The sequence below is a fragment of the Silene latifolia genome, chromosome 4 (genome assembly GCF_048544455.1).
Source record: "Silene latifolia isolate original U9 population chromosome 4, ASM4854445v1, whole genome shotgun sequence".
Classification (NCBI taxonomy): Eukaryota; Viridiplantae; Streptophyta; class Magnoliopsida; order Caryophyllales; family Caryophyllaceae; genus Silene; species Silene latifolia.
This window is the reverse complement of record NC_133529.1, coordinates 106,501,389-106,632,012: the sequence shown is the minus strand read 5'-3', so window position 1 is coordinate 106,632,012 and position 130,624 is coordinate 106,501,389. Positions and strand designations below refer to the sequence as shown.

Sequence of the window (130,624 nt, the reverse complement as noted above, 5' to 3'; positions counted from 1 at the left end):
CATGGAATCTAATAGGTGAGAAAGACCACTACCGTCATAAATAGTCTTAACGGCCGGAGGGAGTTGCCAACAACTCAACAACCTCGTCTTACCAAACCGGTGGTAACCACAAAACCGGTCGACCAACCTCATTAGGAGTCGACCATAAGGTGTTGGCAATGTGGCCCCCAAAGCTAGGAATCACGTGGGGAAAGTCGGGACCACCAGGGAACACGATGATCGATCAACCAAGAGACATCCTTACCCGACTTCTTCTTCGGAGCCACCACACTACTAGAACTACCATCCGACCTCCGCAGGAAACGCCCCTCCTCATTCCGTCTACGTGGCACCCTACGCACTCGCTCAATACCCGCCTCCTCCTCACCTATCACATCACTGCACCGAACCAGCTCCTCCTCCACCCGCTCATCACCCACGAATCGGTACTACCATCTCCAACCTCGGACTCAAACGGAGCCTCTTTCGAGCTCGAACGTGACGGTCATTTCCTCCACCGGCCATCTATTCCAAAAAATAAAACAAAGAATTTATAAATATAAGTTTAAGTAAATTAAAAATTTTAAAAAAAAAATAACCCTAACGGGTTTATTACGTAAACAAAACGAGACGCAACAAAAATATTTTTACAACAACTTGATTACTTAAATTAATAAAACAAAGAATTTATAAATATAAGTTTAAGTATATTAATTAATATTTTACGTCGACAAAACGAGACGGAAATAATATATATTTACAACGACTTCGGCACGGACGAGAATTATTATTAATAATTTATTACTTTATAACGATAACAAAACAAGACGGAAAAAAATTTATTTTCAAAAAAAAAAAAAAAAGTATCGAGAAATTCTAAAACAAAAAAAAAAAAAAAAAAAAAAAAAAAAAAACTCAACATTGGGCCAGACGAAGAACCCCCTCGTCCACAGCCCATTTCAGACGAGGGAATCCTTCGTCCCAGACCTGGCCCAGACGAAGAACCCCTACGTCCACAGCCCATTGCAGACGAGGGAACCCTTCGTCCCAGACCGTGCCTGCATTTAAGATCCCCACGTCCAGGCCCAGATTTCCGTAATTCCTTTTTTTTTTTTTTTTTTTTTGGGATTAATTGATACGATAATTGCGTTTGATTTTCGCTAAACACGACGAAATCCGATTGAAATGATAGCACCTATCCTAATTCCGTCACTAATTTGGCATCTATCCTAATTCCGTCACAAATTTACAACCTTAACAAAATACTACAAAAAAAATTTTAATAGTAATCACATACCTTGTTGAATGCTTGAATTCGTTCCGGAAATTATGCGGTCGATACGTTTTTTTGTTGAAATTTGAGTCGGGTTTTTTTTTTTCAAAATTTCGAATTTTAAAGGTTGTTATTAAGTAAAAAGGAAAATATAAGGGGGAGTGTGAGGGAGGGGCAAAATTGGAAGTTCATTAAAATTGTCGACGATATTTAGTAATTTGTCGACGACCTTTAGCAGCCAGGATTGAGAATTGTTTAGGCCCATATCAAGTCCGATCTGACCGAGTCTGCCTAGTCTGTGTACACGGGTTTCATCAATGGAACCCGGCCCATGTACGCCTTGTCTCATTGGCTGTCTACAGTCTACAGTCTACACTCTACTGTAGTGTGTGTTTCATACGTTACCTATAGGCTTCCTTCTCCGGCATAAGGAAATCCAAACAGAATTTCGGTTGCATGATCCATGGACTGGTGCAGTGGCGGCGTTGGTTGTGATAGTCTGACAATAGTCTTTACCCAGCGTCTCAAACGTTTTAACCCATGTCGAGAATGGGATTCAAACGTATGAATATCAAGATTATCAAGTTATTAACCCACTTATATGAAGTGTTCAGCTGATTGTTACTTCTGAAAAACGATTGAAAATTTCATTAGGGGTGTGTTTGGATTGAGTGATTTGGAAGGAAAAGAAAGGGAGAGAGAGTAGGGGATTTAAAATCCCTCATTTGGATAGCAAATGAGGGTGGAGGGAAATGGAGGGGGAGAGATTTGGAGGGATCAAATTTCCCTCCACCAAGCCTTATCAAAATCTCTCCACAATAGGCAAGATTTGGAGGGAAATTGTATCCAAACACCCACACCCCATTCTCCCTCCCCTTCCCTTCTCTCCCTTTCCCTTCCCTCTTTTCCTCTCCCCTCCCTTTCCCTCCACTTTTGCTATCCAAACACACCCTAGAAGTTGAAAAACACAACGCACAGCTGTAATTGTAACCTGCTTAATATTTCATGGAAGGCTGAGGTTGTGTTTAGATGGAGAGATTTGGAGAGAAAAGAAAAAAGGGAGAGTAAGAGATTTAAATCTCTTGTTTGGATAGCAAATGGGGTAGAGGAAAATGAAGAGTGAGAGATTTGGAGAGATCCAATTTCCCTCCTAGGCCTAATCAAAATCTCTCCGAAATTGTATCCAAACAATCACACTCCATTTCCCCTTCCCTTCTCTCCCTTTCTTTTCCCTCCTTCCACTCCCCTCCCTTTCCCTCCACTTTTGCTATTTAAGCACACCCTGAAGGTCACTTTTACGATCCGTCTTTTATAAACACAGTTTTTGTTCTTCGAGCAGTAAAAAAATAATCCGTTTCTTAGAACTCATTATTATATCTAGAATTCAAGTTATGACCGTTTAAAGTTAATCTTTTATTGTAGGCGAGTTCTACACTTGTTGTTTTGAATTGGGGTTTAGGTTTCTTTTTGATTATGTTTCTTAACCTTGATTCTAATGTTTATGTATGGTGTGTTGACACTTGTTTATCATTGTAACACTTTGCCTGTATCTCATTTACATGTTAAATGACGGTTTTTAGATATTTCACCCATGTATATCATATTTGACCCATTCATATGGTAAATGACTATTTTGTATGTTTGACCCAAGTATGTCATGTTTATAGCAAATGATACTATGTATACACAATATAACCATGTGTTTTTCATACAGAGTCTCTTACACGCTTGTCAAAGGTCTTTAAAGTTGTGTTGTTTGCCTATTGTGGTGACATTGTGCATAGCGTGCTAGCTTGACTTTTGTTTACGCCACTTCTGTTGGCCGTTCTGCCGGATTTGGTATGCTCATTCTCCTTCCGCTCCTTTCGTTGGCCATTCTGCCGAATTGGGGGTACTCGGCTTCCGTTCTGTTGCATCGAGTCTTGATGCGAGACGTTTATCGCACGTCGAATCGGAAAATGTTCATCCTGAGAGTCTAGATCTAGGTTTAGACTAGAACCGTATTATTATAGCCGTACTACCGAGAGGATTGAGTCTAGAGTTGTATAGTGTTTGATGGGGCATATTCTGCACCCGCTGACCGAGTCAACATATTGAGCAAGGTCAAAGATATCCACAGCAAGTCAACACCTTGGACAGCCTAACCGACGCAGCCAGTCGGCCTGTCACTTGGGTCTCGGCTAGGCAACTAGCCAGCCGGGATACACATCCGCGTACTCACATCCAAGACCCTTCGGCATGGAGTCAACAGGGTCCGCCGGCCTGCCATGGGTCCCTCGGCCGAGGGTAGAACAGTCTTTCCACCTACTCTGCCACTTGGCCACTACGTGACAAAAGGTGAAAGTCTATAAATACTCCTCAACCCTCATTGAGGAAAGGATCCGCAAATAATCAGTTAAACACACTAATCTGATATAAACTCCCTTATCTCTCTACAATATACTTTGTGCCAAGTAACATACAACTTAATCCCCTTTAAGTTTACTGACTTGAGCGTCGGAGTGAGTTCGCTCGGTGCCAAGCCGAGCCCTCAGTTTGTTCATTGTTTCAGGAGAGGCCGAAAGGAAGAGACAAGCAAAGTCATCATTCTACAAGCTTACGTGGTAACAAATCTGCTCTGGAATTACACCCGGAACAATTGGCGCCGTCTGTGGGGATAGCTACTAAAAGCTAGTGAAAATCCCTTACAAAAAAAAAAAATACAAAACAAAACCCACCCAACAAGCTAAGAAAATGTCAAAACTGCCAGAATTTGTGAGTGTAGAAACTGAATTCTACCAAGATGACACAGTCCCTAATTCTGAAATCGGGCAATCCCCCGCCGGCCGAGTCATCCAACCGGCGCACGGGATGCCCATACTACCAGAAACACCGCTGCCTGCCGGCCAAGTCACTATCATGGGACATGTGGTCGATGCAGCCAAACTGAAGCTATTCCTGGACCTGATGGGTAATACGCCGATCACCCCCGCCGCAACGACGGTGACGGCAGCACACCCGCAGGCGACCAGGGCCCATAAAGTGACTCCGATCAACTTGACCGGAGCAATACAAGGAGCTGGACATGCGAAGACGCCGGCGGTGCCCGTGGTGTCAGTGGCAGACCAAAGTCCTTCCCCCACTCGCGGGAGGACAACGTCGCCGCGGCGCCAACGAGGCCACCCCCGGAGAAGTGAAGAAAGAAGCCCGACTCTCCAAAGTCGGACAACAAGAAGCCCTTCCCGCCACGGGGAGAGAAGCCGGACTAGGAATGCGAGGAGCCGATCGCCACGTGTCATTCGGCACAGAAGGTCTGTGATAAGACCACTTTTGAAATGTGTCGGCCCAGCCGACGCGGAGCTCATACTGACAGAGATTCACGAAGGCATCTGTGGACATCACATGGGGGCAAGAACACTAGCCCACAAAGCTCTCCGAGCCGGCTACTTCTTGTAACACCCCCATATTCAGAGGAGCCTTAACTAGGCCTTCCTTAGGATATAAGGGCGTTACCATCTCGGTTGCCCGAGGACAGTAATAATCAGATGTCAATAAAAGAACTATAATATTGTATTACAATGATTTAAACCAACAAACTATATAAAAGATACAACTCAGAGACTACTGGCTATGACTATCAAATCTCGTGAAGACTCATCCCCGCCTGGACTCCGGCTATCAACAACATCGACACCTGCTAAGACCGACTGCTCACCATAAGGGATCACGGCAGACACATAACAAACAAACAACCACACAAGGTCAGTACTGAGATACGACACAACAATGCCGACTATAACTATCAACACAATATGAAGCTAGCAATCATGCACACACAATCACAACTGTCCAACCAACCTCTGTCACTGACTGTCCACTGGACCAGCCCTGCCGGTGGGGGACCGCAGCCGTACCCACCAAATCCCCGCTCATCAAATCGAGCGACAACCCTGTCCATTAATGTGCACATCCCCTTCCGTGGCGGGTTCCACGAAGGGCGAAACTAGGGCGTGAAGTCACTCCCGCAAGTGACCCCACTCAGCCGAGGCCACGCCTCGCGAACCATCAACAACGATCACAACCACACATACAATACAATCGTCACGATGCAATTACTATATCAAACAACCACAATACTATCAGCACAACCGACACACTAGACCATCTACAGACACTGAGTAGGCGAACCTACCTTTAAGCCATCGCAACCAATCCATGCCGACAGATAACATGTCCAGCGATCAAGCAACGCCTATAACCAGAATACAATTCTAGATTACTAACAAGTAAACCCTAACTATGAAGAACAAGGACACGGATGATGATTATGACATACCTATAGGGAGAAACTCAGCAAAAGACCGCTACCCGACTCAAGAGACGCTCTCCTAAGGCACAAGGATCTTCACAAAGGTTTCCATGGAGGTTTTGAGGTGAAGGGAAGGGAAAGAGGCGACTGAAAGATAGGAGGAAAGTGGCGGAAGTGATATGCGGATTTAACAAAACGCGATATAAAACCCTCGCTGAAAACTAGGTACTCGATCGAGTACCCAACATACTCGATCGAGTAGCCCCCTACTCGATCGAGTAACCTAGCTACTCGATCGAGTAGCCTCTACTCTATCGAGTACCACTCTTAACTCGCAACCCAAGACGACTTCAGCCCTTACTTCTAAGACTATTCCCGCTCCCAAGGTCGAACGCTGGTCAAAGGATCCCTAAAAGGACGGGTATTACGCCTTCCCCTTAAAAAGAACTTCGTCCCCAAGTTCAACTCACCTCTCCCGCTCATGACTCCTAACCAACACAATCTCACCAATCTTCCTTGGTCAAACCATTACTTCTTGTAAACACCATCCCCCCCCCATGTCATCATCATCACCGTCCACATTTATACCTATCGATTCTTGCCACTATCATGCAAGCTTTATCACAGTCAACCGTTATTTTATATATATATAAAACATCCGACTCACAATGCGAATCGTCACTCACGATCTCCCAATATACAATAATTACTATCCAACTATCAATCTAGAACATGTCTCATATCAACTTTCATGTGGTACAACTAATGCCACCATGTTACTTGGCAACGTGATTCAAATACGATCACACTCACTTTAAAGAACTAAAGTAAGTCGTTATACTTCAGGAATTTTTTTTTTTTTTTTTTTTTTTTAACTTAAGCAACACATGATACCAACAACATTATAAACAAATACCAACAACATTATAAACAAGCAAAACATTATTCAAAAACAACCTTTTTATTTCGCGACATTACTCTTCCCCTCTAAAAAGGAACTTCGTCCCCGAAGTTCACCACCCAAATTTCAACGCATATTATTTATTATTTGCATCTTAATCATTAAAGAAAACCATATTATTTGTTGTGGACATTACTCGCTAATTATATACTCGTTAAGTTAGAAATCATACACAAGCCACCGGAATAATTGGTCACCGCTGACAACACCCGTTAAAATGGTATGCACGAACATAGGCGAAGTTACAACTCCGATAAATAGATCGTAAGGAGGCGTATGCAATATTAAAGTAACCAGAAATTATTACCGCTTCACTAATTGTGACAAATACGCTTATAACACTTCAATCATGACTTGTAACATATGAAATTAACGGTTCAAAGGTGTTACTACGCACTCACAACTACTTTAAACATTAAACTTGCAATTATAAAACAGTCGAATCATTTTTAATTTTCGAAAACCCCCTGTAACAGTGCTACTCGATCGAGTATGAAGCGGTACTCGATCGAGTGCCATGCTACTCGATCGAGTGTCTTGGCTACTCGATCGAGTAGCCCGAGTTCAGAATGCTTTCTTTCTTCCTTTCCTGCAGCTACTCGATAGAGTGTGAGGTACTCATCGAGTACCGCAGCCAAGTACCTTACACAACCCGTCATAGACCAACATATATAAACATGACTGTCACATAAATTGAGTCGGGATGATGCCCCGACTCTCAATTATCCTGCAAAAGGTTAAAGTAGCAAATCCGGCCTTATGGCCTAACGATACAAGTTCATAAATAAAGTTTTCCACTAAAAACAACCGAAAATCTAACCACGCTACCAACAACTACTACTAACGATCATGAACAAAGATAGAAACAAGGAGTATCACTCCTCCTCCGCTGCTTCTTCGCTCGAACATCACCTCATCATCACCACCACCACCTCCACCATACCCGCACTTTGATGAACCCACTCCCGCATCACCTCCCGCTCCCGCTCCCGGCCCACGTACCATGGAGTCAAGCCACCGTAAGGGAAGGACCGAGGTGCCCCCACGTCGATCGATCCACCCCGTAGGAATGGAAAACCCCGAGTAGTCCCCAACTCCGCTCCACCAAATCGGATGCGGTCCCTGGCCCCTATTCCCCCGAGCGTACGCCATCTCGTGCATGTTCCGAGTGTCAAGGTAGATGACACTCTCTCCGCCAGGAAGGTAATCGGATCGCGTCTCCGGGTGTCGAGGTAAGGGTAGCATGGAAAAGACTCGCTGCTTCTTTGTGGTGTTCTGGCCGGTGGCCTAGTCTCCGAGGCCCTCTCCCTCACTCGACGGGGTCCCCTCACCACTCTGGGTCTCTCTACCACCCGAACTCCCGCATTCTCGCCCTTCGTCGGCTCCAGCATCTCCTCAAGGATGGTGCCGTCAATGAGATAGGTCTCGTAGGGCGGCGGGTTCTGTCATCATCCTCCTCCTCCTCCTCGTCATCGGAGTCCACCGTCACTACCGTCGGCTCCAAGGGCTCCGTGGGTTGGAGGTGCTCGGAGCCGGAATCTTCATCCAACTCATCCCCCACACCCTCCACGCTAAGCTACCGTCGCCAAGGTCCTCAACCATTTCAGGTCGAGATAGTATTCACGATCCATGGTAGGCATTGGGGTAGCTAGAGGCACGTACGCCGAAGAAGCCTCAAAGGAGGTTAGCTTTTCAACCTAACCGAGTGGCAATAGCACCACAACTCGTGCACGGGAAGGGGAAGAAGCCATCAAGGCAAGGGCAAAGACAAACTATGGAAGGAGCATTAAAGACCACTTTCCTGGCCCGCTCCGGGTTGAGGTACGACATCAGAATTAAGACCTCATGATTATTCAATTTACTGATATCCTTTCGGTCATAGAGGAGGTTCGAGAGAGAACGGAGAAAGACCCTCAAGGTAATATGCTGAACATCATTAATCAGCATGTTGCTCGAGGTGGGAGCTTGCTTCCCAGTCAAGCAAGGCATTAGGCGGCAGACGCCGCACTCGGCTGGAATATCAGTTATGGAATCCTTGGGAGGCTTGGCCAACCCAAGGTGAGAGGCAAACAAATCCATGGTCAACAGAAAACTGGTATTCATCAATCTAAACTCAACAGTCTGACCCGCTGGGTCATAGTTAAAAGAGCTCATGAACTCCAAGGTAAGAAAAGGGTAAGTATGCTTCCTCAGCCTATACAAACCCGTAAAACCCAAGGTCTCGAATATGTGACGGACATCCGTCTCTATCTCCAACTCCTCTAACACAAAGGGTGTCTATACACTTTGTAGGTCTCATTTTGCGTTTTTGTAAGGCTACAAAACGCTCCCTTTGCTTGAAGTCAACAATAACAACTGTAGGGTATTCGGGGACTGCGGGTACCACAGGTCCACTCCCCTCTCCCGTCTCAGGTGGGTTACCCCTCCCCCGCTTACTTTGGCGGGTTCCAAGGTTCAGTCTCGGCATCTGCTTTAGGCATAGGTTTAACAACTTGCATAAACATTCAAGCATTTATTTCATGTAATTCGAATTCGATATACTCAGCTAGGCATACCAATTTATCAACAACTTTCAACATGTGAAGCACATAATTTACGCCTGTTAGCTTTGAATATGAAACTAAGTACACACATTCACCAGCAGTTTCCAAAAATTGACATGTAGCGCAGGTTATTACTACTCATAATCCATAGTTGTGAAAGAAATTATCATGGTGATTACATATGTTCAACAAATTCGAATATCCTAGCATGCTTCTATATGTTGTTCCAAACACACTTCTAAACACATGTGAGTCATCCTTACTAGTTCATGGACAAGAATAGCTTAGAACATATCACTATCATCCTTCACTATCATGAACAACAACTCAACTAAAATTTTTCAGACGGTCTTTACAGCTGAGACAATTTTGGCATATATTCATCAATCATCGTTTCTATTATCATATTGAAGTTCAACTCATGCTTATATCATCAATTACAACATCAATTCTTCAATTATAAATCACGAATTTCCATTTGAGGCACTTTTAAGACGGAGTTTTAAGGCAACTTTCTAAGGGTAAAATCATCAAAATCTATCCTTCAACATGATATAAACAATGCTTAAGGCTCAATTCTACCAACTAACCATTGTAAAACAACCAGAAATCAATTTCAATTTTGGAAACCCTAGAAATTTCGATTTCAAATTTAGCAATTTCTAATCTAATTTACAGCAATTAGTCACCAACAAATATGGAAAGAAGGCATGTGAATCATGTTTCAACAATTAAAAGCACCAATTCGATCATAATAATCGGAATTTCAGATTATTTCACTCCCCTAACACATTCAAAACAATAAATCATGTAAATGAGGAAGAATAGCATACCTTGATTGATTAACAAAGTAAAGAAACGAAATTAAGCAAGGAAATTAACCCAAGAATCACCACTAATCCCCAAGAATATGAGAAGATTTGAGAGGGAATAAGAATTTAGGAGGAACCTTGGTGTTTCGAAATATAGGGAATAAGAGGAAGAAGTAGAAAGATTAGGGGTTTTAGAAAACCCGTAGGATTCATTGTCGACAAACCTACTCGATCGAGTGATCGGGGCTCGATCGAGTACCACCCTACTCGATCGAGTAGGAGCTAAATCATCGAGTATCTGCGGAAATTTTCACACATCCCGATATCATGGCTTCCTAATGGATCGAGTGAGGTCTACTCGGTCTAGTAACACCCGCACTCGGTCAAGCATAGTTAAGTACTCGGTCAAAAGTACGGAGTAAGTCGAGAATACCTGCAAAACAACACCACGTGTCGAGTCCAAACTAAGTTCGGAATTCGCCACTAATTACCGTACTTGCTCATGCGTTACCATTACTACGCACCGTCTCAACTAGTAAAGCATGCATTACATCACGCCACACCAATTGCCCAACTCGAATCATTCCTAAACATAATCCCGCTATCACAATACACTCAAACTTACTTTACATGTTATTACTAAACTCGTGTTTACTTCAAATTGAAACGTATAATTAACATTAATTCTTCCTTTCACTTATCACATAATTATATACTTTGCAAACCACTTATTCAATCATGTCTTGCATTCTATCCTAAGCAATCTATTTTGCATAAATCAAATATTACGCAAATGGAAAAATTTCAACTAATTAGCAAAGCATATACACATTACCATATGCCGTGATTCGGATTATTACTCATCTATACTATAATTATCATTGTAGTCATCGCGGTAGGATCTATAAACTCACTTACAACTTCCGTCATCATTAATTTATGGCAAACACCTACGTGTTCACTATTCATGTTACAACATTCGATTTCACATTTTCACGCATCTCCATGACGTATAATTTCGTCACATATCTCATAGCTATCATATAAGCTCACTAATCATTCAAAGAACTCAATAATCTCATCAACAATTACCATACACGGCCTGATATATCACTAACACACCCCTATTAATTCTAACAAAGACTTAACAGGAGGTAGCTCCGGCACAATTAACATACATAGCACACATAGACACACGGACTCCACATTCCCATCCCATGTGACTGGCTTAAGTGTCATGGGGCCAAGATTTTGAAATGAGGGCGCCTACTCACCCAAAACCTTGCATCAGCTGGGCTCCCATTATACATACACCAGGTTTATTTTATTAGACTCCCTACGTTCATTACGTTCATTCGTTACAGGTTCCAAAATCGTCGCTCTGATACCACTTTGTAACACCCCCATATTCAGAGGAGCCTTAACTAGGCCTTCCTTAGGATATAAGGGCGTTATCATCTCGGTTGCCCGAGGACAGTAATAACCAGATGTCAATAAAAGAACTATAATATTGTATTACAATGATGTAAACCAACAAACTATATAAAAGATACAACTCAGAGACTACTGGCTATGACTATCAAATCTCGTGAAGACTCATCCCCGCCTGGACTCGGCTATCAACAACATCGACACTGCTAAGACCGATTTGCTCACCATAAGGGATCACGCGGTTCACACATAACAAACAAACAACCACACAAGGTCGATCGAGATACGACACAACAATGCCGACTATAACTATCAACACAATATGAAGCTAGCAATCATGCACACACAATCACAATCCCAACCAACCTCTCACATCGATCGTCCACTGGACTACCCCGGTGGGGACCGCAGCCGTTCCCACCTAAGCCCCGCTCATCATATCGAGCGACAACCCCGTCCATTAATGTGCACATCCCCTTCCGTGGCGGGTTCCACGAAGGGCGAAACTAGGGCGTGAAGTCACTCCCGCAAGTGACCCCACTCAGCCGAGGCCACGCCTCGCGAACCATCAACAACGATCACAACCACACATACAATACAATCGTCACGATGCAATTACTATATCAAACAACCACAATACTATCAGCACAACCGACACACTAGACCATCTACAGTATTACACTCGAGTAGGCGAACCTACCTTTAAGCCATCGCAACCAATCCATGCCGACAGATAACATGTCCAGCGATCAAGCAACGCCTATAACCAGAATACAATTCTAGATTACTAACAAGTAAACCCTAACTATGAAGAACAAGGACACGGATGATGATTATGACATACCTATAGGGAGAAACTCAGCAAAAGACCGCTACCCGACTCAAGAGACGCTCTCCTAAGGCACAAGGATCTTCACAAAGGTTTCCATGGAGGTTTTGAGGTGAAGGGAAGGGAAAGAGGCGACTGAAAGATAGGAGGAAAGTGGCGGAAGTGATATGCGGATTTAACAAAACGCGATATAAAACCCTCGCTGAAAACTAGGTACTCGATCGAGTACCCAACATACTCGATCGAGTAGCCCCCTACTCGATCGAGTAACCTAGCTACTCGATCGAGTAGCCTCTACTCTATCGAGTACCACTCTTAACTCGCAACCCAAGACGACTTCAGCCCTTACTTCTAAGACTATTCCCGCTCCCAAGGTCAGTCAACGCTGGTCAAAGGATCCCTAAAAGGACGGGTATTACACTTCTGGCCCACCATGCTTGAGGATTCCAGAGCTAAGACCAAGAAGTGTAAGAATTGTCAGATGCATGCTCCGGTGATACACGCACCTTCCCGAGACTTGCAACCAGTACTTAGCCCCCTACCATTTGCACAGTGGGGGATGGATCTATTGGGGCCATTTCCAACGGCCTCCGGAGGAAGGAAGTACCTAATCGTCGCCGTTGATTACTTCATCAAATGGGTAGAAGCTGTCGCGGTACCTGCCAAGACCACGGCGGTCGTAAGAAAGGTAATCTGGGAGAATATTATAACTCGTTTTGGGTTACCCCAAGTCATGGTATTTGACCACGGCCGAGAGTTTTGGAGTGACATGGTGATGAACTGGCTAGAAGAGCTCGGTATCAAGTTTGCATACTCCTCCGTCTGCCACCCTCAGAGCAACGGGCAGGCGGAGGCAGCTAATAAAACAATCCTAAACGGGCTAAAAAAGAAGGTTGGAGATCTAAAGGGAAGGTGGGCTGATGAACTACCCGGCGTCCTGTGGTCCCTTAGAACCACGGAGAAAGAAGCAACGGGATACAGTCCATTCCACCTTATCTATGGGTCTGAAGCCGTCCTACCAATTGAAGCAGCGGTGCCGACATTCAGAACGCAAACCTTTAACCTGATCGAAAATGAGGAAGGCCCGAAAGCCTCCCCTAGACCTGGTCGAAGAAAGTCGAGACACGGCACGGCTCAACTTAGCCGTTTACTAAAAGAATGAGAAGAGCCTACAAAATCGAAGGGTCCACAAAAGGGACCTAAGAGTAGGATATCTAGTCCTAAGAAAGTCGGCCGCCACCAACAAAGGAAACATCCATGGCAAAATGACGGCCAACTGGGAAGGACCCTACAAAGTAGTCGAAGAAATGAGGCCGGGTACATACCGGCTGACAGACATGGAGGGAGTGCCTCTAATGAGCCACTGGAACACCGACAATCTTAGAAAATACTTCGTATAACGGCGGAGGTGTCCGAGACCGTTGTGGGCACCCCAACGCTTGATTATATCTAATGAAGAATGTTCCAAGTTTTCTATCAAAATGAATTGTCCCTCCCATAGTCATACCAAGATATTTACAACAAAGAAATCAAACGTAAACTCGATCACCTCGGCCAAAGCCGGGGTGACGAGGAAACGCGACTTGCCCCACGCGATTGATCCAACATGCTTAGGAACATATAAGTACGGTTGAGAAACGCAATCGGACGCCTCGGCCAGGCCGAGAGAAAAGAGGAAGCGATCAACACGTCTACTGAGATACGAACGCCTTGTCGCCACAACCCCGTGCCTCGGCCGGGCCAAGAGAGTGACGGGGACACAACGACCGATACGCTAACATGTTCACAGCGGCGGTTGGGAAACGCAAATCTGACCGCCTCGGGCGGTGGAGGAAGCGACCGACACGCCAACATGTTTAAAAACGTTAAGTACAGTTGAGATACGCATTCTAACTGCCTCGGCCAAGCCAAAGGCAGAAACGAAGAAAAAAGCGCTCAATTAATAACGTAAGAAGACAACTCAGACAAAAATGAGAAAAATACCTCGGCCAAGCCGGAGGCAAAATAAACAAACTCTTATTAAAAATGTTTACAGGTAATACGAGAAAGAAGTCGACGGCCGTCCCCATAGGGATAGCCTAAACACTACCTACCAAAGTTTACAAAAAGAAAGAACAGCAAAAGGGTACAGACATAAAGACATGAAGTGCCAAAAGATGGCAGGGAGGAAAGGCTCAATAGTTGGCCCCCGAACAGCTAAAGCTATCCGAGATGCTTGCGGTGAATCGGTGACGACCGCCCGTCTCCCTATGCCCGTTCTTTGCTCACCACCGGCGACATCGCACATCGTTTTCAGTGGGCGACCCGAGAAGCCGACTTGGCGCAAAATTTCCGGCTTCAGCCTGCCTTTGCCCTCTCAGCTTCCTCCCTGGCCGCCTTCACCTTTTCAGCACGGGCCGCCTTCTCCGCAGCCTCCTCAGTGGCCCTCTTCGCCTCTGCCTCCTTTGCAGCCTCTGCCTCCGCAGCAGCCACCTTATCATCAAGCAGCTGTTCAAATTTTTGCCACGGGAAAGAGCCGTCGAAAGAGCTCTGATTACTTCCCCTGGCGGCTTCTTCTACCTGGTCCCGTATTGGCGCACATGTTAGGGATGACGTCAGTTTGGAGCGTCTCAATGTCCTTCTCCCTCTGGTCGAGGATGGCCCTCGTGTTCCGATGCGCCTTCGACTGAGCCAGATACAGAGACTTCCATTCTTCCCTCTTCTTAACAGTAAAGTCGAAAGCAGGCTGAAGCTTGGCCAGCTCCTCTCGCAGCTTATCGACGTCGGCCTGGAAGTCCTTCTTCGCCTTCTCAGCATCCTCCCTGAGCTTTCGCTCAGCGAGGAAATCATTTTCGGCGGCCTGGAAGTCCTTCTTCGCCTTCTCGGCCTCTTGCTTAGAAGCATCAAGCTCAAGCCTAAGCCGTTCAAGCGCAGGAGCAGCTTCAGCCATGACCTTTTCTTGCTCCATAATGTGAGCACCGGCCACGTCAGCCCACTTCTCCAGCATCTTCCTAATCTGGGCGGGGGAAGGCTTCGGGAAGGAGGAGACGACGACAGCATTCTTATCACCCGTCTGCACAGGCCGCTTCTCTAATAGCCATTCAGAGGGACCGGTAGACGGCAGCGGTTGATCTACAAAAAATTCGGACAAAGCATCCATGTCAAAATTTACTGACATACCAGAGAGCCTGTCATCAGGAACGCCTAATGAACCGGCTAAATCTGAGCCACAGGTTAGATCTGTACCAGGCTTGGCCTTCTTGGCTGGAGGACCCATTTCTTTGCCGGCCTCGGTAGCAGTAGCAGCGGCAGCAGCAGACGTTGTCTCTTTTCTCTTACGTAAAAGAGGAGATTCCTCTGCAACGGTGACCTCCTCATCGGTAATATCGACGACCACCACCTTCTCCTTTTGGACCGCAGGGATTGAAGGATGAGCTGAAGTTGACGCCGTCGCCGCCATAGACGTTGCTTTTGGCTTTCGGCGCGACACGTTACCGGCGATCTTCCTCTGAGCCGCCCCCGCATCCAAAACCTTCAACTGCTGATCCATAAGGTCGTTTGGGGCCGGTCTGCGATCACGTGTCTCGACCTTAAGATGCAAATCAACAACTTTCCCGTCCTTGTCGAGTCCCAACCTCTTGAGGATATCCTCAGACAGATCCGGGCCAAAGCGGTCTGCAAAGAAAACGAAGCAAGAGTTAAGTAAAAGAAATAAATCAAAGTTCAAAAACAGAAACATTAAAAGCAAAGATGGGCCTCACACCGACCCCACTCACCCTGCCTGAGGGCCAGTATGAGGTCGACGTGACATAGCAGATCATCCTGAAGAATGATCTGCGTCGGGGGCAACCATCCCTTCGGCGTGCCATTCTTTTCAGCCTCAAACAGCTGCATTGCCCGCTTCTCATCCTCATTGAGATAGACCCGGCTGGCGTCCATCTTTAGCTTACTCCGGGAGACGTATTTGTCATGCTCCCCCTTACTCTCGCACCGCAAATTGACGCGGTGTTGGAAGGACCGGGGCAGCGGATAGCCCTCCGGCACCTCGACGTACACCCACCGCCCCTTCCAGTCCTTACAAGATGTAATCTTGGACACGGTAACATAACCCGGCTCTGTCTGCACACTGTACCACTGTAACACCCCCATACTCCAAGTGCCTTTCCAGGACCACTCAGGTATGAAGACATTACCATCTCGGTTACCCGAGGCAATGATAATCAAACAACAATAAAGAAACAACGTTTATTATAAATAATTTAGCGAATAGTTACAATCCTCAAAACCAAACCAAAAGTACGATACATTATTTCAAAATGACTGTTCTAACTGAAATGTAAATAAACTAAAGGCTACAGCGGAAGACTCCTATCATCATGTCGTGGCATCCCAGCTATCCCAGTACTCATCTCAATACCTGCTCACCATCCCTGAATGGATCACCGCAGGTTTACAAAACAACACCGGGGTCAGTACTAATCACACAATCAATATGTATAACAACAATAAGATACACAGACAGCTTTAACTGTCACACACACACACACACGCACAACCAACCAATTCCCATCATCTCAATCTTGGTCGTCCACCGGGACCCCGCCATGGGGGGACCGCAGCCGTACCCACCAAATCCCCGCTCCACATAGTGAGCGGTAACCCTGTCCATTAATGTGCACATCCCCTTTCGTGGCGGGTTCTACGAAGGGCGAAACTAGGGCGTGAAGTCACTCCCGCAAGTGACCCCACTCAGCCGAGGCCACGCTTCGCGAACCATCAACAGCAATCACAACCACAAACACGGTACAATTATTATATCAAACAACCAAATACAACACATCAACCAATATCCCATTATGGGACTAATACTGAGTAGGAAATCCTACCTGGTATGCACACAATCAGACGGTCTCTCTCTCACGAGTCAAAAGCCTCTTCTATGAACCCTCCTCCTATCATATAACACATAGAGGCTACACATCACATACTACACATAAAAACCCCCAATCTCTAAATTAGGGTTTAACCAAATCAAAGGAAAAACAATAAAAAGGGTACGTAGATCTTACCCTCGACGCAAGGAACCCAACGATATAAACAACGACAAGAACTGACCGTCTGAACTCCGGAAATTGTTAAGAATGCGATTAGGAAGATGAACTTGTTGCTTTCTCTCTTAAACAGGAAATTAGGTTTTGTAAAAGTGATTTAAAACAATGACGACGAAACTTAAATACCTTAATCGCATAATTAACAAAACCCGAGAAAACTCCCCGAAAAGCGACACTCGATCGAGTACCCAAGGTACTCGATCGAATACCCCTTACTCGATCGAGTACCCCACTACTCGATCGAGTACCCAACAGTCGTAAAACTATTTTATTTCGCAACTTGCCCTTACTCGACAGAGTAAGGGCTACTCGATAGAGTACCCCAAGACTTATAAATACGGAGTATTACAGTCTTCCCTCCTTAAAAGGAACTTCGTCCCCGAAGTTCAAACCACTACTAAACAAAGGTACTCCCATAAGCTTCCCGACTCGGCAACCAAAACGAAATTCAACATAAAACATGATACTAACCCAACTCATCCCGACAAACATCCCGACACAATATATAAAAGGGGTATAAAACTCTTAAAAAAACTGCTCGCGATCATCTCCTACCCCCCTAAAAGAAACAAGGTTACGTCCCCGTAACCATACATACCTGATCAAAAAGGAAAGGGTAACGCTCTTTCATAGCTTCCTCTGGCTCCCATGTAGCTTTCTCGGTCTCGTGGTTAGACCACAGGATCTTAAGCAAAACTGTCTCACCACTCCTAGTCTTTCTAACCTTTCGGTCTAGAATCTGCTTAGGCACCTCAAGATATGATAAGGACTCATCTAGCTCTAAGCTCTCTGCCTCCAACACATGTGACGGGTCACTCACATACTTCCGCAGCTGCGATACATGAAACACATTATGCACTCTCTCTAACGCAGCTGGTAAAGCCAGACGATAAGCAACTTCCCCAACTCGCTCTAAGATCTCATAAGGCCCTATAAACTTCTGACTTAACTTGCCTTTCTTCCCAAATCTCATAACCCCGCGCATATGAGACACTTTCAAAAGAACCTTGTCCCCAACTTGAAACTCTATGTCCCGACGATGTAGATCTCGCATAACTCTTTTGTCGATCCCGGGCCGCTCTCATCCGTTCCCCGATCATCTTAATCTGTTCCACCATCTCATGCACCATCTCTGGTCCTAAAACCACTTGCCTCGACTATCGTCCCAACAGATTGGACTCCTACATCTCCTCCCATACAAAGCCTCAAACGGTGCCATACCTATACTTTGGTGTGATAGCCGTTATTGTAAGAGAATTCTATCAAGTCCAACCTCTGCTCCCAGCTACCACCAAAATCCATCACACAAGCTCGCAACATATCCTCAAGAGTCTTGATTGTTCTCTCAGTCTGCCCGTCTGTCGCAGGATGAAATGTTGTACTCATCTTCAAAGTTGTTCCCAACGATTCCTGCAACTCCTTCCAAAACCTCGATATAAACCTCGCATCTCTGTCAAACACTATGTCCTTAGGGACTCCATGTAACTTAAGCACGTTCTTTCGATAGGCCATAGCCAATTGTGCCTTAGTCCATGTATCTTTCATTGGAACAAAGTGAGCGACTTGGTCGACGATCCACTATCACCCAAATCATGTTGTTACCTTGTTGACTCTTTGGCAAACCCACAATGAAATCCATGGAAATGGATTCCCACTTCCACTCAGGCACCTCTAAAGACCGAATCTTACCTTGTGGTCGTCGCTGTTCCCCTTTAACTCTCTGGCATGTCAAACAACGGGACACAAACTCAGCTGTCTCTTTCTTCATCTCAGGCCACCAAAACGTTTTCTTCAAATCCTTGTATAGCTTGTCTCCACCTAGATGAACTGAATATGGTGTGCAATGCGCCTCTGTCATGATTGTCTTTTTCAACTCCTCGTCATTAGGAACACACCACCTACCATCAAACCTCAAACTACCGTCTGTATGAATAGAAAATCGGGACACTGTCTCTTTCTCTACTCCAGCTCTCCACTCCACTATCTTAGGATCCAAAGCCTGCTTATCCCGAATATCATCATAAAACTCCAGATGTACTGTCATATCACCCATGGCATCTCCTTTCTACATCATATGTATCCCAAAACTCGCTACCTCATCCCTCAGCCTCATCAAAGATAGAGCTGTACACAAGGAATGTACACTCTTCCTACTCAAAGCATCAGCAACAACATTGGCCTTCCCTTCATGGTAGATAATTTCCATGTCGTAATCGCCAATCAGCTCCATCCACCTCCTCTGTCTCATGTTCAACTCCTTCTGCGTGAAGATGTACTTGAGACTCTTGTGATCAGAAAATACCTTAAAGATTACTCCAGATCATGAGTAGGGTAGTTCTCCTCATAAGGCTTCAATTGCCTAGAAGCATAGGCAATCACTTTGCCATTCTGCATCAACACACATCCCAGCCCATTCTTCGAGGCATCTGTATAAACCTCAAAGTTCTCGCTCCCTTCAGGCAACGCTAAGACAGGAGCTGTGGTCAAACGCTCCTTTAATGTTTGGAACGTCGTCTCACAACTCTCATCCCAACGAAACCTGTTCTCTTTTCTCATCAACGCTGTCATCGGTCTAGCTATCTTGGAGAAATCTTTCACGAACCGTCTGTAGTATCCAGCTAAACCCAAGAAACTCCTAACCTCAGCAACATTCTTCGGTGCTTCCCACTTTGTCACTGCCTTAATCTTCGCCGGATCAACAGCTATCCCATCTTTAGAGATTACATGCCCCAGAAAAGCAACTTTCTCTAACCAGAACTCACATTTGGACAGTTTAGCATACAACTCATGATCCCTCAAAGTCTGCAACACGATCCTCAGATGCTCCTCATGCTCCTCCTTAGTCTTAGAGTAGACTAAGATATCATCGATAAACACCACTACAAACTGGTCCAAGAACTGTCTGAAGATTCTATTCATCAAATCCATAAACACTGCCGGCGCATTAGACAACCCAAACGGCATCACCACATACTCATAATGGCCATACCTTGACATGAAAGCTGTCTTTGGTATGTCCACCTCTCTAATCTTCACCTGATGGTACCCCGACCTCAAATCAATCTTAGAAAAGACTGTTGCACCGCTCAACTGATCAAACAGGTCATCTATCCTTGGCAAAGGATACTTGTTCTTTATCGTCACACCTTCGGCTCCCTCGTAATCTATGCATAACCTCAAACTCCCATCTTTCTTCTTCACGAAAAGAATTGGTGCTCCCCACGGCGATACACTTGGTCTAATGTATCCCTTCTCTATCGAGATCATCCAATCTGCTTCCTAAGTTCCTCCATCTCCTTAGGACCCATACGGTACGGTGCCTTAGAGATTGGCCCCGTCCCCGGCTTCAACTCAACGGTGAAATCTATCTCCCTCTTCGGTGGCAACCCCGAATCTCCTCCTGGAAAAACATCTCGCAAACTCCCCCACCACCGGTATCTCATCAATCTATGGGACTCTCTATCCGATCATCTCTCACATGGCACAAGATCGGCGGACATTCCTTCCTCGAGATAAGACTTCAAGGTGACAATTTACAGCAATCAACTTAACTTTGGGTTTGACTAGAAACCCACGATAAGACACACTAACACCCTTAGGACCTCTTAAAGACACTTTCTTTTGATGACAGTCTATCTTAGCTTTATACTTTCCTAACCAATCCATCCCAACTATCATCTCAAAACCGTTAAAAGGAAACTCTAGCAAGTCTACAGGAAATCAACTTGCCCAACTATCAAAGATACATCCCTGAACAATCTCCCACACGATACGGACTCACCCGAAGGTATGAAAACTTGCTCACTAACAGACTCATATACTCTCAAACCCAACTGTTTTACATGACTCGAAGACACAAACGACCGAGAAGCCCCCGAATCAAACAAAACAAAGGTAGGAATACCATTAACAAGGAATGTCTGGTGATAACGTGCGCATCTTCCTCACCGCTTTCTTCTCCATCATGAATAACTTGCCATTTGGTCTTCGCCCACCTCCCCGGACAAGACTAGGCGATGTGGTCGGCTTAGCACCCGACCCTTGATTGTTTTTGTTGTTGTTCGCTGGTGTTTTTTTATAAGAATTACCGCCGTGCGGTTGCCTCCACTCTGGTAACTCGACTCCCGGTTTGGCCATGATCCAGCCCTGGTCATTTGCTCGCGAAGCTCTGCGCGAGTCTCGGAAAGATCCCGTGCACTTGTGCACTCATGTCTCTTGTGGCCTACACCACCATAGCTATAGCAAGTAACTCCCCAACTATTACTCACACTCCCACGGCCACGCCCAAAGGAAGCCCCAAAGACTAAACCCAGGACCCGAAGAAAATCCCTTAGACTGATTGTGGTTGCCTTTCTTGTGATTCGATTGGCCACCACCCTCGCTCTCAGACTTCCTCTTCTCACCACCTAACCTCTCCTGAGCCATCTCCACCAACCTCTCAGCTCTCCCAGCTCTCTCATAAGCTTCCTTAACATCAGTAAGGACTCCCACGGGTAACTTATCCATAATCTTAGGGGTCAACCCCTCTCAAACCTCAATGCCGGGTTCTCCTCACTCAAACCCATATCCTCAAGATACCTAGACTTCTCATTGAACAGCTGTAGTACTCGGCCACGGACATCTCGGCGATCATCTTAAAACCATCAAACTCTTCTCTCATCTTACTCCTCACATGTTCCGGTACAAACTCCTTCCTCACAAATCCCCTCTACGAAACTCCTCCCAAGGTATAGCAGGTAAGCCTTGGTTTGTATATATCTCCTTAGCACTCACTTTCACTGAATCCCACCACTTGCCTGCTGCCTCCCTCAGATAGAACGCAGCCTGTTCCACCCTCATCTCATCAGGACAGTGAACCAAATCTAATATGTTCTCCATCTCTCTCAGCCAACTATCAAGAAGGTTAGGTTCCCCAACTCCCTTGTATTCTTTCGGGTTAAACCTCGCAATGTAAAGGCTGATTTTTGAATGATCAACCTCCTTCTCCTTATCCTTATTCTTGTCCTCATTCACTTTCTTTAGGGTCTCAGTAAGAGCATCCTGGTGCTCTAACATCTTAACGATGTCATCCACGGTCATAAGCTCAGCTCTCGCATACAAAGCAGTTCTCTTGGGCGGCATCTTGAAACTATACATATATAAGAAAGGGTAGATATGAACATACGTACTAAACCTCAAAACACGAAAACACGCCACCTAGAACCCACTCGATCGAGTTCCCAAACCCACTCGATCGAGTAACGGGCTACTCGATCGAGTGCCCCACGTACTCGATCGAGTACCCAAACTTCAGACCCCAAACAGACCTTCTGATCTCTTACCTACTCGATCGAGTATCTAGGCTACTCGATCGAGTGACCCCCTACTCGATCGAGTACCCCTAGTTACTCGATCGAGTGCCCCAAAACTCGATTCTGGACTCAAAATCGCCAAAAACCCACCCGATCGAGTCAGTCCCACTCGATCGAGTAACACTAATTCATAAAAGCTACCCGCATGTTACGTCATATGCTAACATGCTAAACTTTATAAACCACATTATATCATAATAAACATGCTACGCATCTTTTCTACTATCTACGAGATCATTTCATCATGTTATTAAATGCTATATTGTAAATCATCCAACATGTTATCATTTCATCAACAAATTCCCACATATCACCATTTTCTTTCACATGCTCAACTTCCTACTTCAACACCCAACAATTAACACATTCCATCATATCCGTACACAAGTTAACCAAACACACATACGACTCGACAAACACTTTCCCCATGTGACCGGTTCAAAGTTGTAGGGCGACCCCTGCGACTTTAGGACGTCTCCCAAGCCTTTGCACTAGCTCCTACAACTTTTACCCCGGGTTCATTTTAATTGACTCCCTATGTTCATTAGGTTCATTGGTTACAGGTTTCAGGATCGTCACTCTGATACCATTTGTAACACCCCCATACTCCAAGTGCCTTACCAGGACCACTCAGGTATGAAGACATTACCATCTCGGTTACCCGAGGCAATGATAATCAAACAACAATAAAGAAACAACGTTTATTATAAATAATTTAGCGAATAGTTACAATCCTCAAAACCAAACCAAAAGTACGATACATTATTTCAAAATGACTGTTCTAACTGAAATGTAAATAAACTAAAGGCTACAGCGGAAGACTCTTATCATCATGTCGTGGCATCCCAGCTATCCCAGTACTCATCTCAATACCTGCTCAATATCTGCTCACCATCACTGAATGGATCACCGCAGGTTTACAAAACAACACCGGGGTCAGTACTAATCACACAATCAATATGTATAACAACAATAAGATACACATACAGCTTTAACTGTCACACACACACACACGCACAACCAACCAATTCCCATCATCTCAATACTCGATCGTCCACTTTGGACCAGCCCACGCAAAGGGGGACCGCAGCCGTACCCACCAAATCCCCGCTCCACATAGTGAGCGGTAACCCTGTCCATTAATGTGCACATCTCCTTTCGTGGCGGGTTCTACGAAGGGCGAAACTAGGGCGTGAAGTCACTCCCGCAAGTGACCCCACTCAGCCGAGGCCACGCTTCGCGAACCATCAACAGCAATCACAACCACAAACACGGTACAATTATTATATCAAACAACCAAATACAACACATCAACCAATATCCCATTATGGGACTAATGCGAGTAGGAAATCCTACCGGTATGCACACAATCGACGGTCTCTACTCTTTGAGTCAAAAAGCCTCTTCTATGAACCCTCCTCCTATCATATAACACATAGAGGCTACACATCACATACTACACATAAAAACCCCCAATCTCTAAATTAGGGTTTAACCAAATCAAAGGAAAAACAATAAAAAGGGTACGTAGATCTTACCCTCGACGCAAGGAACCCAACGATATAAACAACGACAAGAACTGACCGTCGAACTCCTAAATTGTTAAGAATGCGATTAGGAAGATGAACTTGTTGCTTTCTCTCTTAAACAGGAAATTAGGTTTTGTAAAAGTGATTTAAAACAATGACGACGAAACTTAAATACCTTAATCGCATAATTAACAAAACCCGAGAAAACTCCCCGTAAAACCGGACACTCGATCGAGTACCCAAGGTACTCGATCGAGTACCCCCTTACTCGATCGAGTACCCCAGCTACTCGATCGAGTACCCAACAGGTCAGAAACTATTTTATTTCGCAACTTGCCCTTACTCGACAGAGTAAGGGCTACTCGATAGAGTACCCCAAGACTTATAAATACGGAGTATTACAACCACCTCGTGCCACCGGGGGTTGACGGCCGAAGGTGATGAAGCCGGCGGAACAAGTTTACCGTTGGGGCCTCCTTCTTAAAGAGACAGAGCCACACGAAGCCAACTATAGTCTTAATGGCCAACGGATGCAGTTGAGCCACGGCGACATTCATGGCTTTAATGATGGCCATAACGTATTCATTCAGAGGAAACCGAAGCCCATACTCCAGGTGTCTGATGTACACGCCGATACAGCCCTTGGGAGGGCAACAGACAGCCTGACCCTCCTTAGGGATAACAATTTTATATCCCCTGCCGAAGTTGTAATGATCCTCGAAAAGATCAGAAACGGAACAACTAGTAAATTTATTCGTCCAGGCACGATCAGGGTCGATCGAGCAGGCGTCGCCATGATCCAAGAGATGCGGCCTCTCTTCATCGGAGTGAGTCCTTTCCTCATCATCACCGTCATCATCAACATCATCACCATCATCCGAGAAATCCTCCAAATACTAATCATCAACCTCAGGAGAAGGAGACCTAGGGCCCCCGGACCTTATCGGGATGGCAGCCAGTGCCTCCCCTTCATCAAGACGCGACGGGGAACCCCCCAGCGCAGGATTACTAGGTCCGGCATCAGCAGAAGACATGACAACGAATATTTAACAAGAAAAAGATTGAAGAATTTGATTGTTTACCTTGGAAAAGTGTTACGCCGAGTAACGCTTTGAAGACTAGAGAGAAGTTTCGTCAAAGAAGGCTAGAAAGAAGAATTTTTTTTGAGAAAGTGAATTTTTGGCGGCCAAAATCAGGGGCTAACTGCTCTATTTATAGAGCAAAGCCCATGAAACGGACCAATCAGGGCAAAGCCCATGAAGCGTCAACCAATCAACACCGAGACACGTGTCAAGCATGCAGCCATGGAATGTCAATCGACAAACAGTTATAAAACTTCTTCAACACGCTCCTTGACAGAATGCCAATCGACGTATCTTCTTCAACACAATCCTTGGTATCTACTTGCCAAACGGCCCGCTGTTCAACCGAGCTTGGCAGCACCGGCTGGGGGCAATCAAAAGCACACGACACTCACAACCTCGGTCTCGGCCAACACCATTTTCTTTTCCACATTTGATGCCCTTTACACATCCATGTGGAGGGGGGATACGGTACGGCCTGAGTAGAACCAAGCCGAGGAAGAAGAAGCCGGGGAAGAAATTTCAACTTGCGCAGAATACGCTCAACACTCATCGAAGGTCCATACCACGGCATAGACTACGCTGGGGGCAAATTGATGCGGCATATTCTGCACCCGCTGACCGAGTCAACATTTTGAGCAAGGTCAAAGATATCCACAGCTAGTCAACACCTTGGACAGCCTAACCGACGCCCCGGTCGGCTGTCACTGGGTCTCGGCTAGGCAACTAGCCGGTAGGATACACATCCGCGTACTCACATCCAAGACCCCTCGGCATGGAGTCAACAGGGCCCGCCGGTCTGCCATGGGTCCCTCGGTCGAGGGTAGAACAGTCTTTCCACCTACTCTGCCACTTGGCCACTACGTGACAAAAGGTGAAAGTCTATAAATACTCCTCAACCCTCATTGAGGAAAGGATCCGCAAATAATCAATTAAACACACTAATCTGGTATAAACTCCCTTATCTCTCTACAATATACTTTGTGCCAAGTAACACACAACTTAATCCTTTTAAGTTTACTGACTTGAGCGTCGGAGTGAGTTCGCTCGGTGCCAAGCCGAGCCCTCAGTTTGTTCATTGTTTCAGGAGAGGCCGAAAGGAAGAGTCAAGCAAAGTCATCATTCTACAAGCTTACGTGGTAACAAATCTGCTCTGAAATTACACCCGGAACAGTCTTATATAATCACGTTGCTTTGTACATGTCATTTACTGAGGGATATGCTTTGGATTGTATGCTTAATGTCTTTTGGTCCTATTGAGCACTAAGGGGTGATATGCAAGCCACCTGGTATCGATACGATCGGTGGGATGGATGCTATCATTTGTACTTGTGGTGAGATGCAATTCATAGGTATGCGTGTGTCATTAGTAGCCACATCCCGTACATTGTATGTTAAAATGCTTTCAAAGGAGATGGATACAATTTCACTCACATGTATTATATTGTTGGCCATTGTTTATCCATGTCACATAATGTTTACACTGGTTGTGTTATCATTAGTGATGTTTTGGTTGGGTATTCTCATTGAACATCTCGTATGCTATTATCGATGGTTGAATTCACATATATTGAATGTTACTCTGATATCTTGATGGTTAAGTTATTCGATTATGTTGTATCAAGTTTGAAATGTATTTGCTTATTTGTGTTTTGATGTACTATGGTTGAGAGAACCCTCGTGACCTTGGCATTCATTTTTAATGAATAAACAGGTTGCAAATTGGTGCTTATTTGGAATTTTGACGAGTGAGCTAGCGAGCGTCGTATTTACAACGAATAACCTTATTCATTGTAGTTTATTTGCAACGATTGACATAAAATGATCAAACCAAACTACACGAAACCAAGTTTGTATTGCTTAAAATGGAGTATCTTCTTAAATCTGAAAACAAATTAAATACTACCATATGTTGCTAACAGAGATAAAAGCTTTGACATTTTCTAGACAACTTACCATATAATTTGATATGTATTTGGTCCACTTGTTAAAGTTAGTCCGGATAACTCGGACTTAAACAAGAATTTGTGAATTTTATACCCGTAAGCCGTAAACTTTCATGAGTTGCTTATTTCTCCTTCAACTAGTCTTGTGACCTCTCACAAAAAGGGCGAGGGGACAAGGTGGGCAACCCCCATATGCTTTTTACTCACCTTTCAATAAACATTTTATGAGAGGAAACGGTATCGGTCACAAGCCGTCACAAATGAGAATTTGTGTTTCTCCTTCCTCGTTGGTTGGTGTTTATTTACTTTAGAAAATAAAGTAGACGACCGTACTCCGCAGTAGATAAATGAGGGAGAAAGAAAGTTTTACTTTGGGTTAAGAGACAGGCGTGACACCGGAGAGAAGTTGGGAAACATAAAGGGTTAGAACTTAGAACAACCTTAAAATATGGTGTTTCCCATGGCGCACTTTCCTTGTTGATTCATCCATTGGTGTTTAAAACCCAGCAAGCATGATTCTCTCACTCTCTGCATTTTCACAGGCAACCTTCCTTATTCCACTTTTCCTTTTTTTTTTTTTTTTTTTTTTTTTTTTGTAATTACGGAGTAATTGTTTTGTTTTACTATTACTACTCTTTTGGTTGCTTCAAATATAAGAAGTATCATTTGATTTCATTATGATACTCAGATCTGATTCTTGTTATTCTTTCTATGATGGGGTTGCAAATACTAATGTTGTAGTCAAACATTTTAATGTTTGAGGTTTGTTTCAATTTCTGTATTTCTGGGTAATATAATGATGGATGTTACAGGCGGTATCGGCAATGCCCTTCAGGACTTGTTTTACTCAGTCCACAATTCCTATCATTCAAGCTGCTTCTACTAATCTTTTCCCAAAATCGACTTCTTTTTCGTATCCCAGGTTTGCCAACCTTTATACTGCTCCATCTGTCCCGTTTATTTGTTGTCCTATTCTATTTTGGGTGTCTTAGTGAGTTGTTTTCATTTCTATTTTAGAAATGCATTTGATGAGCAATTTGATCATTCACAGTCACACTCAATTTGGTCCACTTGTCATTTAAGAGTTGGTCCCCTCCTCTTTCCTTGGTATTTGTGCCAAAACCAAACAACAATTGACTGGGACAGAGCGAGTAATATATACACCCTACTAATATTGGTATCTTCAATTTAGCATTTACGATCCAACGACTCAAACTCTCTAACAACACCAATGTATAGAATCATCATGGTAGTGATGTTATGTATGCTTGGAGTTTGCTTCAAGGCATTTTGTTTATTGTGCCAAGGGCAAGGCCAACCAAAAGCGATTCTATTTCAGTGTATTGCGGGGAATATCACCTTGCTTACAAGTCTGCCACAGTATAAGCAAGAAACATAGAATATATACAAGATACTCCGTATAAGATTATCCTTTCTCCTTAATATAACTGCCTTAATTTCACAGAGCTGAGTATTTACTGTATAGCACACTATAAGTCCTTGAAACACAATTTGCAAACTTTTCAAATACTCAGTACATGTTGAGTGCATTAGCTGGTAATCTGGTATGGCTTGGTGAGGAGTGCCTGTCTTTATAGGATTGTCTTTTGAGCGTAAACTGTCAAGTACTACAACAAAATCACAGTATCTTCTTTTGTGATTACAGACAGATAAAGGTTGTTTTTGATGACCCGTAATGAAAATAGTGTCAACACTTACATCGGAATAAAAAGAAGCAAGTACTTGGTGAATCATTTTGTTTTATTCCATCATAATCTATAACCAATTAATTGGGCATATTTGTCTCCATTGAAACCCATAATGGATGAGTTACCTGTAATAATAAAGAAAAACTTCTCTAGTGGTGATGTGGGTGTCTTCTCAATTTTCAAGCAAACTTTTAAAAATGTGTAAAATTGAATGAATGCTTCTGAGTTGGGTTCCTGTATGTTCATTGGGTTGAGAACTGTACTAAATTTTTTTTTGATTACTAAAAGCAGAATTGTAGTTAAGTGACGTAGTTTTTTTTTCTTTTGACGTCGAGCAGCTTCTATGAGAGACTGTTTCGTTGGAAAATAGCACTTGCTTTAGATACTGGTGGATTTCCGAGCAACGGTGGCCAAGACGATGACATAAATGAGGACACAGCAGGTATAGGGCAAACGCGCCTAAGCAGGATAGTGATTGCTGCTGGTAGACAACTCTTAGAGAAGTTAAATTCAGCTAGAAAGAATTTTCCTATGAAGGTTTTCCTTCTTTTACTAGGTTTCTACACAGCAAATGCCCTTGCAACAATACTTGGTCAGACAGGTGATTGGGATGTTCTAGTTGCTGGTATTGTAGTTGCTGCAGTCGAGGGTGTCGGTATGCTCATGTACAAAAGGACTCCATCTCCGTCTAGTGGGAGGCTTCAATCTTTGATTGTATTGATTAACTATTGGAAAGCTGGTGTTTGCTTAGGCCTATTTGTAGATGCTTTCAAGTTAGGGAGCTGAAAAGCAATTAACTCTCCATTGTTCATATTATTATAAACCGTGTAGTTGGTCAGTTTTTTTTCCTTCTCTATTATTTGGTAAATGATTGTGAAAATCAGAAGCCACTACTGGACTATGACCGTTATCCTTTTGTAAATTGCCAAGAGGTACAGAGTACTGCAGATTGAAGCTTTTTGAGTAATCTGATTTTGAGCAATGTTATTGTTTTTGAAATGATAGTCATTTACGATAGCAGGTGATCAGGTAGACGTTGAGTTGAAATCTTCTCTTCTCTCGCTCCAGTCTCCAGCAGTTGTTGCAGCAGACCAAGACCATGAGACCATGCTCCCTTATTTCTTTCCCGTTACTCTTTTATTGTTGATCTTGACCCAAACTCGTTAATTCCATACCTAATTTCATAATAAGTACATCCAATGTATTTTTATCTGCAACTAATACCTATATTATTAGATGTAGTACCATTTTGAGTCAGTTCATTTTATTTTTTCTGTATGCCATACTCAGTTTTACTTCAATTCTACTCAGTTGAATTGAATTTTGAGTGTAATTCGTCAAAATATTTCAGAATATCTTTGACGGATGTGAATTCAGAATATTTCAATCGGTTTTGGGAGGCGATTTTAGCAAGTGTAGCTGAATGTCAGGGGAGAAGTGCGCAAGGGCCATTAATACCATTGTGAATGGTGTTGCCTAAACCACAGCAGGGAAACGTGATGCCGTCATTAGTTACTCTCGACTTTTCGAAGCTGAAAAAGTCGGATATTGAAAGCCATTTCATTCCGAGCCTTTAAATTAATGCAATGCATCTCCAACTTGACTCTAATGCTTTCTTTATTATCATTTCGTCACTGTCCAATATCCATGCATTCAACCTGTTCGATGAAATGCGTCACAGAGTGAGAGTAGCACAGCCTAACTTCCTTTATACATATCCTTTTGATGATGCTCTAATGTTTTTATAAGCTATTTTCTGATTCATTATAACCATATTTGATTCGGGTTAAGTTGAATGCTCATAATTAACCTACCATATTTGCATTTTAATATCGTTGCTTGCTGACGGTCTTATCTGAAGAGGTAGTGGTGCGGATCGAACCCCGACCTCATGGTTAAGGAATGAAAGGAGCAACCACCGTGTCACACACTCACTAAATTAATTTTAGATTCAGTAACCTGCAGTATTTTTAAGTCTCCGGTGACTTTGGATTTGCAGACATGTGGTCCAACAGAAAAAGACACCCTCTAAATTTTAATTTAATTATACCAAGAAGGTATCTGCTTACGTGCCGGGAATATGGAGTCAGAATCACTGCAGTATTTCGACGCTTCGGATACCAAAATGTAAGGCATAGTAATTTAATATAGTGTGGAGACTGCATTCTGCCAGGCAACATATGTCCTATGTCCTATTTTAAAAGGTCTGCTTTGCCAAGAATGGTAACACATACTTTCAGATTTTCGCACTGGAAAAGATCTCCTGTTTTCTTCTATGGGTTGCATGTATTCTAAAAGACGTGACAAGCATCCTGGGTATCAACAGTCCCTCATCCTTGCTTCTGAAACATCATGTAAGTTCTTATGATCGACATAGACTTGTAATTTTTTTTCCTCATTTTGTGGATGTATTGGTTGCTTTTTCTGTAGGATCACATTTTCTACACCCGAATATTAAGTTAGTTCGTCTTTAGAATCGGACTTGGCTTGGTGAAAATGATTTTCTTCTGCCACATAAAAAGGCGGACATTGCACATTTGCACAACTCACGTCAAGAGAAAGTAAATCTCTTTATTCCCTTTTTGTTTCAGTTTCCTTGAATGAAGTTGAAGCTTTACATGTTCTCTTCAAAAAACTTGGCAGCTCCATTGCCGATGATGACCTGATTACCAAGGTATAGCTCATGATTTATTTCTAGTATCACGTGTATATCACTTAGCAGTCATTGTAGTATTGTGTACAATTCCTGAAAAATGGATTGTTATTTAACGTAGTTCATAATATTGGGGTGCACAGTTATATGAGTTCTCATGAACATCTGCTAAATGATCTGGGCTCATATAAATCGGGACATTTCGGGTTTGTCCTGTACCTTGGTCCTTGGGTTGTATTATGCTTGGTTTATCCCCACTTCCTTCTAGGTAATTTGTTAATGGCGTGGTCAATCAGGTCTGATTTGGGACATTAGTGGTCATGGTTAGAACATTTTGTGTTTTTTGTAGTGTAAACATTCTAAATTAGCCATTTTCAAGTTGGGTCATATCAGACCATGTCAATTTTGGGTGTAGAAAAGTTCCGGTCAGTCAATTAGTTTTTTTATTCACCTCGTTCTATATCGCTCTAGGTTGGGTTTCTGGTCAAGCTTATTGGACTGGGTCATTCAGGCCGACTATTTAAATTGGTTATTGCGTAGCGGATGTGATGTAACATATTACTGAATTAGGCAATCTTGAATAGGAGCCGGAGTACCCCTTCTTCAAGATTTTCACAGGTGATAAAAAACTAACATCAACCTTCATTGACAGGAAGAATTTCAGCGTGCGCTTCTTGGGAGCTGCAGACAGCAAAACCTTTTTGTAGACAGGGTATGCTTTTTATGGCCAAAATGCTGTAAAATTTGATGCAGTGTTTTGTAATTGTGTACTGTTTCATGGAAGCGAAGTTGTCTTAGAATACACCTAATTATAATTCAAAGTTAGCGTGACATGTACCATGCAGAAGAACAGGGTTGCTGAATATGTTGTGCATCCAATTCAGATATGTAGTATAGATTCATGATGTTCAACAGCCTTATACCATTATAAATGCCCGTCTTTGAGACTCTCTTGTAATATTAAAAAGACGAGTCTATCATTAACAATCTTAAGGACCTTGTTGGGAAGGGGAGTTACTTAGAGATACAGAGAGAGGCGCTAAAAATTTGGCTTAGGCCAACAATTTTAACTGTTAAAGTAAATTTGCTATGAGTTAATAATGCGAAGCTCACAATTTCCTTTAATTCTATGGTTTTTCTTTGTCTTGTACAATATATTCTTTACTGGGACTCACGTATTGAATCTCATATCAGGTGTTCAACGTGTTTGATCTTAAGCGCAAGGGGGTTATAGGATTTGAAGAGTTTGTGCGATCATTGAGTATTTTCCACCCAAGGACTCCTTATGCAGACAAAATTGCCTGTATGAAAATTGCTTATTTGCTTATTTGAATCATCTCATATTCTCTGTAGAGAAACTATGTTTACGTTTTTTCCCCATGAACATATCTTTTTTTAACGATAGTTAATGATGATTATGTTAGTGAACTATGAACCCAAATTAGTTGGGAGTATAACTGTCATTATTTATGTTGTGGGATCCTATAAATAACAAGACACTTCGGCCGCTATACTGATAGTTGTTTTCTTGCAGTTGCATTCAATTTATATGATCTAAGGAGTACTGGTTACATTGAGCGTGAAGAGGTAATTTTGTTTGCCTCATTTTCACCCTTAAAGCTTCTCTTTTTTGTACTATTTCGGTCCATAAAACTTCAAGTGTCTGGCAGCTTTTAGTCCTGACCTGTTTCTGTGCTATCTTGACTTTCCAGCTGAGGGAAATGGTTCTGGCAATTCTTCAAGAACTAGATGTGATACTTTCAGATACCCTAGTTGAAGCAATGTTAGATAAGGTATGTTTTTGCACGGAATTAAATTGATTGTTAGTTATGAAAATTGTCAAAGTTTTGTGCGTCTTGTTTCAAAATTTTTAGTTTTTTTTTTTTTTTAACCCGAGGTCTGTCATATATACAGGCTTTTTCGGAAGCAGATCTAAATCGAGATGGAAAGATTGATCTAGAAGAGTGGAAAGAGACAGTGTCAAGGAATCCAACTTTATTGAAGAACATGACACTTCCATATTTAAAGTAAGTCCCGCTATCTATGGGTTGTTTGGTTTACTCCAAGTTTCTGTTGATTCCTTTTTATTCAACTTTGAGAAACTGCCGTCTATCAGGGCCAACACCCTTACTATTTTTTTTATAAAAAGAGTACCCCTATATAAATGCGATTTTCTTATAATTTCAATTAGCCATTTTGGAAAGGGCCTCTTAAGTCAATTAGAGGGCCCTAGACTAGAACAACATTAGTTGCTCAGAACTTTGTAAAATAAAATTCAACACTATACTTTCAGGGAGTTGACAACTACTTTCCCGAGCTTTCTGATTGACACCCAAGTGCATGATTTTGATCTAAGGGCTGCATCAAGTTGCACTTATATCTCTGATGGAAGCAAGTTCTGCAAAGATCTTTCCTGTCAAAACGTCGCTTATGTTTTGTTTTCTGTAGTTAAAGATTAGCTCAGCTTAATTAGTCTAGTGTAGTTTGCGCGCAATCTGTAGGAATATTTAAGGAACAACATTATGTACATGTGTAATTTGCTGCTCATGTTTTATAAGCACATAATTGATAATCTGTTCCTTATATATGGTTTTGTTTATCATTATAGAGTATAGACTATAGAAAGATTATTAGATACCGTACTGGACTATACAATATCTAGCATTCAGCTTTGCCACGTTATCAGTAATTATATCATATATGCAGGTGCAAAGACTGGACGTTACAACAAAAATAGCAAATAACGAACACATTAAAGTTGAGTTAGTCTGATATGGGAGATGGTGTCGTACAAGGTTCATTGCAAAAATTAAGGTGAGTTAGTATGATCTGGGAGATGGTGTCGTATAAGCATCATAGAGTTAGCATCCCCATTGCTGAACATCAATACATCATCAGCAAACATCAGGTTAGTGATTCTCAGCTGTTTGCAAAGAGGGTGATATTTGAATTGGTACTTCGCAGCTGCATACTGTAACATTCTTGTCAGGTATTCCATACACAATGTAAAAATGAGAGGAGACAAGGGATCTCCTTGTCTCAGGCCTCTCTTGGCAGGGAAATACCCAAACATCTCTCCATTGAGAGCCAATGAAAATGTAGGAGTGGTAATACATTGCAAGATCTTGTTGATGGGGCATATTCTGCACCGCTGACCAAGTCAACATATTGAGCAAGGTCAAAGATATCCACAGCAAGTCAACGACTTATGCAGCCTAGCCGATGCAGCCCATCGGCTGTCGGCTGGTCTCGGCATGACAACTGCCAGCCGGGACACATACCCGCGTACTCACATCCAAGACCCCTCGGCGGTGAGTCAACAGGGCCCGCCGGCCTGCCATAGGTCCCTCGGCCGAGGGGTAGATCAGTCTTTCCACCTGCTAGTCACTTGGCCACTTGGCCACTACGTGACAAAAGGTGAAAGTCTATAAATACTCCTCAACCTTCATTGAGGAAAGTATCCACAACTTAACCTAAGAAACACTATTCATCTGGTATAATCTTCCCTCTCTCTCTACAATATACATTTAGCCAAAGAACAACTTATTCCCTAAGTTACTGACTTGAGCGTCGGAGTGAGTACGCTTGGCACAAAGCCAAGCCCTCAGTTCGTTCATTGTTGCAGGAGAGGCCGAGAGTAACGATAAAGACAAGAAGGATTCAGCCAAAGACATCATTCTACAAGCAACGGGTGGTAACGAATATCTGCTCTGGAATTACGCCCGGAACAATTGGCGCCGTCTGTGGGGAAGCGCTACTAGAAGCTAGTCACATTCATTCCCAAACAAAAAAAAAAACAACAAAAACCCACCCAAAAAGCTGAGAAGATGTCGAAACAACAAGACGCAGTCGTGACCGACGAAACCCCATTCTACCAAGATGATACCTTCAACAATTACGAGTCGTGCACCCTCCACCGGCGGAGTAATCCAACCGGAGTTCGGGATGCCAATAATACGGACACGCCGTCGCCCCAACTGGTCACCATCATGGGACATGTGGTTGACATAGCAAAAAACCGAAAATGGTCCTGGACCTAATCAGTAATACGCCTGCTCACACCGTCACGCCGACAAGAGCGGCGGAAACCGTCCGGAGACCGGGGCCCAAAATGTGACTCCGAGAAATTTGAGCGGAGCACTAGGAGAAGCCGACCCGGTCAAGTCGGCGGGGCCCAAAGTGGGCGTGGTAGACCTAAGTCCTTCCCGCTCTCATGGGAGGACAGCGTCCCCTCAAAAAGACGAACGAGGCTTACCCCAAAGGAGCCAGAGGAGTCCGACTCAGCAGAGTTGGAGAAGAAGTCCGAGTCGAAGAAGGAGTCCTTCCCGCTACGAGGAGAGGAGCCGGATTAGGAATGCGAGGAGCCGATCGCCGCGTGTCGTTCGACACGTGGTCGGGCCGACCCCTCAACGCCTACGTCCTAGAAGTCCAGGTGCCAACCAAGCTCAAGTTGCCACCCCTATCATACAAAGGAGATAGTGATCCAGCCGACCACGCTGAGGCTTTCGAGTCTTACATGTCGGTATGGGAACAGCCCGATGAGTCCGTGTCGAGTCTTCCCAACAACTTTGCATGGGATGGCTCAAAGTTGGTACAAAGGGCTTCCCGACGGCTCGGTATACTATTACGCCGACCTAAGAGACGCCTTTCGGCCCAAGACTCTTGCTACAAGAGAAGGGCCGTGGAGACATCGGACCTCCTAACTATCAAACAGGGGGGGGCGAGTCTCTACGAAGCTATGTGAAGAGGTTCGATGGAAAGGTCCAGCAGATTCGAGAAATTAATCCCGAATCGGCGGCCTTGCGCGATGAAGGGCCTCCCAAGGGGAGACTTAAAAAATGAGCTCATCAAGTGCGGAGGCCTGAGCTTGGATGCCGCCAGGAGGATGGCCGACCAGGCCATCAAGGTAGAAGACTATCACAAGACATGGGTAGGCCCCAGCGAGGCCGAGCCCTCCGAAAAGAAGAGCCACCGGGAGGACAACCCGGATGAAAGACGCCGTGACAACAACGGGTCACGGTCCGATGAAAGACGCCGTGAGAATAATAGGTCACGGTCGGACAAGTCTGCCGAGAAACAGGACTCGACGGCGCCGGTGGAGTTCGGGAACGTACCACCAGAGGCGGTATAGTGATAAAACCCCTCTCGTCGTATCAGCCGCCGAGGTCTTCGCCCTGAGCAAAAACGAGGGCCAGAAGTGGGAGAGACCCCCCAAGCCAAAAAGTGACGGTGACACGAGCCAGTACTGTGAGTACCACGGCCACACCGGCCATTTAACCAACGATCTAGGCATCTGAAGAATGCCATTGAAGAGCGATCCGGAAGGGGAGCTTGGCAAGTACGTTGCCAAAGGCCAAAAGACGACGCCGCGGTTCGGGTAAGAAATCCGTCTTCGAACGGATAGGAGTGATCCATGTTGTCATCGGGGCAACGAGAACGGAGGGTCCGCTCACGGGCACAAACGGCACCTGAACGAGCTATATCGGGCCATCAACTTTGTGCCCAACACGGTGATCCCCGCTTCCAACATCCCCGATATAACCATTGGAAGGAAGGACTACGAAGGAGTCATCGCTCCTCACAACGACCCACTTGTAGTCAATTTGGACATATCCAACCACCTAGTCAAGAGGTGCACGATTGACACGGCGCGTACACGAACATCATGTTCGGGAGTGCTTCCTCGGCCTCGGCTGAAAGTCAAGGACTTGAGCCCCGCACCAACCCACTATACGGCTTCTCTCGGGGCCGGCCTGGTACCACCGGGATCAATCGGACTCCGGTGAAATTCGAGCGAAAAGAATGCGGCCAAAAATGTCCTAGCCGAGTTCGTGGTCATCGACGGCTCGTCCGCCTACAACGTTCTCATAGGCCGAGTCACCCTGAGCGAGGCCGACGCAGTGATGTCCATCCGGGCCCTAACACCGATGTATGTCTCGGACCGGGGGAAGCGCATAAGCTCGTCTCCAAAGACGAGAATGACGAGGTGGTCAACGTCCGGATAGCGCGGAGGATGCAACATGCAATCCCTCAAAGTGGCAAAGAAATCGGAGAAAAGGGAAAGTCTATCCTTACAACAGGAGGGCGACCTCATGGATGTAACTAGCGGCTGACTAGGACGGTGTGCCTTTGATGGGCCATTAGGACGCTGGTAATCTCGGGAATACTCTATGTAGCGGCGGAGGTGCCCAAAACAGCTGTGGGCACCCCGACGCATGTTTTTACCTAATGAAAAATCGTCCAAGTCTTCCATCAAAATGTTCATTTTCCCCGATCACTAGGAAACGTGACGCCACTCACACCTTGTCATACCGACAAGAGCGGTAGTCTTTATCAGTAAGCAGATGTCGGCTCACACTGTCATACCGACAAGAGCGGCAATCTCCATCAAGAAGTGGGCGCCGTCGCAGTCACCCCAAGTAGTAGACGCCACGGTAGTCACCCCAAGAGGTTTGACGCCGTCGCAGTCACTCCAAGTGGTAGACGCCACGGCAGTCTCCATGAAGAAATAGGCGCCGTCGCAGTCACCCCAAGTAGTAGACGCCACGACAGTCACCCCAAGAGGTTTGACGCCGTCGCAGTCACTCCAAGTGGTAGACGCCACGGCAGTCTCCATCAAGAGGTTTGACGCCGTCGCAGTCACTCCAAGTGGTAGACGCCACGGCAGTCTCCATGAACAAATAGGCGCCGTCGCAGTCACCCCAAGTAGTAGACGCCACGGCAGTCACCCCAAGAGGTTTGACGCCGTCGCAGTCACTCCAAGTGGTAGACGCCACGGCAGTCTCCATCAAGAGGTTTGACGCCGTCGCAGTCACTCCAAGTGGTAGACGCCACGGCGAGCTCCATGAAGAAATAGGCGCCGTCGCAGTCACCCCAGTAGTAGACGCCACGGCGATCACCCCAAGAGGTTTGACACCGTCGCAGATCCTCAAGTGGTAGACGCCACGACGGTCAATAACGAGAAGCGATCTTTGGCTCACACGGTCACACACCGACAAGAGCGGCAATCACCACCAGGAAGCAGACACCTCGATGGCAACGACCAGCGTAGGTGATACTCGCAAAGCGTTCAAAATGCCTCAGAAGCGTTAACACAATTGAGATACGCACTCTAGACCGCCTCGGCCAAGCCGAGGCGGAAACAAAAGAGACACTCAGTTAATAACGTAAGGAGACAACCCAGACGAAGACATAGACGCTAAAGTACAATTGAGACGCTCAAATACTAGCGCAAGAAAAAGAAGTGAGGTGAAAACCTCGGCCAAGCGGAGGCGAAGAAACGAACTCTTATTAAAAATGTTCAACGAATTACAAGAAATTACAAGGATAAGCCAAAAGACAAAAGGTTACTGAGATATCATCTCCCTATGTCTGTTGTTGCTCGCCATCGCAGCGGTAGCGGACCTTCTTCGATGAGTAACCCTGCGCTTCCCTTAGCGGCCTCGGCTTCAACACCCCGGCCTTAGCCTCGGCGGCCTCGCGCCCTTGCCCAATCGGCTTCCTCCTTGGCCGCTTTAGCCTTCTCGGCGATAGTCTTTGCCTCCTCGGCCGCCTCTTGCTCTATCTTCACCCTCACCGCCTCCTTGACCCTCTCCTCCACAGCCTTCTCCTTAGCTTCGAGCTTGTCGTCAAACAACTCGTCGAATTTGCTCCACGGAAAGGAACCTTCAAGAGGGAAAAGCTCCTCAATGTTTCCACCGGCAATGCCGCTTGCCGGTCGGATCCCGAATTCGGAGCACATGTCGGGGAGCATTTTGGTTTGGAGCATCTCAATGTCGTCCTCCTTTTGCACGATGATGGCCTCCTTGCTCCGAATCACCTTCCCCGGATCTCAAACCGTCCCCCGAATTCATTCCTCTGCTGGAAATAGAGGTCGGCGTGCCTCTGAACAAGATTACACTTCGCCAAAGACTTTTCAATTTCGGCCAGCAGTCTCGGCCTTGGCTCTCTCAAAGAAGGACCTCCTTTTCGCGTCCTCCCCGAGCTTTCTCTCGCCCAAGAGCGCCTTCTCGGCATCTCCCCTAAGCCTCTGCTCATTGAGAAGATCCAGCTTCGCCTTCGCGGCCACCTTCTTAGTGGCATTAAGCTCAAAGCGGACCGAGCCACGGCCTTCTCCCGCTCCATGATACGAGCACCGGTCGCTCGTTCCACCTCGCCGATCTCTTGATCAACCTCGCGCTTTCCGCTACAAGCGTGAGGGGAAACCTTCTGGGATGAAGAGTCACTGGACGTTATGATCACCGACTGCGGTCGGGAAAGGGAAACCTTCTGGGATGAAGAGTCGATGGCGACGTTATGATCACCCGACTGCGCGGTTTTCTCCTCCACTTGCCGCCGACAAGAGCGGCGACCGACAATGGCGATCTACAAAATTTAAAGTAAGCATCGGGATCAACATACATAGACATGCCGGAAAGCTCACACGCATCGCCTAATGAACCGCTAAGTCCGAGCCACGGGATAGATCAATACCGTGCTTGGCCTTCTTGGCCGAAGGGCGCATTTCTCGTCGGCCAGCAAACGCGTAAAGGCCGGTCCGCTTTCTTTTTACGGACAAGGGAGACCCTCCTCCTCATCGGAGTCATCCCCATTGGAGATGTAAACGATCTCCACCGTCTCCTTACGAGCGGGGGGGATGGAAGGCGGAGCCGATGTCGATGCCATCACCGCCGAAGGTTTTGTTTTTCGCGTATGGCGCGGCATGTTACTAACAACCTTCGCCCGGGCCTCCACCGCATTCAAGCTTTTCACCCGTCCATAAGATCATTCGGCGACGTCCTACGGTCATGGGTCAGAGCCTTGGGATGCAAGTTAGCAACGGTTTTGTCTTTGTGCGGCCCATTCTCCCGGAGGATATCCTCGGACAAATCCCGTCCAAAGTGGTCTCGAAAAGAAATAAAAGCAAGAATTAAGTAGAAGAAATAAATCGAAGTTCGAAAAACAGGAACATTAAGAACGGTGATGGGCCTCATACCGACCCCACTCGGCTGTGCTAGGGCGGTATGAGGCCGACATGGTAGAGCGGCTCATCCTGAAGAATGATCTGCGTTGGGGGAATCCATTTTTTCGGCACCCACCCTTGTCCGCCTCAAAAAGCCTCATCGCGACTTCTCATCCTCTTTAAGAAGGACCTTGCGGCATCCATCTTGAGCTTCTTCCTACCGACCCATCCGTCATGCTCCGCCTTAGTCTCACACCGCAAATTCACATGGTCTTTGAAAAAGGAGAGGGGCAGCGGATAGTCATCCGGCACTTTAACATACACCCACCGATCTCTCCAGTCTTTGCAAGAGGTAAGTTTGTCAACGAGACATAACCTTTCTCTGTGTGCACACTTTACCAACCGACGCGCCGAGATTGACACTGGAGATAATGAAGTCGGCGGAATAAATTCACCGTCGGGGCCTCCCCCTTGAAGAGACAAAGCCACACAAAGCCGACTATCGTCCTCATGGCCAACGGATGCAGTTGGGCCACAGCGACGTTCATAGCTTTAATGATGGCCATGACGTACTCATTCAACGGAAACCGGAGCCCGTACTCCAAGTGTCGCATGTATACGCCGGTATGGCCGGCGGAGGGCAACAGACGGCTCCTGGCCCTCCTCGGGGATAACAATCTTGTATCCCCCGCCAAAGAAGAAATGGCCCTCGAAAAATTTCTCACCGAACAACCGCCAACTTATGGGTCCAAGCTCGGTCAACGCGTACCTTGCAAACGTCACCGTGATCCATAACGTCTTCCTCACCTCTTTGGGACGAGCCTCTTCAAAGATCATCACCAAAATCGTCTGCGTCATCATCAACATCAGAGTCATCCTCCCATTCCTCCAAAATTCGAGGATCGACTTCAGGAGAAGGAGACCTAGGGCCCCAGTGCCTTATCGGGAGGGCGTCCAATTTCTCCTCCTCATCAAGACGCGACGGACCCCCCCCGCGTCGGTTTGCTAGGCCCGGCATCGCGGAAGACATGTTTACAATAATAACTTACAGAGTTAAGAAAATTGGAAAGTTTGTTTGTTTACCTTGAAGAAAAACACCACGGAGTAACAACTCTGAAAATTAGAAGACAATGAAACCCTTGAAAGTTTAGAGAGGAAAATTTTGGAGAATGAAATTGGTGGCCAATTTCACGGATAATCCGCCCTATTTATAGGGAAAAGCCCATGAAGAAGGACCAATCGGAGAACGACCCGTGAAGCGTCAACCAATCAGCGTGCGGACACGTGTCGGACATGCAACCACGGGATGTCAATCGTTGCAACAATCGAACGTCAATCAATGCAACGAAGACCAAGCGTCTTCAACACGCCCATTCATATCTCTCCGCCTATTCACCTTCCTCAACAAATTCCCAAGCATCCGTTCTCCGCCGCCACATGATCAACCAAGCTAAGTAAGCGCGCGGGGGCAATCAAAAACAACCGGCACTCTCAACCCCGGTCTCGGCCAGCGTCACTTTCTTTTCCACATCGGATGCCCTTTACGCATCCATGCGGAGGGGGGATATGGTACGGCCCAAGAAAAGACCAGGCCGAGGTAAAAGAAGCCGCAGAAGAAGCCGTCAGAAAATTTTTTACAAAATACTTGCGCAGAATATACGCTCAAACGTACATCGGAGCCCATACCACGGCATAGACTACGGCGGGGGCAAATTGATGGGGCATATTCTCGCACACGGCTGACCAAGTCAACATATTGAGCAAGGTCAAAGATATCCACAAGAAGTCAACGACTTATGCGGCTTAGCCGATCTGACCCCATCGGCTGTCACTGGGTCTCGGCATGACAACAACCGCCAAAATAGGGACACATACCCGCGTACTCACATCCAAGACCCCTCGGCGGTGAGTCAACAGGGCCCGCCGGCCTGCCATAGGTCCCTCGGCCGAGGGGTAGATCAGTCTTTCCACCTGCTAGCCACTTGGCCACTTGGCCACTACGTGACAAAAGGTGAAAGTCTATAAATACTCCTCAACCTTCATTGAGGAAAGTATCCACAACTTAACCTAAGAAACACTATTCATCTGGTATAATCTTCCCTCTCTCTCTACAATATACATTTAGCCAAAGAACAACTTATCCCTAAGTTCTCGACTTGAGCGTCGGAGTGAGTACGCTTGGCACAAAGCCAAGCCCTCAGTTCGTTCATTGTTGCAGGAGAGGCCGAGAGGAACGATAAAGACAAGAAGGATTCAGCCAAAGACATCATTCTACAAGCAACGGGTGGTAACGAATATCTGCTCTGGAATTACGCCCGGAACACTTGTTCTTAAAACCCTCAGGGAATCCCATCATATCCAGCAGTTGCTCTACAAAAGTCCAGTCAACTGTGTCATAAGATTTTTGCAAGTCTATCTTGAGCATACATCTTGGTGACACAGATGGCCTCTCATAAAGCCTAATTAAGTCCTGACATATTAAAATATTCTCCTGTATGCTTCTATTTTGTATGAATGCCCCCTGTTTAGGATTAACAATGTCATGCAACACAGTAGCTATTCTAGAGCACAACAACTTGGAGATGACGTTATATACTACATTGCAACTGGCAATGGGGCGAAACTGGGACACATCTTTAGGTCTCTCACACTTAGTCAGTGTGGTAACATTAAATTGTTTCAGTAGCCTCCCATTAATGAAAAAGTCCTTGACTGCATTCATAACCTCACTGCCAACCTCTCCCCACACATCTTTAAAGAAGCCACTGGTCTAACCATCAGGGCCAGGAGCCTTGATGTCTGGAATGCTGAACATAGCTTCTTTAATTTCCTCCCCTGTGACTGGCCTAAGCAACTGAGCATTGTGTTCATTAGTACACCTGTGTCCCTGGTCAATAATCCTCTTATGTACTGATTTAGTTGCCTGGCTAGTCCCTAGAAGATGCTGATAGAACTCCAAGAAAGCAGACTGTACCTGAGCACTAGTGCCACACACCTTCCCTTTCATGTCCTCAATCACAAAGATCTTATTCCTATTTCTCCTCTTCTTGATGATGCCATGGAAATATGTAGTATTAGTGTCACCCTCCTACAAAAAACTTATCTAAAAATCTCTCCTAAAAGAAAAAAAAAATAGACATTCAACTCTCTATAAAAATCTCTCTTAAGAGAACACTAGAGAAAAAGAAAGAAATTATTTTTCAAGTCGACGTCAAGCATCGATTGCAGTCAATTGAAGAGAAGCAAGACAAATTCATCAAAGGGGAACCAAGTCTTCAAAGCAAGACCCTCATATTCATTCAAAGTGCGAAAATCGAATCAGTAGAATAACTAGTAGACTGTACCCGAAATCTTTTGATTTAATAAAATTACTATTTTGTTGCATTTTTTGTGTTTTCTCTATTTATTCGCAGATAAACACAAATTTGCTGTTACACCCAGTACCCTCTAGGCAATGTAAAAATATAGGTTGCCAAAGTTCTAAGGTAGGTGATATTTGTGATCAATATTACAACAACAACAACAACAACAACAACAACAACAACATCAGAGCCTTAATCCGAAAATGATTTGGAGTCGGCTGACATGAATCATCCTTTAGAACCGTACATGGGTGAACGTACACCTCAACATGCGAAAATATAGAAAAAAGGTGAAAAACAAAGGGGAGTGAAATATAATACAAAAGAAGATAAACTTAGAGTTTTAAAATCGAAGTCCATATTTCTTTTAGGAAAAATTACAACTTACCACCATATATTCTCCGTATTTTATAACTTTTTTTTTTTTTTTTTTGGGGGGGGGGGGGGAATGTAAGTTCTCATTAAAATCAATAATGGTCCCATACAAACAACTTTTAGATCCAAACTCTAACCACACTTCTAGCCTCAACTAACTCCTAAGATACTCCGCCCATGCTAAGGCTACAACACTTTTACTCCTAATATCACATTGAGCTAGACGCATTTGAACATCACTCTTAACATTTGCTAATACAACTTTAGGCCTAAGAACATAGCCATCAATTCGACATCTATTTCTACATAGCCAGACATGATATAACAAGCCTGCCCAAATCAAAGCAATCACTTTTTTCTTACAGGCAACTGCTTGTCTGAGATCAGTCCACCATCTGATACAGTTCTGCTGCGGCATCTGTACCCTGCACCAGTCCCCAACCAGACTACTGCATTGGCTGCTAAAAGGACAAGCAAAGAAGAGGTGATCCAAACTTTCCTCCTGCAACCCACACAAGAAACAATTGTTGCTTTGTAAAATTCTCATTCTCATCAGACGATCTTGGGTAAGAAATCTCTGATGTGCTATCAGTCAACAGATGAATTCCTGCTTTGGAATAATCCATTCATCCGAATACATCCGAATTTCCACCGTATTTCATTCCCGACCTTCATTTTTCTTAATTCTCGACTTTTTTAAGTGAATAACCTATTAATGACCATAATACCCCTATAATTATCCTTCATAAACTTACTCTCGAGTCTCCAAATCAAAATCAAAATCAAAATCAAATACAAAAACAAAACAATCAAATATCAAAGATAAACCCAAATCAAAATCAAAATCCAAACAAAATAAAAAGTCAAAACAATTAGAGGTATCTTATATCAAAATCAAAACAATCAAATAAAATAAAATATTTTCATCCATTATAAAAATAAGAAATCTTGACAATTATTACGATTATTTATTTCATGACTATAAGATCAAATACTAAAAAAAATGGCTTAGATAAATTTTGCGTTGAAAGTGTGATACCTATGTGCGAGTGGTATTTCACTTGAAAGTTCTTTTGTGAATATTTTGTAAGGGAGACTCATTTGATGAGAATTATTAATATTGTAGGCTTGCCTTTCACATTATGAGCCTTTTAGTTAGAGTTTATTGTTTAAAGTGTATTTATAGTTTAGACTTTAAGAGATTGAGCTCCTTTTATGCTTCGACCCTAGTCATTTGGCCTCAAATCACCCCTCAAGGCCGACCCTGGTATTTATCAACTGGTGCTTCATACGGCTTTTTAATCCGAGAATCCAAATTAATGTTATTGTAAATCAAAAAAAAAAAAAAAACCTTTTCATCTTAGATTGACATAAGATTAAGATCATCGTAACTTGCATTGTCATTATCGTCCCTATTAGTTTCACCATCAAAGACCTCCTCCTTCAATGATGCTCGAGTTAACAACAAATTTGGTTCCGCTAGGATGCGCATAAAGCATCTGCATACCGTCATTGTCTTCATCTTGTTCTTCTTCTTCATGCACAACAAAAAAAAAACTCACACCTTCCTCTTTTTTCTTTGTTCTACAAAATTGAATAAGTTCACTTTCAAACTTTTCTAAATAGCGTGAAATACGGTCACGTTCAATTAGTTGAAATTTATGAGAAAAATTTCTAATCCCCCTTATACCATTATGGGTTCGCCCCTTTTGGATTCAATTCATGGCTTCCTCACCTCTTTCAATGATCTTTTTAAGTTTGTTTTATTGTGTTTTTTTTGTATTTTCAATTTCTCTCTTCATATGGGAGACTTTACTTTTGTGCGTATGCTAGTAGTGTTACTCTAATAAAGTCGATGATTAATGTGTGCCCGGTTTATAGCGGTCACCCCACTATCGGTTACTAGGGTGATATAGAGTAAGAGATTGGTTAAGGAGTTTTTGTTGTCCCTCCTTGTATGTCTCCTAGGCTTCTTTAGCCATTGGCATTCTCGCTATAGAGATCGTTTATCAAGGTGTATGAATTTTTTTTATTTTTAAATTGATTTGCTTTTTTCCATTTATTTCTACACCCTTATGGCATAAATGCACCTTGTTCTTGTCTCTTTTCAGCCCAAGTTTCTCAATCATCTATAGAGATTGTTTATCAATGTGTAATTTTATGTCTTATAATGCAGTATGTAAGTATGGCCTAGTGAGCCATAGTCCCAACATCTTTACTTTTCGCCCCAAAAAAAAAAGGATATGGTGTGACGGACTCTTAACGGAATGAAACAAACCAATGAATTACAAAAACGGAGCGCTGCAGCACCCGAAAATAAAGATGATTGTAAACTTTGCTGCAGCATTGCAGTTGATTGCCAAACGTAAGCATTAAAATTGACAACCATAAGGTTTCACACATGACAATAATTAATGGATAAACATAAATGAATATCTTAAAAATAAACATAATGCCATCACAAATTATTTCTTGCACTATACGACATTTCGCAATGGCATGATATTGTCAATGACTTCAGTTACCCTAAATGATACACAAGCCCCTAAAATACCTCGGGGGTTTTTTACTTCAAACTCCAGGTGTTCTCCTGCTACTAGATCATAGTAGTCAATAATCGAACGCTCACCACATAGGGAGCGCGCCAAGAACGTTTGTCCAAGATGATTATATTCTGAGACTGTGTCCATTGTCAAAAACTGATTCCCATAAATTGCAACCTCCTTAGTCCACTGCGGCTCATCAGTATCTTCCTCCTCCTTCAGCCTCCACCAAATGTTAGCACGAGAGTTAATATCGACTAAAAACAGATAACCATCAACTTTCACCACTGTTGATGGCAACCAATACTCTACATTTTTTTCAGGAAAGTCAATTAATTTGAAAGTTTCAAGCCCAACATCGAATATAATCATCCCATTTTCTTCCGTCCAGTATAAGAACCCGTCCATACAAAAGCCACCCTTGCTAGTGAAGTAATTGAATCCCTGAATACGGGATGCGTCAAGTGGCCTCCACACCTTTCTTTGGCCACCGATAGTGAAAACTTGACATTTCATCCTATGATTTTCCCCTTGTGAAGAAAAGTGGAGTACCTTATATTCTTTGTTAATGGGGTCAAACCCTAGGAGGCATGTTCTTGAAAATCGGACCGAAGAACACTTAGGACTATCTTCGACTTGGTTCCAAGGAAGTGAAGTGCTTTCCCTAGATGTAAAATTGAAGAGGTATTTAAACACGGGGGGAAAATCATTGAATTGCTTGAGACTATCTTCAACTTGGTTTGAAGGAAGTGAAATGCTTTCATGAGTAGTAAGATTGTAGAGGTATATCCGTCGTTTCTCATAGCTATTGTGATAGAAGCAAATTAGCCCATTCACAATATTTGTGGTACTATTATTGTCATATGAAATGTCAGGCTCTAGAATACTTACCCTCTCAAGTGGTTCTTTCTTCATATCAATTATGCACATTAGGCACTGATCAGTACTCGATGTAGGTGTTACAAAAACGCCACCACCCTGTCTGTTGTAAGAATGGGTGTTATGCAACTCCGCAAAAACAGGATCTGTAATTAGGGAAAACCAACGTTTTGAGACGCACTTAAATCGCACAAGAGGCTTGGCAGGAAGTCTTGATAGAATTTCCACCAGTACATCATAAGGCAGCAACTCACCATCCTTATCATCCATGACCAGCTTAGCTGCAAGGAAATGTAGAAGACATAATGATTAAGTGCCTATTCTTTTGAACTTATTTTTGCTAAACTTTTCTGAATTGAACTTATAGGAGTTGAACTTTTCTGAACTCGTAAAATCTAAACTAACTAAACTTACAGGATTTGAACTTTTCTAAACTGAACTTATAAGATCTGAACTTTTATGAAATTTTATGAACTGAACTTGTAGAATTTAACTTTCTTAACTAGCTTAACTTAACCTAACTCTATTTTATCTATTATTATCATCCTTAGTTTAATACCCCGTATCTCGTATATTACCCATTAGGACACCGCTATATTTTATACTAATGAAGCAAGCAATTCTGAGTGTACCTTCCGGAGTAATTATTGGGTTTCCGAAGTAATTACTCGTAGGTAGGGCCTACATACAGCATTAGCCGAAACATTAGAGAGAAAAACTATACTACAAGGATAAATTGGTTAAAGTCCGACCGTATATAATAGATTCACAAACTAGCAAGCAATGCAATAAAGTTTCTAGTCCCGCAAGGCCGTAATAATACAGTCTCGAGTCATAACCAACAAGGCTTACAAATTGAAATTTGCTAGAAATTCCGTGGCACAACTTTTTACCCCATTACTCTCTCTAAATTTCCCCTTCTCTCTCTAAATTTCCTCTAAAAATAAAACCTTTAAAAATCCCCAATTTCTCAGTCTTGATCCACCACTAGCCGTCTACTCCTCTACATCCCTCTACTTTAAAACTGCCTCTCCGGAGATGTGGCCATTCTTTGGCCTGTCTCCGGAGGTCGTACCTCCACCTGCTTAACAACCTTTCACTTTGATACCCGATTGTTTCTTCGGATGGGTTTCTGTTTCTCCGACGCCGGCAAGATCGGAACTTTTTATGTCTCTTTTGTCTTCCCTTGTCCGATCCTTCGAATTTTGGGTCTTGGTTGTTGCACGGTCTTCCCCTTTGCCAGTTTGTTTCTTGTCTTGGGTCTTGATGGTCTTGCATGTCCTTTCCCGGTGTTTGGTGGTCTTGCATGCCCCCTCCCCCGTCTCCTTGTCCTGTCTCCGTGGCTTTGGATTTCCTCCCAGGGGTGATCCCCCCATTTCCCCCATCTCTGGGTTGGTTTTTCTTGGTTTTGTTTCCCTGTGTCGATGAGTTTAGCTCATCCGTCTGTTGCATTGTCGTCCTATGTGGTTGTGATTTGGGTCAGATATGGTGATCCCCCCATTCCCCCCACCTATCGGTCCCTTTTCCTTTTCCAATTTTGTCTGTCAGTGTCGTCTCTTTGTTCAGTCTGTTCGCTGTTGTGGCGGTGGTCCTGGGAGGAGTCGGTTGGTGTAAAGGGTGGCTTTGTAGTGTGTCTCCCACCTTTCGGGTTTGCATGTCCTTTTGGTGTCAAGGGTCGCAGTTGTTGTATGTTGGTCTTTCTGTTAAGGTTCAGAAAAGATAGGAGGGGTAGGTCCAAATTTAGATGCACGATATCAGAATTCCTATGGACGATGAAAGATTGTTGTTGACGCTGAGTCATTTGTTTTCTTCAAAACTATTTTAGTCTTCAAGCTTACGTTTAAGGAGGTCTGTTGTGGGAGATTTTGTTCTGATCTTGTTGATTTTCGGGAGACTCTCTCTTCTGTCGTTTGACACGGGTTCATCATAGTTATTGGTTTGTGGTGTTGGTCTGATTTGGCAGTTTCATTTTGGGGCGGTTTGTAGTGTTGAGTAGGGTGGTTGTGGTGGTTTTATTATCCATGTTTTTAGTTATAAGTGTCATGGTCATGTTTGTTTTAGTCAGTTTAATTTATTTTTCATGTCCCTCAATAAAGATCACCTTGAGAAATAGTCCCCTTCAAAGGTCTAGGGTGTCCTGTCCCGCTTCCTTTTGGGTTCTGCTTCAGTCTTGGAATCAAGGTCGGTGCCTTTTGGACCATGTGGAATGGAGCTTGACTGCGGGATTGCCCTTGTTCTCATTTATCTTCAGGCTGGTTTTATTGGTTTGTTGGTCCTATGATCAATGGGTACGATTACTAAGGTGTAGGAGAGTAATCTCCATCTATGGCAGACTTCGTTGTCTTGCTTTTCACCCTTTTTATCTACGTTCTTTTCGCAAGAGCGTAAGTACACCTTGTTGTTGTCACCCAGCGGCTCGTATGTGCCAGCGGTCTTTGGAAGTCAGTTGTGATGGTGAAGGTGAAGATGGTGCATATGCTCGTTATCCTTTTTCCGTTCTATCCCTTTCTATCTTACGTTCATTAGTTTGTATTACTGATATTGCTTTAGCTTTAATTAGTGGATGTATTATGGACTCGGAGAGTCTGAACCTTATGTAATACATCTTTTCACCTCTGTCAAAAAAAAAAAAAAAAAAAAAAAAAAAAAACTTTTTACCCCATTAAAACAATAAATCCGTGAAGATTTATACAGGTGCATGAGAGGATGACAATAAATACAATCCACTGACCAAAAGTAAGTTTGGAAATGGCGCTTGATCGATTACTTTAGAGAAGGCTAAGTATTAGTTTACTGGGGTTCCTTTAGAGCCATAAATAGTTCTCATCGTATAAGATAATACTAAATAGTGAAGTAAATTAATTTAAACAAGTACTCGTTTAACATAACATAATCTAATATAAGTTCTTTAAATTTCTCAACCAAACTTATAGGGTCTAAATTGAACTTTCCTCAACTAAACTTATAGGATATGAGCTGAACTGCTTATAGAATCTGAACATTTCTGAACTGAATTTAAAGGGAGTGACTTTAAGTCAAAAGGAACAACGCCTAAATACAACTTTCTCTTGTTATGAGATCAAGCAACTCAAGATAGAAAATAAGCTCTAAAGCAATTAATATCATCAAACATTTGACCCAAAAAAAGGGAGAATCAAGTATTACCAAATGCATACAAGGAACGTAGAACATATGAAGACATGCTTGGATTGGGCTAGAGAATTTTCAAGGTAATGTCCTAAAGGGTTAAGAGGGCGAAACAGCTGAAATAAGAAAGTGGTGCATGTATGAAGATGGGAAGAGAAAGGGGCGAAATCACTCAGGTTACATATAACCATTGTATCAAATATCGGTTTGAGACATGGTTTTTTAATAGGCCTAAAGCCGTGTTCTTTCCTCCTCCTCTTATACTTCCTCCCATCCAGACCAAAAATTACATTGACTTTTTGGCACTATTCATTAATTTTGTAGAGAATTTTGGTATTATTTGTAATATATAAGAAAAATATAGTCGTATGCGATCTTGTTTGATTTATGGTAATGAATGATAAAAATATCAAATTATTATAATTTTTAATAATGTGTAACTAAAGATATCTACTTTGCACATCGACAACTGTGATAAAGTCAATGTAACTTTTGGTATGGATGAGAGGGAGTAACAATCTAGCCACCCTAGCTCCATCACTATTCGGGTACAACATACTCTGTCAAAGCATCCAACACTCAAAGCAGAATTACCTCGAAATATTTATCCTTTACAATGACAACTTTTTAAACACTCAAAGTAGAATTAAGCCGAGAGATCTGTCCTATAAATTACAACTTTTTAGACACGCTGATATCGAAATCAAGCTTTACATACAACTCAAAATAAAGTACAGAAATTATAATTATACTCCCAACATCCCGGTAAATTGTTGACCTTTTGGTTTTGACACAAAGAGCACGTGGAGGGGAGGAGGCCATTTGTGAGTGGTGGTATTGGATGACTAGTGGACAATAACACAATTCGATAATCAAAATACCTATTAGAAACATGCCTAATATAGAAAGGTAGATAAATAAATGAGACACACAAATATGGAAAAGGTAAACAAATGACCTAGGGAGTAATTGGTAGCAAAGCCGTAGTCAAAGGTAAGCCAGACAAGGGATATCCATTTAAAGAGTTCAATAACTCCTTCATTTGATTGTCAGTACTTGAGCAAATTAATCTAACAAAGCTCGGTCAATCAAATTGAAAGCTAAATCCAAATTAACCAAATAAATTCAGATTATTATTATTTTAAAAATAAAAAAAATTAATTGAAGTACTAATATGTGCGCTAGAAAAAAATCAGACAGAGATGGTACCTTGTACTCTTCTTGTAGAATCAATTAGCCGCAACAAAACCTCTGAAACTGAAAACTGAACGAAAGTCGATTAATGTAATTTGAGTTTGTGTTTGTGTGGGGTTTTTTTTAATAAATTGTCAAAAGACTGAATTTTAGATGTCAGCTATAAATAGAGGCGATACTGAGATTTGAGAAGCAGCCCTATTCCTACCGCGTTTTGGAGCAAAAGGACGTCAATTATTCCTTTTTTCTTTTCTTTTTCCAAGTGGCAAAGGTAAAGCGAACCCGAAAAATTAATCGAAATTATCTAAATCAACAAGTGACCTTACATATTATGTTTTGAGATCTCTAATTTTGAAATTATCTAAAGAAATAGCGTCTGAGGACGAGTGAATAACCGTATATCATGTTTTGAGATCTCTAGTTTTACGAGAGGAATTTGTCATTTGGTTTTTATTAGATTTGCTGTTTTCGATTATACATATCTCTTGTAAATGCCGTTTGGCGATTTATTAAGGAATTGATCTTTTCCTTAAAAAAAACAACAGACCTTACAATCGAAAGGTATAACTGAACTTCATCCTGAAACTTTAATTGATTCGAAATCGAACCGAATTTGTACTATCCGAAATTGAGCCAAATTCTAATGAACCTGAATTGTTTTAATTCGAACCGAAATACATCTGAACCGATTTTAACCGGTATATAGATGACTGAAACTCAACATTGAAATCCGAAATGACCCAAATGTACTTGGGTATTACATCTAGGATGTCTTTGTGACTTGGTATACACGAGTGATATCCCTTTAGTGTCTCTGAATTAATATTATATCTTAGTTATGGAAAAAAAAAACATTATATATCACAGAGTACTTAAAAAAATATTATTTGTATTATATCTTGTGTTTTTAATAAAGACCGAATCCTTTGACATTTGATCTAAATATGACCTGATTCGAATCTCATATGTTCTGATAATGACCCGACTCGAACCTTATTTACTCTGATATTAATCTAATTCGAACATGCACCGACTCGAAATATCTACAACAAATTCAAATTGGAAATTGAATCCAACCTGAATTGAACCAAACTGAAATCGAAAATAAATGTCCACCGAAATAACCAGATCCGGAAGAACCCAAACCAAAACTGATCTGATTGACTCGTTTACCACCTCTAAAGATAGGCATAGGGAACTATTCGTCTTACACTTAAGACCTTAAGACGGGTTGAATACTTAAATTAGACTTGTCAAATTTTGATCCGGCCCCAAAACCCGACCTGACATGACCTGTTTTTTCAATGTCAAGACCTGGAAATTTAGTGCCGACGACCTGCTTGGCCCGAACCCCAAAATGAGCGATTAATTTTTTTTTTTTTTTTTTTTTGATGAAAACACCTAGAGGTGTTACTTTAGCATTGAAATATCAAAACGTACAGCATTCTGAGCGTTCATCGGTAAAACATTCGACCAATCCGTTCTACCAAGCACCCTAGGATAAACATGAGCTAAACAATGCGCTACGCAATTATTAACCCGACTAGTATGTGACCATAAAACAGACTCAAAACTATTGCATAAAAGTAAAATATCATCCGTAACTTGTGAAAACATGCTCCTCCCACTTCGCTTTCCCTTCAAAGACTCAATCAGCTGTAGACAGTCACTTTCCATTACCACCTTCCGCAGGCCTTTCGCTTTCGCTTCATTCAGCCCCTCCCACAGCGCCACCGCTTCCGCAATACACGGCTCCCAATACTCCACTCGGGCCGTTGTCAACCCCCACTGCACCTCCCCGCCTTCACCCCTGCAGACAATCCCCGTGCTAGTCCCCTCTCCCTCTTTCGCTCCTGCGTCCACATTTATTTTAACATATCCCCTCGGTGCCCCCATCCACGCATCAACCTTCTCTCCATCCCCTCGTCGGCCTGTGCGACCCCGATTTCTCCACCCACTATCCACAATCCCCTCCCCCTCACTAAGCACGTCCCACACCCGTCTGCACACCCTCTCGGGCTCCACCTCCATCTCATCGAACACAATCTTATTCCGATGTTCCCAGATTGCCCAACACCCTACCATGAAAGTACCGTACTCCGCCGCACTCATATCTCTCCAACGCTCCTCCACCCAACACCGAATTCCACCCATTCGTTCCTCCCCTTCCCACCGCAACTCCAGCTGCTCCCACACCCATCTCGCCATCCTGCAATCTCGAAATAAATGTATACTAGATTCATCAGACAAATTACACAAGGGACAAAGAGAGGACTCACCTTTCACTCGAGCAGCGATGTTTGCCTTTGTTGCTAGCGCATCATTACACAGTTGCCAAAAGAAGAGTTTTACGCGTGGCCAGACCGGTACCTTCCAAAGTTTATTCCAAAGCCATCTCGTATTCGTCGAGTCCGACTGCTCCGCCATGTCTAACCAATCTCCAGCCAATAACCGATAAGCAGATTTCACGGTGAAGACCCCGTCCCGCTCTCCACTCCAATACCACTCATCTCTCTGCCTATTCGGACTTAACCGAATATTAGTGATTCGTTCTCGCTCAAAAGGCAGAAGAAGCATATTGATTCGCTCCACATTCCATGTGCGATCACCCGTAATCAAATCCGCCACTAGAAGCTCTTCTTGACCATTCGGGCAGGGAGAAATTACCCTACCTGACTGCGTACCTGGCACCCATGCATCTCCCCAAACCCGAGTGCAATTCCCGTCCCCTATTCTCCTTCTCAACCCCTTAACCAACACTTCCCGCGCTTCCCATATACTACGCCACGCATAGCTAGGATTATACCCCAACTCCGCTCCAAGAAAGTCACTCCCCGAGTAGTACTTCGCCTTCATCATCCTCGCCCATAAACTATCCGGACAAGTCAACAACCTCCAAGCTTGCTTAGCTAGGAGAGCGAGATTGAATAAACGAAAGTCACGGAAACCCATACCTCCACTTCCCTTCGGTTTGCACAACTTCTTCCACGCAACCCAGAAAATACCTCGCTTTCCCTCCTCATGACCCCACCAGAACCGCAATATCATGGATCGAAGCTCGTCGCAAAAGTTGGTTGGAATTTTGAACACACTCATCACATAGGTAGGAAGAGAATTGGCCACGGCCTTTATGAGAACTTCCTTACCCGCCCTAGACAATAATTTCCCACGCCAACCTTGCAGTCTTTTACACAATTTATCGCGAATGATATCAGTAATGACCTTCTTCGACCTCCCAATTACAGTGGGTAATCCCAGGTAGCGTTTCTGCTCATCCACAACCCCCACACCCAGCCTCTCCGCCACCCTAGTTCGTTGCTCAATAGACACCCCCTGGCTGAACGAGACCGTCGTCTTTTCCAAACTGACCAATTGACCCGAGGCCGATTCATATTGCCGCAACACACGATTGATTATATCCGCCTCATCCAAAGTAGCTCGAGCAAAGAAAATGCTATCGTCTGCGAATAGCAAATGGGAAATTGCGGGGGCACTCCTCGCTATCCGGATCCCATGAAGCGAATTTTCTTCGACAGCCCGTCTCATAAGGTTAGACAATGCCTCAGCACAGAGAATGAATAAGTAAGGTGATAGCGGGTCACCTTGCCTAAGCCCTCTAGTCGGCCGAAAATCCTCTGAAGGTGTACCATTAATAAGAACAGAAAACGTGACAGTAGAGACACAATCCATCACTCTGGAAATCCAGTCACCATCGAAACCCATAGTCACCAAAACCCTGCGCAAAAACGACCACTCTACCCGATCATAAGCTTTGGCCATGTCTAATTTAATAGCCATATGCCCCTCCGAATGTCTCGAATTTTTCATGTAATGAAACAACTCAAACGCAATATGAATGTTGTCCGTAATTAAACGGCCCGGGGTAAAAGCACTTTGATTCTCCGAGACTATATCACCCAAAAAGAGCTTAAGACGGTTCGCAAGGACCTTAGAGACAATTTTATACACCACGTTGCAGAGACTGATGGGCCGAAAATCACGCATCTTATCCGGGGCTTTCTTTTTCGGTATGAGCACTATATTAGTCTTATTGAACTCAGCTGGTGATACATCTCCTCGCAAAATACTCAACACCGAACTTACCACATCCGGTCCAATTACATGCCAATAAGACTGATAGAATAATCCATTCATTCCGTCTGGTCCCGGGGATTTTAGAGGATGCATCTGGCTGATTGCTTCCACAATTTCCTCCTCGCGGTACTCTCCCCTAAGAAGCATATTCATTTGTTCCGACACTCGTCCTTCCAAACCTGACAACACACCCACCCCAATATCCGGTTCAGAAGTCGCAAACAGGTCCCGGAAGTAATTAACAGCTACCCTGGTCACGGCTTCATCACCAACTCGTGCAGCTCCATTATCATCAATCAATTTCCCAATGTAATTTTTCCTCTTACGCTCCCCAGCTCGAGTATGGAAAAAGGAAGTATTACGGTCACCGTCTCGAAGCCATAAAGCCCGCGATCTTTGCCTCCAATATTGTTCTTCTTGTCTATACAATTCCGCGATTTCCGCCACGAGCTTTTTCCTCCGCTTTACTTCGGCCTCAGTCCGCGTGCCACTATTGAGTCGCTCAAGTTGCTTCTTTTTGCGTTCCAAAGTCCAATTAATCTTCCCTATATTGATCTTCTTCCAAGCCTGTATCTCCTTAGCACATTCACTGATTGTTCTTCCCAAATTGCCATTGCCTTTCTCAACCCCCCGAATGACAGCTTCCTCACAACCCTCCTCCCCAACCCATATCTGCTCAAACCGAAATCTGTGCTTCCTCAGATTACCCGCCACTCGTTTATCCAGAACCAATCTAATGGGAGCATGGTCCGACCACTCCCGTTCCAGATGAAAAAGCTTCGCATAGGGGAACATATCGATCCAAGCACTAGTACCCATAGCCCGATCTAACATACTTTGTCTGTTGTCCTCCCCCACCTGTCCATTATCAAAAGTATACTGGTACCCCTCCCAAGTTACATCTCTCAGCCCACAATCATCAACAGCTGCTTGAAAATTGTTCATTTGCCACTGCGGTCGACTACCTCCCTTCATTTCTGTCGAGTAGAGCACCTCATTAAAATCGCCCACGCAAATCCAAGGCAGCGAAGACTGCCTACTAAGAACCCGAAGCAGCTCCCACGAAAGATGGCGATCAGTAACAGCTGCCCACCCATAAAAACCCGTCACCCGCCACTCCTTATTATCCTCGTGTATAGTGAAATCCATGTGGTGTGCCGAAGCAGACAAGAAAGTACAATTTATCTCCCTCTTCCACAAGAAAGCAAGACCCCCCGACCTCCCTCTACTATCCACTTCCATCCCGAAATACCCATCTAAACCTTCCCGCACCCGCCTCATATCACGACCACACAATTTCGTCTCGCATAAAAATAGCATGGCCGGGGCTTCCCTTCGCACAAGAGCACGAAGGGCACGCACTGCATCGGGGTTGCCCAATCCCCGACAGTTAATACTTAAGAGATTCATTGGGCCCGGCGGGGTTGAGCTCCCTCAACCTCCGCCTCAGGTATTAAGACGCCCCCGTCTCTCGTAATCTTCAATCGCTTCACCATCTCCTCCCCTCCATCAGCCTCTCTACATCGCTTTCCCATCTCAACAGTCCCCTCCCCATTCCCGCTACTGCCACCAATCCTCTCCCATCGTGTCCACCCCTTCCTCCTCCCCTGCCCCTCTCCTGACCCCTGCTCCTCCCTCGTCAACACCTGCCCCGCACCTTCCCCCGTACCATTCACCCCTCCTTCATCCATGTATGACCCCTCATACCCCTCCAACACGTCTATCTCCAACTCCCCTGCTCCCTGCATCACCCCCTTAACCCCATCAGACTGCCCTTCTCCTCGTTGCTCACCCGCCATCTCAGGCCCCACACTGCCCCCCTCCCCACTATCCTTTTCCTGAGCACTTTTTTGAAACTCCCCTCCTGCACTCTTCCCCATTCCTCCTTTACTCCTCCGAAGGTCAATAGCAATAGTCTGTAGCTTTTCAATCATCCGAGTAATATCATCTTCATTGTCCTGCTTCTCAATTGCATCGAACTCCGGAGCTAGAGCACGACGACCCGTTGGGTCGACCCTAAAATGAGCGATTAATTTAGGGTCGACCCGTTGGGTCAAAGATAATTCAATAATTTTATTAAAATATTAATATTTATATATTTATATGTTGTGTCGGTATAGTAGTTGATGTTTGTTATTGTACAGCTGATTATGATTGTTTGTCTGTGCTTCTCGAGGTGCGTCCTCGGCTGAGTGGAGTCACTTGCGAGAGTGGCTTCAAGCCCATAGTTTGCCCTCCGTGGAACCCGCCACGAGTGGGGATGTGCACATTAATGGACATGGGTTTATCGCTTGGATAGATGAGTGAGGCTTAGGTAGGAATGGTTGCGATCCCCCACTGGTAGGGTTGGTCCAGTTGACAGTTAGTGATGGTGATTGGTTGGAGGAGATGTGGTCTGTGTGATGTTGTACTTATGTTGTGTCTGGTGTATGTCTGTTGTATCAGTTGCTGACTTTGTGTGGTTTAGTTTTGTTGTTTGTTTCTATTGTGTCTGCCGTGATCCACTATGGTGAGCAGTCAGTCTTAGCAGGTTGTTGTTTGGATGATAGCTGGGTTCCTGGAGGGACGAGTCTATCACGAGTCACGAGAGAAGTAGATCACGTAGCCGCTAGTGGTTTTGAGTTATATCTTTATATCGTTGGTTTTGTTAATCGCTTGTAATATAACTTAAATGTTCTTTTATCGACATTTGATTATTACTGACCTCGGGCAACCGAGATGGTAACGCCCTTATCTACTAGGGAAGGCCTTATTAAGGCTCCTTGGTAGATGGAGGTGTTACAAAGTGGTATCAAAGCGACGATTTTAGAACCTGTAACAAATGAACCTAATGAACTTAGAGAGTCTATTAAATTGAACCTGGTGTATGTATGTTGGGAGCCCCAACTGATCCTAGATTTTGGGTGAGTAGGCGCCCTCATTTCAAAATCATGGCCCCATTATGCTTAATCCAGTCACCGGTTATGGGGTTATCGAGTCAGGAATTATGTGCCTAGTGTGTATAATGGTTACGTTAGAAATATCTGTGATGGAGTCTATATTAATGTTAGTATGTATGATTGTGATGAGGAACTGTGTAAGTCTGTGGTTGAGTAGAAGTGTATATGGATGTAGTAGAAGTGGTGAAATATTTATAGTACGTAACAGTGTTGTGTGATGTGGCGATAGTAGTGTTCTCTAAATCTTTCTATGTGTGTGGGTTTAAAAGGCATTGCGAGTCTTGAATGTGTGACACTAAGGAGTTGTAAGTCTTGGTATGCGTGTGAGTACATCAAGGGATTGTAAGTTTCATGTTGGATGGTAGAGTTTGTCAAGTGATAATTAGAATTGCAATGAATGAATGGTTGAGTACTTTTATGAAATGAAATAGTTAAGTTGAGTAATTAAGTTGGTAATTTATTGTGGCATGATTGAATTGTTAGCAAACTCGGATGATAAACGGTAGCTTAATGTTTTAAGAATGCTTAGAGATATGAGTATAAGTTCTATTATTGAAGTTGCAAACGCATAATTAGAAATGAGATAATGTGTTGAATGTATGCGTGAATAAGCTAATAGTATGTTCAGACGTTTTACGTAATGTCTGTTATAGAATGAAGTAATATATATCTTGGTCGAATGAAACCGTTGCGTTGCATTTTAGTAGTAATATGTGCGTTGTGAATGAATATAATAATCGGTGACGATTTACAAATTTATTTTGGAATCGACACGAGTTGTTGTTTTGCAGGAACCGTTACTCAAACTCGTAACTTTTGACCTTGTTCTTAGACTTGCCCGACCGAGTAAGAGTATCTACTTCATCAAGTAGACCTTATTTGATCTAGTTAGGAAGCTATAGCATCGAAAACTTTGATCTTCCAGCAAAAACTCGATCGAGTAGCTCCAACTCGATCGAGTAGAAGCCACTCGATCGAGTAACCTACTTACTCGATCGAGTAAGTGAACAGTACCCGGGGATTTGCGGGATTCATATCCCTTCTTCTTTATTCTTTTCTTCTTATTTCTTCATTCATCTAAACCCTAAATCCTCTATATCTCTCTCTAAGTTTCCCTCATCCTTGTATTTTGGTGCTTGAATATTGGTGATTTCCTTATTTAATTCGTCCTCTTTATTTGCTAATCATTCAAGGTAAGAGTCCTCATCCTATTTCTATGTTTTTTAATTGATTAGAAGCATGTAGGTTGTTGGTGTTTGCTGAAACTTCGATTTATATGTGTAGAATCTTGCTTATAATTGTTGTCACATGATCTACTTGCTTTGATTTGTTGAGTATTGATGCTAGATATACAAAAATTGAATCAATTTGGGGGTTTTTGTATGTATCGAATTTTCTAGGGTTTGGGATTTTAAATTGATTTTGATTGTCTTTTGCATACAAAAGGGGGAAAATTAGGTGATATATGTTTTGGGTACCATGTTTAAAGTTGATTTTGAGGGTTTTTGCACAAATTTTGTTTTAAAACTTCGTCTTAAAAGTGCCCCAAACTGAAATTCGTCCCATATGCTTGTGAAATTCGTTTATTGGTGAATTTATTTTGAAAGTTTAATCTTTAAAATTTGTAGTTGGGTTGTCAATTGATGTCTTAATTGGCCATAATGTTGTAGCTGTGAGATCGTTTAACGATCATTTAAGAGGTTATAACTGCAATTTTTTGGATTGTGTATCTAAGTTATGTGTTGAAACAGATGTCGAGACCAACTGTCGGAACCCGTCAAAGTAAGAGGGGGAGGGCTTCTGAGCCCGAGGTAGGTGAGGGGAGTGGGGGACCTACGGTCCCAGCGGTACTCGAGTACCCTTCTGTTGTTTTCGTGGACTTTACACAGAGAGATGCTTTCGTTGCTTTGCAGAGGCGTCGTATGAGACCCACCTGTTGCATTGATACCACTCTCTAATACGCTAATATAAAATCATTATACTCTCTTCACCTCATCAAAACATTTGACCGTTGGATTGTCTCGGAACAAAATCTTGGCCGTTGAGAAGTAATGGAGAGAGGAGAGTAATATAGAGGATCACTTATCTTCCACAAATACTATCCTACAACTAGTTGTATAGTAATATTGTACAACCGCCTCAAAGATGTTGAGCTGTTACACAAAGTTGTTGAGCTATTTTACAAGTTATTGAGCTATTTTACAAAGTTATTGAGCTTAATAATTATTCTGTTAATCTCAAAAACTTTGTATCATAGCTCGATAATTTTGTTAGTAGAACTCAATAACTTTATACCAGAGCTCAACTACATTGAATAATTGTATATACAACAAGTCGTATAATACATTAACTGCTTATCTTCTAGGCTGTCATGGGTAAACTTTGACTTTTTTTTTTTTGCCATGGTCAGGTATTGCTAGCGTTTTACTTATTGGTTTATGGACTATTCAATTCAATGTCACCATAAACGCGAAATTAACATCTAAACAATCATATGAACTAGAAAGTTATTATATTTAGTCACAATTGCGCGTTTGTGACGCTACTAGTCTACAACTTATTCGAAGTTATGATGTTGGATAAAATCTTATAAAACCTATTTTTGATTCACATGGCGGCATGTCGGGTAACAATTTAAAATATATATATATATATATATATATATATATATATATATATATATATATATATATATATATATATATATATATATATATATATATATATATATATATATATGAATGTTAAAAAAATGTTGCAATTAATAAAAAAAAGACAAATAAAAATAAAAAATATACTTTAAAAATATTGGTATTTAAAAGAAAACTACTACGTATATGTTTGTTACCTAATCTCATAACCAAGGCCTCATAGAACTTCTGAGGTCCTGTTCTTTTGGACTGAAATTATCTGAACTGAACTGAACGTAATAGAGTTGAACTGAATGAACTGATCTGAACTGAATTGAACTGGACTGTACTGAAATAATAATAATAAAAAGATTATAATAATAATAATAATAATAATAATAATAAAAGTAATAATATATAATAATTAAAATAATAACAATAATAAATATTATAATAATATTATTCATTAATAATAATATATAATAATTCGATACACCAAAAAAATATAAGGGATATTCGATAGGGTAGCCTCATGTTTTTTGGTTTTCTAAAGGGTACCACTCTTTTGCACTAAAAAATTTTGACAGCCCATAATTCGTGGTCATGAGCTCAAAATGCGACGACTTTTACGAGATATCGATTTGGAAAAAAAAATATTGCTGCTTTCGAAACTTGTTGCAAAAATTACGGCCGGTTAAACGTTTTTAACCAAATAAATTTTGACCGACTATATTTAATGGCTACAAGTTCATAAAGTAACGATTTTTTTTCACATTGATCGTCTTCACGAGATCTTTATTTTGAAAAAAAATTGTCGTTTTCGAGTTCGTGACCAAGAGTTATAGATAGTCAAAGCTTTTTAGATCAAAAACAGGGGTGCACTATATAATATGAAAAACCTTAGGGGTATCATGTAGAATATCCCAAAATATAATAATAAATTATTAAATATATATACTGTAATACTACTATGAGTCTCTGGGTACTCTATCGAGTGGGCCTTACTCTGTCGAGTAAGGGTGTTTTGGTTTTAGAAACAGTATTCTGCCTGTAGGGTACTCGATCGAGTAGCCTCGGTACTCGATCGAGTAAATGGCACTCGATCGAGTACGTTAGTTACTCGATCGAGTAGGTCGGTTAACGGGTATTATTTTGATGGGTTTTGTTAATAACGCGGATTAGTATATATATTATACCGTCATCTTTATTAAACACTTTTACAAACCTAATAAACTTAAAATGGAGATTGAAACTACGTTGTTCGCGCCATCCGTGTTATTGACAAATCTCGGAGTTCGAGAGGTCGGATTTCATCGTTCTTTGTGTCCTTGTGATCCTTGCGTCAAGGGTAAGATCTACATACCAATTTTATAGTATTTAATTAACTTTGTTTAAACCCTAATTTGGGGGATTGAGGGTTTTGATGGTTAATTTTGTTGTTAGTAATTATTTGATCATGTGTTAAGAGGAGGATTCGTAGAGGAGAGGTTTTGATACAGCTGTTGAGATCATCTGCTTGTGTTTGCATTCCAGGTAGGGTTTCCCTACTCAGTATTAGTCACATAATGTGGTTGTTGTTGATTGTGATTGTGGTAAAGTATCATATTAGTATTGTGACGGTTGTTGGATTTGGTTGTTGATTGTTGTGATTGTATCTGTCTGTGTTCTTCGGGGTGCGTCCCTGGCTGAGTGGAATCACTTGCGAGAGTGGCTTCACGCCCATGATTCGCCTTCTGTGGAACCCGCCACAGAAGGATGTGCACATTAATGGATTTGGGTTTATCGCTCGACGGAGATGAGCGGGGCTTAGGTGGGAACGGCTGCGGTCCCCCACAGGCGGTGAGGAGTGACTTGTTGCGATGGGTGCTCTGGCAGAGCTACAGACTTTAGTGTGTAGTCAGTATTGAGGAGTTGGTGATGGAGTTCGTGTTGTGTGACAATTGAGCTGTGTTGTTTTCTGTTTTATTTTGATTATATAATTGTGTGATTAGTACTGACCCCGTCTTTGTTTTGAAAAACTGTGGTGATCCATTCGGGGATGGTGAGCAGTTGTTGAGCAGGTATGATTAGAGGCATATGGGCTAGGCTGGATGTGTCACCACGATCGATTAGAGTCTTCCGCTGTCGTGCTTGAGTAGTTTTAGACATTTGGTTTTGAGGACATGTATTACACATTTTATCAGTTTGGTTGTGGATTGTAATCACTTAACTTTATACTATTTAAATTATGTTTCGTTATTGTCTTTTGATTATCATTGCCTCGAGAAACCGAGATGGTGACATCTTTATACCTGAGTGGTCCTGGTAAGGCCCTTGGAGTATGGGGGTGTCACAAAGTGGTATCAGAGCGATGATCCTGAAACCTATAACCAGTGAATCTAATGAACATAGGAAGTCAATTAAAATGAACTCGGGGTAAAGGTTGTAGGAGCTAATGCAAAGGCTTGGGAGACGTCCTAAAGTCACGAACTCGCCCTGCAATTTTGAACCGGTCACATGGGGATGTGTGTCAGGGTCGTATGTGTTGTCTTTTTGTTTGTATGTGTACATAACAATATGTGTTATGAATTGTTGGATGTTGGATGTGGAGAATTGAAAGTATGGTTAAAAAGTTGAAGAGATGTGTTTTATACGTGAATTGAATGAGAAGTATGTTGGGTGTTTATAATGTGGCATTTTGATAACATGAAGTAGATTGTTTTGTTGATTATATGAGGAATTGCGTAGATTTTCATGCGTAGTTATGATTATAATGTTGGAATTATAAAGGTTGCATAGTAAGTTTGGGAAAGTGAGCTAACATGCGGGTAGTGTATACAAGTCTGCATGACTCGATCGAGTAGGTGAGGTGCTCGATCGAGTGGGTCTGACCCGATCGAGTGGATAGTTTGATGTTTTTTTGGTCAGAACCGTGTTTTTGGGTACTCGATCGAGTACATAGGGGCACTCGATCGAGTAGGGGTCACTCGATCGAGTGGCACGTCAGCTCGGTCGAGTATGTTTATGGTCAGGAGGTCTGATTAGGTTCTGGAGTCGAGGCACTCGATCGAGTATGTTTGGCACTCGATCGAGTAGCCTCAGCTTGATCGAGTGGGTTATGGTACTCGATCGAGTGGGGTCTGTGCAGGTTGTATTCGTGTTTTGGGTTATAGTATGCATGTTTATATCTACCTTTTCTTATATAGTTATAAGATGCCGCCAAAGAAAACCGCCCTGTATGTTAGAGCTGAGAACATGACCACAGACGATATAGTTAAGATGTTGGAGCACCAAGATGTTCTTACTGAAGCTTTAAAGAGAGTGGGGAAGGATAAGGAGGTTGATCATTCAAAGATCAGCATCCATATAGCGAGATTCAACCCGAAAGAGTACAAGGGGACCGGGGAGCCAATTCTTCTAGATAATTGGCACAGAGAGATGGAGAACATCTTAGAGTTGGTGCATTGTCCTGATGAGTTGAAGGTAGAACAAGCTGCGTTCTACTTGAGAGAAGCGGCAGGTGAATAGTAGGATAAGGTAAAGGTGAATGCTAGGGATATGTATGCGAAGCAGGGACTACCTGCTATACCTTGGGATGAGTTCAGGAGAGCCATGAGGAGGGAGTTTGTACCGGAACATGTGAGGAGTAAGCCGAGAGAGGAGTTCGATGAGTTCAAGATGACATCTGACATGACGGTGGCTAAGTACTACCGTAAGTTTAATGAGAAGGCTAGATATGCTGAGGATATGGGGCTGAGTGAGGAGAACCTAGCGCTGAGGTTTGAGAAGGGGTTGACCCCCAAGATAATGGAGAAGTTACCCGTGGGAATCCTTACAGATGTTAAGGAAGCTTATGAGAGAGCTGGGAGGGCTGAGAGGTTGGTAGAGATGACCAGATAGAGAGAGGAGCTGAGAAAAGAAAGGCTGAGAGCGAGGGTGGTGGCCAATCTAATTACAAGAAAGGCAACCACACTCAGGCTAGAGCATATTCATCTGGTTCGGGGTTTAGTCCTGGGGCTTCCTTTGGGCGTGGACGTGGGAGTGATAGTGGTAGCTGGGGAATGACCTGTTTCGGGTGTGGCGGTGTAGGCCACAAGAGACATGAGTATACCAGTGTGGTGCCGGGAGTTTTTCAGAGACCGGCTCAGGGGAGCTATTCTCAGGGTCCGGCACAGAGTTATGCGAGCAACAGACCAGTTGGGTCATGGAACAACCGGGGAGGTCAGAGCAACAACGGTGGAGGTAACCGCAATAGCGGTAATTCTTATCAGAAACCAGTTACCAACACCAACAACAACCAGGGGTCGGGTGCTAAGCCGACTACCTCAGCCAGCAATGGACAGAAGACCAGTGGAAATTTATTTATGATAGAAAAGAAAGCAGCTGAGGACGACGCACATGTTATCACTGGTACTTTTCTTGTTAATGGTGTTCATACCTTTGTTTTGTTTGATTCGGGGGCGTCACAGTCGTTTGTATCTTCGAGTCATGTTAAACAGTTGGGTCTGAGGGAATATGAGTCTGTAAGTGAGAAAGTTTTTATACCTTCGGGTGAGTCTGTATCATGTGGGAGGTTGTATAGAGATGTATCTATGATAGTTGGGCAAGTTGATCTACCTGTAGACTTGCTAGAGTTTCGTTTAGACGTTTTTGAGATGATAGTCGGGATGGATTGGTTAGGAAAGTACAAAGCTAAGATAGACTGTCATCAAAAGAAAGTGTCTCTGAGAGGTCCTAAGGGCATTAGTGTGTTTTATCGTGGGTTTGTTGTCAAACCCAAAGTTAAGTTGATTGCAGCTGTGACCTTGAAGTCCTATCTGAGGAAGGGGTGCCCGATGATCTTGTGCCATGTGAGAGATGACAGGATGGAGAGTCCGACAATTGATCAGATACCAGTTGTGGGGGAGTTTTCAGATGTTTTTCAAGAGGAGATCCCGGGGTTGCCACCGAAGAGAGAGAGAGAGAGAGAGAGAGAGAGAGAGAGAGAGAGAGAGAGAGAGAGAGAGAGAGAGAGAGAGAGATTTTAGTGTTGAGCTGAAACCGGGGACGGGGCCAATCTCTAAGGCACCGTACCGGATGGGTCCTAAGGAATTGGAGGAGCTCAGGAAGCAGTTAGATGATCTGATAGAGAAGGGATACATTAGACCTAGTGTATCACCGTGGGGAGCACCAGTTCTGTTTGTAAAGAAGAAAGATGGAAGCTTGAGGTTGTGCATAGATTACAGGGAGCTGAATAGAGTGACGGTGAAGAACAAGTATCCTTTGCCAAGGATAGATGACCTATTTGATCAGTTGAGTGGTGCAGCAGCCGTTTCCAAGATTGATTAGAGGTCGGGGTACCATCAGGTGAAGATTAGAGAGGAGGACATACCAAAGACAGCTTTCACGTCGAGGTATGACCATTATGAGTATGTGGTGATGCCTTTTGGGTTATCTAATACGTCGGCTATGTTTATGGATTTGATGAACAGAGTCTTCAGTTAGTTTTTGGACAAGTTCGTGGTGGTTTTTATAGATGACATCTTAGTCTATTCCAAGACTAATGAGGAACATGAGGAGCATCTGAGGATTATGTTGCAGACCTTGAGGGAGCATGAGTTGTATGCAAAGTTGTCCAAGTGTGAGTTCTGGTTGGAGAAAGTTTTTTTTATGGGGCATGTGATTTCTAAAGATGGAGTAGCTGTGGATCCGGCAAAGATTGAGGCAGTCACCAAGTGGGAAGCACCGAAGAATGTAGCTGAGATCAGGATTTTCTTGGGTCTAGCTGGATATTATCGACGGTTTGTGAAAAATTTCTCCAAGATTGCTAGACCTATGACCGCTTTGATGAGGAAAGAGAACAGGTTTCGTTGGGATGAGAGTTGTGAGACGGCGTTCCAAACATTAAAGGAGCGTTTGAGCATAACTCCAATATTAGCATTGCCTGAGGGGAGTGAGAACTTTGAGGTTTATACAGATGCCTCAAAGAATGGATTGGGATGTGTGTGGATGCAGAACGGTAAAGTGATTGCCTATGCTTCTAGGCAATTGAAGCCTTATGAGGAGAATTATCCTACACACGATCTGGAGTTGGGTGCAGTGGTGTTTGCTCTCAAGATTTGGAGACATTACCTTTATGGTGCGACCTTTAAGGTATTTTCAGATCACAAGAGTCTCAAGTACATCTTCACTTAGAAGGAGTTGAACATGAGACAGAGGAGGTGGATGAAGTTGATTGGCGATTATGACGTGGATATTATCTACCATGAAGGGAAAGCCAATGTAGTTGCAGATGCTTTGAGCAGGAAGAGTGTACATTCCTTGTGCACAGCCATATCTTTGATGAGATTGAGAGATGAGGTTAGGAGGTTTGGGATACATATGATGCAAAAAGGAGATGCCATGGGATATTTGACAGTGCAACCTGATCTTTATGATGATATTCGAGGTAAACAGGCGTTGGATCTTAAGATGGTGGAGTGGAGAGCTGGAGTGGAAAAAGGGACAGTGTCTAGATTCTCTATTCATACAGATGGTAGTTTGAGGTTTGATGCGAGGTGGTGTGTCCCTAATGATGAGGAGCTGAAAAAGACAATCATGACAGAGGCACATTGTAGACCATATTCGGTACATCCAGGTGGTGACAAGCTATAAAAGGATTTAAAGAAGACTTTCTGGTGGCCTGGGATGAAGAAAGAAACAACTGAGTTTGTGGCCCATTGTTTGACATGTCAGAGAGTTAAAGGGGAGCAGCGATGACCACAAGGTAAGATTCAGTCTCTTGAGGTACCTGAGTGGAAGTGGGAGTCCATTTCTATGGATTTTATCGTGGGTTTGCCAAAGAGTCAGCAGGGTAACAACATGATACGGGTTATAATGGATCGACTGACCAAGTCAGTTCATTTTGTGCCAATGAAAGATACATGGACTAAGGCACAATTAGCTATGGCTTATCGGAAGCATGTGTTGAGATTGCATGGAGTGCCTAAGGACATGACAGAGATTCGAGATTTATATCAAGGTTTTGGAAAGAGTTGCATGAGTCTTTGGGAACTACATTGAATATGAGTACAACATTTCATCCTGGAACATATGGTCAGATAGAGAGGATGATCAAGACTCTTGAGGATATGTTACGAGCTTGTGTGATGGATTTTAGTGGTAGCTGGGAACAGAGGTTAGATATGATTGAGTATTCTTACAACAAAAGCTATCACACTAATATTGGCATGACGCCATTTGAGGCTTTATTTTGGAGGAGATGTAGGAGTTCGATTTGTTGGGACGACAGTGCTGAGGCAGTGGTTTTAGGACCAGAGATGGTACATGAGATGGTTGAGTAGATTAAGCTGATCAGGGAGAGGATGAGAGAGGCTTAGGATAGACAAAAGAGTTATGCGGATCTACATCGCCGGGATATAGAGTTTCAGGTTGGGGACAAGGTTCTTCTGAAAGTGTCCCCTATGCGTGGGGTCATGAGATTTGGGAAGAAAGGCAAGTCGAGTCAGAAGTTTATAGGACCATATGAGATCTTAGACCGGGTTGGAGAGGTTGATTATCGTTTGGCTTTACCGGCTGCTTTGGAGAGAGTGCACAATGTGTTTTATGTATCTCAGCTGCGGAAGTATGTGAGTGATCCATCACATGTGGTAGAGGCAGAGAACATAGAGCTAGATGAGTCATTGTCTTACCTTGAGGTGCCTAAACAGATTCTTGACAGGAAGGTTAGGAAGACTAGGAATGGTGAGACAGTTTTGCTTAAGATCCTTTGGTCTAATCATGAGGTTGAGAAAGCTACATGGGAGGCAGAGGAGTCCATGAGAGAGCGTTATCTGTTCCTTTTTGATCAGGTATGTATGGTTACGGGGACGTAACCTTGTTTCTTTTAGGGGGTAGGAGATGATCGCGAAGAGTTTTTGCATCTTTTTGTGTTGTTTTGGTATAGTTAGTAGTGGTTTGAGTCGGGTTGAGTTTGGTTGGTAATATGTTTTTATGTTGAGTTTTGTTTTGGTTGTAGTGTCGGGAGTGTGGTAGTATGTCTTTTATTTGTTGTGGTTCGAACTTCGGGGACAAAGTTCTTTTTAAGGAGGGAAGACTCTAATACTACGGTTTTATGAGTCTCTGGGTACTCTATCGAGTGGGCCTTATTCTGTCGAGTAAGGGTGTTTTGGTTTTAGAAACAGTATTCTGCCTGTAGGGTACTCGATCGAGTAGCCTGAGTACTCGATCGAGTACGTTAGTTCTCGATCGAGTAGGTCGGTTAACGGGTATTATTTTGACGGGTTTTGTTAATAACGCGGATTAGTGTATATATTATACCGTCATCTTTATTAAACACTTTTACAAACCTAATAAACTTAAAAAGGAGATTGAAACTACGTTGTTCGCGTCATCCGTGTTATTGACAAATCCCGGAGTTCGAGAGGTCGGATTTCATCGTTCTTTATGTCCTTGTGATCCTTGCGTCAAGGGTAAGATATACATACCAATTTTATAGTATTTAATTAACTTTGTTTAAACCTTAATTTGGAGGATTGGGGTTGATGGTTAATTGTGTTGTTAGTAATTATATGATAATGTGTTAGGAGGGGGATTCGTAGAGGAGAGGTTTTGATACAGCTCTTGAGATCGTCTGCTTGTTTTTGCATTCCAGGTAGGGTTTCCCTACTCAGTATTAGTCACATAATGTGGTTGTTGTTGATTGTGATTGTGGTAAAGTATCATATTCGTATTGTGACGGTTGTTGGATTTGGTTGTTGTTGATTGTTGTGATTGTATCTGTCTGTGTTCTTCGAGGTGCGTCCCTGGCTGAGTGGAGTCATTTGCGGGAGTGGCTTGACGCCCATGATTCGCCTTCTGTGGAACCGGCCACAGAAGGGATGTGCACATTAATGGATTTGAGTTTATCGCTCGACGGAGATGAGCGGGGCTTAGGTGGGAACGGTTGCGGTCCCCCCACTGGCAGCGAGAAGTAACCTGTTGCGATGGGTGCTCTGGCAGGGCTACACACTATAGCGTGTAGTCAGTATTGAGGAGTTGGTGATGGAGTCCGGGTAGTGTGACGATTGAGCTGTATTGTTTTCTGTTTTATTGTGATTATATAATTGTGTGATTAGTACTGACCCCGTCTTTGTTTTGAAAAACTGTGGTGATCTATTCGGGGATGGTGAGCAGTTGCTGAGCAGGTATATTTAGAGGCATATGGGCTAGCTGGGATGTGTCACCACGATCTGATTAGAGTCTTCCGCTGTCGTGCTTGAGTAGTTTTAGACATTTGGTTTTGAGGACATGTATTACACATTTTATCAGTTTGGGTGTGGATTGTAATCACTTAACTTTATACTATTTAAATTATGTTTCGTTATTATTATTATTATTATTATTATTATTATTATTATTATTATTATTATTATTATTATTATTATTATTATTATTATTATTATTATTATTATTATTATTATTATTATTATTATTATTATTATTATTATTATTATTATTATTATTATTATTATTATTATTATTATTATTATTATTATTATTATTATTATTATTATTATTATTATTATCATCATCATTATTATTATTATTATCATTATTATTATTATCATCATTATTATTATTATTATCATTATTATTATTATTATCATTATTATTATTATTATTATTATTATTATTATTATTATTATTATTATTATTATTATTATTATTATTATTATTATTATTATTATTATTATTATTATTATTATTATTATTATTATTATTATTATTATTATTATTATTATTATTATTATTATTATTATTATTATTATTATTATTATTATTATTATTATTATTATTATTATTATTATTATTATTATTATTATTATTATTATTATTATTATTATTATTATTATTATTATTATTATTATTATTATTATTATTATTATTATTATTATTATTATTATTATTATTATTATGATCATCATCATCATCATCATCATCATCATCATATATTACTAGTCTTACCATAACTAGGATTACCATATATCTCTTTTACTAATTTAATTATTGCCATACACAAATATTATTAGAATAATTATTAATCTAATTATTATTATTTCCGTATTATATTATTATTAATTTCCGGTATAAATCCCGATTACACTCATACCAATTTAATAAATTTCGGTCCAATTAACAATGGCACACGGCCCAACACCTAATTACTGGCTAAGCTTAATTCCCGACTTGGATACTTAATTTATTATTTAATTAACGTCTTATTGTAATTATTATTAGAAATGTCTTTAATCAATTATTAATTACGTAAATTATTCTCATAAATTACTATCAAAATACGGGGTATTACAGTCTTACCCCCCCTTAAAATGAGCTTCGCCCGAAGTTCGCCCACAACTACTACCACATAACTTATAACATCCTCATAACTAAGCACCATCCAACACATTTAAGCATTTGACGATTATCAATCATGCCAATCTTATCACAAGGTAACACAACAATAACTCAGAACATTTGTAGTATTATATTCCTTCCCCCTAAAAAAAATAAACTTCGTCCTCGAAATTCGGAATTACAAACAATAGAAACAACCAAACCATTTATGCCAACCTCTCAAGAACACGTAATATACATAAGACAACTATTATTTCCAACACAACATCAATTGATGAAATAATAAAAGTTACTAAATAGAAATTAAATATCTTCAACCTTTGAATTAATTTAGATTTATTACTTGCGCTTTATTTCTTACTAATGACATCTAACTTAAACATGGATGCACTTAATGTGAACATTTATATGGCTTAGACCAACACATTCATATCACTAGACATATCTATCCTACTTCACATAATTGACAACATTAAATATAATGTACAAGAGGTAAGAAACAAAACTTATACTCTTCAAGGCTAGGTAAAACATGTTATAACGTCTAAAAATCATAAATAAATAATAATAACATAATTAATTCTTGAGCATTTATACTTTTTAGAAAATAAAAAGAGTTAGTAAATCATGAGAAAAAGAATCAAGTAAAAAACTCATAAGATCAATTTATGATGCATTTTACAAACTACTTGGTCAAAAAACAAATTTTACAACAACTTGTCAAAAACTTATGTCAACTTGTAAAAATCACTATAAATTGTCAAAATATTTTAATACAACGTGGCTTATCAATTTAGAAACATATACGAGTCTTTTAAACAGTGGAGTTAGAATAATGCCTAATCAATAAGTTGTTTTTAAATGGCTAATTTTACAAAAACATGGCGCGGAACATCACTATACAGGAATATTCTGACCATTGTCCACTAAAATATTTATTTCTCCTAAAACGTATATTATTTGAACACGAGACCAGTGGCATATGAAAGTTAACTCACAAGGGTATCACATATAAAAATCTCGTATAAGAATTCTATACATGCATTAAATGGCAGCCAAAACAATCAAAGGTAAAAATCTTGTGAAATCAACCAAAATCGCATTCTTCACAATTCCACACAACAATCAATACTTTACATGTGTAATCATATTCACACCTTTTACATACATGCCAACATACTTCCTCATATCAACATGCTCATAACAATGCTTAAAATAAATCATGTCACACTCCTCCTCCGTAAAACAAGGTTACGCCTCCGTAACCACAATCATCAATGAAACAACATTTAAACAAGGCAACAAGAACTTTCAAGACAAAACAAATAATATTCACTTTAAATTACCCACAATCTCAAGTATTCTCTCACGGTTCCCGGTTCAAAACTAGAAGGACCAAGGTACGAATTAAGGCACGCTTCTTAACCGTACTAAGAGGGGCTCTTAACAGTTTCTACCCGGGGTTCATTTTATTTAGACACATCTTAAGTTCATTATTATTCATTGGTTAGGCCTGAGGATCGTTTTGCTCTGATACCACTTTGTAACACCCCCATTTATTCAGGAGCCTTTAGCTAGACATTCCCAAATAAATAGAACTGTTACCATCTCGGTTTTCCGAGGTAATGAATAACAAAGTCCAACTCACCAAAATACTTTAAATTAAAATTTAAAGATTACATGTTTATTACAAATTAACCAACTAAACTTAATATAAAATAAATACAACTCGCAGCAGAAATAAATAAAGTGATATGATTGTTCTATGTGATCTAGACTTCAGCTATGGTCCAAGTCAAGCTCACATCCCAATGCTTTCGAGTCAGTTAATCTTTAGTACCTGTCAAATCTGCTTCTCATAAAACGGTACACCGCAGGTGTTCACGAATACACTGTCAACCACGAGGTTGAGTAGGAATAACCAACAATATTAAATATACAACTTAACAGATGTAATCACGTGGAATAAATACCACCACCGATTCCCATCACATCCGCACTAGTCGTCCCGGTCCCTGACCGAGGCTCCACCACACTGTCGTCCCGCCAACTCCTGGCCCGGGGATAAACACAAATGTCGCCCCAGTCCGAGACTGAGGATATCTCATAACTCATTGTCGTCCCAGTCCGAGACTGAGGATAATCTCATAACAATATTATGTCCCACAATATAAACATGAATGTCGTCCCAGTCCGAGACTGAGGATAATCAATAAAATAACACGCCAATATAAATATTGCCATCTAATAATAAACATCCAACTATAATTTCGTCAAGATGTAATAAACAACCAACAATAATTCAACAATAATAATTTACGCATCCATTAATCCATTCAATTCCACAAAAGACAAGTTGAGTAGTTATCCTACCTGGCAAGCAAATACTCCAATTACGCACTCCGTCCAACTATGCAATCCAATCAACAAATAAAGTTCCTCAATAAAACCGTCACCTAATACAAATAATAATTATAATTACTAATTATATACTTTATTCAAATAATTCCATTAATTATTAATTAATTAATTAATTACGTTAATTATAATCTCATATAACATAATTCAAACCCGATTCAAATATAAACCCGAGTCACCCGAATTAAACAATTTAAAACCAGTCACAAAAACAAACAAATACCACCATATACACGGTTTAGAAACCGTGACTAACCACCCCCATAAAGACCCTCCAACCCGACATCACAGGCCACCACGACCACCACCCTACCTCGACAACCCCAGCCTGTAACCCTACGCATCCAACTCACCCCTAACTACCAGCTAAACCACCACCAACAACCCACAAACCCACGCCCTAACATACGACACCAACAGCACTCACCTGACACACCCACAAAAACCCGTCCCTGAACACCACCTAACACCACCTAACCTGCCGCCTACAACCACCACTCAACTCTCCAATCCTCCCTCGACAAAAGCCACCCAACACGCCCTACGTCCGGCCAGAGAAACCACCACAAACTCCCTCGAAAATAACCTTCTCAAAACAAGGGTATGTCCCCTGTTTTCCCCTGTTTACCGCCACCACCAACACCAGCCGCCACCATACCAACACCACCAGCATGACTGACTACCTCCCCCCATCACAACCCTACCCTGCCCAGGTCAAGACTCGACCATTAAAGGGTTCAATTACTCCCTACAACCACCCATAACCTAAACCCCGCAACCCCTTGATCAACCACTTTCAGCCGCCTGTCATCGCCACCCTAGGCCTTCCCTGACACCACCACCACACCCATTCCAACCCTTGAAATCCCACGTACCACTTCCCAAGGTTTTGTCCGATTCCGTCAAGGTTTGGGTCAGTTTCTAAGCGTCTTAAGATCGTCTCACATTCAGCTTAATAAGAAAATAAAAAACGAGATTAGAAGTTGTTACCTTGAATTAATTATCGCTTGCTAATTCCGTCACCAATACTTTCTTAAACTTTATTAATCTCCCTCTCTCTCTTTATGTAAATTTTCAGAATTGAAAAGTAAGATAGGATGGTAGATTGCTCCTCTTTTATAGAGTAGGCTTAGGCTTGTCGGTATTATTTTAGGAATCCGTTTTAACGTAATTATTATTATTATTATTATTATTATTATTATTATTACTACTACTACTACTACTACTACTACTACTACTACTACTACTACTACTACTACTACTACTACTACTACTACTACTACTACTACTACTACTATATTTATTATTATATTACTATTTTATGGAGAGCACTGCTTGTGGTCCGCCATCGTTGCCCGACTCTCTCCCGTTGGGTGGAGTTTTGTTATTCCAGCCCGGCCCGCCTTTTTTATGGGGAGCACTGCTTGTGGTCTTGTAGGGTGTTCAGCAGGGTGATCCGTTGGGCCCTTTGCTTTTCGCTTTGGTTTTGCATCCTTTAGTTTGCAAGATCCGGGACACTTTTGACCTCACTTTACAGGCGTGATACTTAGATGATGGCACCATCGTGGGTGATACTTTGGAGGTGGGGAAGATCTTGGATTTGATTATGGTGGATGACCCTCGTTTTGGATTGCCTGATTTGCGGGCGAGCCAGCCCACTCAAAGACGGAGGTCTTTTGGCCTGTTGACGATCCTCGGAGTCGACTTCCTGGGGTTTTCCCCCCTTCTATTTCTCGGCCATTGCGTGGTGTTACAGTTTTGGGTGGACCTGTCAGTGATTGTTCTGATTTTAGCAGTGGGATTGTGGCGAAGAGAGTAACCAAGACCATTGAGCTAATGGATTTGGTTGCGAGGATTGAGGACCCGCAATGTGAGTTGCTTCTTCTTCGAGCTTGTACTGGTATTTTCAAACTTTACTTCTCACTTCGTACTTGCTCCCCTAGTGTTTTTGGGTCTGTCCATCTTCCTTTTGATGCCGCTCTTCGTTCTAGCTTGGAACGTATTGTCACTGCGTCGTGGGCCGGGTTTTGGGATTGCGGTGACGCTTGCTACATTCCCTTTTCAGCTTGGTGGTCTTGGTATCTATGCGGCGGGAGATGTTTTATTTTATGCTTTTATTGCGTCCCGTTTGCGGTCTAGCATTGGTTTACGAGCTAAGCTCCTCACCCTTTCCGTATTGTAGCTGCTGGCCCTACTTTTGATGATGCCGCACGGTGTTTTATCTGCGACTACAGGATCTCGGTATTTTAGGTAACCCTAGTGAAATTGCGGCCCCCAAACTTATGAAGAAATTGGCAGATATTTATTTCGCGACGGTTACTGATGCCTCAGAGTCTGTTTTCTCTTTGACACCACGCCAGCTTGCTTTATGGCGGTCTCAGCAGGGTTCTCACTCCTCTGATTGGTTACATGCAGTTCCTATCTCGGGGTTGGGTCAGACTATGAACGGGAGGACTTACCGTAGTGTGCTGGGGTATCGTCTGGGTGTTTCGTTATTCATGGTATCTAGACCCTGTCCGGCTTGCTCTCGGGTTTTTGCTGAGGATGTTTTTGGGGACCACACTGTTTCTTGTACTGGTATTGTGGGCGTTAAACATCGGCATAACCTTGTCCGGGACACTCTTTTCGACATCTGCTATAGATCTGGTATTTCTGCGGGAAAGGAGGTTGATATCGATTTGGTTGAGGGACATGGTGGCTCTCTTCGTCCTGTGGATTTATTGCTTTATTCTTGGGATATGGGGCGTGATGTGTGCATTGACTTGACAGGTTCTTCTCCTTTGACTCAGACTGGGATGACGGATTTTGTGCCTGGCCGGGTTGTCGTTGATCTTTCAAACAAAGTGTTCTAAGTATGGGGATTTGTGCGCGGTAGCGGGTTATGGTTTCCTTCCTTTCTCTTTCTCTTCACTTGGGGAGCTGGGTTCGGATGCTGTTGCCTTGCTCAAGCGGATCTAGAAATTCTCGGTATCTCAGGATGCGGGGGCTCGGGTGGCCGCTTACATTTTTACTAGACTTAGCTTTGCTGTTGCTAAGGGTGTGGGAGCCCAGCTTGTTTCTCGGCTCCCCACCAATTTCATGTAAACTTTTGTTTTTCTATTAATGATAGCTGCGCGCATCTTTTTTTTTAAAAAAAAATAAAATAATAATAATAATAATAATAATAATAAATTAAATGACTTAGTTTTGCTATTGCTAAGGGCGTGGGAACCCAGATTGTACCTCGACTCCCCACCAATTTCATGTAAACTTTTATTTTTCTTTTAATGAAAGTTGCGCGCATCCTTACAATAAAAAAAAAAATAATAATAATAATAATAATAATAATAATAATAATAACAACAATAACAACAACAAAAACAACAACAACAACAACAACAAGAAGAAGAAGTAATGGATTATAAAATGTCATTGGAAATAAAATTAAATGGTTTAGGTAGCCTTTGTTAACTTTACCCTTTTAATTATAATTAATAATAATATAATATTTTATGGATTAATCGATTAAAAAATGTCATGTGGATTAAAATTAAATGTTAGAAATGCGATGTGAAATTAAATTAAATTGTTTATGCAGTTTTTTAAGTAAATTGAATAGATAGATAGATCATAGATAGATAATAGTAAGGGAGTGTAGTTGGTATTTTAATGTTGGTGGAATTGGAAGTGAATTGGATGAGATTGAGTGAAATGTGAATAATAAACTACTTTTTTTTGTCATTTTTTTGCTTTTCCATTTCTTTGCTACTCCTTTTTTTTGCTCTTCTTTTTGCCTTGGTAATTAATAAATAAATTAAGTATATAATTAAAATGTATAGAAAGTAAATTAATTGTTAATCCTACGTAGAATTAAATTAATTGCTAGTAATATGTGGAATAAAATGTTAATAATCTTAATATAATAAGATTAACATTATATTCTCACTAATTATGGTAACAATGAATTTATACTTGAATATCTCATGAGAATATGTTGAGGTTATTAACATGTGGCCTTAGGTACGTTTTAGAAAAACCCTAAAATGAATAGGAGGGAGTATTTTTTTTGCTCAACTTTATGTTGTTTCGATATTTAGCTTGATATGCTAGATTTAGAATATGAATTCTATTGTTTCGGCTCTGTTGTAGAGTTTTGATGTTTGCGTTGACATTTCGGCTTTTGGTGGGTTTGTGGGTTAGTGATTAGAATGTCGATTCTATTGTTTCAGCATTGTAGTAGAGATTTGTTGGTTTTGAGGTTGTTTAGGTTGGAATGTGAATTCTATTTTTTCGGTTTGGTTTTGTGTTGTTTGATGTTTAGGTTGATATATAGGAGTACACTGCTGGATTTAGTATGTTTTTTAGGTTATTTAGGTTACAATGTGTATTCTATTGTTTTTAGTTTGGTTTTGTGTTGTTTGGATGTTTAGGTTGATAGATAGTACACTGCTGGTTAGTGTATTTTTGAGGTTATTTAGGTTACAATGTGAATTATATTGTTTTGGGAGTGTGGTAGAGATTTGATATTTATGTTGGACATTTCGGCACTTGGTCTTAAGGACCTTGTTGGGAAGGGGAGTTACGTAGAGACAGAGAGAGGCGCTAAAAATTTGGCTTAGGCCAACAATTTTAACTGTTAAAATAAATTTGCTATGAGTTAATAATGCAAAGCTCACAATTTACTTTAATTCTATGTTTTTTTTTGTCTTGTACAATATATTCTTTACTGGGACTCACGTATTGAATCATTTATCAGGTGTTCAACGTGTTTGATCTTAAGCGCAAGGGGGTTATAGGATTTGAAGAGTTTGTGCGATCATTGAGTATTTTCCACCCAAGGACTCCTTATGCAGACAAAATTACCTGTATGAAAATTGCTTATTTGAATCGGCTCATATTCTATATTTCTATGTAGAGAAACTATGTTTCCGTTTTTTCCCTATGAGCATACCTTTTTTTAACGATAGTTAATGATGATTATGTTAGTGAACTGTGAACCCAAATCAGTTGGGAGTATAACTTTGTCATTATTTATGTTGTTGTAGGATCCTATAAATAACTAGACACTTCGGCCGCTATACTGATAGTGGTTTTCTTTCAGTTGCATTAATTTATATAATTTAAGGGGCACTGGTTATATTGAGCGTGAAGAGGTAATTGTGTTTGCTTCTCTTTCACCCTTAAAGCTCCTCTTTTTGTACTATTTCGGTCCAAAAAACTACAAGTGTATGGCAGCTTTTAGTTCTGACCTGTTTCTGTGCTATCTTGACTTTCCAGCTGAGGGAAATGATTCTGGCAATTCTTCAAGAACTAGATGTGATACTTTCAGATACCCTAGTTGAAGTAATGTTAGATAAGTATGTTTTTGCATGAAATTAAATTGAGTGTTAGTTATGAAATTGTCAAAGTTTTGTGCGTCTTGTTTCTAGATTCGTCATATAAGTTTCTCTAAATTGTGAATTTGCCATATTTTTAGTTTTTTTTTTCTTTTTTAACCCGAGGCCTGTCATATATAAAGGCTTTTTCGGAAGCAGATCTGAATCAAGATGGAAAGATTGATCTAGAAGAGTGGAAAGAGATAGTATCAAGGAATTCATCTAGAAGAGTGGAAAGAGATAGTGTCAAGGAATCCAACTTTATTGAAGAACATGACACTTCCGTATTTAATGTAAGTCCCGCTATTTATGGGTTGTTTGGTTTACTCCAAGTCCCTGTTGATTCCGTTTTATTCGACCTTCAGAAACTGCCGTCTATCAGGTTGTTCAGTTTGTTCTTGGAATAGCCGATTGAAATAAGGGCCAAAGTTTTCATACACCCTTACTATTTTTTTTTTTATAAAAAGAGTACCCACATATAAATGCGATTTTCTTATAATTTTGGAACGGGGCCTCTTGAGTCAATTAGATGGCCCTAGAACAACATTAGTTGTTCAGAACTTTGTAAAATAAAATTGAACACTATACTTTCAAGGAGTTGACAACTACTTTCCCGAGCTTTCTGATTGACACCCAAGTGCATGATTTTGATCTAAGGGCTGCATCAAGTGGCACTTATATCTCTGATGGAAGCAAGTTCTGCAAAGATCTTTCCTGTCAAAATGTCGCTTATGTTTTGTTTTCTGTAGTTAAAGATTTGCTCAGCTTAATTAGTCTAGTGCAGTTTGCGCGCAATCTGTAGGGATATTTGAGGAACAACATTATGTACATGTGTAATTTGCTGCTCATGTTTTATAAGCACATAATTGATAATCTGTTCCTTATATATGGTTTTGTTTATCATTATAGAGTATAGACTATAGAAAGATTATTAGATACTGTTAGAACACATTAGATTGATGATGCCAAGTCCCCTTGTTATTTGATTGTTTGCTCTTAGTTGAAATAATTAGTGAATGAAGCAATCAAATGGACTTTCAACAAAGATTCAAGATGATCAAGTCATTCAAGGAAGTCAAGACAATGATACTTTCCAAAGCCTTAGTCGATATATGTAAGAGTAAGTGTAACATTCTCATTTAAGTCAAGTAATGGCAAAACCATGCAACGGTACGCTGTACCGTGGTTTCTGGTACTATCATACGGAGGCGTTTTCGTCCAAATGTTTTTAAGTGTCAAAACTTTGCAAACTTTAAACCTTAAACATTTGAATTTTCAGAAACTTGAAAACAATCTGAAATTTTGGAGTCACAAGCCCACTTGACTAAGCCTCTAGATTTGTGCAAACACCTTTTACCAAAATGGCAAAGAAGACTTGTCAAACTTCTAAAGTAAGAAAGGCTTTTTGCCATTTCGGTAAATTGTCACATGTTGAGTGTAGAAGCTTAAGTTTTCTGATTTCTTAAGCCCCAAGCCTACAAGTCTAACACTTACCATCACTCAAAGCTATCATTTTTATATTGGATTTAATTTTTCAAAGTGTACTTACCTAAGACTAAATCCACTATAAATAGAGTGTCTTAGTCACATTTATTTCTTAAGACTTCCAAAGCATTTATTGTAAAAACCTTGCAAATCATTTGTGCATTGAAAGCTTTGTTCTTCAAGTATTTGCAAAACGTTTTTCGATTTTAAGTCTTCAAAATTGTTTTCGAAAAAGTCAGAAAACCTCCAAGTATCAGTTCATTGTCTTTGTGACATGATGAGTTTGTTCCATGATTCTCGTGTTAGATCTTCATTGTAATCTCCATGTTCATTTAAGTGAACTCTTGAGATTCAAGATTCTGTAACACCTTGAGATAGAACCCATAAACTCTTGAAGCGGAGTAGCTTTAAGTTTGAGTGCAACCGGAGTAGGTTGGCGAGTTATTTTCATTGTAAGGGGTTTAGTAAGTTTGAGTAAATTTCTAAACAAGCAATAAAATAACAGTTGGACGTAGGTCTCGGAGTAGAGGCTGAACCAATTTTTAAAATGTCGTTTGTTTGTTCATTTACTTTTACGTTCTTCCACTTTGCTATTTCTCGCATGTACCTAATCAAGTTCTGTGTCACAGTCACCTATACCGTGACATAGAACTGCTGTACCTTCTTGTGAACTTACATTCAATTAAGTCTCTCAAGTTTTGTACTTCTTTATTCTTAGCTTAAAGTGATTAATTAACTAAGTTGAGAATAAATTTTTTTAAAAAGGTACACTTAATTCACCCCCTCCCCCTCTTAGGTGTTAATCGTTCTTAACTCTTCAATTGGTATCAGAGCCTTGTGCTCTTGATATTGGTTAAATCCAAAGAGTTGATCCTATAGTTATGGACGATTCAAAACACACTAAGTATCCCATTTTCAAGGGAGAAAACTATGCCTGGTGGAAACATCGCATGGAGCACTATGTCAAAAGTGCGGACTATGAATGTTGGTTAATTATTCAAAAGGGTCCCCTCAAAATCGAAGTGACTAATGCTGATGGCACTAGCTCCTTGAAAAGTGAGGATAAGTATGTTGAGGCCGACTATAAGAAAATCGAGAAAAACTCTAAGGCCATGTCCATTCTTCAATATGGGATCGGTGACCAAGAGATTAATCGTATATCTGGATGTGCTTCGGCCAAAGAGATTAGGGACACCCTAAACCTTGCCTATGAGGGAACGTCACAAGTCAAAAAATATCGTATTGATCTTCTCATCAACAATATGAGATGTTCAATATGGACCGAGATGAGTCAATTAATAGTTTGTCTTCACGTTTTTCTAGTATTGTCAATGACCTTAAGAGTTTAGGTAGGAGTTTTCAATCCGAGGATTTAGTCCGTAAAATCCTTCGTAGCCTAATCAAAAGTGGCAACCGAAGGTTACGGCTATTGAGGAAGCTAAGGACCTTTCATTGCTCACCCTTGATGAACTTATGGGCTCACTTATGGCTCATGAGTTAACTCTCATGAAGCGTTCTAGTGAAAGCTCTAAAGGGAAAGGACTCGCTCTTAATGCTCTCTCAAGTGATGAGGAGGATGAAGATGATGAGTTTGCAATGTTCACTAAAAACATTGTTGGCATGATCAATGGTCGAAACTCTCAAAGGTATAGCAACAACTCTAGTAAACGCCGTTTTCCTAAGAGAAGATCTAACTCCACCGTTGGTTGCTTTAAATGTGGTGACAAAGGTCACCAAATCAAAGAATGCCCAAAGTGGAACGATATCAAATCTAAGGAAAACGTGACTTTGCAAAACGTGATTACAAAAACAAGGTAATGACTGCTATTTGGGGCATGTCTGATTCTCAAGAGGACGATGTCCTTGAGGATGAATTAGACGCCAAACTTAGCATCTCGTCTAGTTCCTCAAAAAATGTTTCCAAATCATCAAAGAAAGAAGACATCAAGTGTCTTATGGCTCACTCCGTGATTCGGACTCGATTCGATCATGAGGTAATTAAGCTCAAGAAAAAGGTTCGATCTTTCTCTAAAGACAAAGTTTGTCTCCTCCTAGATCAATTCATAGATAAGTGTCGTGTCCAAACTAATAAGTTGGAAGCTATGCAAATCGAAATTGAGGACATAGCTGAGGAAAATGTAGTCCTTAAAGAAAGTCTAAATGAGAATGATCAACCTAGTTCCATGTTGGGTCTTGAAAAAGAAATCAAAAAACTTCGAAAACAAAACTTGTTTTTAGCCAACAAAGTTGATGAAACCAAAGGCAATGCATCCTTGCACCGTTGCATCCATTCTAAAGGAAATGTGTCATCACTAACACAAGAACGTGACCAACTTTTGATTGACTTAGCTACTTGTCACAACGAAAAAGATGATCTTGTTAAGATTGCTGAAATGTTAAATGATGAGTCGAGTCATGTCAAAAGTGCCTTAGAACGAGCTCAAAAACTAAATGATGACCTTCTTGCTCAAAATGAGATGTTAAAGAAAGCTGAACAGACTCATGCCACAGAGGTTTCTTCTGTGGCATCTGATTCGAGAAAATAAATAGATACTCTCACGGAATTAGTGTCTTCTTTAACTAAGGAACGTGACACTCTTCTAGCTGACCTCAAATTATGTCAAAGAGATAATAAACAATTGGAACAAATTGGGATGTTACTTAGTGATGAAGCAAGACTTGCAAAACAAGCGTTTGACAATTTAGGTAAATTGAATCTTAATCATCTTGCTAAAATCGAAACATTAACTAAAGAGCTAGATGAGGCTAAGATGTTTTACTTAAAATGGGAAGGAAGTCAGAATGTTTTGGAGTTTCTCTTGAAACAATCACAAGAGTACGAAAAATTTGCAAAGAATGCTGGACTTGGTTTCAAATGCAACAAAGAGAGCACACACATGTTGCACTCGAAACCAGGATCCAAGTCAAACTGACTTCCGAAGAAGAAAGTATGCTGGTCTTCCTGAGTACATCATTTGTAACTATTGTGGCAAAACAGGTCATGAGTTTAATGGTTGTGACAAAAGAGTCCGTGACTTAGAAAGAAACACTAAGAATGCTAAACAAGTGTGGATAAAGAAAGAAGAAGTCAAAAAGGTCGTTGTCAAGAAGGAGCCCAAACTTGTTTGGGTTCCTAAACTAAATGTTTGATTTCTTATAGGCATTAGTGAGGGGCAGCAGCAATTGGTACTTAGACAGTGGATGCTCTCGTCACATGACGGGAGATGAAAACCAATTCCTCTCGCTAGAAGCCTACGATGGTGGCATGGTGACTTTTGGCGACAACAAGAAAGGTGAAATCATTGGTATTGGAAAGGTTGGTAAGTCAAAGTCATTATGCGTGGACAAAGTGTTGCTTGTCAAAGGTTTGAAACACAATCTCTTGAGCATTTCACAACTTTGTGATCGAGGTAATATTGTTGAATTTCTTGCTAGTGAATGTAGAATCATCAATGGTAAAACTAGAGAACTCATACTTGAAGGTAAACGTGTTAAAGACGTCTATATGACTAACTTGTATGCATTGTCGGTCAATCACTATCATGCATGAGTGTTCAAAAGAACGACCCTTGGCTTTGGCACAAACGACTTGGTCATGTAAATGCTAAGACACTTAACACCCTTAAGAAACTTGATCTAGTTGACGGCATTCCTAACATTAAATTTGAATTTAAATCACTTTGCGATGATTGTGTTAAAGGAAAACAAGTTAAGTGCTCTTTTAAATCCAAAAAGGTTGTTAGCACCTCCTTACCTCTTGAACTCATTCATATTGATTTATGTGGTCCCATGCGAGTTGTGAGTAGAGGTGGAAGTCGCTTTATTTGTGTCATTGTAGATGACTTCACAAGATTTGTTTGGCTTCTCTTCTTAAGTTCTAAGGATCAAACATTTGATGAGTTCTTAATTTGGGTCAAAAAGGTTCAAAACAAATTTGGATATAAACTTGTCTCATTAAGATCCGATCATGGAACCGAGTTTGAGAACTCGTCATTTGAGTCCTATTGTAATGAGTATGGTGTTAGTCATAACTTTCGGCCGCAAGAACCCCACAAAGAGAATGGGGTTGTGGAACGAATGAATCGAACTCTTGAAAATATGGCTCGGACCATGCTCATTAGCTCTAAGGTTCCCAAGAACTTTTGGGCCGAAGCCGTAAACACATCTTGTTATATTTACAACCGTGTCATGATTAGAAAAATCATTGAGAAAACTCCCTATGAACTACTACGAGGAAGAAAACCTAATCTTTCACATTTAAAATGCTTTGGTAGTAAATGCTTTGTGCACAATAATGGAAAATACAACCTTGGCAAATTTGATGCTCGTAGTGATGAAGGAGTTTTTGTTGGTTATTCCGATCATAGTAAAGCATATAAAGTCTATAACAAAAGGACTATGAAAATGGAAGAAAGCGTTCATGTAATATTTGACGAATCTAGTCTTTTTGTGTCAAACACACAGGTTGATGATGAGGATGATGAATATGATGATGATTTTGAGATTGGTATGATACGACATGAAATGGATCAAGTGGTAGAAGAAGCTGAGCAACAGTTGGAGCCACTGTTGCATGAGGAGGATGTGCAAAATTCAGGGGGAACTAATCGTCCCCCTACACAAAATGATGCTACCTCATCCAGGGGAAACAAGGATGGTGAAGAACAGCCCAATCTAATCATAAACGAACCACAATCACCTCCTTCAAACATTCCTCATGCAACAGTCCCCTCTCATCATTGCAGGCATTTAACAAACCGAATCTTCTAACTCACTTATCCCCAAGAAATGGAAACACCAAAGCTCACATCCCTTATCAAACTTAACCAGTGACCTAACCTCTGGAATAAAAACCAGATCATCGCTTCAAAATTTCTGTGCACACAATGCCTTCATCTCAAAATCGAACTGCACCATGTCACAAAAGAGCCTTGATGATGAATGCTTTGGATGATTGCAATGCAAGAGGAATTGGAGCAATTTGAAAGGAACAAGGTATGACATCTTGTCCCTAGGCCCTCCCAACGTCATCGTAATTGGTACACGGTGGGTCTTTCGCAATAAGCTAGATGATGTTGGAGAAATCATAAGGAATAAAGCTAGACTAGTGGTGCAAGGTTTTAACCAACAAGAAGGAATTGATTACGATGAAACCTTTGCACCGGTAGCTAGGCTTGAAGCCATACGAATGCTTGTAGCTTTTGCGTCTTTTCAAGGTATAAAGCTTTTTCAAATGGATGTCAAAACCGCATTTTTAAATGGATACCTTGATGAAGAAGTGTTTGTTGAACAACCTCCGGGCTTTATAAACAACGAGTTTCCCAACCACGTTTTTAAACTAGATAAAGCACTCTATGGTTTAAAACAGGCTCCTAGGGCTTGGTATGATAGGCTTTCAAAGTTTCTATTGGAAAATGGTTTCATACGTGGGTCCGTGGATAAAACGTTGTTTATCAAGTCACAAGGAGATTAACTGTTGCTTGTGCAAGTGTATGTCGATGACATTATTTTTGGTGCAACTAACAATGTTCTTTATAAGTACTTTTCTGATTTGATGACTTCGGAATTTGAAATGAGTATGATGGGAGAACTTGGATTCTTTCTTGGTCTTCAAATCAAACAATGTGAAAATGGAACGATGATTCACCAACAAAAGTACTTAAAAGAAATGTTAAGTAAGTTTGGGTTGACTGATTCTAATCCTATGCCTACACCAATGGTGCCTAAAATCAAGCTTGATAAGGACGAAAATGGTAAGAGCATTAGTGAAAAGATTTATCGAGGTATGATCGGTTCCTTACTTTACTTAACCGCTAGTCGACCCGACATACAATTTAGTGTGTGTGCTTGTGCCCGTTTCCAAGCAAATCCTAAGGAGTCTCATTTCAAAGCCGTCAAACGGATTTTTAGGTATTTGATTGGAACACAAGGGCTATATCTTTGGTACCCAACTCACTACGAACTTGATCTTATAGGTTTTTCGGATGCGGACTATGCCGGTGACACATTGGATAGGAAAAGCACTTCGGGCATTGCTACCTTTCTAGGACCGTGTCTCATTTCATGGGCTTCGAAGAATCAAAACACCGTTGCATTGTCCACGGCCGAAAGCAAATATGTGAGTGCCGCTCTATGTTGTGCACAAATTCTTTGGGTACGTCAACAATTGCATGATTATGGCCTTACTTTCGAGACTACCCCTATTTTTTGTGACAACACTAGTGCAATCAATATATCAAAGAATCCTATACAACACTCACGAACTAAACACATCGACATACGACATCATTTTCTACGTGATCAAGTTGAGAAAGGTCATATTTGTCTAAGCTTTTGTAAAACGGAAAATCAAATTGCGGACATTCTTACAAAACCGTTAGAAAGAGAACAATTCGAAAGACTTCGGTCGGAAATTGGTTTATTAGGTGACATACCGCTAAATTAAAATTACGTTTTCCAATGATTGATTAGAGGGAGGAATTACATGTAATTAAATGTTAGCTAATATGGTAGAATGCATGCAAATATCGAACAAATGTAACTGACAACCGTATGAGTGCACTTGAGTTGTTTTTACATTGAGCTTCCAAAATCACTTTATGTCCCATCACTCCTAAAAACCTACACCCTAGCCTCACTCTATCAACACTCAACCGTCCCTTCACCTAGATTAATTACACCAACCCATCATTTATATCCATGTTTCCACTAAATGCTCTCTATTACCCACTAAATAAACAACCACCCTTACCTTTTTCGGATTCCCAAAACCAAAACCGCCAATTAACCTCCCTTTTTATCCTCTCTCTTAAAATGCCTCCAAGACTCTCAAAAGAATTACTTCAACTCAGAAATACATTTAACCCAAAATACATTGCCAAGAAAAAGATGGCTCCCAAAACCGCTGCAAAACCTGATGAAGTCATCTCTGCCACTACCAAGCCAACTGTTGCACGAAAGAAGACAACCGCCAAAAGGGGCGGTGGCGGTGGCAGAGGAGGAAGAAGTAGGAATCCTCCTATTTCTCTCCAATTAGATGCTGAGGTGGACATTGACACCGATGAAGAAGACTCCGGTTCTAAGGGAACCAAAAAGAATGAAGATATTCAAAAATCAAGTGGTGTTGTCAAAACAAGTGAAAAGGGAGATCACTCAAGTGAGTTGAAAGAGGGGGAACTTGATGGAGAGAAATCAAAAGAGGGAAAAGAAAGTAAAGAAAAAGAGGGAAACAAAGAAAAAGAAAGTGATGAAAAATCAGAAAAATCAAAAAATGAGGAAAAATCAGAGAAAGAAAAAGAGAGTAAAGAAAAATCAGAGGGAGAACAAGAAAAATCAAATGAGAATGAAGGGGATCCAAACGAAAAGGAAAGGATGGAGGATAGTAATGTTGTAGTTGAAAAGAATGATGATGATGTGCTCTTAAAGGATTTGGTGAGTGACACTTTAGAGAAGGATAAGAGGAGTGAGATTGATGCAACGGAGCCTCCACTGTTGAAAAGGAAATCGGTTCAAATGCTGAGAAAATCGATTATGAAGTTGTTGATGTTGAGGATCGTGATGATGCCACAGTGGTGTTTGATGATGGGCTTGACCCATTATTTTCAAAACCCGCATCACGAACCCGGTCCAAGAGGAAGATGCTTGAAATATTTGGTGATGATGACGAGGATGTGACCCCGGAGGCATCCCCTCCAAAACCCAAGGTTACCCAAAGAAAAAGGGGATCCGGATCAAAATCAAAAGCACCCAAAAGGGCTCGTTATCAACGGGATTTACCGAGCATAAATGAGGATGAAATCATTGAGGAGAAGGTGCCTCTCAACACATGCATGGACCTTGTTATTGCTCCTTTTGCCGAATCATTCAAGAATGATATCCTCAACCATCTCAATTCTCTTGATCTTCCTGGAGAGATCTTCAAAATATGCCACGGTATCTTTGCTTTGTTGCTTCCACATGGGTCGTCGTTATAAGAAATCTTGGTATGACACCTCTCCTGCTTTTAAATATTTCAAAGAGGCCATGTATGCACAAGGTTGGGTGAATTTGTTGGACAAATATAGCCCCATGTATTTGTCCGAAATCATCCAATTCTATGCAACAATCAAAGTGGATGTTGAATCAAACTCTCTCTCGCCTTTATAAATCGAAACCCTTTGTCCTAACAATCAACCAACTTGTCGCCCATCCGGATATTTGTAATGTCGGGCTTACCTCCTTCCCCAAACGTGATTGGGGTGAAATTGATGAGGTTACCTCTACCCAAGTCATGAAAGTTCTTCGACCTCATGATGATGATGGCCCTACCAACATATATGCCTTTGAATTAACCGCACCCATCCGGTTCATCTTTAACCTAGTTTTTCGTAACCTTGTCCCTTCCAACAATAGCCGTGGGAGATGTTCTCTTCTTGACATGCTCCTAATTCATCACATTGTTAAGCACAAACCCATTAACCTTCCTCGCCTTATGTTTCACCGAATACTTGAGATGTCCACTGAGTTCCAAAGCGGCAACTTTGACAAAAATGCCGTAGTTCCTTATGGTATGTGGCTCTCGATAATTTTTATGAGGGAAGGGTTAGTGTTGAAGGGAAGCCCTGCAATTGAGAAATTAAGTGATGAGATGACACCGGGTCTTCTTTCTCGAATGAACTTGGAGATTAAGAATGGCAAATTGGAAAGGAAGAATCGGTCGGGTTCTACAAAGGGGTTCTACCGTTGAAATGGGTGTGGTCCTAGCAAAGTTGGATGAGCTCCTTGGGATTGTGAACCGTTTGGTCAAAGAACAGGGCAAGTTGAGGGATGAAGTTGGTGATCTTCGCACCATGAATGAAGATCTCCTTGAACGTCTTCAGAATGCCTCCTAAACTCATGCCTCTTTAACCCGTTTCTCCTCTTGATCTTTGGCTCTTTGTTTTGTTTTCAGACACTCTCTTGCACCTTCGGTTGTTTGTTTTTCTCTTACTTGAACTATTTGCGTGTGTTTTAATCGTGTTGCTTGCCTTTTGAACATGTTTTCTCCTCCTTTGACGATGTCAAGAGGGGGAAGTAGTTTAATTATGCCATGTGTGATCTTTTAACTCTTAGGCTAACGTCCACCTTAATTATGTCTTAGCTTCCATGATTAGATGTTTTACTTTGGCCAAGCATGTTGCACCTTTCGAATACCTTGATCATGTTTATTAATTATGTTTATGTTGAAATTGACCAAAGACCGACTAACCATGGGCTAAGGGGGAATATCACACATGTTTGGACTTGTCATCATCAAAGGGGGAATTTGTTAGAACACATTAGATTGATGATGCCAAGTCCCCTTGTTATTTGATTGTTTGCTCTTAGTTGAAATAATTAGTGAATGAAGCAATCAAATAGACTTTCAACAATGATTCAAGATGATCAAGTCATTCAAGGAAGTCAAGACAATGATACTTTCCAAAGCCTTAGTCGATATATGTAAGAGTAAGTGTAACATTCTCATTTAAGTCAAGTAATGGCAAAACCATGCAACGGTGACGCTGCATCGTGGTTTCTGGTACTATCATACGGAGGAGTTTTCGTCCAAATGTTTTTAAGTGTCAAAACTTTGCAAACTTTAAACCTTAAACATTTGAATTTTCAGAAACTTGAAACAATCTGAAATTTTGGAGTCACAAGCCCACTTGACTAAGCCTCTAGATTTGTGCAAACACCTTTTACCAAAATGGCAAAGAAGACTTGTCAAACTTCTAAAGTAAGAAAGGCTTTTTGCCATTTCGGTAAATTGTCACATGTTGAGTGTAGAAGCTTAAGTTTTCTGATTTCTTAAGCCCCAAGCCTACAAGTCTAACACTTACCATCACTCAAAGCTATCATTTTTATATTGGATTTAATTTTTCAAAGTGTACTTACCTAAGACTAAATCCACTATAAATAGAGTGTCTTAGTCACATTTATTTCTTAAGACTTCCAAAGCATTTATTGTAAAAACCTTGCAAATCATTTGTGCATTGAAAGCTTTGTTCTTCAAGTATTTGCAAAACGTTTTTCCGATTTTAAGTCTTCAAAATTGTTTTCGAAAAAGTCAAAACCTCCAAGTATCGTTCAGATCGTCTTTGTGACATGATGAGTTTGTTCCATGATTCTCGTGTTAGATCTTCATTGTAATCTCCATGTTCATTTAAGTGAACTCTTGAGATTCAAGATTCTGTAACACCTTGAGATAGAACCCATAAACTCTTGAAGCGGAGTAGCTTTAAGTTTGAGTGCAACCGGAGTAGGTTGGCGAGTTATTTTCATTGTAAGGGGTTTAGTAAGTTTGAGTAAATTTCTAAACAAGCAATAAAATAACGGTTGGACGTAGGTCTCGGAGTAGAGGCCAACCAATTTTTAAAATGTCGTTTGTTTGTTCATTTACTTTTACGTTCTTCCACTTTGCTATTTCTCGCATGTACCTAATCAAGTTACGTGTCACATCACCTATACCGTGACATAGAACTGTCTGTCTTCTTTGTGAACTTACATTCAATTAAGTCTCTCAAGTTTTGTACTTCTTTATTCTTAGCTTAAAGTGATTAATTAACTAAGTTGAGAATAAAATTTTTAAAAAGGTACACTTAACACTTATTCACCCCCCCTCTTAGGTGTTAATCGTTCTTAACTCTTCGATACCATATCACGAATCAGATCGTATCTAGCATTCAGCTTTGCCACGTTATCAGTAATTATATCATATATGCAGGTTCAAAGACTGGACGTTACAACGAAAATAGCAGCAAATAACGAACACATTAAGGTGAGTTAGTCTGATATGGGAGATGGTGTCGTACAAGGTTCATTGCAAAAATTAAGGTAAGTTAGTCTGATTTGGGAGATGGTGTCGTACAACCTTCACTGCAAAAAGAACGATAAATGATTATTTGGGGTTTTTTTTTTGGCTGAAACTTGATGCATAATATAAATTTTTGTAAACATTGAAGATAAGTCAAATTAAGTATCTAAGTTGGGTTGACTGCTTGATTGAGTGGGTATAAATGCAGGACAACTTTATATTTGTAATCTGGGGTGAGTATTACAAATAACATAGAAGCAGAAAGATGCATTATCATGAAGAACATGGGTAGGTGCCAAACAATTACAACTCACAAGGCTGAGAGCACCTGATTCTCAGCTGATAAAATACCTTAATACCACTTACATTCTGAGAGGAGTTTCTAGCCAACAATGACATGAACATCTTTTACTTGATCAACACCCAACTTTTTATGCAGCTTAACATGCCAAATGTCTCTATTTATGTGCACAGGAATATGCCCTGTTCAATCAGCCGTGCGTCGTGCGTGCAACTTGCCTAGTAATTCTTTTTCTACAAGGTTTGGAGTAGAATATAGAATTTTCAAAATGGAGGAAACTGGAATTGTTGAGCTAGCTATAAATGGAGCATTGACAGAAAAATATACTCACTTTAAAAAAAAATAAGAGTAATAAACGCCAGGAGCATATGGGTAACTGTTGCATGAAACAGAAGAGAGAATATAAAGAAACAGCTCTTTTGGCAGCTCAAACCTGTTGTAAGCTTTTATCCTATTTACCCTGTCACAAATAAACTTCTATAAGACGGTCCTAAGCCAAGAGCATACTGAAAATTCATTTTTTCGGAATAAGCTTTTGAAGTCCTGCGATGAAACTGATGTAAAAACTTCGATCACAACTTCTTAGCACAGGACTGTCTTACCCAATAACTCATCTGCTTGATTTACCACGTTGTACTTTATTGTAATGTTGTGTTGACTTGCAGTCAGTGTGTCCGACTTGGAGAGCTTATACGAGTTATATAAGAGGTTGAGCAGTTCCATAGTTGATGACAACTTTATCAACCAAGTTAAGAAAAAAACTATCTATGCTTGTAGCCCCTTATTAAACATAACTCACATATTACTGAAAATGTGCATTTATTTTTGTTATGATTGTGTAAATACGTGTAGGAAGAATTTGCATTTGGGCTGTTCGGAAGCAGGAAAAAGCGGAATCTTTTCGCTGACAGAGTAACATTTCTGAAACTATAGAACACATTTCTCCAAGGATTGCTTCATTGACTGTCAGCGGATGACATTTGTGTTGTTTTCTTAGCAGATGTACCATATATTTGATTCAAATCATGATGGATTAATCGATTTTGGAGAGTTTGTCCGATCTTTGAGCATCTTCCATCCAAAAGCACCAATGGAGGACAAAGTTTCTTGTAACATTTTGCACCTATCTCCATTACATGGATTTTTTTTGAAGATGATTGATTTCTGACTACTCAATATATGACTTATTTATTCGTTTTGACAGTTTCATTTCGACTGTACAATCTAGGGGAAACGGGTTATATTAGATTAGAGGAGGTGAGTTGATGTTTATTATTTCAGAGGTTGAGTCTGTTGGGTCAGTTTCTGGTAGGCCGGTTCAAGGCAGATTGGGTCATATCTTGTTTTAGTTTTTTAGGTGTAATGATCAATATTATCATTTGGGATATGTTTGGTCATAATCGGGTCAGGTCAAGAACTAAAACAAGCAAGGTTGGATCCGTTTGCTTCAATATCTTTCTAGTTGTTGGCACAAGATTTCGTGTTGTGTCCATAATTTGAGCACTAATCTATGTTTAGGCTATTATTAGTTCCATTCATTTAATTTTTGAAGTTGAAGTCATTTAGTTAAATGCCAGGTTCATCTCGAGTCAGTCATTTAGTTATATTTGTTGTCAGTTTAGCCCTGTTTGGGTCGAATCAGTTCCCAACTTTTTGGCTCTATATGATCAAGCTTTACGCGATTCTAGTCGAGTTAGGTTTTGGCAGCTCATTTATCCCAATATTTTTGTGACAGGTGAGAGAGATGGTTTTGGCTTTCCTGCAAGAGTCTGATTTAGTTCTTTCGGACGAAATTGTCGATGCAATTGTTGTTAAGGTAATGTCCTACAATAATAGAAACATTCATCAAATAATCAATCATGTCAGTCACAGTTGATCTAACTCTGGACTCCTATCTTTGTAGACATTTGAGGAAGCAGACTCCAAAGGTGATGGGAAGATTGACATGGAAGAGTGGACAACTTTTGTAGATAGAAATCCTGCTGTTCTGAAGAACATGACTCTTCCATATTTAGTGTAACTGGAGCTTTTTCCTACACCTTTTATCTTTTACAGTTTTTACTTTTTTCACTTTCTCTGTATATATATTTCACAAAAATGGATCGAGTCAGAAGTTTTTATTACCTGGTAGGGGTCGGATTCAGAGAGTCATGCTTTGTGTTGACACATATATGGAGATTGTTTTTACGCATTTCTAAGCGTTTCAGCTCTCAAAGGGTCAGGTGTATACAACCTTACACATACTAAATATCGAGAATGGAGACTTTATGCAAGTACACAGGGAAAAATATTGTAGCTAGAATTAGGAACACATTGTGTTTAGAGTTTGTATACAGTTTTTCAAGTTCATTATCTAAGAGGCAACTAATTATAAGGGAAATGGATGTTGCATTCTTGTTTGTTTGTCAAGTGTGCTGATCTGTCATTGGTTTTTCATTCAATTTTCTAGGGACATAGGAACAAGATTTCCAAGCTTTGTGGAGAGGAAAGATGAGGATAAAGAAATGGATATATTTGAAGCATCATTTAATAAAATAGATGATACTTGCTGAGAAATTGATAATTCGTTGAGATTTTCACCAGAAAAATAAAAGAGGCTTGATTTACTTTGAAGCAAAGTTAAGTGAGTGGGAATTCAATCTCACATTAAATCAAAGTTAAGGGGGTCGTTTATTACCTTGAATATGAACGCTAATTTCAAGGGTTGGTTTTTGGCGAAAGTGGTAAACTAACCCCCTTACTTAGTCTAATCGTGAGAGTCACCCCCTTAAGTTTAAAATGAAGTGATTAAGCCCTTAACTTTTGTAAAAATTGAAATTAAGCATGTATCAAAATCTCACGAGAAATTCATTTTCTTAAAAACTGAAATTGGATTTTTTTATAGTAAACAAAAATAATGTTTTAAAATTCTGAAAAAAAAAATTTATTTTATATTTTTCCGAGAAAATTCTATTTTTATTGAAACATTTTTCTACTACCTAAGAAAACTTTAGTTCAAAGTTAAGCACATATCTTCTTAGAAATTTTTAGTTTTTTTTTATAAAAAAAAAATTAAAAATTATATATATATATTTTTTGTAAAGAATTGTTAATAATTTTAAGAAATATATTCAGCTACCTCTTTTATAAAACTTAAATATTTTGATTTTTATAAAATAATTTAAAATATTCTCTAGTTAATGTTAATTCATTTTAGATTATGATTTTAATTTTTAATTTTTATAATCAACTTCATTCTTTATATATGATATAACTGAATTTCTCATGAGTTTTTGGGTAAGGGGTAGGCCGGCAGGGTATATTTTCACTATTAAGTAAAGGAAGGAGGCTCAATTACCACTTTCGCGTTTTTAACCACAAATACTATCCTACAACCAGTTGTATAATAAAATTATACAACCGCCTCAAAGTTGTTGAGCTCTTACACAAAGTTGTTGAGCTATTTTACAAGTTATTGAGCTATTTTGCGAAGTTATTGAGCTTAATAATTATTCTGTTAAGCTCAATAACTTTGTACCATAGCTCGATAATTTTGTTAATAGGGCTCGACAACTTTGTTACAACGCTCAATTACATTAACTAAGTTGTATATACAACCAGTTGTATAATACATTAACTGGTTTTTAACACTACTTTTTATTTAGTGTTTTAGGGTGTTTTGTCAGCAACTACCTTTTATTATTTTTTGCTTTCAACTACGTTTAGTTACTGCTTTTTATGATCAAATTATCCTCAAAAAATATTCCAAATATGGAAAAGTAAATAAATAAATAAGATAGATTCATAGATGGAATAGGTAAACAAATGAACCTATAAAGGGAGCTCATGTATTTCTTAGCGGTTATTTGCTATGTTTCCGAAAGGTGTTAGTATTAGGAAAAGTTGGCGCGTTTCATGTCCTATATAAATGGTTACAAGGGATTATATATTCTACACATAACAAAGGAAGTTGATATTCTCTCAAATTCCATCGGAAACATGCAGCAGCTAAAGAAACAATCCAAGGTGACGCTTCCCATGGACATCTTACTCGAAGAAATACTCCCCAAAGTTGACGTTAATTCACTTTTCAACCTTAAATTAGTATGCAAATCCTTCAACACACTTATTTCAACCCCTGAATTCGTCCATCGACATCTCCATCGTTCACTTTCGTCAAACACTAACCGTCTTGTCTTCCTCAACACCACCACCAACCGTGGTCTTCAACTTTTCGACATTGACTCCCTACATTCTCCGCCGACACATATACCTTTCCCTAAAGCCATTAACATACAGGACCACATTCACTACTTTGGTTCCTGTAATGGGTTACTTTGCATGGGAACCGTCTTTGGTGGCCTCATAATGCTACTCAATCCCTTAACCGGCTCCTATTTAAAAATCCCGCCCAATTTCGACTCCATAGACGGTTTTTTGCTATTTGATCCTGGGTATGGGTTTGGATTTGATAGTTTGAACAATGATTATAAAATTGTTCGGATCACATACTCCGATGATAGAATGGAAGTTATGGTTTATAGTTTAAGGGTAAACTCTTGGAGACAATTGGAAGATAAAACTTGGGACGGTTTTGCAATAAACTCTAATGCCACGGTTTCCGGTGCCTTGATAGGTACCCATTTACTCCACTGGGTATTCTCCAAACCTAAATATAATTTGAATCTGCATATCACTCAAGAATGGCGCCATCGGATTGGATGTTTCAATCTTACCACTGAAGAATGGGATCAAAATGTGGCATTGCCTCCAGATTATGGTCTCGACGAGGTTTGTTTTCTTAGTGATGTAGAGTTGAGGGTCGTCGATGGATGTTTATGTTTATTAGTGTCAATGAAGAGCGACCTTGGAAAAACGGTAGATATATGGGTAATGAAGGAGTATGGAGTGAAAGAGTCGTGGGTGAAGTTGTTAGAAATCTCGACTAACAAAGCCATCCGCACTCTTGATATTTTCCCACTTTGTTATCGGAGGCATGACGATGAGATTTTGGTGGGAAGAGGTCGTAAACAAATCCACGCCAAACACGAGGTTGAAATGAAATGGCATAGCATTAAGGATCGAAAATCAAGATTATCGGAGATCCATGAGGTTTGTGAGGTGCCTCAATTTTACGAGGCGTTTATTTGTACAGGAAGCCTGGTTACAGTGAAGGGTGTTAAGGATGAGAAGCAAAGCGGCGGAGAAAGAGCAGAGGATCATGTGTTGGACGTGCAATTGGATGCGCTATTGTATGTTGGCGTCCACAATTTAGACGACATATCAGACTCTCTTAATTTTAATTCATGGTAATAATGGATTACTCCCGTACTTTGTAGTCACTACTATGGATGCTTTATAGGAAGGAAAACTAGTTCCTTGGCAGTGAGTTGTTATAATTGTATTTGCTACTGTATTTTGTCATGTTCTTTTAAAAACTTGAAATATGGAATACTCGGTATAAGATATTTTTCTTCAACCTATATACTCCGTAAGATATTTTTTTCTTTAAACCTATATAAGATATTTTTTTCTTCAACTTAAAATCAATGTTAACAAGCCGCCTTCTACAAATAAAGGAACCCAGATTCTCAAAATAATCGGTTATTGCAAACAAGTCCATGACGACGCTTACGATGGAGATCATACTAGATGAAATACTGCCAAAAGTACACGTAACATCTCTTTTTACCCTTAAATTGGTATGCAAATGCTTTAATACCCAAATTTCAAGCAAGGAATTCATCAGTCGACATGTCCGTCACTCGGTTTCCGCTAATACTAGTCGCCTTTTATTCCTCAATACAACTAATCATGGCTTCCGGGCTTTCGACTTGGACTCTTTAAAATCTGTACCTCTCAATATTCATTATCCTACAACTTCCAAACCATATAACAAATTTAACTACATAGGGTCATGCAATGGGTTACTTTGCATGGAATCCCGGTCTGCTGAGTCCATCGTGCTGCTCAATCCCTTAACCGGTGTCTCTTTCCAAGTCCCACACTATTATAAATTTCAACCTCCTCAAGATGAAGAAAGGTTTTCTTTATTTGATCCCGAGCATGGGTTTGGATTTGATAGTTTGAATAACGATTATAAGATTGTTCGAGTAACAAATACATATGATGGTCGAGAAAAAGTTATGATTTACCGCCTAAGGGATAACTCTTGGAGACAACTAGTGACTGAAAGAAAGGATAGTCTTGCGACCCAGGTTATATCGGATGTACCGGGTGCCTTAATAGATACCCATTTACTTCACTGGGTATACTCCACAAGTATGTCTTGGAGCAATTGGAGTAGTGGTACATCATTCTCTGTTGGTTGTTATCGAATTGGATGTTTTGATCTTACCACTGAACGATGGGCGGACGATGTGCCACTGCCACCTGATGTCGTTCTTTCCACTGAGCAATGGCCCAAGTATACGGGCAAGCTACCTGACGATTCACTTTTCAACGAGATTTCTTGTAGTAAGGACTTAACGTTGAGGGTTCTCGACCGGTGCTTGTGTTTATTAGTGTCGGTTAAGGACGCTATGAGCAAAGGGTTAGATATATGGGTGATGAAGGAGTATTGCGTAAAAGAGTCATGGACGAAACTGTTTAAAATATCTGATTTGGGTGTCAACAAGAGTTATCTGCCCGTGTTCCCGCTTTGTTACAGGAAAAACAGTACGGCTTGTGGTCAAGACGAGATCCTGGTGGCCAGAGGTTGTGAGAAATTACATGCCAAACATAAGGGTAAGGGGGTCGAAGTCAAATGGTATAACACGAAGGATCAGGATAATAAGTCGTGGTTATCGGAGATCCATGAGGTTGGTGACGTGCCTCATTTTTACGAGGCGTTTACTTGTACGGGAAGTGTAGTTCCGCTCACAAGAAGCAAAGTTATGCAGAAATAACGCAGGATCCTGTGTGAGGATGCTAGAAGCACACGGCACATCTTCATATAGAGGACCCTATTCCATATGAAAACGGGATGATAAGGGTAAATTTGACACAACATTGATAACAGCTTTTATTTTATATTTTCTATGTTCTAGTTACTCCGTATTTATTTTCTTTTTATTAAAATATCTTAACAAAAAATAAACAAAATGATCAGTTCCGGGGAAATATTATTTATTATTTCGTATGTTGTATTATATTCTAATGTACGTGGCGAATATTCCCCAACTTTATTATTTGAAAACACCATCACAGACTTTAGAAGGTTACAAACTTACCATATGGAGTACATGGTAAACACAATATACATGTCATTATTTACTTATAGTTTGGGTCATATTTACAACCGTTCAAGAACGTTTTCCCGGGAAAACAAGGTGACAATTCCGTCAACCTTGTGTTACAAGACTAAACACAATTCTGAGCAATGCTGTCACAACTTTCGCCAATTTTGTCCGTAAACCTGCATTCTGTACGCAAAACTGTCAACCAAGAATCCACCTGCACCAAGAAGTTATGGTCTCAGTTTCAGTCGTTATTTAACAAAAAACAAATGACGAAACAACAGAACATCACAGTCAACATTCCCCCCAGCAACCAGAAAGTCCACAATTCCTTTGAGCATACGGCCAAACAGAATCAGTTTCTAGAGGCTCACTGAATACAAATCATCGCAAAAAGGCAGTAACATAAAGAAGCAAATAAGCGATTCATTGATAACAGCAAAAGACAGCATGAGGGCCAGCCAACCATTGAACTTACCTGTATTCTGGAAACACTAGAGCACTCTATCCTGAGTCCATAACGCGTCACAATGTAAAAGCAATGCCAAACTATTTGATCCTCACGAACAAGATTTGGTAATTGATCCACTTTAACAATGTCGGAAAGGAGAGTTGAATCTAAAGGACTCAAATCTGCGCATCAAAATTGCCAGGTCACATAAATGATGTGTACTCCTCCACAAAAGACTCGAAGAGTAATATGCACTGTGGAACTGATATTCTGGACTGACACAAAACACCATACTTTAAAAAAAACTTGGAGAATTATTAAAACCTGTAGATGAAAGGTAGAAGAAGAGGCATGGTCCTTGCAAGACAACAAAACGTGGAATCCAATCGTCAACGTCACAATCATCAATTGGAGGCAGCTCTCCTGGTAATGCATCCCATCTCTAAAAAAATTGGAAGTAATAAAACTGGCCATGTATTACAAAAGTGACTTGATATGTTACGAGAATTAATTTATTTTGACATTTTAAGAATCAAAGTAGAGGGATCCCGTACCGTTCGCATATACAAGTATCCCGATAGACGAGCCCACCTCAAAATTTCGTTGAGATGTTCCAACCTAAATTGGTTTGGTGGATGTTAACAAAAGAAAGTGAGTGGCTAATCATACATTTTAGAAAGACAGAAACTTATCATACTGTGCTTTCAAATGCGCCTCTCTTTCTTCTATATCTTTAAGTTCTGATCGGAGAGACCCTAGTTCTACAGCACTTAACTCAACCTATCAGTTCCAGTTGCAAATAGTCAGACATAAACTATTACTACTACAACAATAACGGCATGAACGAGAGGTAAATATTAGCGTACTTTTTCTTCACCATTTGCACCAGTGAAATGTATCCCCTTTAAGCTAAATAATCTCAGCATGAATGAAGCAGTTCTGAACTTTTTCCTGGTCCACAAAAAAAAAAATGAGACTATTGTGAATCCAAACGCAGAGAGAACGAGAAAAACTATATCATTAACGACTCATTTTAGCTACAGTCCGTAAACAAATAAACAGATACCTATTAGAGATGTCAGGACTCTTTTGTGCTGTGAAAGAATTTCTCTGAAATTGAGATATCGTGCCAGATGTTGATGTATGCGATGACTCTTCACACGATACTGAACAATCGGAATCTATCTCCCGAGGAGAATCTGCTGCAGAAGTTGATGTCTCAAAGTAATCTGGTATGATTTCGATGTATCTGGGACCATCACCCATGAAGGAAATTTTGTTAACCTTGTAATTGGCTTCACAATGCGGGGAACAAATTTTCCGCTTGGTTGGCTGAGAAATACGGAAAACAATATATGAAAGCAATTCATGTTAAAATTAACAGTTTTAAAATACTATTAACACTTCCACAAAATAAAATGGCTTTCTTAATAGTAATTTCAGTTCAAGTCTGTTAACAATGTAACATAAAGTACATCAAATATGACACAGAGTAATGAGAAAGGACGCACTGTGTTACTACAACTCAACTTCAACTGGAAGTGTTGGATACAATGTGGAATTGAGTGCCTCACACAACTATCTTGTGAAAAAGTTTCATTTTGACTAAACTGAAGTGTACAACAGTCATGACGATTCAGAAGGTTGAATGAGAAACAATAACCGTATCAAGCCTAACTCTTAGTTTTCATAACTGAGTTCCCAGCAAGCAAAATGTTGAAGCACTTTACAGCAAGTACCTTTTTAGGTAAAATACTAAACGCAATTTATGGTTAAACTGTTAGCCAATTAACCATGCCAGAAAGTTCCCTTATATTCTTAATTATTACTCAGCCTTTTATTGTCAGTTCTTGTTCCGCAATTGAGAAGGAACCCTAATTGAAACAGTGACGTAGCCACATAGTAGCTAGTTGGGTCTTGAGACCCCTTAACTTTTCGGACCATTAATGATATTTATTACAGTGGTAAATTCATCTGAGTTGAAATTTTTTTGTCTGTAGAACCTCCTAATAAATACAGATATATAGGGCTTGCTTGGAATGAGAGTAATTATTAAGGTAGTAATGTGAGCTAAAATAAGAAGAAATAGGAGGAGATTGGTGGTTTGTGGTGGTTGTGGAGGGTGGAAAGAGGGGATGAGGGAGGAATTATTACCTCTATATGGAGGTAATTATTATTTGGAGGGGGAGGTAGGGAACAATTACTCCCTTAATAAAGGGACTATTACACTATATTTTCCCATTTCTATCTCCAACCCCCATTCTTTCCCTCCAATTTTTAGTTTATTTTAGCTCTATTAATCCCTTAATAATAACTCTCATTCCAAGCAAAGCCCAGGGAAGTAACAATTACAGTATAAATGGCCCCATAGTATAGCAATTATCTGGCTATGCCACTGGATTGAATACCAGAAAGACAAAAACCAAAGTTCAGCCCTTGCACATACCCTATCAGTGTTTTTCAAGAAAATAAAAACCTTCAAACAGTAAAAAAAAAAAAAAAAAAAATGGCAAAAATGATGTGAGGTAAGAATAAAGCAAGTTGCATAGGCAATTAAGCAATAGAGTTAGGCATGAAACAGGGAGATCAAGTTTAATCCAATAAGTCAGTCATACACCAACGGATAATCACAAGCTTAGCAATTAATAAAAGCTAGCTCATCGATCATATTACCAGCAAAGTATATAAATAAATAAATAAATAAACAAAACATAATCAAAATCCAAAGAAGCTTAGAGAAAATGGGGAAAATACCTTAACAAGAATGATTGAATCTTTAATGGAGCTTAGTTGATCGGATGTATCAGAAAAAAGATAAAGAAAAGGGATTTTAAATATTCTATTATATATATATATATATGATAATGTGTTGATGTTCTGTAAATATAAAAGCCAAGGCCGGCCAATTTCATGATTACTCGTAGTCGTATCTGAGTGTTCGACTCTTCGCTAATACGTACTTATTACTTGGTCCCTCCAAAATTCTACTTTTACCGCTTCAACCCCTTTTATTGTTGATTTTCTTTCATATCATTTCTACTCCCTCCTATTAATTTTAACTCTTCCCTTTCCTTTTTTCATCTATTCATATAACTCTCCCTCTTTTCTTATTTAGTAAAGTTTTATACTTATTTTAATCACCTTAGCCCACAACAATACCCCACAATACTCATACTTTATCTTATTTTAATCACCTTACCCCATAACAATACTTATTTTAACGCGCGAAAGTGGTAATTAGGCCCCTTAACTCTGTTCAATTGTGAAATTAGGCCCCATAAGTTTTATTTGGAGCAATCAAACCCCTTAAGTTTCACCAAAAGTGAAATTCAACCCCATTTTCATAATTTTCACCAAATTCTTATATTAATATCACTTTTAATACAATTTATCAAATATAAAATATATTTTTTATAATTTTAGAACTTTTATATTTATATTAAATATTGAGAATTATTTTATTTTGAATTTTATAATATATAGACAATTTATTATATATGTATGAATGTTATATAAATTATAAATAATTTACTAAATATGTATGTAAAAATGTTCTTCAATGATTAATAAATTATGTAAAAATTCGTAAAGTTGCAATTAGTAATTTTTAGTTATTTAATAAATTATTTAATACCAATATAAATTGTTTTTAATTAAAATTCTTGTGTAAATTTAAAAAATGGGGCTGAATTTCACTTTTGATGAAACTTAAGGGGCTTGATTGCTCCAAATAAAAGTTATGGGGCCTAATTTCACAATTGATCAGAGTTAAGGGGCCTAATTACCACTTTCGCGCTTATTTTAATCATCTTACCCCACAATAATACCTTCATCTCTCCAATTACCTTACACCACCACAATACTTTACAATAAAATAATCCTACCCTTAATTTGCGTGCCCTTTTGAAAGGGGAAAGTTAAAATGAATATGAGGGAGTAACTTCTAACCATTTTCGTGTACGCAATTATAGATGTTAACCGAGTCACTTGGATCGAGTCAAGTTTAAGTCGGGTGAGGTTATATCATCTCCAGGTTCTATTGAAACGACATATGCTTTCAGGTCGAGTTGGTTCAGGTTGACTCGTTATCAGGTCAAATAATTTTGGGTCAATGATAATGAGAATCTGATAAGCGAGAAGATATAAAGCTAAGGTTTTTATGCAATGAAAAACACAAGCCTATTTATTCTTTTCCAGCTTTAAAGAAGTCACACCCCCCCCCCCCCCTACAAATCTACACCTTTTCGCCCGGTAGCACTCGTAGCGCCCAAATAAGTAAATAACTAGATCCTACAGGTTGTTCTTTGGGCGGATACAAGACTTGATCATTTTCTGCAGTTAGACGTCGTTGAGATCATCTTGTGCCGGTTGAGCACATTCTCCACGTGTTGAGTGTGCGGCAAACTGCTAACATTTTTGTATATTTTTTTAATTTTTTTTTTTTTTTTTTTGATAAGGAGGATGAACCCAAAAACCTACGAGTAGGTCTCACAAATTTTACAAGGAAAAAACCAAAACCAAAACCAAAAAACAAAACCAAAAAAAAAAAAAGACAAGGTAACCATCTCATTAACAAAGGAGAGTGTACAATTAACAAACACCGTGTCAAAGCCTTCCTTTACGCTATCCTTTTCTCCTTCCATGTTCTTAGTTCCAATTGTTTAGCCATTTATCTAAAGTATAAAGTAAATTCTCCTTCCCTGCTTTGCACCGCAAGCCAACTCTTAAAAATATCTTGTCCATTATACATGGCTAAATAGGTGTCTTGTTCTCGAATATAGCTTCATTTCTCAATTCCCAAATAATAGCGACGACCGCAATGAAAAACCGTTCACCACCACCAACTGAAATCACCCCGATCAGAGTTCTAGAACTCAAAACAAGGCGGTTTGGGGACCAACAGAGCTGGAATAAGCACACTGAACACATAGCCTGCTTGCACATGATACATTAACCATAACAATGCCTCTCCAACTGATACAATCCACTGAGCAGCTTCAGACACGATGACTTTATGTTTCGGGTCATTCCTCAATGCACTAGCCCAAATCCTAGCCTGTCCATGATTTCTGAAGACATTATAAGCTGCACTGACACTGAATTTACCCCTGTGAACACAAGGATTGAACATTTGGATGGCTTCTTCCTTAACCCCAGCTACGATAATCCAACTGTCTCTGACATGGAGTATACTCCTCCAGCTTTCAGCATGATGGTATGGTTTACTACCTGCATCCCATATAGTACTTGATACAAGGTTATAATGCTGGTTCCACTGCTTCCACACTCCACCATTTTCATTCATAGGGAGCCAAATGAGATCGAATTGGCTTCAGACACGATGACTTTATGTTGATGCAGGATGGCGCAAGTTATGCGAAGCAGCGATAGGATGGATTATTAAAGACCAAACTGGACAAATTATTTTTAAGCATTTAGAGAGAATTTGGGCCGAGTCTCCTATTCAAGCAGGGGCAAAAGGCTTTCAGCATCTAACCTGGTGGGCATTAAATAATAATCTTCTGCATCTTTCTATTATGAGTGATTGCCAAAAGTTTATTCTACAATATTTGGGGTTGGAAGTCGCACAACAGGAGATCAAATGTTTGATCACGGAAATTTGGGATCTTGCTCCTGACTTTCATTGTTTTTCGATCTCGTTTATTCCACGTGTTTTGAATAAAAAGGCGCGCGGGCTGCCTTGGCTTTGTAACAAATACTGGTTTTCCACTTGGCAAAAAAAAACAAGAAAAAAAAAGGAAAAAAAAAATGTCGTTTTGTGTTTTCATCATAGGGGTGATGTTTTGTACATGGACCTCCTTATGTCAATAAGACCTTACTCCTCCATTGACAATCTCTGATACAACGGGGTATTGCTATAGAGGAATGTGCCAAATATCATTAAAGTGAAGTTGAACTGCTCCTTTTTAACATTCTACTTTCTGTTAGAATATGACTAGATGTTCATTCTTATAATTAGGATATGACTAGCAGCCATGTTCTTATGATATGAGTTTTTGCCACGCCAGTAGATTAACTTAGGAGGCAGGGAGGGATAGTATTATATATACTATAGATATTAGCCGTCCACCGTCAATTATTTATCCATTGGGATCATATATCAGGGATCAATTAGTCTCTACACAATTCTATTTGAGAGAACTAATATGAGAGTCTCTAATATGCAACTCTCCATAGTAAAAGTGCTTCCTCACGCCAGTGGACATAGGTCACATAGCTAATAAGTTTTTAGTGAACCATGTAAATAAATTTTTGGTGTCATCTATATTTATTGTTTTGCGCTCAATTTATTGCTTCCGTTGTAACAGTATGCAATTACCTTTAGACAGTATGATTAATCGGTAAGGGTAGAGAGACGGTTTCTCTTACACTGGAGTGAGGATTCATCACTCTGAGATTTCACTGGGAAATCAGATGTTCAGCCAGTCTCTTGAAAACTTTCCCATTCTTTGCTATCCCCCATAAGCCTCGAACTTCATCTTCTGAAATGGAATTTTGCTGTTTTTTGATAAACTGCATAATAAATTAGTCATGGATGAAAGCCTAATCTTCAATATGGTTTGCTAAACAAAAATGCAATATAAATATATAGACGCCACAAGATAACTATTTACTCTCGCTACTTCAAAGTTTCACCTTAAAACAACTACTTAACCTTCCCTCACTAAGTCTTACGGAGTGCTCCGTATTTGACTTCTACCCAAAGTCCCAACTGATACTTCACTCTTTTCACCCAGCTCGAGTTATCTTTAATATGTTGTCAATGAGGAATAAGAGGTCAACCACGTTGACAGTTTTACTGATTAATCAGATGCCTCATCTTCACTATTAGCCGAAAGAAATGTGAGTCAGGACTTGCAATGTTGATAGACAAGGCCTGAACTTATTTGGGAACATGCTTAGACTTAGAAGTTGCTACAAGAAAACCCAACTAAGTTGTGTGCTCCAAAACCCGAACCTCATAGTAGTTACATTCCAGAAATAGTAATGGTAAAAAACTCTTACCAAGAATCGTACAAGCCAGAGAAGCAATAAAAGGAAGAAACGAGAAACAACGAATTTCACCACCCAAATAGTGATGAAGATGTCAAAAGACTTTATTTAGCAAAAATTTCCACATTAAATGATTTGGCATTCCGCACCGTTTAATAAACTTGACCAACTAAAAATAATTATCACTTTCGGTATTGCGAAAAAGAATATGCTCATATATTTATGAAAGGATTCACATTCCAAGTCTTTCAAAACTCAAGTTTGTTGGTTGAACTATAAACCAAATTTTCTTGAAAGCTCAAACTGTAATCTAGCATAACTAGACTAAATGCAACATGATTCAAGGTCGCTAAAATCAAAGGGAGCATACAACAATATAACTCAAAGAGACTTACCTCAAAAACCCATTTGCCTCAAAATATTAGGACCATTCCATTATTCTCCATTTTTTTAAACAAGGTAAGAGCCCTACCAATCCATGCAAGTAAACCATCTTGCAAAGGATTCTAAGTAACCACCTCACGTGGCACATCTCGATCTTTCGTATCTTTGAAATGCTGGACAGCCAGCTGAGGTCTATTCACGTTGGACAAGGCAATAGACAATAAATGGTAAGTGACAACAACAGGGGATATGTGTTCCTTAAGAAGCAGGTCTCGGAACATGTCCAAGGCGTTGTCAACCTTTTTAGACATGCAATATACACACATTAAGCTGGTTAAGTCACAGTATTTGGAGCATAATATCCAAAAGCTTTTCTGCCTCCTCCATCTCGCACACAAATAGCACCCATCCGTAAAGTACTGGAAGTAATGACATTCACAGACACACCTCTCTTAGTTTTTTCTTCATCAATCATTCCTTGTTTACAGTACATGTCAACTAGCATGGAGCACGTATTATAGGTTATGACAGTGGGCATAATGTCTTCATATATGAAGACATTCGAGTTATAAGCGCCCAAATGTTCAATACTACGAAGCCAGCAAAGGGCAGCAGCATTGTCGCGAGAGTGGCAAAGGCCTTTGAACATAGCACCTTAGGTAAAAAGATAGGTTGGACCAAGCTGTTAAATTATTGGATAAAAGAGTATGTTGGAGGCCAAACTTGACGATTTCATCCAATAATTTAACGGCGTGGACCAACTTATCAGAATCAATAAGCATCAGGGGTATAGCCAAGCTCCAGGAGAGAAAAACCGAACCCAACACGGCGCAAACGGCATTAGTTAATAAACAATTGGTTAGAATGCCTGCGGAATTTACAAGACAACTCAAGGCGATCAAAACAAGAGTAACCTTAATTTGCATTGTTGAATCACAGAGTTGAAAAACAATTGAGGATTAGCATCATCAACATCATCATAAACAGGGGTTGTTGAATTAACGAGAGTGATAGTTAGAATTGAGATTGTAAAGGGTAGAAAAGAACAAGGTTACCTTTTACCTATGATTCCCCACCATAATCACCGCAAGTACGAGATTGGAAAAAGAATCCTCGATTTGTTTATTAATTTGCTTGCGATTTTTGCTACCAGATCCAGTAAACTTTGATGCTACCATTGACGAGGGTTTGCAAGGTTTGAGTGAGATAGGTTGATCTGTTTGGAGTTTGGATATAGAGCACATAAACTTGTCAAAAAAGTGACCCAGCTCGAAAAAAAAAAAAAAGAACGCCTCTAAAACAACAAAGCGTCTTTGCTGTGACGATTTAACTTGTCATTAGCTACCTCTCACAAAAAGAGGAGAGGGACAAGGTGACTTTCTACGTGTGTTTTCCACTCACCTCTCATGGGTATTTTGTGAGAGGAAATGGTATCCGTCACAAGCTTGTGACGGATATCGCCGTCTTCAATGAGATTTTGTGCTAAAACAATCCTAAAAAAAATAACGCGCTTTCTTATTCAACCCGAATCCAGAAGCCATCGAATTCAAAATGAGGCAAGGGTCTTGAGTCTTGACTCTTGACCCTGAAAATCCTAAAAACAGGACGATAGTTGTTAAGCCAAATTATGGAATTGCTCCGTCTATAGTTAGGGCTTTTTTTTTTGTTAAAAGCAAAAGATCAATTAGGCTATAGACTTAACTATAGCATGAGCAATCCTATTAAGCCTCCTTGGACAATGACTAAGGGAGAAGCAATGACACAAAGAAACAAAAGACATGATTGAGCGTAATATTGATGCCGCATCTTGATTGATATCGCCACATCCATTAAGCTGGAGAACCAGGCTCAAACAGTCAGAGGTTGCATCAATATGTCGGTATCCATGCTTAATAGCATCAGCACAAGCAAAGTTAAGGGCCAAAGCTTCTGCCTGAAAAGCGGATTTTGCCCAAAAGGAAGTGCGTCCAACATGGAAAATAGTTCCTGTACCATCTTGAAATAACCATCCAACAGTAGCTGTAAAATTGGGTGTCCATGAAGCATCACATTTGATACGTATGTGAGTTGAGCAAATCACCAGACCAATGATGCATAGGGGGAAATGGTGTCGTAAAAGATAATCATCATCCACGTCCTCTAGATTAGCTGGTTGCAGCGTACCCATATGCTTATGCCTATCCAATTCCACTCGGGCATTATTATTTGCCTCCATGGTTATAGAAGACAGAAGATCATAGTAGTCAATAGATCCATTTTGAAAAACCAGCTTATTTCTAAGGCACCAAATATGCCATAGAGAACTAACAAAAAGTGATATAGATGGGAGCGGATTTGCAATTTGTCTGAAGTACTTCAGCCAATTAATAACCCACTGTTGGATGGAGACACTATTCCCCACATGCGACCGTATACCCAGTGATGATGCAGCCCAAATGCGGGAGGCAAAAGGGCAATCTCGAAAAAGATGAGCCAAAGATTCAGGAATAGATTGAGAGGTACAAAATAAACAGGAGTAATCCCATGGAAGATCCCGGCGTTGTGCTTCTTCTCCACACGACAATGATTTAGAAAGAAGTTTCCATAAAAAGATCTTCCATTTATTAAAAACGGGAAGATGCCACAAGATCTTTTTACAGAAAGCTATAGTCGAAGAATCCATGCGGGTCCTATCCTTTAATGATGAGTGTCCATCCCACAATCTTGAAAAAGTCAAGGCGTAGCCACTCTTACTAGAATATCGACCATTAGAAGTTAAATTCCAATAGAGATAATATGGGTCATCTTGTAAAGGAATAGGGATGGAACACACAAGGGGTGCTATATTCTGTCCGCAAATATTTAGCACAGCATCATAATCCCAATGACCAGACGGTTGTTGGAGCAAAGAAACCGCCCAAAAGGGCTTTGCCTGAAGTTCCATATCAGATATTGAATGTAGCTGTGCCAGAGAAGAATTATGAATCCACTTATCCCGCCATATATCTAGGGAAGAAGGGAATCCAATCTGCCAGGAAAGATTTTTTTTTGTAACAATTCAAGTCCCCATTTAAGTCCTCTAGCACCCCATGATAATGGTCCGGACAATCCAAACTCAGATTTCATAATTGTTTCTGTTCCGGGTTTAATTCCAGAGCAGATATTTGATACCACTCGTAGCTCGTAGAATGATGTCCTTGCTTGAATCCTCCTTGCGGTCTCCTGAAACGATGAACAAACTGAGGGCTCGGCTTTGGCCGAGCGTACTCACTCCGACGCTCAAGTCAGTAAACTTAGAGAGGCAAGTTGTTGTTACTTGGCTAAGAGTGTAATGTAGAGAGATAAGGAAGATATTACCAGATGAATAGTGGTTATTAGGTCAATTTTTGGATCCTTTCCTCAATGAAGGTTGAGGAGTATTTATAGGCATTCGCCTTTTGTCACGTAGTGGCCAAGTGGCCAAGTGACTCATTAGGTGGAAAGACCGTTGTACCCTCGGCCGATGGACCTGTGGCAGGCTCGCCGAGGGTCTTGGATATGAGTACGCGGGGATGTGCCTCGGGGCTAGTTGTCTGCCGAGACACAGGGTGACAGACAGCCGATGGGCTTCATCGGCTAGGCTGTCTAAGTTGTTGACTTTGCTGTGGATATCTCTGACCTTGCTCAATATGTTGACTTTGGTCAGCGGTGCAGAATATGCCCCATCAATTTGCCCCCAGCGTAGTCTATGCCGTGGCATGGGCTCCGATGTATGTTGAGCGTATATTCTGCGCAAGTATTTTGCAAAACTTTTTCTCAAGGCTCGGCTTCTTCGATGCATCGGCTTGATCATTCGTAGGCCTACCATATCCCCCTCCACATGGATGCGTAAAGGGTATCCGATGTGGAAAGAATGTGATGCCGGCCGAGACCAGGGTGAGAGTCCGGTTATTTCGATTGCCCCGGCCGTGTTTCCTGGCTTGGTCGATCATGTGGCCGGCGGAGAGCAGATGCCTAGAAATTTGCTGTGGGAGATGAACAGGCGAAGAGATGTGAATGGGCGTGTTGAATACGCTTGGTAACTGTAGCATTGATTGACATTCAACTGTTGCAACGATTGACATTCCGTGGTTGCATGTCTGACACGTGTCTGCTTGTTGATTGGTTGACGCTTCATGGGCTGTGCCCTGATTGGTTCTTCTTCATGGGCTTTTCCCTATAAATAGGGCAGTTATTCCGTGATTTTGGCCATTACTTTCATTTCCTCAAATTTTCGAAAGTTTTCTCCCAAAATCTTCATCTCTCTAAACTTTCAAGGTTTCTTCAAATCTTCGGTCTTCGATCCGGCGAGTGTATTTCTTCAAGGTAATCAAACAAATTTCTTTTATTTCGCTAGTAATTTGTTGTGAACATGTCTTCTGCTGATGCTGGACCTAGTAAACCTGCGTCGGGGGGCCCTAGGTCTCCCTCTCCTGAAGTTGATCCTCAAATTCTTGAGGAATGGGAGGACTCTGATTCCTATGGCGATTTTGGTGATGATTTTGGTGATGAAGTGGAAAGGCCTCGTTGTAATGAAGGGAGGCAGTACGTTATGGATCATGGCAAAGCCTGTAAGGTCCGTCTTGATCGTGCTTGGACTCATAAGCTCGCCAGTTGTTCAGGCGAGAAATTTTTCGAGGGCCATTTTTTCTTCGGTAGGGGATACGAAATTGTTATCCCTGAGGAGGGTCAGGCCGTCTGTTGCCCTCCACCGGGCCATACCGGCGTATATATGCATCATTTGGAGTATGGGCTCCGGTTTCCGCTGAATGGCTACGTTGTGGCCATTATTAGAGCCATGAACGTTGCCGTCGCACAACTGCACCCGTTGGCTATGAGGACCATAATCGGCTTTGTCTGGCTCTGTCTCTTCAAGGGAGAGGCCCCAACGGTGAATTTATTCCGCCGGCTCCACCATCTCAAACCATTTTCTGGCCGCGTCGGATGGTACACTGTGGAGATGGAGCCGGGTTATGTCTCTGTCAACAAACTTCCTTCTTGCAAGGACTGGCAAGGCCGGTGGGTGTACGTTAAGGTGCTTGGGATGACTATCCGCCGCCTCGCTTTTTCCAAAGACCGAGTTAACTTGCGGTGTGAGACTCGGCGAGCACGATAGATGGGTTTCCGGAAGAAACTCAAAATGGATGCCAGCATGTCTATCTCCGGGAGGATGAGAGGTCGCAATGAGGCTCTTTGAGGTGGACAAGATTGGGGTGCCGAAAAAATGGATTCCCCCGACGCAGATCATCCTTCAGGATGAGCCTCTCTGCCACGTTGGCCTCATACCGGCCCTAGCACAGGGTGAGTGGGGTCGGTGTGAGGCCCATCGCCGCTCTTAATGTTCTTGCTCCTCGAATTCCGGTTTACTTCTTCTACTTAACTCTTGCTTTGTTTCTTTCGCAGATCACTTTGGAAAGGACTTGTCTGAGGATCTTCTTCGGAGAATGGGGCTACACAAAGATGGAACCGTTGCTAACTTACATCCCAAGGCTTCAGCCCACGACCGCAGGAAGTCGCCGAGTGACCTTATGGAACAACGGCTGAAGGGCTTGAGCGTGGAGGAGGCTCAGGCGAGGGTCGTTAGCGGTGTAGTGCGTCGGACGCGAAAGACGCCATTGACCCCGGTTCCAACTCCTATCCCCCCCCCAAAGAAGGTGGAGATAGTTGATATTCCTTCTGAGGGGGACTCTGATGCGGAGGGATCTCCTCTCATCCGTAAGAGGAAGAAGACAGCCTCTACTGCTGGCGAGGAGGTGCCTCCTCCGGCCAAGAAGGCCAGGCAAGGTACCTATCTATCCCGTGGCTCAAATCTAGCCAGGTCATTAGGTGCCCCTGATGACTTGTTTTCCGATACGCCGATATATGTTGATACTGATGCCTTTATTAAATTTTGTAGATCAGCCGCAGCCGGCTTCTGCTCTCGTTGGGCAGCAGGTGAAGGGATCCTCTGCGCAGGTTGGTGATCAAAGCGTCACCGTCAACCCCTCATCCCAAAAGGCTTCCCCCTCCCAGCCGCGGGCTGGTGGTCAAATTGTCACCACCGTCCCTTCATCCCAGAGGGCTTCCGTCTCCCAGCTTATAGAGGAAGGCACGAAGCTAATTAGGGAGCTGGCAAGGTGGAATGTGGTTACCGGTGCTCGTCTTATGGAGCAGGAGAAGGCCGTAGCTCGAGCTGTTCATGAGCGTAATGCCACTAAGCAGGTGGCTGCGTTGGCGAAGCTGGATCTCCTCAAAGAGCGGAAGCTTAGGGGAGATGCTGAGAAGGCGCTCTTGGCTGAGAGAAAACTCAGGGAGGACGCTGAAAAGGAGGTCCTTGCTGAGAGAGCGAAGGCCGAGGCCGCGGCACCTGAAGCCGCGAAGTTCTTTGGAGAAGTGTAACCTTGTTCAGGGGCGTGCTGACCTCTATCTCCAGCAGAGGAACGAATCCGAGGGCCTGTTTAAGGCCCAGGCGGAGGTGATTCGGGGCAAAGAGGCCGTCATCAAGCAGAAGGAGGCGGACATTGAGATGCTCCAAACCGTCATGCTTCCCAATCTGTGCGCTGAATTCCGGGACCTGGCCGAAGGAGCTGCCAGGGAAGTGATCGAGGAGCTTTTCCCTCTTGAAGATTCCTTTCCGTGGGACAGATATAACGAGCTGCTTGATGATAAGCTTGCGGCTAAGGAGAAAGCCATGGCGGAGAAGGCCCAGGAGGCGGTGAGGGCGAAGATTGAGAAGGAGGCGGCCGCGGAAAGAGCTGCTCTTGCTGAGAAGGCTAAGGCGGCCAGGGAGGAAGCTGATAGAATGAGGGCGGCTGATGACGCCGAGGCCAAAGCTGAGGCTGCTAGGAAAGCTGCTGGGTTGCCCATTGAAGAGGATGCGGCTACCGCTGCTGATGGTAAGCAGCAACAGGCGTAGGGCTGCTTGATGAGAACAAGTTTACAGCAGATCTGCCTCAGCTCCTCACATACTACCATGTGCTGCTTGATGAGAACAAGTTTACAGCAGATCTGCTTCAGCTGCCCGGGAGTCAATTGTTAAACCCTTCCTCCCTGCCATCTTTTGGCGCTTCAAATGATACTTGTAATTTTTGCTTTTCTTTCCTTGTATTTTGTACAACTTTGGTAGGTTGTGTTTCGGCTTACCCCAATGGGGACGGCCGTCGTCTGTACTCTTTCCACCTGTAACCCGTTATTATTAATAAGAGTTTGCTTCCTTTGCCTTCGGCATGCCGAGGTCTTTACCTTATTTCTTTTGAGCGTTCCAATGGTATTTGGTGTTTTCCACTTTGCCTCTGGCTTGGCCGAGGTCTTTTCTCGTTTTTGTCTGAGTTGCCCTCTTACGTCATTAATTGAGCGTCTCTTTTTGTTTCCGACTTGGCTTGGCCGAGGCGGTTTAGAGTGTGTATCTCAACTGTTTTTAACGTTTTTAAGGCATTTTGATTTTGTTTATCAACTGCGCTGGCCGCGGCTTGTCGCGGTGTCTGCTTTCTGATGGAGACTGCCGCTCTTGTCGGTACGACAGTAAGAGTCGGCGTCCGGATAGTGTGTTACGCGGCGTCTACCACTTTAAGTGACTGCCGAAGCGTCTACTATTTGGGGTGACCGCCACAAAGACTACATTTCTTCATGGGGACCACCGCTCTTGTCTATGACAGTGTGAGCTGGCGTCCGGATAGTGTGTTACGCGGCGTCTACCACTTTAAGTGACTGCCGAAGCGTCTACTATTTGGGGTGACTGCCACAGCACTACATTTCTTCATGGAGATCACCGCTCTTGTCCAATCGACAGTGTGAGTCGGCGTCGTCGTTTTCACAACGATTGCCGCTCTTGTCCAATCGACAGTATGAGACGGCGTCGGCTTCATTCTTTGTAACGACTGCCGCTCTTGTCGAATCGACAGTATGAGACGGCGTCGGCCTCTTTCTTTATAACGACTGCCGCTCTTGTCGAATCGACAGTATGAGACGGCGTCGGCTTCTTTCAACGACTGCCGCTCTTGTCGAATCGACAGTATGAGACGGCGTCGGCTTCTTTTCAACGATCGCTCTTGTCGAATCGACAGTATGAGACGGCGTCGGCTTCTTGATGGCGTCTAGCCTGAAAAAGAATGAACATTTTGATGAAAGACTTGGTCGTTTTTACATTCGATATTAACATGCGTCGGGGTGCCCACAGCTGTTTTGGGCACCTCCGGCGCTACAAGAGGTTTATCAGTTTCCTAATGCCTCATTAGAGGCGCTCTTCCCCCGTCAACCGTTGGTTGAATCCATAAGGTCGCCTTTTGGTTGTGAGGATGAGCTTTTCCCCTTCTCCGACTGTTTTGCCACTTTGAGGGATTGCATGTTGCATCCTCTGGCAGATATCTGGATGTTGACCACCTCGTCCTTCTCGTCTTTGGAGACGAGCTTATGCGCTTCCCCCCGGTCCGAGACATACATTAATGTCAGGGCCCGGATGGACATCACTGCGTCGGCATCGCTCAGAGTAACTCGGCCTATCAGGGCGTTGTAGGCGGATGAGCCGTTGATGACGACGAACTCGGCTAGGACATTCTTGGCCGCATTCCCCTCGCCGAACATCACCGGGAGTCTGATTGAACCCAGGGGTACCAGGCTGCCGGAGAAGGCGTGACAGTGGATGGGTGCGGGGCTCAAGTCCTTGAGTCTAAGGCCGAGGTCATTAAAGCACTCCCTAAACATGATGTTCGTGTAGGCGCCTGTGTCAATCAGACACCTCTTTACCAGGTGGTTGGATATGTCCAAGTTGACCACCAGCGGGTCGCTGTGAGGGGCGATGATTCCCTCGTAGTCTTTCCCTCCAATAGTCATATCGGGAATGCTGGAGGCGGGGGTTGCTGTGTTGGGCACAAAGTTGATGGCCTGATACAGCTCGTTCAGGTGCCGTTTGTGCCCATGAGCCGATCCACCGTTCTCGTTACCTCCGATGACTACGTGGATAACTCCTATCCGTTGAAAAACGGATTTCTTATCCGAGCCGCTGGCGTCGATCTTCTGGCCTTTGGCCACATACTTGTCGAGGCACCCCTTTCGGATTAGCTCTTCAATGGCGTTCTTCAGGTGCCGGCAGTTGTCAGTGAGGTGGCCGGCGCAACCATGGTACTCGCAGTACTGGTTCGCGTCACCGTCTCCCTTGGGCTTGGGAGGCCGCTCCCACTTCTGGCCCTCGTTTCTGCTCAGGGCGAAGACCTCGGCGGCCGATGTGACCAGAGGGGTTTTATCATGGTAATGCCTTTGGTAAAACATTCCCGAACTCCCCCCGGCGCCGGTCTTGTCCTGCTTCCTTGCAGATCTATCAGACCGTGACCTGTTGTTGTCACGGCGTTTCTCATCAGACCGTGACCTGTTACTGTCGCGGCGTCTCTCATCCGGGCTGTCATCCCGGCGGCTTTTCTTCTCTGAGGTCTCGGCCTCGCTGGGGCCTACCCAGGTCTTGTGGTAATCTTCCACCTTGATGGCCTGGTCGGCCATCTTCCGTGCGGCGTCCATGCCCAGGCCCCCGTGCTTGATGAGCTCGTCTTTTAAGTTTCCCTTTGGGAGGCCCTTCATTAGTGCGAACGCCGCCGCCGGGGTTGATCTCCCGAATCTGCATGCACTCGTCCTCGAACCTCTTCACATAGCCTCGTAGGGACTCGCCCTCCTCCTGTTTGATAGTTAGGAGGTCTGATGTCTCCACGGCCCTCCTTTTGTTACAAGAGTACTGGGCCAAGAAGGCGTCCTTTAGGTCGGCGAAGCAGTATATCGAGCCGTCGGGAAGCCCCTTGTACCAACTCTGAGCCATCCCATGCAGGGTCGTTGGGAAGACCCGCACCCGGACCTCATCAGCTGTTCCCACACCGACATGTGAGACTCAAAGGCCTCGGCGTGGTCGGTTGGGTCGCTATCTCCTTTGTATGTGAGCGCCGGCAACTTCAGCTTGGGTGGCACGGCGGTGTCTAGGACATAGTCACTGAGGGGCTGTTTGACCACGTGTCGAATGACACGCGGCGACCGACTCCTCACATTCCTAGTCCGGCTTCTCTCCTCGTAGCGGGAAGGACTCCTTCTCCGACTTGGGCTTCTTCTCCGACTCTCCTGAGTCGGGCTTCGCTGGTTCCCCCGGGGTGTGCCTCGTCGGTGTTGCGGCGACGCCGTCCTCTCCCGAGTGCGAGATGGACTTATGTTCACCACGACCACTTTGGGCTCCTCCGGTGTCTTGATGGGGTCTGCTTCTCCCAGTGCTTCGTTCAAGTTTCTTGGAGTCACGCCCTGGGCCCTGGTCTCCTGGATGGCTTCCGTCGCTCGTGTTGGCGTGCCTGTGTGAGCTGGTGCACTCCCAATTAGGTCCAGGAGTGTCTTCAGCTTTGCTATGTCAACCACCTGTCCCATGATGGTGACCTGGTTGACGGGCGGCGGCGTGTCCGGTGTTATCGGCATTCCGAATTCCGGTTGGACTACTCCGCCGGTGGAGGGTTGTACTACTCCAGAATGGTGAAATGTATCATCCTGGGGTAGCTCGGTTTCGTCGGTCACGACTATTTGTTGTTTTGACATCTTCTTAGCTTTCGGGGTGGGTTTTTCTTGTGTTTTTGTTTTTGTTGTTTGGGAATGAATGTGACTAGCTTTTAGTGTCTATCTTCCCCACAGACGGCGCCAATAGTTCCGGGTTTAATTCCAGAGCAGATATTTGATACCACTCGTAGCTCGTAGAATGATGTCCTTGCTTGAATCCTCCTTGCGGTCTCCTGAAACGATGAACAAACTGAGGGCTCGGCTTTGGCCGAGCGTACTCACTCCGACGCTCAAGTCAGTAAACTTAGAGAGGCAAGTTGTTGTTACTTGGCTAAGAGTGTAATGTAGAGAGATAAGGAAGATATTACCAGATGAATAGTGGTTATTAGGTCAATTTTTGGATCCTTTCCTCAATGAAGGTTGAGGAGTATTTATAGGCATTCGCCTTTTGTCACGTAGTGGCCAAGTGGCCAAGTGACTCATTAGGTGGAAAGACCGTTGTACCCTCGGCCGATGGACCTGTGGCAGGCTCGCCGAGGGTCTTGGATATGAGTACGCGGGGATGTGCCTCGGCTGGCTAGTTGTCTGGCCGAGACCTGGGTGACAGGCCGATGGGCTTCATCGGCTAGGCTGTCTAAGTTGTTGACTTTGCTGTGGATATCTCTGACCTTGCTCAATATGTTGACTTTGGTCAGCGGTGCAGAATATGCCCCATCAGTTTCCTTTGTAATCCGATACCTACATCCGAGCACCCTACTAAATAAGCAATCAGGATCAGATATAATCTTCCATCCAAGTTTGGCGAGTAAACTTTGATTTAAGCAACCAACATGACGGATTCCCAAGCCACCTCTTTGTTTGGAAGAATGCAGAAACAATCTACTACTCCAATGAACCCCGTTCCCCAATTTGGAACCACCCCACCAAAATTGTGAAATCAAAGCATCAATCTTTGAAGTCACACTTACCGGCATACGAAATGCAGATAGAGAGTAAATGGAAAGTGAGGATAATACCGAGGAGATAAGAGTTAATCTTCCAGCAGCAGATAATAAAACATTATTCCAACTAAAAATACGCTTAGAGACCTTATCAATAACTCGAGAGAAGATGTCTTTCTTACTTGTACCAAAATCCGTTGGTAAACCCAAGTATAATCCCATTGTGTTACCACCAGGGACCTTTAGAATCTTGAGACAATCAGTAATAGTACGAAGAGTACAGTTCGGACTAAATGTCACCGCCGATTTATTACTATTAATTTTTTGTCCAGAATAGAAACAGTATATATCCAAAATCTCCCGGAGTATATGACAATTTTCGGTGGTGGCTGGTATAAAGAAAATAGAGTCGTCCGCAAAGAGAAGATGAGAAATAGATGGCGCAGTTCGACATATCTGTAAGCCTTGAAGAAGGGATGTGTGTTGTGCCTTAAGTAACAGTTGAGATAACACCTCCGTGCATAATGCAAATAAATACGGAGATAAAGGATCCCCTTGGCGAATACCCGTCTTAGGTTGAAAAGCTATCCCTGGCACACCATTAAGAATGACTTCATAAGAAACACTTTTGATGCAATTCATGATTAAATGGATTATATTATGTGGAAATCCCATATGAAGAAGTGTAGCTTCAATAAAATTCCATCTCAACCGATCATACGCCTTACTCATATCCACCTTACAGGCTAAAGCACCGATCTTGCCACCATTTTTCCTAGAAATATGTTGGAACAATTCATGAGAAATGAGAATGTTATCAGTTATTGATCGGCCCGGTATAAATCCATTCTGAAATTCACCAACCAATTAAGGCATCAATTTCCTCATCCGATTCGAAATGCATTTCGAGACAACCCGCATAATAACATTACATAAACTTATTGGCCTATAATGTTCCACTTTTTCGGGGCAGTTATTTTTTGGAATGAATGCAATAGATGTACGATTAAAGGTCTTGAGAATGTGCCCCGTATTTAACATAGATAAAACTGCAGCAATAACGTATTCCTTAATATAAAACCAATATTTCTGGAAGAAAATACCCGGAATACCATCTGGACCAGGCGACTTCATAGGGCCCATTTGAAAAACCTCCTTACGTACCTCCTTTTGAGTGAAAGGCCGTGCTAACACATCATGTTGATCATTAGTTAATTTAAAGCACAGATTAGCAAAGACAGTCTTAAAATCATCAAGAAAATCTTGTATGGTTTCTTGTTCTACATTGGACTCATAAATATCCTTAAAATAGTTGTCAAAGGAAGAGCAAATATCAGCTTTATCAAAGCTCCATTGACCATCTTCTTGCCGTATTCCATAAATAAAAAATTTCTTTTGACGTTCCCGTACAAAATTGAAGAAGTACTTTGTGCAAGCGTCCCCTTCCTTCAGCCAATGCAACTTAGCACGCTGTTTCCAGAAAAGTGTTGCTGCCTTATTAAACTCCAAAAATTTTGCATGGCATTGCTCGTAACCAGTTATATCAGCACCATTAAAGATATGTTGTAGCTCATCACCAAGTTTATCTGTAATACTACGGTTTTATGAGTCTCTGGGTACTCTATCGAGTGGGCCTTACTCTGTCGAGTACGGGTGTTTTGATTTTTAAAACAATGTTCTATCTGTAGGATACTCGATCGAGTAGCCTTGGTACTCGATCGAGTGGCTCGGTTTACGGGTAATGTTTTGTCGGGTTTTGTTAATAATGCGAATAGGTATATATAACTTTCCGTCATCATCATTAAACACTTTTATTAAACCTGTTAGAACACATTTGGTTGATGATGCCAAGTTTCATTTGTTATTTAATTGTTTGCCTCTTAGTTAAATTGTTTAGCAAAATTGAACCTATTGATGATCAATCAAAGAGTCCACAAGCTAATCAACGTAACAAGATGATCAAGATGAAGGCAAGACAAGAAAGCCCATTGCCTAGAATGAATGTTGTAAACGAGGTAGTTAAACATATCCTCTTTATGCATAAGTGATTGCAAAACCATGCAACAGTTCCTGTGACTGTTGCACCATGGTTTCTGGTACTAACGTATGGAGAATTTTCGGGAAAATTCACAAGTGTTTGAAATTCTTTAAAAAGCTTTTCTATGTTCAAGTGGAACATTATTTCAAAACTGAAGAACAAAAAGAACAAAAAGAATATGCTTGCACAATAATTTAAAGATGCCAATCCCATTTGTGCAAGTTGTTTTTCATGCTAAAAATAGGTCTTATGCTTTTTCCATTTGTGGCAAAATTGTGAGTTCCCATAAATTTTATGGAAAACACTCCTTTGCTTCTGAAAATTACAGCCACCTTGAGCCTCACAAATCTGATTGTTCTTTTATAATTTTAAATGAAAATGCATACTACAAACCTATGGACATTAGATTAAAGTAGTGTTAAGATCCTTCTCTTACACACTACCTTTCTCTATAAATAGCCACTTCATTTATCATTTATTGAAAGACTTTTCAGAACACTCATTGTAAAACATTTGCAAAATCATTTCAAGATTTTAAGCTTTGTTCTTCAAATATTTGCAAAACCGTTTTCTCGTTTTCAAAAGTCTTCACTTGTTTTTCAAAGTCAGAAAATCTCCAAGTATCGGTTCGCTTAATCACTGTTGCATAAAGAATATGTTCAATGATTCTCGTGTTTAGGTCTTAATTGTAATCTCCATGTTCTTAAGTGAACCACCGAGATTCGACTCAAAACCGTTGAGATAGAACTTTAAGTCTTGAAGCGGAGTAGCTTTGAGCAAGGGAAAGTCTTGAAGCGGAGTAGCTTCAAGCAATTGCAACCGGAGTAGGTTGGCGAGTTGTTTTCATTGTAAGGGGTTTAGTTAAGTTTGAGTAAATTTCTAAACAAGCAATAAAATAACGGTTGGACGTAGGCTCCGGAGTAGGAGCTGAACCAATTTTTAAAACATCGTCTTGTTTGTTTATTTACTTTTACATTCGTTTATCCTTTGCATTTTTATCTACCTATCTCGTTGCCAGTGCTGTGCAACAGTTCATCATACTGTTGCATAGACCTGCTGTACCGTTTGTGAACTTACAATCCATTAAGTTTCTCAAACTCGTACCTAATAGATCTTACTTGTGTTATTCATTAACCAAGTAAACGAGAAAATTTTTAAAAGGTACACCTAATTCACCCCCTCCCCCTCTTAGGTGTTTATCGTTCTTAACTCTTCAATTGGTATCAGAGCCTCGTGCTCTTGATATTGGTTAAAACCAAAGAGTTGATCCTATAGTTATGGACGATTCAAAACATACTAAGTTTCCCATCTTTAAGGGGGAAAACTATGCTTGGTGGAAACACCGCATGGAGCACTATGTCAAAAGTGCGGACTACGAATGTTGGTTGATCATTCAAAAGGGTCCCCTCAAAATTGAGATGACTAATGCCGATGGCACTAAGTCCCTCAAAAGTGAGGACAAATATGTTGAAGCCGATTATAGGAAAGTCGAGAAAAACTCTAAAGCCATGTCCATCCTTCAATATGGCATCGGTGAACAAGAGATTAACCGGATATCCGGATGTGACTCGGCAAAGGAAATTTGGGACACCCTTAATCTTGCCTATGAGGGAACGTCACAAGTCAAAAAGTACCGTGTTGATCTTCTCATGCAACAATATGAGATGTTCAACATGGGAAGAGATGAGTCAATTAATAGTTTGTCTTCACGCTTCTCTAGTATTGTTAATGACCTCAAGAGTCTAGGTAGAAACTTTGAATCCGAGGATTTAGTCCGTAAAATCCTTCGTAGCCTATCTGAAAAATGGCAACCGAAGGTTACGGCTATTGAGGAAGCTAAAGACCTTTCCTTGTTGTCCCTTGATGAACTTATGGGCTCACTCATGGCTCATGAGTTAACTCTCATGAAGCGCTCTAGTGAAAGCTCTAAAGGGAAAGGACTCGCTCTCAATGTTCTCTCAAGTGATGAGGAGGATGAAGATGATGAGTTTGCAATGTTCACCAAAAACATTGTTGGCATGATTAATGGTCGAAACTCACAAAGGTCAAATAACTATACTAGCAAAAGACGTTTTCCCAAAAGAAGATCTAGTTCCACTATGGGTTGCTTCAAATGTGGTGACAACGGTCACCAAATAAAAGAATGTCCTAAGTGGAATGACATCAAATCTAAAGAAAAGCGTGATTTTGCTAAAAGAGAATACAAGAATGAAGTAATGACAGCCATTTGGGGCATGTCCGATTCCGATGAGGACGATGTCCTTGAGGAAGAATTAGACGCCAAAATGTGCATCTCTTCTCAATCAATCAATGATGTTCCAAAGTCAACAAAGAAACAAAATGTCAAATGTCTTATGGCTCACTCCGTGAACTCAGATTCAGATTCAGACAATGAGGTAAATAAGCTCAAGAAAAAGGTTCGATCTTTCTCTAAAGACAAAGTTTGTCTCCTCTTAGACCAATTCATTGATAAGTGTCGTGTCCAAAACAATAAATTAGAGGCTATGCAAACTGAAATTGAAGACATAGCCGAAGAAAATGTTGGTTTGAAAGAATGTCTAAATGAGGTTGATCAACCTAGTACATCATTGAGTCTTGAAAAGGAGATTAAAAAGCTCCGAAAACAGAATTTGTTTCTTGCTAAAAGTGTTGATAAAACGCATGCAACAGAGCACTGCACTGTTGCATATGTGTCTAACAAAGGAGATGAGTCCCTCGTCAAAACTGTGTCCTCACTAATAAAAGAACGTGACCAACTCTTGATTGATCTTGCAACATGCGAAATTCAAAAAGATGATCTTGTCAAAATTGCTGAAATGTTGAACGACGAGTCAAGTCATGTTAAAAGTGCTTTAGATCGAGTGCAAAAATCAAATGATGACCTTCTTGTTCAAATTGAAACTCTGAAAAAGGCTGAACAAATCCATGCAACAGATGATGCAACTGTTGCATCTGAGTCTAAAAGGGAAATTGAGACTCTCACAAAACATGTGTCCTCGCTAATTAAGGAACGTGACTCTCTGCTAGCTGACCTCACTTTGTGTAAAAGAGATAACAAGCAACTTGAGCAAATTGGTTTATTGCTTAGTGATGAAGTAAGACATGCTAAAAACGCTTTCGACAAAGTAGGTCAACTAAATCTTAATCATCTTGCTAAAATTGATACATTAACCAAAGAGCTAGATGAGGCTAAGATGTTTCACCTAAAATGGGAAGGAAGTCAGAATGTTTTAAAATTTCCTCTAAAACAGTCCCAAGAGTATGAAAAGCTTGCAAAGAATGCTGAACTTAGTTTCAAATGCAACAGTAGCACGCACTGTTGCATCCGAAATCAAGACCCAAGCAAAACTGATTTTAGAAGACGAAAGTACGCTGGACTTCCTGATTTTGTTATTTGCAACTACTGTGGTAATACTGGTCATGAGCTTAACAATTGTGAAAAGAGAAAACGTGACCTAGAAAAGAACGCTAAATTAGCTGAAAAGGTATGGATCAAGAAAGACTTGGTGAAACAAGCTAGTGTCAAGAAGGGACCCAAACTTGTTTGGGTTCCCAAACTAACTGTTTGATCTTGTATAGGCATTAGTGGGAGGCAGCAACAATTGGTACTTAGATAGTGGATGCTCTCGTCACATGACGGGAGAAGAAAACCAATTCCTCTCGCTAGAAGCCTACAAAGGTGGCATGGTGACTTTTGGTGACAACAAACGAGGTGAAATCATTGGTATTGGAAAAGTTGGTAAGTCAAAGTCACTATGTGTCGACAAAGTGTTGCTTGTCAAAGGTTTGAAACACAATCTTCTAAGCATTTCACAATTGTGTGATTGAGGTAACATTGTTGAATTTCATGCTAGTATATGTAGAATACTTGATGGTAAAACTAGAGAGTTAATTCTTGAAGGTAAGAATGTCAAAGATGTGTACATGACTAACTTATGCTCATTGTCGGGTCAAACTTTATCATGTATGAGTGATCACAAAAATAACCCTTTGCTTTGGCATAAAAGGTTGGGTCATGTTAATGCTAAAACTCTTAATACTTTCGAGAAACTTGACCTAGTAGATGGCATGCCTAACATGAAATTTGAGTTTAAATCACTTTGTGATGATTGTGTTAGAGGTAAACAAGTTAAAATGCTCCTTTAAATCCAAAAATTGTGTTAGCACTTCTCATGTCCTTGAACTTGTTCACATTGATTTATGTGGAACCATGCGTATTGTTAGCAAGGGTGAAAGTCGCTATATTTGTGTGTTTGTAGATGACCTTTCAATATATGTTTGGCTACTTTCCTTAAGTTCCAAAGACCAAGCAATTGATGAATTCTTAATTTGGGTTAAAATGGTTCAAAACAAATTTGGTCTAAAACTTGCATCCTTAAGATCCGGCCATGGAACCGAATTTGAGAATTCATCATTTGTGTACTATTGTAATGATCATGGTATTAGCCATAATTTTTCGGCCGCAAGAACCCCTCAACAAAATGGGGGTTGTGGAACGAATGAATCGAACTCTTGAAAACATGGCTAGGACTATGATCATTAGCTCTAAAGTACCAAAGAACTTTTGGGCCGTGGCCGTAAACATCTTGTTACATCTACAACCGAGTCATGATTAGGAAAATAATTAACGAAACACCTTATGAATTACTACGAGGAACAAAAGTCTAACATCTCACATTTAAAATGCTTTGGTATTAAATGCTTTGTTCACAACAATGGCAAAAACAACCTAGGCAAAATTGATGCTCGTAGTAATGAAGGAATATTTGTTGGTTATTCTAGTCATAGTAAAGCTTACAAAGTTTACAACAAAAGGACTATGAAAATGGAATAAAGCGTTCATGTAATATTTGACGAATCTAGTCTTTTTTATGTCTAATGAACAGGCTGTTGATGAAGAGAAGGATGATGATTTCGACATTGGAATGATTTTTCATGACATGGATATGGTGGAAGAGGTTGAGGAAGTTGTGCAACAGTCAGAGCCTCTGTTGCATGAAGAAGCTGGCCAAAATTCAGGGGGAACTAACCCTTTCTCGTCTTTAAATGGAGCTAACTCATCCAGGGGAAACTAACCCTTCCTCGTCTTTAAATGGAGCTAACTCATCCAGGGGGAATGAGGATGGTAGTGAACCATTCACTACTCAAACAGAAACTGATCCACAATCACCCTCACAAAATCACCCTCATGCAACAGTCACTGCAACTGTTGCATCAGAACCAAACGAAACAAATGAATCCTCCAACACCAATGTTCCAAGAAAATGGAAACGCCAAAGCTCCTATCCTCCCACAAATCAGACTAGTGACCTTGAATCAGGAGTAAAAACAGTGTCATCCTCCAAAACTTTTGTGCCTACAATGCCTACCTCTCACAAATCGAACCTAGCCACATCACCATTACTCTTAATGACTCATGTTGGGTGACGACCATGCAAGAGGAGCTAGATCAATTCAAGAGGAATGAGGTATGGCATCTTGTCTCTAGACCATCTAATCGTACTGTAATTAGTATTAGATGGGTCTTTTGCAATAAGCTTGATGATAGTGAAAAATCGTAAGGAATAAAGCTAGACTAGTGGTACAAGGGTTTAATCAACAAGAGGGGATTGCCTACGATGAAACCTTTGCACCAGTAGCTAGGCTTGAAGCCATACGAATGCTCAAAGCTTTTGCATCTCATGTTGGCATAAAACTTTTTCAAATGGATGTTAAAACCGCTTTCTTAAATGGCTATCTTGAAGAAGAAGTTTTTGTCGAACAACCTCCGGGCTTTATAAACAATGAGATCCCTAATCACGTATTTAAACTTGACAAAGTACTTTATGGTTTAAAACAGGCTCCCCGAGCTTGGTATGATAGACTTTCAAAATTCCTGTTAGAAAATGGTTTTGTACGTGGTTCGGTTGATAAGACATTGTTTATCAAGTCACAGTCAGATGAACTGTTGCTTGTGCAAATGTATGTTGATGACATTATTTTTAATGCAACAAGTGAAGTTCTTTACAAATACTTTTCGGATCTAATAAACTCTGAATTTGAAATGAGTATGATGGGAGAACTAGGATTTTTCCTTGGTCTCCAAATCAAACAAAGTGAACAAGGCACCATGATCCATCAACAAAAGTATTTGAAGGAAATAAGTTTGGGTTGACTAATGCCAAATCCGTTGCTACACCAATGGTATCTAACATTAAACTTGATCAAGACAAAAATGGTAAGAGTGTTAGTGAAACGGTGTATCGAGGTATGATTGGTTCATTGCTTTATTTAACCGCTAGTCGACCCAACATTCAATTTAGCGTATGTCTGTGTGCTTGTTTCCAATCAAATCCTAAGGAATCACACTTTAAAACCGTCAAACGGATTTTTAAGTATTTGATTGGAACACAAGACTTGCATCTTTGGTATCCATCTCATTACGAACTTGATCTTGTAGGATTCTATGATGCGGATTACGCGGGCAGCACGGTGGACAGAAAAAGCACATCCGGAATTGCTACATTCATGAGCCCTTGTTTCACCACTTGGGCATCCAAAAAGCAAAACACGGTATCATTGTCCACGGCTGAAAGTGAATACAACAGTGCAGCACTCTGTTGCACACAAATCATTTGGGTTCTTCAACAATTGCACGACTATGGTATGATCTTCGAAACAACTCCGATATTTTGCGATAATACTAGTGCAATTAACATTTCAAAGAACCCTATACAACATTCATGTACTAAACATATTGAGATTATGCATCATTTCTTACGTGATCAAGTCGAAAAAGGAACAATTAGTCTTAACTTTTGTAAAACGGAAAATCAAATTGCGGACATTTTTACAAAACCGTTGGAAAGAGAACAATTCGTAAAACTTCGGTTGGAAATTGGTTTGTTGGGTGATATGTGACTCTAATGAATTTATTTTTCCTATATGATTGACTAGAAAAAGGAATGTACATGTTTAAAGTTTAAAATGTCAAAATCTCCAACATGCAAAATGAATCGAGAATTTTAATTAAAATCTTGCACTTGTATGTAAATTATTTCATTGAGCCTCTCAATTTCACCTTATTTCAAATCAGGATAATCCCTCCATCTAGCCTACTTTTTGAGCATCAATTCTTCACTCTTACACTTAACTAGCGCTCATTATCCACACCCTCACTAAACCAACCGACTCTCCTATTAACTCCTTCAACCCAGAATACATTGTCAAATTAAAAATGGCCACCCAATCCGCTGCATATATCGAAAAATCCGACAAAACCCAACCGTCCCCTACCAAGCCTCGCAATCAAGTCAAGTCAATCACAGCATGAAAGAAAACCATGACATGCAAAGGGCGAGGTCGTGGTGGATTAAAGAGGAGTCCCCAAATTTCAATAATGTTGGACTCTAATGTCGATATTGATTCTGAGAAAGATAAGCTTACACTTAATGAATTGGCAAGTGAAATCAACAAAGAGAAAGTGATCGTTGAAGATGTTTTTGAAGAAGTGGTTGTTATCGAAAAAGGAAAAGAAAAGGAGAATGTTGATGATGTTGAGAAAGAAAAACAAGCTGAAAATATTGTTGAAAAGGAAGTTGATGTCGAAAAAAAAAAAAAAAAAAAAAAAAAACCGAAGGGTGGGAAAAATGATGATGTTGCTTGAAAATATGAATACTCCAAATCGAAAAATCAGAAAAGGAGGTTATGCATGAAGATGAGTTCATCCCAAATGATGAACAAATTGATGAACCAAACAATTATGACAAGGTACTTGATAATGGTCTTGATCCCCTCTTTACCGAAAACCCTCAATTCCAAATCCAAAATTACAGAACTTTTTGGTAATGGTGATGAACCACTTGTTGAATCTCATCTCAAACCAAACACAAAACCCAAACCCATTACCAAAAGAAAATGAGGATCAAATCCCAAAGCGGCCAAGAAGCTTAAGTCTGGTGCAACAGTTGGATCAACTGTTGCAATGGGTCCGGTAAATGCGAAGTTAGATAAGCTTTTGACCATTGTGACTAGGCTTGCTGTCAATATAATGAGACCCTTAAGAAGTACGTTGTTGCGCTCAAAACCATCAATGAATATCTCATAGAGCATGTCCAAATCCTTGGAAGAAATGTTCCCAATGATGATGAACGAACCATCTTTTGCCCAAATTGCCTTCCTAACCCTTTTGGCTTCTTGTCATAATATCTCATGCAATCTGTGAACTGTTTTTAAGCTTTTCTCGAACAATTTGCTGGTGGCTTATCTTGTACTACTTGAACATGTTTTCATCCTTCTTTTGATGATGTCAAGAGGGGGAAGTATGTTAATTATGTGTTTATGTTCATTCAATGACTCTTAGGCTAACGTTCACCGTGGAAATGTCTTAGCAATAATGATAGATGTTCTACTTAGGATAAGCATGTTGACCCTCATTCACCTTGATCATGTCATGTTTATTTGATGTCTTATTGAATATGGTTCAAAGACCGACTCACCATGGGCTTAGGGGGAACTTAACACATATTTAAAACTTGCCATCATCAAAGGGGGAATTTGTTAGAACACATTTGGTTGATGATGCCAAGTTTCATTTGTTATTTAATTGTTTGCCTCTTAGTTAAATTGTTTAGCAAAATTGAACCTATTGATGATCAATCAAAGAGTCCACAAGCTAATCAACGTAACAAGATGATCAAGATGAAGGCAAGACAAGAAAGCCCATTGCCTAGAATGAATGTTGTAAACGAGGTAGTTAAACATATCCTCTTTATGCATAAGTGATTGCAAAACCATGCAACAGTTCCTGTGACTGTTGCACCATGGTTTCTGGTACTAACGTATGGAGAATTTTCGGGAAAATTCATAAGTGTTTGAAATTCTTTAAAAAGCTTTTCTATGTTCAAGTGGAACATTATTTCAAAACTGAAGAACAAAAAGAACAAAAAGAATATGCTTGCACAATAATTTAAAGATGCCAATCCCATTTGTGCAAGTTGTTTTTCATGCTAAAAATAGGTCTTATGCTTTTTCCATTTGTGGCAAAATTGTGAGTTCCCATAAATTTTATGGAAAACACTCCTTTGCTTCTGAAAATTACAGCCACCTTGAGCCTCACAAATCTGATTGTTCTTTTATAATTTTAAATGAAAATGCATACTACAAACCTATGGACATTAGATTAAAGTAGTGTTAAGATCCTTCTCTTACACACTACCTTTCTCTATAAATAGCCACTTCATTTATCATTTATTGAAAGACTTTTCAGAACACTCATTGTAAAACATTTGCAAAATCATTTCAGCATTTTAAGCTTTGTTCTTCAAATATTTGCAAAACCGTTTTCTGTTTTCAAAAGTCTTCACTTGTTTTTCAAAGCTGTAAAATCTCCAAGTATCAGTTCGCTTAACTGTTGCATAAAGAATATGTTCAATGATTCTCGTGTTTAGGTCTTAATTGTAATCTCCATGTTCTTAAGTGAACCACTGAGATTCGACTCGTAAAACCGTTGAGATAGAACTTTAAGTCTTGAAGCGGAGTAGCTTTGAGCAAGGGAAAGTCTTGAAGCGGAGTAGCTTCAAGCAATTGCAACCGGAGTAGGTTGGCGAGTTGTTTTCATTGTAAGGGGTTTAGTTAAGTTTGAGTAAATTTCTAAACAAGCAATAAAATAACGGTTGGACGTAGGCTCCGGAGTAGGAGCTGAACCAATTTTTAAAACATCGTCTTGTTTGTTTATTTACTTTTACATTCGTTTATCCTTTGCATTTTTATCTACCTATCTCGTTGTCAGTGCTGTGCAACAGTTCATCA

The 130,624-nt window shown here is 41.3% G+C and overlaps 8 protein-coding genes and 1 long non-coding RNA gene across 13 annotated transcripts; 5 read left to right on the top strand and 4 right to left on the bottom strand.

Annotated features, from left to right (window-relative positions):
* The first annotated feature begins 27,387 nt into the window (after nt 1-27,387).
* Nucleotides 27,388-29,828, top strand: LOC141653749 (ycf20-like protein). The gene is made up of 3 exons (XM_074461597.1): nt 27,388-27,656; nt 27,927-28,036; nt 29,162-29,828. Exons 1-3 carry the CDS (start codon nt 27,627-27,629, stop codon nt 29,607-29,609), a joined length of 588 nt encoding a protein of 195 aa, XP_074317698.1. The 5' UTR covers nt 27,388-27,626; the 3' UTR covers nt 29,610-29,828.
* Nucleotides 29,829-30,478: 650 nt separating this feature from the next.
* On the top strand, nt 30,479-34,113 carry LOC141653747 (calcineurin B-like protein 7). The gene is made up of 8 exons (XM_074461594.1): nt 30,479-31,177; nt 31,415-31,497; nt 32,129-32,188; nt 32,671-32,779; nt 33,011-33,063; nt 33,189-33,269; nt 33,391-33,503; nt 33,770-34,113. Exons 1-8 carry the CDS (start codon nt 31,099-31,101, stop codon nt 33,933-33,935), a joined length of 744 nt encoding a protein of 247 aa, XP_074317695.1. The 5' UTR covers nt 30,479-31,098; the 3' UTR covers nt 33,936-34,113.
* LOC141653748 (calcineurin B-like protein 7) lies at nt 33,189-95,025 on the top strand. Of its 2 annotated transcripts, XM_074461596.1 has the most exons (12): nt 33,189-33,269; nt 79,850-79,999; nt 91,915-92,024; nt 92,479-92,545; nt 92,668-92,743; nt 92,971-93,053; nt 93,158-93,217; nt 93,306-93,414; nt 93,510-93,562; nt 94,041-94,121; nt 94,209-94,321; nt 94,755-95,025. In XM_074461596.1, exons 5-12 carry the CDS (start codon nt 92,674-92,676, stop codon nt 94,855-94,857), a joined length of 672 nt encoding a protein of 223 aa, XP_074317697.1. In that variant the 5' UTR covers nt 33,189-33,269; nt 79,850-79,999; nt 91,915-92,024; nt 92,479-92,545; nt 92,668-92,673; the 3' UTR covers nt 94,858-95,025. The 2 variants fall into 2 exon arrangements, with proteins under 2 accessions (XP_074317697.1, XP_074317696.1); XM_074461595.1 differs by lacking the exons at nt 33,189-33,269; nt 79,850-79,999; nt 91,915-92,024; nt 92,479-92,545 and having other exon boundaries at nt 92,554-92,743; nt 93,303-93,414.
* Nucleotides 46,457-52,139, bottom strand: LOC141653746 (putative F-box protein At5g52610). Of its 4 annotated transcripts, XM_074461593.1 has the most exons (4): nt 51,933-52,139; nt 48,209-48,257; nt 47,831-47,857; nt 46,457-47,722 (listed from the first exon to the last, which is right to left on the bottom strand). In XM_074461593.1, exons 3-4 carry the CDS (start codon nt 47,844-47,846, stop codon nt 46,632-46,634), a joined length of 1,107 nt encoding a protein of 368 aa, XP_074317694.1. In that variant the 5' UTR covers nt 47,847-47,857; nt 48,209-48,257; nt 51,933-52,139; the 3' UTR covers nt 46,457-46,631. The 4 variants fall into 4 exon arrangements, with proteins under 4 accessions (XP_074317694.1, XP_074317692.1, XP_074317693.1 ...); XM_074461591.1 differs by having other exon boundaries at nt 46,457-47,857; XM_074461592.1 differs by lacking the exon at nt 48,209-48,257.
* Nucleotides 95,026-96,283: 1,258 nt separating the features above from the next.
* On the top strand, nt 96,284-97,597 carry LOC141651881 (F-box protein CPR1-like). Its single transcript, XM_074459574.1, has one exon. The coding sequence runs from the start codon at nt 96,284-96,286 to the stop codon at nt 97,595-97,597; it is 1,314 nt and encodes a 437-aa protein (XP_074315675.1).
* Nucleotides 97,598-97,920: 323 nt separating this feature from the next.
* LOC141651880 (F-box protein CPR1-like) lies at nt 97,921-99,192 on the top strand. The gene has a single exon (XM_074459573.1). The coding sequence runs from the start codon at nt 97,921-97,923 to the stop codon at nt 99,190-99,192; it is 1,272 nt and encodes a 423-aa protein (XP_074315674.1).
* A 257-nt stretch (nt 99,193-99,449) lies between these two features.
* On the bottom strand, nt 99,450-101,621 carry LOC141653745 (uncharacterized). The gene is made up of 8 exons (XM_074461589.1): nt 101,485-101,621; nt 101,040-101,305; nt 100,840-100,924; nt 100,671-100,753; nt 100,528-100,591; nt 100,298-100,415; nt 100,001-100,155; nt 99,450-99,739 (listed from the first exon to the last, which is right to left on the bottom strand). Exons 2-8 carry the CDS (start codon nt 101,237-101,239, stop codon nt 99,647-99,649), a joined length of 798 nt encoding a protein of 265 aa, XP_074317690.1. The 5' UTR covers nt 101,240-101,305; nt 101,485-101,621; the 3' UTR covers nt 99,450-99,646.
* A 4,416-nt stretch (nt 101,622-106,037) lies between these two features.
* LOC141653744 (uncharacterized) lies at nt 106,038-108,595 on the bottom strand. Its single transcript, XR_012547504.1, has 3 exons — nt 107,819-108,595; nt 107,383-107,749; nt 106,038-106,507 (listed from the first exon to the last, which is right to left on the bottom strand). It is a non-coding gene; the product is annotated as an uncharacterized LOC141653744 (long non-coding RNA).
* Nucleotides 108,596-109,055: 460 nt separating this feature from the next.
* LOC141651879 (uncharacterized) lies at nt 109,056-110,294 on the bottom strand. Its single transcript, XM_074459572.1, has one exon. It carries the CDS (start codon nt 110,292-110,294, stop codon nt 109,056-109,058), a length of 1,239 nt encoding a protein of 412 aa, XP_074315673.1.
* Nucleotides 110,295-130,624: the final 20,330 nt, after the last annotated feature.

Bases quoted from the DNA above. Each gene is read 5' to 3' on its own strand.
- LOC141653747 (XM_074461594.1), top strand. From the start codon at position 31,099: ATGGGTTGCATGTATTCTAAAAGACGTGACAAGCATCCTGGGTATCAA. The intron at 33,064-33,188 runs GTAATTTTGTTT...TTGACTTTCCAG, and splicing joins GTTACATTGAGCGTGAAGAG to CTGAGGGAAATGGTTCTGGC. The intron at 33,504-33,769 runs GTAAGTCCCGCT...CTATACTTTCAG, and splicing joins ATGACACTTCCATATTTAAA to GGAGTTGACAACTACTTTCC.
- LOC141653748 (XM_074461595.1), top strand. From the start codon at position 92,674: ATGGGTAACTGTTGCATGAAACAGAAGAGAGAATATAAAGAAACAGCT. The intron at 92,744-92,970 runs GTAAGCTTTTAT...GTTGACTTGCAG, and splicing joins TTTGGCAGCTCAAACCTGTT to TCAGTGTGTCCGACTTGGAG. The intron at 94,322-94,754 runs GTAACTGGAGCT...TCAATTTTCTAG, and splicing joins ATGACTCTTCCATATTTAGT to GGACATAGGAACAAGATTTC.
- LOC141651880 (XM_074459573.1), top strand. From the start codon at position 97,921: ATGGAGATCATACTAGATGAAATACTGCCAAAAGTACACGTAACATCT.
- LOC141651879 (XM_074459572.1), bottom strand. From the start codon at position 110,294: ATGGAACTTCAGGCAAAGCCCTTTTGGGCGGTTTCTTTGCTCCAACAA.
- LOC141653746 (XM_074461591.1), bottom strand. From the start codon at position 47,846: ATGGATGATAAGGATGGTGAGTTGCTGCCTTATGATGTACTGGTGGAA.
- LOC141653749 (XM_074461597.1), top strand. From the start codon at position 27,627: ATGATTCTCTCACTCTCTGCATTTTCACAG. The intron at 27,657-27,926 runs GCAACCTTCCTT...TGGATGTTACAG, and splicing joins CACTCTCTGCATTTTCACAG to GCGGTATCGGCAATGCCCTT. The intron at 28,037-29,161 runs GTTTGCCAACCT...GACGTCGAGCAG, and splicing joins ACTTCTTTTTCGTATCCCAG to CTTCTATGAGAGACTGTTTC.
- LOC141651881 (XM_074459574.1), top strand. From the start codon at position 96,284: ATGCAGCAGCTAAAGAAACAATCCAAGGTGACGCTTCCCATGGACATC.
- LOC141653745 (XM_074461589.1), bottom strand. From the start codon at position 101,239: ATGGGTGATGGTCCCAGATACATCGAAATCATACCAGATTACTTTGAG. The intron at 100,416-100,527 runs GTACGGGATCCC...CAATTTTTTTAG, and splicing joins GATACTTGTATATGCGAACG to AGATGGGATGCATTACCAGG. The intron at 100,156-100,297 runs GTTTTAATAATT...TTTGATGCGCAG, and splicing joins CTTCTACCTTTCATCTACAG to ATTTGAGTCCTTTAGATTCA.